Source organism: Bidens hawaiensis, unplaced genomic scaffold, assembly GCF_021521415.1.
Source record: "Bidens hawaiensis isolate Kalapana, Puna unplaced genomic scaffold, B.hawaiensis_p1.1 tig00044669_1, whole genome shotgun sequence".
NCBI classification, from domain to species: Eukaryota; Viridiplantae; Streptophyta; class Magnoliopsida; order Asterales; family Asteraceae; genus Bidens; species Bidens hawaiensis.
The window spans coordinates 1-144,179 of NW_027497928.1; the positions used below are offsets into that span (position 1 = coordinate 1).

Here is a 144,179-nt window from a genome sequence, read left to right on the forward strand (position 1 = left end):
GGTATGGGTCGGGCTAGTGTCGGGTAATGGACGTTGGTTATGGATTTGGATTAATTGAGATGGGTTAAATGAGAATGGGATTTAAGGGATATAAATATCCCCTAAACCCAAAATATCTCATTCTCACCCTACACCCTAAAACTCCTAACACACACATACACACACATTCTAACCGATCAAGATTCGAAGCCGAGACCCGAGATTTTGTTGGTAGATCTGAGTTGGTAAGGTAAGAACAAATCCAACAAAGCTTATATTACTGTAAATGGTTAGGATTGGATGGGTTAACCGGACCCGAAACCCAAACTGCCCAAATCGAACCCCTAAAACGTCGATTTTAGGCTGATTTGATGGTTGGGATTTGTAGGCGCCGATCATACGATTCCGTGGGTACCAAAATCGAGTTATTTGGCTAAGAAACGAAGGAGTTATGGGCAAACAGATCTGCAGCGCGATAACTTCGCCTGCAAGATTAAGTTCGCCTGATGAACTTCGCCTTCAAGCGTAACTTCGCCTTCAAGCGTAACTTCGCCTATGGCCAAGTTCGCCTAAGGATAACTTCGCCTGAAGCCAAGTTCGCCCGAGGTTTAACTTCGCCTGAAGCCAAGTTCGCCCGAGGTTTAACTTCGCCTGAAGCCAAGTTCGCCCGAGGGTTAACTTCGCCTAGAGCTAAGTTCGCCCGAGGGTTAACTTCGCCTAAAGCCAAGTTTGGTTAGAAAATAAATTATAAAGCGATAAGTTAAAGTAAGCTAATACTAGGCCACCAGATTAGATCAGACGAGTATTGATACGTGTAACTTGTTATACAGTCAGCCGTGCACAACTGAAGAAAGGAATTACGATTAACGGTGAACGTAACCGTGTTCAGGTGAGTTTCTAGCCCCATTCCTTGTTATGTTTTCGGGGCTGTGTGCATACTTGATGTGTTGTTAATACATTTATCCTAAGTGATAAGTGTATGCCATATGTGATATATGTGATATGTATGAATGATTGCTTGATGGTACGTGAACGATCTTCGGATATTGCACGTACTGTCAGGTTGTAACGTTATAAATATGGTAAGTATGATATGTATGTTTATGTGTATGAACGTAATAAAGTTAATAAAAGAAGGAAATGACGGTTGTATGGTTGTATGGTTACGAAAAGGGTACCGAGCCCTAATAATACTCGAGGTATGATGTATGGTTGTATGGTAACGAAGAGGGAATCGAACCCTACTAATATTCGCAAACAAGGGACCAGACCCTTATAATATCTGTGATGTTAGGGACCAGACCCTTATGATATATGTGATGTTAGGGACCAGACCCTTACAATATCTGTGATGTTAGGGACCAGACCCTCATAATATCTGTGATGTTAGGGACCAGACCCTTACAATATCTGTGAGGATAGGGACCAGACCCTCATAATATCTGTGATGTTAGGGACCAGACCCTTATAATATCTGTGATGTTAGGGACCAGACCCTTATAATATCTGTGAGGTTATAGGGCAAAAGGCTCTTTAAAACGTATGATTATGAATGTAAAGAAAGTATGTAAGTAAGAAAGAAAGTATGTAAGTAAGAATGAAGGTATGAGTACTTATGTGTGTATGAAAGAAAGTTATGAGGTTAAGTACGTATGTATGTAATAAGGTATTGTATGGTATTGTATGATTAACTAGAACTCACTCAGCGTAGCTGACTTTTAGTATGCACGCAGGTGAGTAGGATGAGACAGCTGGCTTGAGTGGAGGACACATGGCAGAAGACTAAAGCCTGGCATCTGAAGATCTGATATGTTTTATAAGTTATGTTTTGATTTTGAAAGACAAGAGGAATGTTTTAAGACATGATTATGAATTGATACGTAATGTTTTATGAAAGTTTTATATTCCGCGTAAGTTTTTAATAAACTCTGATTTGAAGAACTGTGTTTATGAGTAAATCCGACGCTAAAGTAGGGTGCCCCGGGTTCGGGGCCTTTCACTCCATTATTCATCTATATATAATGATGCGGTGGCGGCTCTAAGAATTCGCGTGCTCCGGTCGAGCCGGAAAAAATATGCTCTTTGAATCCTGACGAACTAAAATGTAAACTAATTTTGTTTAAATAACGATAAAAGCTATAGCAATTAGAATTAGTAAAATTTTGGTATTAGAATAAGTTTATGACATACTGAACATCAATAAAATAAGATTTCAGGTATTTTCCCCAATAAGAGTTTTGCGATACCAACTAAAAGTTCCACGTGTACCACACAAACAATCACGTCATTAAAATTAACAGAGTTAGACTCTGTTAGCAGAGGGAGATAGGTTGAAAGTGTCGTGATTAAGTTAGGCCTAACGCCGACTAATAGATAAAGGCTGAGATTATTGTAATCCAGTCTCCCTGAAAAACTTAGAAATCATTGAACACAACTTGAACCCAAACCCCCATGTTTAGTGGGCCCACAAAAACTCTAGCGACCCATGTGACATTTACCCAAACCAAATTCCATTCAACGGATAAACGCCTCATAGGGCTTAGAGGTGCAAAAATCGGTTTAAAACTTAAACCGGTTCGATTTAGTCAACAAAAGTCAAAACCAGTTTATAACCGGTTCGATTTAGGATGAAATCGGTTTCTTGATCGGTTTAGTTCGAGTTTTGGTTCGGTTAACCGGTTTAAAATCAGTTTTGATGGAGAAAATTACAAACTAATTTCAAACCGATTTCTACATAACCGAATTTAAAACCGTTTCTATTTCAATTTGATATTCGGGTCAATCAGGCTAACCCGTTTATTCCCCCCCCCCCCCCCCTCTCTAATAGGGCTAATTTTGCCGCAAGATTCTCTGCAAATCTTCTTGAAACTTATTAACGACCACTCTTATCTTCTTTAAAAAATGTCAATTGAATCAAAAAGGTCCATTCTTTGTGTATCTTCAAGAAACCAATAATAATAACAATGGGTGTTGGTGGAAACTTTTGGGATTTGCTTAAACCCTATGCTCGAACAGAACAAGGTGGGTTTGATCTCTTAAGAAACAAGAGGGTTGCCATTGATCTGTCTTATTGGATCGTTCAACATGAAACCGCTATCAAAGCTCACACTCGAAACCCTCATCTCAGACTCACTTTCTTCCGTACCGTTAATGTCTTCTCCAAGGTAATTATTTGTATAATTATTGACTTTGGAAAAGAAAGCTTTCAACTTGGAAAATTTTAATAATTGGTTTAGTTTTGTGTTTTGTGAATTTATATGCAGTTTGGTGCTTTGCCCGTATTCGTGGTGGACGGAACGCCGTCGCCGTTGAAGTCTCAAGCGAGAATTATGCACTTTTTTAGATCGTCTGGCGTTGATCCTGCAAGCTTTCCGGTCCCGGACGGTACATCTGTTGACAGGAATAAAAAGTTTTTAAAATGTGTTCAAGAATGTGTGGTTAGTAATCTTTTATGGTCTTGGTTCATATTCTTGTTAATTTAGTTAAAGGTTAAACAGATTAAAGTTGTGCTGCAAGCATGACAGAAGCAGAATTTTTTTTTAGTTTTGATCGCAAACGTTTGCGTTTATATATATAACAGGAATTACTTGAACTTTTTGGGATGCCGGTTTTGAAAGCGAGTGGGGAGGCTGAAGGGCTTTGTGCACAATTGAACAAAGAAGGTCATGTTGATGCTTGCATTACATCTGATAGTGATGCGTTTCTGTTTGGTGCCAAATGCATCATTAAGAACCTCAACCGAACTCAAAGGTAATGTCTTTTTGGTCAAATTGGCTAGCCAGCGCTCTTATTTGACGAATCGACCCGTTAGATATTAAACGTAACTTGAATCCAAACCGTTTTAATAATTTTTTTTTTGTTTTGTTTAGTACACTGAAACTTGCATATGAATATGCAGGAACCATTTGAGTGCTATCATATGTCAGACATCGAAGCTGGCTTAGGACTAAAAAGAAAACCACTTGATAGCCATTGCTCTTTTGGTCGGAAACGATTTTGATTTGAAAGGTGTCCAAGGGATTGGGCTCGAGTCAGCACTCACATTTGTGAAATCTTTTACTGAAGATGAGGTTTTAGATAGGTTTGACTAACTTTGTTGCCAAATGTTTCGCGATTGACCTCCTTGGTGCATTTTTATGTGACTATTTTGGCAATATTTTAATGTTTCTGCAGATTATGTCAGTTAGGATGTGGAAGCACGCCTACTAATAGTTTAGATGATACTATACCAAATCACGAGGCTTCCTCATTGTTCGCTGTGTGGGCATCCAGGAAGCAAGATATCTCATCTTAAGGATTCGTGTGAACGATGTGGTTTAACTACACAAGAAGGTTGTTTGCAAAAACCACTTGGGTTTAAATGTGACTGCTCATCATGTGATCAGGTATGTGTAGTGTGTTTAGTTCTTTCTATCGAATTTGTGTGTTTAGATTAAGTGCAGCTATTATTGATCCAAACAGTTGACTGTTTTTTTTGTTTTGAGTTACAGGATAAGAAAGAAAAAGAACGAAAAAAAGAATGAAGCTTGGAAAATGAGAGTTTGCAAAAAAATTGCCACAGAGCCAAATTTCCCGAATAATGAAATCATTCAAATGTTTTTGAACAACAACCACACCAGTTTAACTGGTAAGTTTGAAAGCATTAATATATGCTCCATACGTATGCTTGTACGTTGAGAAATTGGTGTTATTATTATAGTACGTTAAAATTTTAAACAAAATGATTTAGGAGGTCGTATGCTTATAACCGGAGTGAGTATTCGTTTATATACGATTATAACACCTGTTTTTTTTCTTAATTTAGATGTCGAACCGTTTTTTATCTTGGAAAAATCCGGACACGGAAATGCTGATTGACTATCTAGTTTTTAAGCTAAACTGGGAACCTTCTTTCATTCGGCAAAAACTCTTTCCACTTTTGTCCACAATTTTCTTGAGAAATGTAGCCAAAAATCAAGAAACTGATTTGTTGTATGGACAATATGAGTTTGACTGCATTCAGAGAACTAAGATAAGATTTGGTCATACTTTCTACTTGGTTAGTTGGAAAAAGCCAACACAAATGGGCAACAATAATATCTACGCAACACCTTCTAAAGAGCCTGAAGTTCAAGAAGATGATGATGAATTGGTTGATATGTTTGATGAAGCTGATGTCACCAATGTTCGTGTTGATGATGGGTGTTTGTTGACTGATGAAAAATATGGATCTTGTTATGGCTGCTTACCCCGGAAAAGGTTGATCAATTTATGCAACAAAAGGTGACAACTTTTTTTTTCCCCTTAAAAGCATTATTATTACAAAAATAGCATACCTTTCTTAATTAAGTGATTAATTTTTTGTTAGATATAAAACATAACCTAGTTCGTTCCCAATATCGTTGTTCGTTTTTACTAATTTCCAGCTTGGAAACCTTGCAGGAGTTAAAAGAAACGAAATCAAGGAAAAAAGCTAAAGCAAAATCTGCAGTAACCCCTGAGGATTCAAGAAGTGTGCAACTTAATATAACGCAGTTTTATCGTTCGACAAAAGGAGAAACTGCTGAAAAAATAAAAGACACTGATTTTTTCTGTAGCAAAAAGGAGCGCGGGAAACAAAAACTTTTCAAAGTCTGCCAGGCGTCACTTGTTATTTAATTAGAATGTTATTTTGTTGCTTAGGCTTTTGTGAATGTAACTTGAATTGACTGTAAATAATAATCTAATTTGTTTGGTTGGATAGAATGCAATGGCAAGCCTCATAATTTTGTTTTGATTGTCTTTGCTCTAAAATTGTTATGCATAACCTAAGACACTGTGAGTGGGCTAACACTCACAGACTCACGGCCACACAACGGACAGTGGTGTGGTGTGTCATGGTCGTAGGGTCCGACGTGGCTCACCACCCTCTCATGGTCACACATCATTACCATTTCTTGGCCTCAGGACAAATACATTGCCATGATAATTTACATAGATATTATATATTTAAAGTTATAAAACAAAATAAATTTTATAGAATAGTAGGATTCTGATTCTAATATCCTTGTTTTAGACATTTTGTATATTTTATATAAAACAATAAAAAAGGTAAATAATAAAAAAAATGATTTGCAAGAATGTAATAGTAGTAGTAATAATAATAATAATAATAATAATAAATGACAGAAGAAAAATGATGAGGAGAGGTGATACATACTCTCAACTCAGTAATCTGCCATGTCAGATAGATCCAGTTAAGTTGAACAGTGTTTTTAATTTCAAATTTTGAATCATAAATCAACGGTTAGATCTCTTATTGTCCCATCATCTGGAATTTGCTCAAATGGACTTGATATAAAGGTCCACTCATTTTCTTGTAAGCCCTCAAAGTATGATAAATATACCAATTAGGCCCCCCTCACCTCAGAAGTTATTTTTATATCCATTTTTTGATATTGACTGAAGTGCTAATATTTAATACCATGAAAATACTAAAGTAACATTTTCTTTTTATTCTGGCAAAAATATCTTTCAATCCAGTTTTAAGGTGTTGAGTCCTTTGAATTTGTTTAGAACACACTTATCTGTTAAAAGTTTTTAATAATATTAATTAGTAACATATAATTAGTATGCAGACGCTATGTTCTTTTATCTTTTAACTACAAATTTACTATACGTCTTCAAACTAATATACCATCTACCTGTATTCGAACACGTTAGCCAATATGAAATGTGTTTATTGTGTAATCAAGATTATAAAGTTAAGTTTTTTAAAAAAAAGGACAGAATATTACCATCTTACCAATTCTGCACTAAAGTCAAATGATTTTCTCCTTCTATGCTCATAAAAGTTATTTTGTTAAAAAAAACAAGTAAATAAAAAAAAAATCATTATTATTAGCTTTATTTATAGTGTTTTGATGATGGGCGTATAAATACACATAACACACTCACAGGCTCCATAAAGTGAATCTTGAACACAGAACACTTGTTGCAGTCAGAGAGTGATAATAATAATAATAATAATAATAATAATAATAATAATAATAATAATAATAATAATTCATTCTTCTTTCTGTCGGTAAAGATCACTCACATTCACATTCACATTCACATTCACATTCACTGGTAAGTAGAGTAAACCTTTCAAACCCTTTAAACCAATTTTTATTTATTTTCAAAGATTCCAATCATTTTATCACTCACGTGTCATTCAATAATTAACAACAACAAAGTCAAGCAATTTATGGATCTATTCTTGCTGGGTATTTCTTTTAATTTCATTCTTCAATCGTTATATATGAATATTAATAATTAACGTATTAAACCACTTGTTTTAATCATCTTCTAGTTTGGATTGGAGAAACAGAGATTTGAAAGCTTCGTCTTTTACTGGGTATTACTCTAATTTCTTTCTTTCTTTTTTATTTTTTTTTTACTTTTTAAATTGGGAATTAGGGTTTAAAGATCCAATTTTTGAACAATTATGAAAATTTTGATGGCTAATTTTCAAATATATATATATATATATATTTAATTTAATAGCTTAGTTCTAGAATTTTGCTTTTTAAAGATCAAATCTTTGGTGGGTATAACTCAAATCACAAGAAAATCAAGTCGAAAAATCGAGACTTTAAACTAAAGCCGAAAAAAATCGTGTTGTTTGATCATTTCAGAAGTGAATCACTGCATTAAACTATGGTGGGATGTTTGCGATCAATCGGAGGTATGACATTGATTTTGTACTTATTGTCTAGTTATTAATTTTAAATATCGAGATAGAAAGAAGCAATTAGATGGTTTGGTCCCATTCCAAAATTTAAATTTAGATTGTGACCTTTCTTGTCTTGTCTTCAAAGCAAAATTTAACATTTCTTTAAGATTGGTACTACTACTACACAAAGAAAATGAAACAATCACTTTTTGGTACATTATGACTATTTGATTCAAACATTCAAACACGTGATTGCCAAACCTTTTAGAATGGGGCCCACAAGTAAATAAAATGAGGAAAATCTTACTAGTAAGTAACAATTTTTGGTTGTTAAAATGCTGTTTTGATAGTCAAGTATGTGTTTTTGAGTGAATATCAAGTTGGTAGGCTTTATTTATGATGAAAAGTTCTTCCTTTAGCAGATGCCTTTGTAAAGAGGGATTTGTCATGTGTGTGTATACTTTGTGTCTCTTATGTTTAATGAACATGCAAGATTCTCAAAAGTTTTGATCTTTATTCTTTTTATCTTGAGAAAATATAAGCAATAAAGTGAAGTGCAATGATCCAAGACAGCTAACTACTACACTACTTTATTATTCATGAAAAAAGTCATAATCTTGATTTTCTTTTTTCCTTTCATTCTGGGCCCCTTTTGAACATGTCAGTTTCTTCCAGCTTGAGGAACCATGTTTATGACCTGGATCCAACTTTATGATCTCAAATATGATTTCTTTGATCAACAAATGGCTTTATACCTTTCGGATCATTTTAGTCTCATAGTCTTGAAAGTTTGTGTTTTTTTATTATTACAAGAAATTGGTCCTTAGATCATATTACTATTAGAAAACCTTCACAAGTTCCATGTTTATTGATTGTATTACTTATATACAATTTTTGCAGGTTTGACTCTCTAAATTGACTTCTGGTTCAACTTAGGCTCATAATCTTAAATTCTCTTATCAGGTTTGACTTTCTGCACACTGAGACTCATATTCCCAAATTTTTGCACAAATCATGTTTAATATTGTGTGTATTCTCAAATCTCAACAGGTTTGGTTTTTGTAAAAACTGTGTGAATATATACCTTTTGAATCATGGTAGAAGATCATAATAAAGAGAATAAAGTCATGGTTGACTTTCAGTCAACCGAGGAGTGGTTGACATATGCGAATGATCTTGTACCCATGGCTCTAGAGAAGGCCCGCGAAGTTAAAGGGTTTCAGGGGAGATGGAAATTAATCATATCAAAACTAGAGCAAATCCCGACTCGGTTATCGGACTTATCAAGCCATCCATGCTTCACAAAGAACACTTTATGCAAAGAACAACTTGAAGCGATTTCAAAAACGTTAAACGAATCACTTGAAATGGCAGAAAAGTGTTCCAAAGATAAACAAGAAGGAAAACTTCAAATGCAGAGTGATCTGGATGCATTATGTTGTAAAATTGATTTGAATCTACGTGACTGCGGGCTTTTAATAAAAACCGGGATTTTGGGAGAGGTTGCATTGTCGGAAGTTGAAAGTACGAGTCAAGGAAGCAGCAACATCACCGAGCTTTTAGCCCGGCTGCAAATCGGGCATTTGGAAGCTAAACATAAAGCTCTTGATAATCTTGTTGACTTGATGAGGGAAGACGAAAAGACCGTTTTACCCTTCTTGGGACGAAGCAGTTTATCGGCTTTGGTACAACTTCTTACAGCCACGTCTCCAATAATAAGAGAAAAAGCGGTTACCTTGATCTGCACGTTAGCAGAATCGGGTACTTTTAACAGTTTACTTGTTGCAGAAGGCGTTTTTACCGCCTCTCATAAGGCTGCTCGAGTCCGGTAGCTCGGTTGGTCGAGAAAAATCTGCTATCGCCCTTCAACGATTATCCATGTCGGGTGAGATAGCCCGTTTGATAGCGGGCCATGGTGGGGTGCCGTCACTAATTGAAGTATGTTGCACTGGTGATTCAGTCTCCCAAGCTTCAACTACTTGTACTTTGAAAAACTTATCCGTGATACCCGAACTGCACCCGACCTTAGCCGAAGAAGGGGTTGTGAGGATCATGATCGGTTTACTCGATTCAGAGGTATTATTGGTAACCAAAGAATACGCAGCCGAATGCTTGCAGAATCTCACTTCAAGTAGTGATGATCTCAAGCAGTCTGTTATAACCGAAGGCGGGATTCGCAGCCTGTTGGCTTACCTCGATATCGGTCTACCTCAGGAACCCGCAATCAGGACTGTACGGAACCTCGTGGGGTCCGTTTCAGCCGAAACACTAATCTCAATAGGCTTGCTTCCGAGGCTGGTGCACGTGCTTAAAACGGGCTCAACCGGTGCCCAAACCGCAGCGATTGGGACCCTGTGTCGGATTTGTGAGTCGTTAGAAGTGAAAAAGCTTGTGGGAGAATCGGGGTGTATTCCGTTACTAATTAAACTGCTTGAAGTGAAAGCGAATGAGGTTCAGGAGGTGGCGGCTCAGGCGCTGGCGAGCCTGATGACGCTGGGGTGTAATGCTCGAGAAGTGAAACGGGACGCGAGAAGCGTACCGAGTCTGGTTCAGTTGCTTGACCCGAGCCCACAAAACACGGCTAAGAAGTATGCGGTTTGTTGCCTTGGGGTGCTGTCAGGAAGCAAGAAGTGTAGGAGGGTCATGATATCATATGGGGCAATTGGGTATTTGAAGAAACTAACAGAAATGGATATTATTGGGTCCAAGAAACTGTTGGAGAGGCTGCAAAGAGGGAAATTTAGAAGCCTTTTGGGGTGAGAGATGTACAATGTTAATGTTGTTGTGATTGTTGTTTCTCATAGTCTTCTTGTATGAAACATCATTGTAAGCTAAAGTCAACTTGGGATGTTTTTATAAGGTTGTACAAAAAACACCATGATTTCATCAAGTCTTCTTGTTGTTTCATACTTACTTGATACTTTTTCTTGGTGTAAAATTTCACTCAATGAAACAATCAAGTCTAAGAATATTTAAAACAAAATATTCTATAAAATCAATACAATAATTCTCAATATTTATGAATTCAAAGAATATGAATTGAATATAAAGAAATATAACTTTTGACCCTAGCTAGCTTAGCTTGTTCAATATTGTTTTCCAACAGGAACACCACCAAGCTGACCTTTGCCCATGGCTGCTGTTACCGGTGATGACGAATAAGCCGTGGAAGTAGTCGGCTGCTGCTGCTTCACCTTAACCGAAAGATTAATAATCCCATTCCGTTCACCATACCTATCCCTCAACCTGTAACTCAAAAAATGCAGATAATTGCATGGGAAATACACAGCCGTAAAATCCGACACGGGAACCCTGACCGAGCCTATAGCATGATCATCAGAGTTGTTGCAACGGACTTCCAAGGTGAAAAAGGGCTCACGCATGGGCATGTGGATGGACAACTTGTGATTCCATGACGGGTATACGCCGTTTTCAGGGTCCATCCTCGTGGCTAGCTGGTCGCCGTGTTGGGTTTTCACGACGGCATAGGCCTTTTTCTTACCGAAATGTTTGCCTTTGAGCGAAAGGGATTCGGCGGATATGATGGTGAGTTCCAGGGCCCTGGAATCGATCTCCTTCAACATTGTCATTAATAGTGTTGTGTTGTGATGTGATTATTATTAATTTGTTGGATTTTGAGAGTTTCTTGATGATGTTATATATATATATATATATATATATAATAAAGTTTGATAAGAAATTTGGTGGCAAGAACAAAGAAAGAGAGAGGATCTTTCACAGGAAATTGGGTTTGTTTTTCCGTGTGGGGATGAATGAAATATATATAGTAACTTATTAGCCTCTTTTAAAGGTAAACTAATAAGTACTTACATAGGTAGTCCTCTCCTAAACTTTGTTTTATAAGTTTTATCCACATAAATTGTACATTTCTTAATACATATGTCTTTTGAGTGAGCTCATCTCACTCGTTCCAACTATGTCCGTGATTTAGGACCTGCGCTAAACGAACATTGGCCACATTAGCCTCGTTCGCCATCTTCTCTTCCATTGGTGCCGCATCAACAAAACGACACCCATGAACCAATCGTTGGGAGTGCTCTTAGGTGAAAGATAAGTTAGCTTGGAAAATCACTAAAAACCTAATGAACATTTACTAAAGTCTTTAAACATCAACCATGTGTCAGTTAGATGTTTACACGAGAAAAAGTAAAAAAAAAAATACCGACTTCTCTAGCTAATCCATATATTGTAGATAATCCATATATTGTTGAAAGTTAATCAAGAAACGGGTTTTTAAGAAAGTTAAAGGGGTTAAGTGCAAGTTTAGTATATGTTTAACTAATTAATTAATTAACTAGTTTATTTTGAAATTGAATTAATATAGGTTTACTATTTAAAAGGTTTGAGTTATAAGATTAGATTTGGGTTAACTGTTAATCAAGTTTTTATTAGTATGAATAAAGAGTTTAGGATACTAGGCTTGGATTACTTGTTTTTAGTTGTAATTTTATTTTTAATGTATGCTATTTTCATTTATATTAATATTTATGTTTTTTTTCTAATTTTAAAATGATTTGTTAATTTATTTAAATGAAGAAAATAAATTGGTCGAAAGATGGATTCGGATGGTTGCAAGGGTTTAATCATGAATTAGGATGGTTTGTAAGATGTTATGATGTAACACTGACGTGGATGAGAGAGAGAGTGTGTAAAAGTGGTAAAAAGTCTTATGCCCTTTTATTTATTTAACGTAACCTTTTTTTAGTTAACAAGTAATATACACGAGTCAAAAACATGTATACTTATTCTATTTTTTGCATAATGATGAAACCGACCGTCCTCCATTTCATTTAACATATTACATTTAATACCTAGAATTAGTACAAATTTAATAATAATAATGTTTTGTTCGCATCAGTTTATCAAGGAACGAAATCTTTCTATAAAGAAGACGATGAAACGCTTCCTGTAAATGTTTACGGGAAGTCAAAGGTCGCTGCAGAAGAATAACAACTGCTCTAACTTTGCCATTATAAGAAGCAGCATTATTTTCGGCCCACAAACTATCTCACCCCTCTCTAAATCACTTCCTATTCAGGTATGGCTCGTTTCTTCAACATAGCTTATAAGTAATTAAGTGAACCAAAACACGTTTTTGATTATTACATGTTGCTACATACGAAATGCAGTGGATAGATGGTGTTCTTGCTAAGGGACAAGAAGCCGAGTTTTTCCATGATGAATTTCGCTGCCCGGTTTATGTCAAGGATGTTGTGAATGTCATTCAAATATTAATTGACAGATGGATTTCAGGTAATTACATATTACCTCATATTATAAATACATACATATATATTATTTACTCATGTTTGACTTGTAATGTCAAACTTCATTATTAATGTGCATATCCTTTTGTTTTCATTCAATCCTTAGATAATCGATTTTTGTTAGAAGTAATCAACTTTTTTATTTGTGGTCAACGTTCAGATGGCAAGAAAAGTCAACTGGTTTTAAATGTGGGTGGACCAGATAGGGTATCTCGTGCTCAAATGGCTGAGACGGTGGCTCGTGTTAGAGGTTACGACACATCATTGATTAAACAAGTGTCGGCATCATCGGTTAGTTTAACTTAATACAAGAACCACTCTGTAGTTTACCTTGTGTCTATGATAACATGTGGTTTTGACTTTTAGGTTGACCGTGGAGTGAAGTCACCGGCTGACATATCGATGGATATAAGTAGGTTGATTGAAACACTCGACTTTACGCCTACTTCGTTTGAAGATGGCGTGAAGTTGACTATTGAGACCCTCAAATGAAGTCATGCTGGCTTGCTTTGTAGGAAAATGAAAGATATGCTATTCTAAAGCATGTTTTTGGTGATATTCACTTGACCAATTCCAGTCATAATTTGTTGTATGGTACTACTTTTTAAAGTTGTTTTCACAGTGTGACATCTTGTATGATTTCTTGTTTTTATTTATGTAAATTGAAAGGAATATTTACTTCCACCCCCCCCCCCCCCCCCTCATTGAATGAAAAATGTACTAGTGATTATTTAGGTGGTGTTTGGGATTTGCTTATTCGAGTCTCCTTATAACTTATTAACCTTTTAAAAAGTTAATAAGTTGTTTGGCAAACAAAAAGGACTTGTGAATTTTAACTTATCAACAAGGCAATATAAGGAGGTTTTGATAAGGTGGAGAAGTGTAACTTATTAACATATCTTATTTGGTTTACATATTACATCCCTCAAAACTCATTAAACTCGTGTTAAAAAGGATTATCATTTTTGGTCATTTTGACTTTCCGCACCATATAAGCTAATCCAAAATTTTTTAAAAGGAAAAAAATCATAAGTTAATAAGTCCTTTTTAAGTTATATAAGCAATCAATCCCAAAGAAAGCCTAAGATGTAATGAAACAATGAATGAAGAAACGGGGTAAAGTTGTAAAAACGAATCATTAGGGAATTTTGGTTGTAAACTTTAATTATTAAATGTTATAAATAAAAATAATGGGTGAGGAAATGGATACTTTATAAAAAAAGAGTATATTTTATAATAATAATTGAAGTAAAAAATATCTATGTATGTATGTAATGTATGACCGACAGTTTTGTAAATCCATTCTATGTGAAGTTGACTTGAAAGATATGATTATGTGGCGAATGAATGAAATGAAAGTGAAATACCGAAAAAGCCCTTGGCCTTTTATGTATGTGTTTGGGCAGCTAAGGGACAGTCAGTCAATGAATGAAACGACGACTTTATAGCTGGTCCTTTTATTCTCGCTGCCCGTAAATCTCGGTCAGCTGGATCACTTAAACCAACAGTTCGTTCCACCAAGTCATAACAGCTTCTTCCTGACGATTGAACCAATACATAGATATAGATATAGATATAGATATAATCTGTATGTATATGTAAGTAAGTGAGACTGATCTATCTGGTGTTGTAGTTGGATTGGATTGAATTGGATAATAATGTGGTGGAGGCAGAGTAGTAGGAGCGTGTGGTTGAGTCTCCGGCAATCACGGAGGATGTCAGTCTGCCCGTCGACCACTCCGATTCCTGGTCCTTGTATCGTTCACAAGCGTGGAGCTGATATTCTTCACGATCCATGGTTTAACAAGGTACGTACTTACTATTTCTAATTTCATTTCATTACTCTTGGACTAAGTGGAGGACATGTTGATTTGTTTGTTAGTTTGTTAATTAGTTAGTTAGTTATCTGTTGTCTCGAATTACAACTCCTCCTCCTCCTTTAATTAATTAGTTAGTCAGTTAGTTGTAACCATTCAAAATGGTCAATTAAACTCTGGTTGTTTGTTTTCAGGATACTGGGTTTCCCTTGACTGAACGAGATCGACTTGGACTTCGTGGCCTCCTTCCACCTCGCGTCATTTCATTCGAGCAGCAATATGACCGCTTTAGTATGCTTCCTTCCTATTCTTATATATGCTTCCTATTCCTTACATACTATACTACAAAACTCAATCTTCTTACCTTATCAACATTTTCTATATACTCTTATTGTTAGTGGAATCATTTCGCTCATTGGAGCATAATACGGAAGGCCAACCTCTCACCGTTGTTTCTTTGGCTAAATGGAGAATCTTAAACAGACTACATGACAGGAACGAGACTTTATATTACCGAGTAACCTTTCTCTTCTTACTTTATCAACCACCCATTATTAACACATCATTCATAATAAGTTAATAACCAACCTACCTTGTTGTTTCTCAACAGGTTCTTATTGATAACATTAAAGCTTTTGCTCCTATCATATACACGCCAACCGTCGGTTTGGTATGCCAAAACTACTCTGGCTTGTTCAGACGTCCACGTGGAATGTACTTCAGTGCAAAAGATAAGGGGGAGATGATGTCCATGATTTACAACTGGCCAGCCAAGCAGGTAGACATGGTTGTTCTTACAGACGGCAGCCGTATTCTTGGACTAGGTGATCTTGGAGTTCAAGGAATGGCGATTCCTATTGGGAAACTTGATATGTATGTTGCCGCTGCAGGAATCAATCCCCAGAGAGTAATGCCAATCTTAATTATGTGCCATATTGCTTGCTCAAACTCCCGCCTTTTTATGTATTTCTCACACCCTGTATATTGCAGATCCTTCCTATTATGCTTGATGTTGGAACTAACAACCAGCAGCTACTAGAAAATCCACTTTGTAAGTAAATAAACAAGTGTTCACAAACTTGTAATTTACTTTTGTCGATTGAATTCATCTATATGTTTCCTAAATTTACTTTTCACAGATATAGGATTAAGACAACCTAGGTTGGAAGGAGAAGAATATATAGCAGTAGTGGATGAATTAGTGGAAGCACTCCATGCACGTTGGCCAAAAGCTGTTGTCCAGGTTTATTTCTTTTGTCATATATTTGGCTAGGTTTATACAGTTTTTTAAATTCCTGTTTACACCTTTTGTGATTGGCCATGTAAAACCAGTTTGAAGACTTTCAATTCAAATGGGCTTTTGAAACTCTTGAAAGATACCGTAAGAAGATCTGCATGTTCAATGATGACATACAGGTTACAATCTATTCTTGGATTGATAATATTTCATTGGTTTCAAGTAGGGCCCATATACATGTCTATGTTCTTTGTAGGGAACTGCTGGTGTTGCATTAGCTGGATTACTTGGAACTGTTAGAGCTCAAGGCCGTCCATTATCAGACTTTGCAAACCAAAAAATTGTTGTTGTTGGAGCTGGAAGGTAATGAGGAAGATGGTTGTTATTTTTTCTTTTTTGGGGTGGAAGGGCAACTGAGAAAAACTAACTTGGTTACTTGCTATACGGTTTTCAGTGCGGGACTTGGTGTTCTGAACATGGCCTATCAGGCGGTTGCAAGAATGACAGGCAAAGAAGCAAAACCTCAGTTTTTCCTACTTGATAAAGATGTATGTTTTATGTGAACAAAACTAAGAGGAAAAAAATAGTGAAACACAACTGTTCACCAATATGCAGTTTATTTTAACATTTCTGAGAAGTTGTATTATTTGGATGCAGGGTTTGATTACAACAGAGAGAGTTGGTGTTGACTCAGCAGCTGCACCCTTTTCCAAGCCTATTGAAGAGGTTAGATCCCTAGGACTCCATGAGGGAGCTGATCTCCTTGAAGTGGTACGTCTCTTTTTGTTAGCTCGAATTTTGCATTTCTTTTAAAGTTTCAAGTATTATGATGCATATGGGGCTGTTTATTTCTGGTGTTTTGCAGGTACAAAAGGTCAAACCTCATGTTCTTCTTGGTTTATCCGGAGTTGGAGGTGTTTTCAATGAGCATGTATGTACCTTTAGTTTTTTTACACTTTTGTAAAGTCTTAAGTGTAGTCAATTATAAATATAGGTTTTCATGAGCTAACATGATATTAGTACACACACTTGATCATATTATGAACTCTTCAAGTACTATAAGAGCTTCTAAATTTGCTTTGTTACTTGTATATGCAGGTGCTTAAAGCTATGCGAAACTCTGATTCCCCTAAACCTGCTATCTTCGCCATGTCAAATCCCACACAGAATGGTTTGCGAATCCCTTGGATTTCACTTCTAAATTAAAATTATTTTTTTATTAATAGTTTATAAACCTTTTAACAGCCGAATGCACTGCTGCTGATGCTTTCAAACATGCTGGTGAAAATATTGTTTTTGGAAGCGGGAGCCCTTTTGAAAATGTTGATCTCGGTACTATTTCTTAACGTTTACATTTGTTTGGCTATCAATTAATTTTTTTTTTCTTTTTTTTTTCTCGGTATGTAAAATGTTTTGTTACATGTGCAGGAAACGGGAAAATAGGTCATGTGAATCAAGCAAATAACATGTACCTTTTCCCTGGGTCAGTGTTTGTTTGAAAATGGTGTTATATTTTCTGTTGTTTGTGATATTTGCTTGATATAATTTACTAATCCAGGATCGGTTTGGGATCCCTGCTCTCTGGTGCTCATATTATATCTGATGGAATGTTGCAAGCAGCTTCTGAATGGTACTGAATTTATAAAAGTTGATTGATTTCCATCAAGCTTTTCAGTTTTATATTTTTAAAACTTGCGGGGTTAAATCTGATGCCAGATGATTTATAAATTTTTTTTGCAGTCTTGCTTCTTATATGACAGAAGAAGAAATTCAAATGGGAAGATTATATCCATCTATCGATAGGTATCGCTTTAACTTTGAAGTTTCCATTATCAGTTGTGAAAAGGGTAGCTGCTGATTGATATAGTGATTTTGAGTCGCATAACATTCCTTTATATAATGAAACAATTTTGTTGATTTATACTTGTTGCAGTATTCGACATATTACTGCTGAAGTAGGAGCAGCGGTGGTCAGGGCGGCTGTTGCTGAGGAACTTGCGGAAGGACATGGCGAGGTGGGGCCCAAAGAGCTTGCATACATGTCAAAGGATGAGATAGTGGAATATGTAACATCCAACATGTGGTATCCTATTTACAGTCCCCTTGTTCATGAAAAATAAGGAGCCTATTCTTCTTCTGCTGCAGATGGTATTTTTATAATATGTTATATTATTATTATGTACAATTGCAGTTATAGGGGGATTAAATGGCATGTTGTTCCTATCCCCATTACTTATGTGTTTTGTTAGAATGAAATGTAACTTACATTTTATTTAATACACTCTTTCGAACTACTTAAACTTCCATGGTATGCATAATGATTGTTGATTCATCAAATGCTTTTGGCCTGCGTGAAGGATATATTATGCTGTTTACTGAAATTTTGTCTATATATAGCTGGAATGTGTTACAAATCTTCACTAGTAAAGGGTAGTATATTCTTCACTAGTCACACAAAGTTACTAGCTTTATACTTCACTAGACACTAGTCACACCAAATAACCAACTTTACACTACTTCGCTAGTCTAATGTAGTGAATACCTTCTTCACTAGGCGCACCGAGTAACCAGCTCTATACTTTTCCAACCTTCACGGCTTCACTATGTCAGGTACCCCAACCTTATATCATGATTCATGATACAATATTTCTCACAAATACAAATGTAACACTATATCAAGATACCATATTTCTCATCCCAACCCAACATTATATCAAGATCGTGAGTTTGCAACGTTATATCAACATACATACATATGTGTGTGTGTGTGTTTAACTTTGAAAATATATATGAAAAACCTGATTATACATATATGAAAAATATATATGAAAAATTATTCATACAATTTAATTAACTAAATGAATGAATGTTGTAACATTATTTGGATGACGTACCATTTGGGGTGATTTTCCTCCATTAAAAACAAAAAATACAATGCAACCACATATGAAAGAGACCTAATGGTTTTGTAACTTTTGTTATTGGGGTTGCATGAAAAGCGATCTCAAAGTTTTAAGGATCTCCACATGTTATTGTATAAATTCAACCTCTTAACTTTGAAAGAATCGTGTAGAAATTATTTAGCTGCAAATTTCCATTTTCTTTGACATTTGATTGTTCGTTTCTGCCCGACTTCGTTGATTATTTCTTCCATCTCAAAGGATAAAATAAAAAATGGGGTTTGGCGGAACCATTGACAAATGCAATGCTTGCAACAAGACTGTTCATTTTATTGATTTAATGATCGTTGACAGACCTTTATGCACCCATTGTAAAGGCACGCTTGTGGTAATATATTTCTCCCTCAGCCTCTCTCTCTCTATATATATATATACACACACACACGCACACACACACACACACACATGACACATCCATCTTACTCTTATAATCATCACACTTGGGTTTGGGCAATAATTTTTTCTTATTATTATTAATATGTACATCTAACATTATTTGTTAAATTTACTCATTAAAAAGTTTTAATTTTGTCATCTATTCGTGTTAGATTGAAAGATTAATAAAATTAAAATATGTAGGTTGAGTATGTTTTTAAGTAATGATATTTACATAGTTATTTATTTTTGTGATTATTTATGAAGATGAGCAACTACTCCTCTATGGATGGAGTACTTTATTGCATGCCTCATTTTGAACAACTTTATAAAGAAACTGGAAATTTCAGCAAAAATTTTCGTACATGTAAGATATGATTTTCTTAATTAGTTTTTTTTTATGCGGTCATTAACTTATAAAATGTTTTTCTGACTATTATTACTTTTGCAGCGAAACTAAATAAGGACAATTCAATGGTACGTTTATTTTTCATTATAATGTCTTATTCATAAACCAAACTTATTTATTATTATTATTATTATTATTATTATTATTATTAACCAAGTAGCATAATGCAGGCACAAATACCTAACAAATTCTCAATTTTCTTTTCGGGCACCCAAGACAAATGTCGAGTTTGAGACAAAACTGTACATTTTATTGACAAGGTTTGTATATTATACTATGCTATATAACAACTAATATAACCTGGTTTTGATGATTTTTCTTTTTTACGAAAAATAGATGACAATGGAAGGCGAATCGTGCCACAAACAATGTTTTAGGTGTGTTCATGGAGGGTGTCCTTTAACACACTCATCATATGCAGCCCTCAACGGTGTTCTTTACTGCAGACATCATTTTGCTCAACTCTTCTTGGAAAAAGGCACACTCACTCATGTTCTCAAGGCTGCAGACCGTAAGAAACTAACGATACCCGACCAGGAAACAGAAGTTGAGAAGGTACCCGAACAAGAAGTTGAAGTTGAGAAGGTACCCGAACAAGAAAGTGAAGATGAGAAGGTACTTGAGCAGGAAACTGAAGTTGAAAGAAAACCAGAAGAAGTCGATAAATCTGAAGAACAAGAAACGTAGTTGTTACAATTATTGTGTTACATGTTTGTGTTGTGAAGAGGTATGTACCCGCCTCAACACTGAGCAAGGCGGGACAACCCACAAGATATAGACAAGAAGCTTGAAATTAAGACATTATGAAGGCACAAAGCCAAAACCTACGCGCATGGCGCATATCACATATGCTCATGCATCACATGCTCAGGCATCATATGCCCAGGCACCACACATGCTCAGGCATCATATGCCCAGGCACACATATGCTCGCGCATCACATATGCTCGCGCATCTCACATATGCGCGTGGCGCATCAGCGCGCGGCGCATATCACATCTGCGCATGAAACATCTGCGCGTGAGAATAAAAGAGAAGACCTCGCGCATCCTCAGGATTGGCGCATATCACACATGTACATAATCAACCTCGTCCTTATCCAAATCAGGATTAGGGCAACCTTGATTGTGCACGTCAGACAACCTTCCAGAAGGTATCTTTTTAAGGAATAAGAATATGCTGATGTGACAGCTGCCAAATGAAAGGTGGACAACTCAGCATGACACATGTGCTACCACGCGATTACAACCAATGAGAAAGCACCAGGTGTCCCAGAGGACACGTGGCGCAGAGCAATTGGAGGAGGCCAACAAGGCTGAGCCCAATCAGTGGAAACCCTAGCACTATAAATACAGCATCAACTCCACAAGGAGAGAGACAGATTCATTCACATTCAATCATATTCAATTACATTCAATCACAGACAGTTACAGTCAGTAACACAATCACATAGAGTATTCAGCTATCAAGCAATACTCTCCAGATTTCCTTACTCTCATATTATTATCTTCTCCACAAATACTTATTCTCACACCGGAGGGTTACCCCAAAGAGGACCCCTCTGTCCCTTTCTGAGGGGTAAGTTGACGGTGCTGTTCATTTTGTAGGTGGAAGAACCCAGATCCAAGAAAACCATCGGTGAAATAGTATAATCACACCCGAGGAAAGTAGATCGTCTACCAGTGAGTCGATCCACGCTTCTTCATTGGCGCCATTCACTGTTACAACGGCAACAAGATCTCATCAGATCTATAAAAAAACCAATTTTCACCATGGTTTCTGGCCTTCATAACGTTGATCAAGTTCTGGAGGATATTGAACTTGAGGATGTTAATGAGGGACAACAGTTTCTGAGGGTGCCGCGTGATTCTACGCGCACCACCAGTAACCGTCCCTTCATCACAACTCCTCACGGCCAGACTGAAACTCCTCCAGACGATCTCACGTTACAAAATCTTGCCGGCGCGAAGCAAAAAGGACCAATGGGTCCAGAAGATGAAACAAATGATCCTAAAGAATGGCTCATAAACGAGCAGCGGCGTCTAATGGACAAGTATAATGAGATGGTCAAACAGAAAAAGCTAGCTGACTTAACACAAAGGCAAGCGCTTGATAAGCAAACTGTTCATGGAACAAAAAGGCCGCGCGCGCCGGAAGAAGGACATTCTGTTCACACTGCACACACTGAGTTCAGTGATGAAGAAGTGCACAGCATGAGGAAGACGCGAGATACTCATGCAGGAGGCTCACAGCTCCGCGCACCTGTGAACATGGCGCCTGGAGCTAGAGCCGATCTGGATCTGCACATGCTGTACAGCCCACCAGTTAGAGGGCAAGTGGACGTAACCACACCGTATAGACCAGCCATCTTGGTGAAACATTCAAAGTTCACTGCGCGCATCGCGCAGGCTCCCATCCAGCACAAAACCAAGATGCCAAGTGGTTTGGGTAAATATGACGGCACAACAGATCCAGACGATTTCTTGCAAGGTTTTTACAACACGGGAAACCTAGAGAGCTGGACGATGCCAACATGGTGCCACATGTTTGCTCGTTGCCTCACGGGCGCGGCGCGTGTCTGGTTCGAGAGCTTGCCGACTGGGCAAATTGATGGGTTCGAGGAACTATTGGAAAAGTTCCAAGCTCACTTCGTACAGCAGCGCAGACACACGCGCGACCCTGATGACATCATGCACTGCGTGCGCAGGAATGATGAAACGATTGAAGACTACATCACTCGTTTCAATCAGGAGTCTCTGGCGATCGGAGGGATCACTGAACAACTACTGCGCGTGGCCTTTATACAAGGCGCGCGCAGTGATCAACTCCGCCGAGCTCTCGTAAGCAGAGATGGCATGCCCACCACGTGGGCCAAGTTAATGGAAGCATCGCGAGTTTTCGCGAGGAATGAAAAACAAATTGCCCAAGATAGGGCAAGAGAAAGAGCGCATCAAGCTGAGTCACCGCGCAGCAAAGAAAAGAGGGGCAAGCAGAACTCTGTATGGTCCAGGTTGCAACCAACCAGTTTTTTTTCCGCGGAAAAGCAGGCGCAACCAAGCTCACCCCAGCCCCAAAGAGATGTTCGTAATCGCGGGGAGGGTGACAAGAGGGAGGGCGGCAGAGATCCTAGCAGACCTCTGCCAAGAATATGGACTCCACTCACTAAAACGCATTCACAGGTGTTAAACACTGAGAATGTCCAATTCAAAAGCCCCAAGCCACTACACTACAAGGGACCATCAGACAGTGGCAAGTACTGTGAGTTCCACAAATCCACAGGACACAACACTGATGCATGCCACCACTTGAATGATGCAATTGAGAAGGATGTGAAATCAGGCAAGCTGGCTCACCTGGTAAAAAACTCAAGACAAGAAAATGAACAACCAGAAGGAGCCTCTGCCAGCAAAAAGTATAAAAGAATCTGTGTAGCCGAGGGAGGCAGGCAAGGGCAAATATCAAGAAAAAGAAGCGCGCAAATCCAAGGAGATTGGCGCGAGCAACAAGTCATCTTCCCAAGAATCAGGGGAGGCCCTTCCATCAGCAGTCCTCTTGTTATCACTACACACATTGCTCATTACGAAGTGTCAAAAGTCCTGGTGGACACTGGCAGCGAATCAGACATAATGTATGAGCAATGTTTCAGGAAACTGGATCCGGCAGACCAAGCAAGGCTTGAAATTGTGAATGCACCGATCTCTGGTGTTTCCAATGAAATCATTCATCCCCTAGGTCAAATACAATTTGAACTAACCATGGGGGATGAGAAACACAAGCGAGCCGAAGTTGTCAACTTCTTGGTCTTGCCCACCACTTCTTGCCACAATATGATCTTGGGTAGAGGAACGATTGCCCAATTTAACGCTATACCGTCGCCAGCGCACGGCGCGTTGGGGTTCCCAACACCAACAGGTGTAACTTTTGTATACCGAGATCATTTGTGCGCAGTGACAAGTACTCCGCGGGAGGGGAGAATGAAACTTCCAATGGCAGACAACGCGCCAGAGGAATGGATTCTCAACCCAAAATTCCCGGAGCAGAAGATCACAATTGGCGCAACGATATCAGACGACACGAGGGTGAGAATGAAAAGATTGCTCACAGCATATATGTCGGTCTTCGCGTGGCAACACTCTGATATAACTGGGGTTCCGCGAGACCTGGCTCAGCATTCTCTCAACACCTTCAAGTCTGTAGAGCCAATTGCTCAAAAGAAGAGAGTCATGGGGGATGAGAAAGCGAGGGCTATGAATGAGCAAGTTGAGGATTTACTACGCGCAAACATCATCCGCCCGATACGATACCAGACATGGGTAGCCAATCCTGTGATGGTAAAGAAAAGTAACGGGTCATGGAGGATGTGCATTGACTTCAAGGACCTCAACAAAGCGTGCCCAAAGGATTGTTACCCCCTACCAAACATCGATGCAAAGGTGGACTCCGTGGCGCCATTCAAACTCAAATGTTTCCTGGATGCCTACAAGGGCTATCACCAGATTCAAATGGCACCACAAGATGAGGACAAGACCGCCTTCAGAACCGACAAGGGTGTTTTTTGTTACACAAAAATGCCATTTGGTTTGAAGAATGCGGGCACCACCTACCAAAGACTTATGGATGCCGTTTTCAGCGAGCAAATCGGAAGAAACCTAGAAGTCTATGTGGATGATTTGGTGATCAAGAGCAGGGAGGAAAAGCAAATGCTCAAAGACATCGAAGAAACCCTTGGGCGCCTAAAGGAAGTTAACATGAAGCTCAATCCGAGCAAATGTACTTTCGGCGTACTAGAGGGAAAATTTCTAGGTGTAATGGTCACCAAGGATGGTTTCAAGGTGAACCCTGAGAAGGTGGAGGCCATCCTTGACATGCCTTCGCCATCCACCATGAAAGAAGTCCAGAAGCTGAATGGTAGATTGGTTTCAATCAACAGGTTTCTAGCGAACCATGCAAGCAAATCTACCCCATTTGTCAACACATTGAGGAATTGCTTAAAGAAAAGCCAATTCAAATGGACTCCTGAGGCCGAGCAAGCTTTCAGGGAGATAAAAGAGTGTCTGATAAATCTGCCCGCGCTCACAGCTCCACTTCCTGGTGAAACTTTGACATTATACCTATCAGCAGGAGAGCGAGCCATCGGCGCAGTATTATTGGTGGATCGCAAGGGAATCCAAACGCCAATATACTATGTGAGTCGGGTGCTGACAGATCCTGAGACGCGCTACTCCATCATGGAAAAGTTAGTTTTATCACTAACACACGCGTCGCGCAAGCTTCATAGATATTTCAATGGTCATCCCATTGAAGTTCTGACTGGTTACAACATCCAGCAAGTCTTGCGGCGCCCCGCGCTCTCAGGAAGGCTGACAAAGTGGGCGCTGGAATTAGGAGAGCACACGATCTCCTATAAGCCCCGTCCAGCAATAAAGGGACAAGTCTTGGCAGATTTCATTGCAGAAGTCCCAGAAGGAAGAATTGAAGAGGCTCAGCGCGAGGTAGACCCTCCGCGAGCCAATGATGAAGAAAATGTTTGGAGATTGTTCACTGACGGAGCCTCAAACAATGAAGGTTCCGGCGCAGGTCTCAAACTGGTGGATCCAGAGAATCATGAATATACTTACGCCATCAGGTTGGACTTCAAGAGCACCAACAATGAGGCTGAGTATGAAGCCCTGCTGGCTGGCCTGCGCATCGCGCACAAATTTGGAGTCAAAAAGCTAGAGGCCCATGTTGATTCATACTTGGTAGCAGCACAGGTCAATGGCCTTTATGATGCCAAGGAGAACACCATGCCTCTGTATCTAGAGCAGGCGAAAAAGCTCATCGAGCAATTTGACTGCTTCAGAATCATTCATATTCCGCGCAGTGAAAACAAATCTGCAGACGCGCTGAGTAAGATGGCATCAACCAGTTTTGATCACTTTGGCAAAGATGTCAGGGTAGAAATAATGAGCAACCCGTCGGTGGTAGCGAAGTCTGTCCTGGTAACTCATACAACCCCTTCATCATGGATAACTCCAATAATGGAATTCTTGAAGGAGGGAAAGGTACCAGATGATCGCGCACAAGCGAGGAAGATAAGACATAAGGCGCAGAACTATGAACTACTTGATGGTACATTATATCGACGCTCTTATCTTGGGCCGCTCATGAAATGCCTAGATGCGGAGGAAGCAAGCTATGTGATCAGAGAGATACACGAAGGAATCTGTGGAATTCATGCTGGCCCGCGCATGGTGGTTGCAAAGGCAATGAGCGCAGGTTACTATTGGCCAGGCATGTACTTGGACGCTCTAAAGAAGATCCAAAAGTGCAAAGCATGTCAGAGCTACGCGCCAAACACCATGCGGCCAAAGAACAACTTGATTCCAGTGACCTCTGCATGGCCTTTCCATAAATGGGCAATCGACATTGTGGGTCCCCTACCGCAAGCGCCTGGGCGAGTAAAATTTTTGGTAGTGGCAGTAGACTATTTCACAAAATGGGTTGAAGCCAAGCCACTAGCAAAAATCACAGCCGAAGTGATGAAGCAGTTTATCTGGAGCCACATCATATGCCGTTTTGGTTTGCCCATGGAAATTGTGAGCGATAATGGCAAGCAATTCACTGACAAGAAGATATCCAGCTGGCTCAAGGAATTGCGCATCAACCAAATTTTCACTTCAGTTTATCACCCTCAGGGGAATGGACAAGTGGAACGCGCGAACCAAAGCTTGTTAAATGGGCTGAAGAAAAGGTTGGAGGGAGAATACCATTCTTGGGTCGAAGAGCTACCTAATGTCCTGTGGGCACACAGGACATTAAGCAAAACAAGCAATGGCGAATCCCCGTTCAGCCTAACCTATGGAACAGAGGCAATGATTCCAGCAGAAATTGGATGCCCATCCCATAGAGTGCTCATGATGAGCAAGATTGATAACGAGCGCGAAAGAAGGTTGGATCTCAACTTACTTGAGGGGCGCCGAGAGGCGGCTATCATCAATGAGGCCAAATACAAGAAAAAGCTGGAAAAATATTACAACCAGCGCGTGAAAGAATGCCACTTCAAGAAAAATGAATTTGTCCTTCGAAACAATGAAGCTAGCCGCGCGATACCCCCGGGAAAAATGTCCCCCAATTGGGAGGGACCTTATCAAATCTCAGAAGAATTGGGGAAAGGCGCATATGCTTTAAAAGATTTGAATGGAAAGAAGATCCCGCGCGCATGGAACGCGGCACAGCTTAGAAAATGTTTCATGTAAATGTCAAGTTTGTAATCAAGGCTTTTTAAGCCATTATGAATAATGATACGCGCTATCTTCTATTAATGTGGATTCTATTACCTTTTGCATACATGTTTCACACCTCCCTTTATTAGTTTTGAGCAATATCACAACATTGTATTGACATCAAAACGAAATAAAACGAGGTAAAACATACATGCGCGAGCTTCAAGCTCAAACGCGTTAAGGAGTCTTAACTCTAAAGCGTCAGGGCCTTAGCCCAATTCTATTACCTTTCGCATACATGTTTCACACTTCCCTTTATTAATTTTGAGCAATATGATAACATTGTATTGACATCAAAACAAAATAAAACGAAGTAAAACATACATGCGCAAACGCGTTAAAGAGTCTTAACTCTAAAACGTCAGGGCCTTAGCCCAATAATGTGAGCCTTAGCTCAAATCACTCACAACATCCATCCTACATACTGCGCAGCCTGACCATAAAACACCTAAACACAACTAAGGCAAAGCAAATGCCAAAACATAGTTGTTAAGGTCTCATGTTGGGGTCGCGCATAAAACTGTAATGGATATCTGAGTAACACATATTCACACGTAAAGGCTAAAAAACTCATAATTCCATAAACGCGCGATAACGTCGCGCAAAAGAGGAATAATGAAAGCGCCAAGACACGTGTCAACATAATCAAGATATGGCAAAATCACTTACAATATGACAAGGGTTAAGTATAATAAATTCCTTACAACCTTGTTCTTATTCCAACGTGCAAGCATATCTTATATAAAGAGATGAATGGGAATGCGCAAGATGCGAAGAAGGGAAAAACAAAATTTCATTCCAAAGCATTGAAATTTACAAGTATACAAGATGAGATACAAACTACAAAAAAAAAAAAAAAAAAAAAAAAAAAAAAAAAAAAAAACATGAAGGGCTTCTCAAGTCTCCACGTTGACATCAGCCTCTTCATCATCCTCATCATCGCCCTCAGCATCTGGCGCAGCCTGCTCCTCATCATCTCCAAACTGACCATAGTCAAGTTGTTCATCTTGAATAGAGTCTTCTGGCACAACAGTGTCAGGAGCGGATCCTTTGGCCACGCCAGAGCCGCTAGCAACGCCAGCATTCCCCGCGCCATCATCGCCGCCGCCAGCCCCCTCGCATTCGTCAAGTAACTTCTTTAGCGCGGAGATATCGGGCTGGTCAGCAAGCGCGGATATCTACAAATCATAAGCAAAAATATGAGTACAAAAGGACTTAGAAAATAAGTCAAGGTAATCTCATTAAGGTTAAAATACCTGCGCAAGGATGGGAATGGGAGTATTCATATACTTCTCCCCCATCGCGGCCATTTCCGCGCAGGCAGCGTCGCTCTGATAAGGGTACTCGGATGGGTTCTTCTTCAACATGCCATATTCGTAACCATCCGTGAACCCTTCAGCTCGGCCCACCAAACGCGCGGCAGCGTTGCAATCCATCACCAGGGCCTGAAACTCGCCTGAGTATTTCATCGCGTAAGCGCAACGAGTCATGCCCTGTGAGATCAGCCAGTGGCGATCCTGCGCGAGGCCAGCAACAGACGTCTCGAGGGCAGGAACCTGGGAGTTTAATAACTCAACAGTTTCCTTAGTCTTTTTTAGCTCCTCTTTTTCGGACGCTGCTGCCGCCAAGATTTCTTCTTTTTCCGCCCGCGCAGCATCAAGTGCTTCCTGGCTAGACGCTGCCGTCGCCAGGGCTTCATCTTTATCGGCCTGCGCGGCCGCCAGCTCCCTCTTCAGGCGCGCAACCTCACTCTCCAGTGATGATTTTTCAGTTATGGACTGGACAAGAGCTTGGTCACGCGCCTCCGCCTCAAGCTCCAACTCGCGCGCTCGGCGCGAGTATTTGGCCGCATCCGCCTCCGCCGCCTGCAGCTTCTCCCGCGCCGCCTGAAGCTCATGCCCGCGCTTCACGAAGGCGCTGTTGGCACTGGCTCGGTTCTCACTGAGCTCTGCTTGGAGCTTCTCAGCTCTTTCGCGAGCATCAGAAAGATGCCAAGCAGACACCTTAGCCTCTTGCTTGGCTTCCGCAAGAGCATCACGTACTTTTACGTAATCAGAGCGAAGCTCTTGGGAGGCAGCAAAGAAGGCCGACCCAGCAAACATATGGTCATTGAGCAGGTCGTCGCGAGCGCGGTCCTCCTAGAACCTCCTTTCGGATGGAGGCACAGCATGAGCCCAGAATTCCGCACACACCCCCATGGACTGAAAGGTGCTGTCTTCAGTTATATTCCATCTCGGGCGGTAAATGTGATCGGCTTCCTGCAAAAGCAAAGTAATTATCTAAGTTATCAAAACATTAAGATGGAAGTCCGCGCAGCGGAACAAAAAATAACCTATACCTGCGGGGATGAAGCAGAAAAGTCATCGCCAGCCCTACGAGAAGGCTCCGCCGCGAAACCTCGTGGCGCAGCAGGGCTGGCGCGGGCGCCCGCGGAGTCTTCAACTTCAAACTCCTCAACCTCCTCTGAAATAGGCCTCTTCTCCTGCGACCTAGAATCAAAATCGGTCTCGCGGGGAGGGCTGTGCGCAGGAGGAGGTGAGGGAGGTCTCGACGCCGCCAAGTCAGCGAGTAAGACGGCCTCCTGCTCCTTAGTAATGCCGATGAGGGGAGATTCATCGCTTGCAGGAGCAGGAGCAGAGCCAACGGCGCTGGGAACGGCGCCAGGAGTGCCGCCAGAAGCTTGTGCACCAGCTACGGCTTCTATGAAAAAATCAACAACAAGAAATGGTTCAGGACTTGATCTAAAAGAGTCAGAAAATAAGAGCGCAATACGTACCTTGGCGCAACTCCGTTCGCGCAGCAAACATCGCCATGAAGTCCATTCTACCCTTCTTTGAGGGTAAAACGGGGGACTTCGAAGAGACCTCCGGCGCAGCCTCGGCATCTTGTTGCGCTGTCGCCGGCTCTACAAACATTTGAGTAAGACAAGATTCATTAGTAATCCTATAAGGATCGCGCTCATAGAAACATAAAGGATAAGCAAAGTTTACCTGTCGCGGGCGTTTCCGCCGCGCGAATGGAAGAGGTAGCGGCACCATGCCTCAGGTGGACAGGAGGTCTGCCCACTTTTATAGGCAGGGAAGACAAGGAAACCTTGGTGGTAAACTCTTGGGTTTTCCCAAATCCCCCCGCCTGAGTAGGAGGGTCCTGAACAACAGGGGCAACATCTTTTTTCTGTTTCTTACTGGCCCCTGCGCCAGTTTTCCCCTTAGCTTTACGCTTTAGTTGGGGCGCCTCCTCCTCCTCCTCCTCTTCCGCGAGCTCCAGCTCGTAGTTTTCGAGCGCATCTACAATACATGCAACAGAAGTGTTAGCAAAATTTGGTATTATAAAGGAAAATGCATAAGTACAAAGGCTTACCAGGCGCATCGCTGTCGAAGACAAATCCCAGATCAACAGGGATGAACATGTCATCAAAGCGATCCGGGAAACCAACCTCCCCAGCGCCAAGCGCGACGGAGCCACCCTCCATGTGCTCATCATAGGCAGCATGGATATACTCCTTGGTGACTGCACAAAACAAGTCAAATGAGTTCAGCAAAAAGAATTATATTCGCGCAGAAGTAAAGCAATGAGATAAAACTTACATAACCCGTCGACTTGGATAACGGGCTCAAGCGCGCTGTCCGCCCACCTCTTGCTCATACCAACCCCCACCAGCGCCTCCTCACAAATGTTCTTGGCGGGGGATGGTTCAGCGGTCAGCTTATTAACCCAGGCGCCAGTTGGGTTCTTGAGGACACCCACATCCGCAGGCGCAGAAGAAATCGCGCGCATGGTCATGCGGATGGGGATCACACCAGCCCTTATGTAAAAGAACCTCTCAGACCAGTCATGAAGGCTCTTGAATGAAACAGTGGAGCACTTCACCTTCTGACTGCGAGGAATAAAAGAGAACCAACTGTCTTGGATCTTGGGCTTGTAAAAATACTGAAAGCGCCGAGGGGTGGGCTCCTCGCGCTGGGATTTGCACATGAACTCAAAGTGAGTCATGCGCACAAGTCCAAATGGATGGACTTGGGATATATGAATCCCATAGAACTGAAGCAGTGCACCCACAAACCTTGTCATCGGGAGACGAAGATTGCAGTGGGTGAAAAAATGGCTATATAGGGATATATAGCCGGTAGGCGGGTCCGCCGCCGTTTGCCCGGCCACAGGCAACATGCAGCCAAACAGGGTGGGAAAACCCTGAGAGGCGATAAGGCTGTCAAGATCAGCCTGCCTCAATTTGTAGGGGATTTCATTCCACCTCTTCACCGCCTTGGTCCTCCCTACCTCCTCCGATGAGCCCTCAGCAGCCTTCTTCCCCTTGCCGGTCTTCTTCAATGTAGACATTACTAACGATTTTCTACGGCAATGTATGGGGGTGATTGTGTTGTCTGAGCTATCAGACATACAACGGTGACAAAGAACAAATGATGCTTCTGAACAACAGATATTTGGGAAGCAGAACAAAGATAATCAGAAGACAAAGAAAGAAAAGAGCTATGAATATTAAACAAGAGGATGAAGGATAAAAAGACTCTAAGGGCTGGCTTTTATAGGCCCAGGAGTGAGAAATTTTGGTGCTGAACGGACTTCACGCGCCCCCACTCGCAGGTCTTGGCCAATGCGAGCGCGACACGTGTCCCTGACACTGTGTGAGGGGACATGAAAGGAAACTATACGGCTGCTGCCAGAGTTCACGCGCCACCACTCGCAGGAACGGACCAACACGAGCGCGACACGTGTCCCTGACAGCATGTGAGGGGACACGAAAGGCAACTGTAGCACCTCGAGCACACGAAAGGCCTGACACGTCTCCATCACTGGCCCACGTCAGCAACAACCAACCACGTCCAGGGACGATTCGTTTGCAACCAAGAGGATAGAATTTCGCGCAACGGTGAATAATAAGAAGAAAAAGACAAACACCTATTAAAAAGAGCAAACTATTTAGTCTAACATCTATCTTACCTCGCTCGCGCGAGAAAAGACACACATTAGACTGGGGGGACTTGAAGAGGTATGTACCCGCCTCAACACTGAGCAAGGCGGGACAACCCACAAGATATAGACAAGAAGCTTGAAATCAAGACATTATGAAGGCACAAAGCCAAAACCTACGCGCATGGCGCATATCACATATGCTCATGCATCACATGCTCAGGCATCATATGCCCAGGCACCACACATGCTCAGGCATCATATGCCCAGGCACCACACATGCTCAGGCATCATATGCCCAGGCACACATATGCTCGCGCATCACATATGCTCGCGCATCTCACATATGCGCGTGGCGCATCAGCGCGCGGCGCATATCACATCTGCGCATGAAACATCTGCGCGTGAGAATAAAAGAGAAGACCTCGCGCATCCTCAGGATTGGCGCATATCACACATGCACATAATCAACCTCGTCCTTATCCAAATCAGGATTAGGGCAACCTTGATTGTGCACGTCAGACAACCTTCCAGAAGGTATCTTTTTAAGGAATAAGAATATGCTGATGTGACAGCTGCCAAATGAAAGGTGGACAACTCAGCATGACACATGTGCTACCACGCGATTACAACCAATGAGAAAGCACCAGGTGTCCCAGAGGACACGTGGCGCAGAGCAATTGGAGGAGGCCAACAAGGCTGAGCCCAATCAGTGGAAACCCTAGCACTATAAATACAGCATCAACTCCACAAGGAGAGAGACAGATTCATTCACATTCAATCATATTCAATTACATTCAATCACAGACAGTTACAGTCAGTAACACAATCACATAGAGTATTCAGCTATCAAGCAATACTCTCCAGATTTCCTTACTCTCATATTATTATCTTCTCCACAAATACTTATTCTCACACCAGAGGGTTACCCCAAAGAGGACCCCTCTGTCCCTTTCTGAGGGGTAAGTTGACGGTGCTGTTCATTTTGTAGGTGGAAGAACCCAGATCCAAGAAAACCATCGGTGAAATAGTATAATCACACCCGAGGAAAGTAGATCGTCTACCAGTGAGTCGATCCACACTTCTTCATGTTGTCTTGCTGAAAATGAATTAATTTGTCCATGTAACCGTTGTTGTATGTCGTTGTTCTTTGTCATGATTCTGGTATGAACCGTAAGAATGAAATCCAATATTTCACAATCATTCTTGTTCCCATAGTATCTATTTTCTCTCATTCTTCTCAAAACAGGGTGATCATGAAAAGAATTCTAAAAGGGCTAAAATGATTGATTAAATATATTCAACAACGAGTGACTTAAATTCATAAGTTAAAGATTTTGGATTAATTTTTTTGAGGTGTGTAAAAAATTCTTAAAGGGCTAAAATGCATGGAAGTTTATTGCTTAATAATGGAGGGTGATGACAATATAAAATTCTTTCATAGCGCTATAACAACAAGCTTCAACAATGACCTTTTCATTGTTGTTTTGTAATAGATAAAGAGATAATTATAGAATAAGTTTGATTGTTATCTTGTATATTGTTAGTTTGATTCTATCCCGAAATAAAGGGATTTGATTGTCTATATATTGTAAATGAATTATTGAATGAATCAAGAGAGGATTTACATCTTTCATGGTATCAAGCCATCCCTCCTCCCACCCTAAACCCTAGCCGATCTCCGGCCTGTCTGCTCCCTCTCCTTCGATCACCTACAAACTCCCCCCCCTATCTACCATCAATCGTTATCATGGACAAGATCCATCCAGTCATAACCGTGACCAACATCAAAAACTTCGTCCCCAAGATCCATACAACACCTGGTCCGAACTCTTTCGGATCCATTGTACGGCCTATCTGGTCGAGGACCACCTAGCCCCACGTTTAACCGCTGCGTCCTCAACCTCTTTGGATAAGGACAAACAGGAGGCTGCGGAAAAACCGACGGAACCGGATCAATGGAGAAGAATTGATGCCATTGTTTTACAACGGATTTACGGGACGATCTCACCAGACCTCACCCAAACCATCATGAAAAAGAACTCAACAGCCCATGACGCATGGGTTGCCCTTGAGAACCTTTTTCAAGACAACAAAAGCTCTCGGGCTCTCCATCTCCAATCCAAACTTACCAACACACGTTTGGAATCTTTCAAAGATATGGCCTCTTACTGCCAGGAGGTTAAGGTACTCGCCGACCGCCTCGCCAATGTCGACGTCCCTCTCTCTCATACTCAATTGGTGTTAAAACTTCTTGGGTGGTTAACAGAACAATACCAAACCATAGCAGCCATCATCCGGAACACGGAGCCACTCCCGGATTTCAACACGGTTCGCTCGAAACTTTTTCAAGAGGAGACGGAACGGGAAGCCATTGCTCTTCAGTCCGCAAACCAAACTGGCCAAGCCCTTGCGGCATCTTCCAAAACGGACCCCATTCCTACTGATTCATCATCTGCTGGCAGTACAAATTACAACACCGAACGCGGACGTGGCCGAGCTCGTGGACGAGGTCGCGGTCGCGGCCGCAGTTACTCTGGTAGAGGTCGTGGACAACAGGGTCTGCCACAACCTGGTTCCTTTACTCCTTGGGCCCCGTTTCTGGGTTATTGGCCCAATGCCACTCAAGCCCAAACAAATTGGCAGAATTGGGCGGCCAACCCCCCTGCCCTTACCCAACCTCATCTAAGCAAGCTTCACAAAACGCGGGACAGGGGATTCTCGGTCCGAGGCCGGCTCAAGCGTACCCAATGGGTTACACACCTACAGACATTGACCAGGCTCTTTACACAATATCACTCCACCCTCCGAAACAGCCTTGGTTTATGGACACCGGCGCTTCAAATCATATGACAAACAACCCAGGTAACTTCTCGTCTTTTTCTAATACGGGTATCTTACGAAACATAATTGTAGGTGACGGTAATACTATTCCGGTAACTGGACATGGCAACCAAACCTTACCACCACCCTATCCGCCACTAAAACTAAATAACGTTTTGCTCGCTTCCCACATAATTAAAAACTTATTGTCCATTCGTCGCCTTACAACCGACAACCAAGTTTCAATTAAATTTGACCCTTATGGTTTTCTTGTGAAGGATCTCAAGACCAAGGCGCGTATCCTCCGCAGCAATAGCACCGGGGACCTCTATCCTCTCACGCCACTAAGATTCGCTCGCCATCTTCGTTTGCTGCAATCTCACAAGACGTGTGGCATCAACGATTGGGTCATCCGGGTCCTGAGTCATTAAAGTCACTTAGAAATTCTAATTTTATTTCTTGTCATACATCAAACGTTAAACTTTGTCAATCGTGTGTTTTTGGTAAACGTGTTAGACTTCCTTTTACTAATTCTAGTACTTCTACTTATATGCCTTTTGATTTATTGCATAGTGACTTGTGGACATCTCCAATTATCAGTACAGGTGGTCATAGATATTATATCTTATTTCTTGATGATTTCACCAACTTCTTATGGACCTTCCCAATTTCTCATAAATCTCAAGTTCTTGGTACTTTTAAACAACTTTATCAGTTAATTCACACCCAATTTGAACGAACAATAAAACAGATACAATGCGATAACGGAAAGGAATACTCTAATAATTCCTTTCAAGCATTTTGCCAACAACACGGAATGCTCTTTCATTTTTCATGTTCCTACACCTCCTCACAAAATGGGAAAGCAGATCGAAAAATTCGCTCCATTAACAACATAATTCGTGTCCTTCTCGCTCAGGCTAACCTACCCAACAACCTTTGGCATCACGCGCTAGAGGTTGCCACATACTTACTTAATATTCTTCCCTCAAAAACAATCCAAAACAAAACCCCCACTCAACTTCTATATAATCGAACCCCGGCATATGAACATCTCAGAGTGTTCGGATGTTTGTGTTACCCATTACTTCCCCATACTACCATTCATAAACTACAATACCGATCCAAACCGTGTGTTTTCCTCGGGTATCCTACTCAACATCGTGGGTACAAGTGCCTCGATCTCTCTACTAGTACAATAATCCTTAGCCGACATGTCATATTTGACGAATCCATTTTCCATTCCGCACCATTAATGAACCTAAACTTCAAACCTACACATTCCTTACCGACCCCATTCACCCCTCACATTGGTCTCACGTAGACCATCAACCCCATTCCCCACCCACAACCAACCCAACCCCAGCCCCTTCACATATTGTAACCCCTCAATTGTCTACTTCAGGTCATCAGCCCAATCCTATAACCTACTCGAGAAGACCCAAACCCCCCTCGGCTCCTTCTCAACCCCCAACTCAGCCCACTCCCACTTCTCAACCGCAAAACATACCGCCCCCACCCCCTCCTAGGGCCAGACCACTTCAGTCCGCACCATCAGAACCCGCTCGATGGACGGCATATCCAAACCGATGCAGCCTTTAAACCTCAACACTACCTCCTTCGTCCCTATTCCCCGCAATCCTACTCTTGCCTTGTCCATACCGGAATGGCGCCATGCAATGACTGTTGAATATGATGCACTTATTAAGAACCAAACGTGGGAATTGGTTCTGCGTAGACCAGATATGAACATAATCTGGAGCATGTGGCTATTCCGTCATAAGTTCAAATCGGACGGATCACTTGAACGGTACAAAGCGCGACTAGTTTGTGACGGTAGAAACCAGCAAATTGGAGTCGACTGTGGTGAAACTTTCAGTCCGGTGTTAAAATCGGTGACTATACGCACGGTCTTGTCATTGGCATTAACTCATTCGTGGTCTATACATCAACTTGATGTCACGAATGCATTTTTACATGGTCAATTGAATGAAATGGTTTATATGCATCAGCCGATGGGGTTCCGCAACCGCAAGTATCCGGATTACGTTTGTCGACTAAAGAAATCACTATACGGTTTGAAACAGGCACCACGGGCGTGGTACCAACGGTTTACGGATTTCGTCACAACTATGGATTTTGTTCAAAGCAAGTGTGATAAATCACCGTTTGTTTTTCACCGGGGCGGTGACACGGCATATCTTCGTATCTATGTCGATGATATTATCCTCACCACATCCTCGGACACTCTCTGAATCAATCTTATGGCTACATTGGCAGTTGAGTTTGCAATGAAAGACCTTGGCCCTCTTAGCTTCTTCTTGGGCATTTCTGTTAAACGAACCGGAAATCACTTATTCTTGTCTCAACAAAATTACGTGGGTGACATACTGGAACGCGCGGGCATGAGCACGTGCAAATCAGTTCCAACTCCGGTCGACACGAAACCAAAACTCAGCAACAACGACGGTGATGATTTTCATGACTCCACTCTTTACTGCAGCTTGGCAGGTGCTCTTCAGTATCTCACATTTACCCGGCCAGATATTTCGTACGCGGTTCAGCAACTATGCATCCACATGCATGCTCCAAAACTTTCTCATTGGAATGCCCTACTCCGGGTGTTAAGGTATCTTCGAGAAACCGACTCCTACGGCCTCACTCTCGGACCATCTCGAGAAACGGCATTGAGGGCTTACACCGATGCTGACTGGGCAAGCTGCCCCGACACTCGTCGATCGACATCTGGTTATTGTGTTTACTTTGGGGAAAACTTACTATCATGGTCTTCTAAAAGACAATCAACGGTCTCGCGTTCTAGTGCATAAGCGGAATACAGAGGAGTTGCTAATGTTGTAGCAGAAATTTGCTGGCTACGTAACCTATTACTCGAGCTACACAGACCGCTTTCGATGGCTACACTGGTTTATTGCGACAACATTAGCGCAATATACTTGTCGGGTAATCCAGTTCAACACCAACGAACCAAGCACATTGAACTTGACATACACTTTGTCCGCGAGCAAGTCCGCAAGGGTAACGTCCGAATAGTTCATGTTCCCACTCGCTTCCAGATAGCAGACATCTTCACAAAAGGTCTCCCGAAAGTATTGTTCGATGATTTCAGGTCCAGTCTAAACATTCGGCCTCCTCCGGCTTCGACTGCGGGGGTGTAATAGATAAAGAGATAATTATAGAATAAGTTTGATTGTTATCTTGTATATTGTTAGTTTGATTCTATCCCGAAATAAAGGGATTGTCTATATATTGTAAACAAATTATTGAATGAATCAAGAGAGGATTTACATCTTTCATTTTCAAGCCTTGTAATATTCATAAAAATATCACATTTAGAAGTCATGTTGGAAGCTTGTTAATATGGTCTTATGATTTACCTTTAGATGTCTTTAATAAAGAGAATACAATGAGTTTTATAACTGTTCATCATTAGTAATATAAAACTCTAATAAACTAATAAACACTGATAAAATAAAATTAAATAACTCTCATAAACACCAATCATGATACCTCTCTCAATTATCCATCACTCAAAGACATCATTACGAGAATCATTATGATTTCATCACTCCCATTGAAGAACGTGTTTCCCACAAGCCACTAACTTACATGTATTTATGTTGATTGGATAAATGATTAGGTTTCTTTGATTTTGACCCGTGTTTATGATATAACCAATTGAGGTGTGTAAGTATGTTGATTACATCATTTAATCATAAGATTTATTTCGGTTCTTTGACAATGGTCTCCCGTTACAAGCCATCTCTTTTGCTATTATTGAATAGCTTCATTTGCAAAAACACATGAAAGTTTATTACTTAATGGTCGTCTTTAAACCCATGAATTGCACCTAGTTTGAGTGCTAATCAGTTACCACTATTGGAGAGGCACAAAAAACGACTTTGTGCGAGAGCTAATATGTGACATAATTATTCTTCTTTATTTTATTCGGATTTCACAAAGATTGTTTGGTTAGATTGAACTAGTACCATTTCGGTGTTTGTCCTTTTTAACTGCACACATTATCAATAACATGTCTTTAGTTTCATTTTTTCTCAAATTAACATATCAATTTCTCTAATGTGTATACACAAGACAATACTGATAATATAACAAATGAACATGGTAAAAGTTATGACTCTCTAATAAAAAAGATTATTTAATATTTGTTACAGTAATATTTTAATAATAATATGTTTTGATCTTGGGAATAATAAAAATAGGGTAAAGTTAAAATACAAAGGACAACAAAAATGAGAAGGGTGAGAAGGAATCCAGTCTATTGATCTTAGATTTGAATGGCTGAGATTAATTTAATAAATAAAAATTGATAAAAAGGGCATTAAGGTAATAACCCATATTTGTTGACTTTCTCTCTCCACATGCAAGGCACATGCCAACCCCCCATCATTTTAAAACGTCCATAACTTTTTCATACGACATTATTTTTTTTAAAAAAAATTCACCATAATAATAAGGTGGTGTTTGTTTTTCCTCAAAAGCTCTTCCAAACCACTTCTGTCTGCGCCGCGCAGACCAAGCGCAGACGTTATGAATATTCATATTGGGCTTGCTTAGTTTAATTGTTGTTGTTACATAATAATATGGCACGGGCATCTTGCCGTATATTCTTTCTTTAATTTTGGGCAGGTGAGTGAGTGACGTCATCACCTGGTCGTTTTCATTTGATTTGTAACCTAACTTTTTTCTTTTCTTTTCTTCCTGAAAACATCCGTCCGCCAGCCAGCCAGCCAGCCATTGATCTTCTTCTGGATTTGACGATCAATCAGTAAGTAGTTGTTTCTGCTTGCTTCTTTCGTCTAGTAGAATGTATGTATGCGTATGATCCATCTATATCTATATCTATATCTATCTCTCAGTTATTGAATGCTTGCTTTCTAGGTCACATTTAACTCAACTCTATCTCTAGGACTGACTGACTGACTTTACACCACTCATTATAATTAATCTTCATCTTCTTATACATAATAGTTAATTCATTCATTACTACTACTACTACTACTACTTTGATTGTTGATTACATTAGCTTCAGTAATCCATGCCTCTAGTACGCACTCACTGGATCATCATCATCATTATTATTATTATTATTATTATTATTTGATGCATCTAATACTGGACAAGATGTAGTTAGAGATCCACACAAGCATACCTATTATTATTATTATTATAATATATGCATTTTTTTATTAAGTTATATTGAGATTTTAGACATGATAAAGGTTTTTCAGTTTTAGTTGTCAAGAGTTTTTAGGGTTAGTTTGATAGGCATTGAGGTAGTATTGACTATTGAATGAATGCGTATCTCTCTACTTAAAACTCAAATCTGTTTAACTTGTGCTATTCAAACTTTAGTTTTAATTATCGCATGTATGTTTACATCATTCAGCTCACCCCATGTATGCGTGTCTATCTAATTCAGTCAACATAAATCAATTTCATTCAATGATAATGTGATATTATTAAATTACAAATATAAGATTAGCAATTTCATGGATGACACTTGATTCTTTCTTTACCCATGCATACAGATCCATATGTGTAGTATGTTCTGTCATTTTTTATTTAAAGTAGTACTTGTGTATGATTTATCTCATGTTTGCTGAAATCATTTCATTCAACAGATATTCAGGGCACCCGTATGAGAACTGTTTTTACCTACTTAATCTTAATATATAGTTAGACGGTGAATAAGGGAGACGGTAATGGACATTTCATATCATTTTCAAAGTCATGGCGGTGAAGTTACTAGTTCTAGAGCGTTAAGACAGCTGACTGTGCGCTCAAGGTTTGATTATAAAGTATTTAGCTGCAATACAAGACCTGTTTTCAAAGTTGGGCCTAGGAAGAAGTTGACGAAATTGATTGCGTCTAGTTGCAGTGTTGCTAATTCAAGTAAATTGTTTGCTTATGAATTCAAAAATTGTTTCTGGAGTTATAACAAACCGAAATGCACTGTTTGTTCACTTAAGGCATCAAGAGGAGTGAAAGTAACTTGTCAGGGAAACGATTCAGTTGCTTATATTGATGGAATTGAAAACGATGTTGAGTTTATCAAGAGTGTTAGTGGAGATAACTCGTCAGGGGAAACCGATTTTGGTCCAGAAAAGATGAATAGTTCAAATAATGGGAATGAAGAAGATGACTTAGAGAACCCAAGTGTAGATGAATTGAAAAAGAATCTGCAAAAAGCACTCAAGGAATTAGAAATTGCTCAACTTAATAGTACCATGTTTGAAGAGAAAGCTCAAAGAATATCAGAATCAGCAATAGCGTTAAAAGATGAAGCTTCAGTTGCTCAAGATAAGATCAATTCAGTTTTGCTTTCTATAGAAAATGTTGAGAATGAGGAGATTGCTGCTAAAGAAGCTATTCAGAGAGCCACAATGGCTCTTTCTTTATCTGAAGCTAGGCTTAAAGTAGCTCTTGATTCATTAGAAGCTGCAAAAGGTAGTGAAGAAGAAAAGGCGGATCCAATGGGAGAACTAGAGAAAACTATCAGTATTGCTCAGGAAGATGTAAGGGAGTGTGGTTTGACATTAGAAAATTGTCAGATTGCATTGACTCAACTGCAGAACAAGAAAGAAGATTTGCAAAGAGAAGTGGATATACTTAAAAATCTTGCAGATAAAGCGCATGTGGATGCTTTGAAAGCCGAGGAAGATGTGGCAAATATAATGCTTTTAGCAGAGGAAGCTGTTGCTTTCGAACTCGAGGCTACCAAACGTGTCAATGATGCTGAGATCGCATTGCAGAAAGCTGAAAAAATGCTTTCCGTTTCCCATGTGGATGATTCTGAAGGGTTAGCTGATGAGTCAATTAGTGAGGATAAGAGCATTCAAGAAAATTCAGTTGAGGAGAACGGCATGGAGGGTTCTTTTATCATTGAGGATGTACCAGGTAGCCAAATGTTTGAAGAGTCAAGATTTTCTGATGATAGTGATCAAGAGAACGGAATACCATCGAAAGAGACTGAAATTGACGCAGAAAAAGCGAAAAATCAAACAAAAAAACCAGAAACGCAGAAGGATTTGACCAAAGACAGCTCACCAATAAATTCACCTAAGACATTATTAAAAAGGTCTTCCCGTTTCTTTTCAGCATCATTTTTCTCTTCTGCAGAGGATGATACCGAGTTCACCCCGACTTCATTTTTCCAGTGGCTAATTGATTCCACAAGAATGCAAATGCCTAAGCTGGTGCTTGGTACTTTCCTTGTTGGTGCAGGGTATGTGCTTTTTGTTTCTTGGTTCATTATCAGAAGGAAAAAACATCTGAAAAAAATTTGATGCTTAGTGGTTTTATTTATTTATTATTGTTTTTTTTGAAATATATGGTTCTAAAGTTGTTTTCCTCTTTTTGCATGATGCTTATATACACGCCAGTTTTGCTTTTTATGCTAAACGAGAACAGCATATCCAGCAACTATTTCGACAACCTGATATTATCACCACCAGCATTGATGAAGTGTCATCAAATGCTAAACCGTTAGTTAAACAAATAAGGAAATTACCAAAGAGAATTAAGAAGCTAATTGAGATGCTTCCTCAGCAAGAGGTTTGCTCTTCCTCTTCCTCAGCAAGCTAATTGAGATGCTTTATCATCTGCAGTATGTTTCAAGTTCTGCAGTGAATGCTATTTATTGACTGCGTGTTCTATGTATCCAGATAAATGAAGAAGAAGCTTCCCTATTGGACATTGTATGGTTATTACTTGCAAGTGTTATCTTTGTGCCTATATTCCAGAAACTTCCTGGAGGTACTAAAATTCTGATGTTTGCAACTAGTTTTGGGCAGGCGTTGTTCTTGATGTATCTATCTGATATTATTTTTCACTCGTTTCTTTCTATATGTTTTGCCATTGGAAGTATATGTAAAAACGTACCAATCAATAGACCATGTCCCAAACTTGTGAACTTATATATTGAGTGTAGAATTTATAAAGGTTATATCATCATCTAATGGTTTGCTTTTGATGCAATTGTGTGTTTAGGTAGTCCTGTTCTTGGGTATCTGACAGCTGGCATCTTGATTGGACCATACGGACTTTCAATTATACGTAATGTACACGCTACAAAAGCAATAGCTGAATTTGGAGTTGTTTTCTTACTTTTTAATATTGGCCTTGAGGTTAGTATACATTATACGCCTACTTCAAGTTTATCTTTAGTCCTTGCATCTGTATTTGAAGAAACTATACAATCTGTGCAGCTTTCTGTTGAAAGGCTGAGTTCCATGAAGAAATATGTTTTTGGATTAGGTTCTGTTCAGGTAATTGCAAACTTATTGTTTTGTAGTTGATTATGAACAGTCCCACTTATACATAGTATCTATGTCATTGTTGACACAGGTCTTGACGACAGCTGCTGTGGTTGGATTGGTTGCCCACTTTGTCTGTGGACAGCTAGGACCTGCTGCAATTGTCATTGGTAATGGGCTTGCATTATCTTCAACTGCTGTTGTCCTCCAGGTAATAACCAGCAGTGTAAATAATTCTATGTCTTTTACCCACTGGTTAACAGTTAAATTCATATGAATCTTTCTACTTGTGTAGGTATTGCAGGAGCGAGGGGAAAGCACGTCACGTCATGGACGAGCTACATTTTCTGTTTTACTTTTTCAGGTGTCTAACTGTAAACATTTCTTTATGTTTCATTTATCACCTAATTTAATTAAACAATCGTGCTGCCGTGCAACCTTGATTTGTACGTTAGTATCATTTCTAATTCACTGCTTATTTGTCTTTTTTTTTTTCTTCAGGATTTAGCAGTTGTTGTTTTGCTGATTCTTATACCTCTTATTTCACCAAATTCATCAAAAGGAGGGGTAAATATTTTTAATGACACGCCATTCATATGATCAGTCTCTCCATAAATCTCCCTATGTTTTATTACCTTGAGCCATGTTTGTTTTAACATAGAAGTTGGTTGGTAACACGATGACATTTTTTTATTTCAGATTGGATTCCAAGCAATTGCTGAAGCTCTTGGATTGGCTGCTGTGAAAGCAGTTGTTGCTATTAGTGCTATCATTGCTGGAGGACGTTTAGTAAGCTCCTTGCATATTTGAAAGTTTTAACTGACTAGGATAATTTGAAAAATATAGGGTCAAACTTGCGCTTGGTAGAAGGTTTTGATACATTTTTTTGGGTAGTTAAGCTTATTTTTTTTCTTGCTACTTGCAGTTGCTTCGTCCAATTTATAAACAAATTGCAGAGATGCAAAATGCAGAGATATTCTCGGCAAATACTCTCTTGGTTATCTTGGGAACAAGTCTCCTTACTGCTAGGGTAAATAGATTATGCTATTTTTAATTATATGAAAATCTCTTTTGCCATTAATATTTCATTTTTTTTTTGGTTCATGATAAATGAAACAGGCTGGTCTTTCCATGGCACTAGGAGCATTTTTGGCTGGTTTGCTACTTGCAGAAACCGAATTCTCATTGCAGGTTGAATCAGATATTGCTCCTTATCGTGGCCTTTTATTAGGCCTATTTTTTATGACAGTAAGGTTTCTAACCTTTGACAAATAAATGCCTGGTTTAGGGTCTTAGGCCTTTTGTAGATAACAATTAGGCAATAACATTAACTATTTTTTCAGGTTGGAATGTCGATTGATCCAAAACTTCTTGTTTCAAATTTTCCTGTTATTATGGGGTCATTGGGGCTTCTGATTGCTGGGAAGACCGTACTTGTGGCTTTAGTTGGTAGGCTATTTGGTATCTCACTGATATCTGCAATTAGAGTTGGTCTTCTGCTTGCACCTGGTGGAGAATTTGCATTTGTGGCGTTTGGTGAAGCGGTCAATCAGGTTAGCATCAGTTGCTAATTTGGCCAATAAATCAATGCTAATTTTTTTGTTATAACTTTGCATTCATGCTGTGTTCAGGGTATTATGACTTCTCAGTTGTCTTCTTTGCTGTTTCTTGTGGTTGGTATTTCAATGGCTATCACACCATGGTTAGCTGCTGGAGGCCAGTTAATAGCATCTCGTTTTGAACAACAAGATGTTCGTAGCTTATTACCTGTAGAGAGTGAGGTATGCCTCAAGTAATTAAACCAAAAGAATACATGTCTGATGTCTCAAGTATATTCTGCTGCCATGATTTGATTTTGAGACTTATATGGAAAAATCAGCTAATTCTTTGTACTCTGTTTCGCCCTATTTTTCAGACTGATGATTTGCAAGATCATATCATTATATGTGGTTTTGGACGTGTTGGCCAGGTACATCACAATTTTTAATTGTGTTTGTTATTGTTCATAAGATGGACATGATCATTGTCATTTTATTGTTAGCTAGTGTAGTGGTTTTACTTTATTATTTATAAACTTTCCAATTCTTTCAGATCATTGCACAGCTTCTTTCTGAAAGACTAATTCCATTTGTTGCTCTTGATGTGAGAAGGTATGAAGTTTTGATAAATTTAGTAGTATATTATTTTTGTTACTATTACTTCTTGCATCAAAAGACAATAACATTCATCTTATGGATCAACATTTAATTATAAAAGGGATATTGTTCTCTTTTGATGAGTAATTCAATGTTTTACCTTATTCAAAGTATATATAATCTATTGACATTATTAATTAATAATATCAGTGATCGAGTAGCAGTTGGACGTGCACTTGACCTTCCTGTATATTTTGGGGATGCTGGTAGTCGAGAGGTGAAGCTAATTCTCGTCACATCTGAAAACCACATAATGTTGAATCAATCCAATCATTGATGTTTAATTTTTGCTCTTGAACCTCCAGGTATTGCATAAGATTGGTGCAGAAAGAGCTTGTGCTGCAGCAATCACTTTAGACACACCTGGTGCAAATTATAGAACAGTTTGGGCTCTCAGCAAGTATTTCCCAAATGTAAAGACTTTTGTACGTGCTCATGATGTTGATCATGGACTCAATCTGGAGAAGGCTGGTGCAACAGCGGTATATTTCTGTTACCATCTTCTATTCATGTTCTTATATTATATGCGAAATTGCCAAATTGGTAGCATACATATAAGTTGCTTTCTATAACAATCTCACATTGTATTGACCTTGAGAACAAATGATGCAGGTTGTGCCCGAGACATTGGAACCAAGTTTGCAGTTAGCGTCCGCTGTTCTTGCCCAAGTAAGTAATATAGTATCTCATATTCAGTTTATTACAGCTGAAATAAACTGATTAAGTGTTTGTTTTTGTGATGAAAATTCTTTTAAAAATTACCAGCTGGAAAAGTACTAGTAAGTTAGTGAAAATGTTTTATTACTACACTTTGCAGTAAATCTTTTTGTTTCGATGTTTTATCCAACGGGTCAAAAGTAGTCCACCGCTTTTTTAACGCATACAACCTTCTAAATTGTTCTATCAAAAACCAGATTGTTATTATAATAATATAGATTACTGTTGTCATGTTAATCAACTGCTAACTTACGAAAAGGTTTTAAAAATGATTTACGGTTTTCACCTGTAGACACAATCCACCCATTGTGCCACATATAATCTTTACATGCTCACTTTATTTAATAGCCGATGGCTTATTGCAAATAAGTGTTCATGACTTTTTTTTTCTTTCTTTTTTAATAGGCTAAACTACCGATGTCGGAGATAGCAGCTGCAATCAACGAGTTTAGATCCCGTCACCTTTCAGAACTAACTGAGGTATACACTTCGCAATTTGATTTTACATCTTGAAATATTTTTATAACTGAATAATCTTTCTTTATAACATCTTAAACCGGCACATAAATGTTGAATTTTGCAGTTGTGTGAAACTAGCGGAAGCTCTCTAGGCTACGGGTTTTCTCGCATTGTAGTCAAACCTAAAAGTCAACCTTCAGATTCTACCGATGACAACCAAGTTAGTGAAGGGACACTTGCATCATAAAAGATGCTCAAAAATAATAAAATAAATAAAAATGTGAAAAAACTAGAAATTCCTGGAGGGTGTATGGTAATTTATGACCCTCATACGAACTGTACAGACAAAGATTTTGGGTTGCATGTGTAACTGATGCAGCTTTCTGTTTTGACCTTTTGAGTACATCGACCCAGATTTTTAGGGTTGACTGACTCTGCTTTCGTTTTGATCTTTGAACGCATATTCAGTTTAACAAACCTTTTGCGGGACCAATGTTTCTGAAAAAGGAAGCCGCTGTTGGAAATGGTTTAAAATCTGCATTACATAAGTAGTGTTGATTTATTCTTTTAAAGAAATGCAATTTGGATAACATTTTACATTAACCATGATTATCGAATTTCAACCCGTGGTTGATTTAAAAGACATGTCAATACACCTTCATACAAACCCAATACTTTACTTTAGTTACTTAAAAATGAGCTTCTAAGAAGCTCATATCATTCTGCCCTGTGAAAAAATTGAATTTAAATAATCCCAACTATTCGTTATTGACACATAACAACTTAAACTAATAAGTTGGCTGCTGACGGTCTGTCTTTTAACATATTTACTTCCGATGATCTTCGACTATCTATATACTAATGTCGTTAGTCACCGGTCGTGGGAAAAAACGTTATTGGATGTGTCGTAGGTTCAACTTCGTTAATTTCCCTATTTAATTGGTTGTGTTGTAATTTGGTACAAACATAAATGACAATTTCAGTAATTATGTATTTATTTATTAACGTTAGTCTTAAAAAAAAGTTGACATTTTAATAGTTGTTTTTCCTTTGCCGACTATGTGTTTACTTGAATAGTCTTACCATTATTTATTATGTTTATGAATCAAAAATCATGCCGTTTCCATCGACACACTACCAATCTACCATTATTTATTTTGTTTGTGTTTATGTTTTAACTCCAAGTCAACTCCAGGAACCATTCAATATTTCAATCATTCTTGATTATTATTATTTATTTGTTTTAACCAATTAAATAATTCCAAGAAATTAAATTCAACTTTAATGGCATGCACGATGCTATAAAAAACACTTCAAATTAAATATAACTAATGTAATCTTGTACATGTTTTGATCAACTATATTTTTTTAGCAAAAAAATGTGTATTCAAATAATAGAATATATAGAATAAAGTTAAATTGACCAGTACTTAAAATCTATGTGAGAAAAAAGGAGCAATATTCAATCATTCTTATATTTGTCTTTTATCAAAAAAATGTTGAATATTTCTCATTTCTTTTTCTTCCTGAATATATCATCATCATCGTACCCAGTATATCCCACCAATAGCAAAGCTATGGTAGGGTCTGAGGAGGGTAAGATGTAGACAACCTTACCCCATAGGGATAGAGAGGCTGCTTCCGGTGAGACCTCCGGCTCGATAGTAGTTTTGCATCAAGCCTTGGACATAAGACACATAACACTCAATCATCGGGACACCGGCTGATTGGTGCATGTACCGTTGTCTTTCGGCTATCAACGCCACCACATGATGCCTGATTAACCTTCCGCCACTTTTAACGTTATTTTCACGAGATTAGTAAAATAACGTCAAAATTAGTGCAATTTTACTTTTGCCCACCCAAGGGTTCACACATATATACATTATATGTGCGCACCGCAAGCAGGGCGTGTTCTTCCTGAATATATATAATAAAATAATGTTTTGACCTTTTGAACTTAGTATTATGTTGTGAATGTATTTAAAATATTTACAAAACATGTGTTCTTTTCTGTCTAAGCTTTGAGAAGAATGAAGGTTTCTTTATTTAAGCATATATATAAGTTGAATGGACCCTCAAAACAATTAGTTAAAGCTTTGATCATTTTTATGCAGGACTCAACTTGACAACAATAAGATGGAGAAATTAGATTCTGATGTGTGTTTTGAGACATCAACAATGGATCATGATATTGATCAATCATCATCACCTACTTGCAGTGGCAATTCTTTTGGCTATAGTAGAACTGACTCGGCTTTTTCGGAGCAATCAACAAACAGCAGCTCATCAGAGACATATTCTCCGGTATCCCCTTTCCGCCCAACCCTTTCACGATTCGCACCAATCAGACATAATCACAAGCTGCTCCATCAAACGCCTTCCAACTTGGGTGGGTTGTAATTCACTAAGTTATTATATATATATATGTTACATTAAATTATAACTATGTATATATGCATCCTGCAGAGTTTGAAATGATGAAAGAGAGATTTTCAAAGCTTTTGTTAGGGGAAGATATGTCGGGCTGTGGCAAAGGAGTCTCCACAGCTCTTACCGTCTCTAATGCTATAACAAATCTTTATGGTATGTCTAGATGATTTTGTATAACAACTTTTATATATATATTTTTTTTGGTTTTCTTGAATCAATATCAATATCAATCCTTGTAGTTTCTATGTTTGGGCAACACCAGAGGTTAGAACCATTGTTTCCACCTAAGAAGATGATGTGGAAAAGGGAAATGACCTGCTTATTATCTGTATGTGATTACATCTTTGAATTCGTCCCGTCGTCACAGAGCTTGCAAAACGGAGAATCCATAGAGGTAGGTACCCACAAAATAAAACTTATTAGGCATTTTGTGTCTTGTTTTGAAGTAGTAATTTGTGATGTTTTCTGTTTATATAATGTACTTCAGATGATGAGTATCCGGCCTAGATCAGATATAGAGATCAACCTGCCCGCGCTAATCAAGCTTGATGCACTTCTCATAGTAATTAAGCCTATTTCTTTAACTTTTTAAAAAATATATATCTTTTGAATTTTTGTGAAAAATGAATCCTATGTTTGTATTGCAGGAAATACTGGACAGTTTTCAAGAAACGGAATTTTGGTATGACGATGAACAAGGAAGCATGTCAAGGAACGGGTCGTTTGCTCAGAGGAAAGAAGAGAAATGGTGGGTGCCGGTGCCCTGTGTGCCAGCTGGCGGCCTCTCGGAGACTGCCAAGAAACATCTGAGACAGAAGCGTGACTCCGCAAATCAGATACACAAAGCAGCAATGGCTATCAACAGCAGCATTCTGTCTGATATGAAAATTCCCCATACATATATTGCTTCACTACCTAAGGTACTAAAAACTTATTATTATTATTATTTTTAAATTAAGTGAAGTAATACGAATGAATCTTTTGGGTTTGTTTTTCAGAGTGGACGAACAAGTGTCGGGGACACAATATACCGTTACATGATTTCGACAAGCGAATTCTCCCCTGAACACCTTGTTGATAGTCTAAACGTAAGGTCAGAACATGAAGCGGTTGAGTTAGCCGATCGTATTGAGGCGTCGATGTTCACATGGAGACAAAAGGCATGCTCAACGTATCCGAAATTATCATGGGAAGTGATTAGAGAACACATGGAGAGTGACAAGAATGTGTTACTAGCCCAAAGAGCAGAAATGTTGCTGTTAAGGTTAAAACAACGGTTTCCTGAACTCGCACAAACGGCACTAGACACAAGCAAAATTCAATACAACAAGGTAAGTGAAGTGAATGATATATATAGATGACCACCTATCAATTCTCAAGAATATTATTTGAATGTAGGATATGGGACAGGCTATACTAGAAAGCTATTCAAGGGTTCTAGAAGGGTTGGCATTCAATATAGTTGGTTGGATTGAAGATGTAATGACAAATCAACAACAAGCATGTTAATTTGTTTTTTAGAAATAGATTGATGAATATGTATGAATCATACATCAGTCAATGAACCACTCCTAAGTCTCAAAGGAGGAGGATGAGTTTTTTTGTTGGGAAAGGAGTTGTTGAAAGCTTCTACTTTTGGTTTGCATTTGTGAGGGTCTTGTTTGTTTTCTTCTAAGCATTTCTTCAAAGCTTCATTCACACTCACACTAATTTCCTCTTTCTTCACTTTCTCAGATCCACCTTCCATTCTTCACCTTGATCTTAATTAATATTATACACCCTGCAAATCCAATATATGCATCAAAATCAAAATCAAAATCTTCTTCTCAAAAAAAAAAAAAAAAGTAATAATAATAAATATTAAAGTTAGGCATAGGTTTCTTCTCAAAAGAATAAAAAAAAATTCAGCAGTTTAAATTTAAAAGTGAAAAAAGAAAACCTTCTTCCAGAGTTAGAAGAACAAGTATAGGAGGTTATTGATGAACATGAAAAATAAAAAAGAGAAAAAAATTGAATGTAATAAATTAAATTGCAGGCTGATGGATGGATGATCATAAAAATAATATGAAAAGTCCAACTGATGTGAAAGTCATGGTGCATATTGTCACAGACCTCTTGTCTTTTACCTGATACTCATACTGTGGGCTCTACTTTAACCAATCATATCATATTTTTAATTCACTCTCACAGAATGTAACATACATATCATATTTCACTAAATCATTTATTTATTTATTTATTTAATACATCATTAAAGTTTATTTTTCTTTCAAATAAATGCTTTTTCCACCAACCAAGCTGAACATCAGGAGGAAATAAATGCTTTTTCTGCCAACCAAGCTCAACTTCAGGAGGGTTGTTACATACTTAACAAATTTAGAAAGTTTTGGATTAAAGTAAAAGGGTTTTCGAATGCGAAAAAGTTTTCAGCCAATGATATGGTGACACAATGCTTATGTGGCTTAGGCACATACTCACCCAAGTACGTCCCATAAGACCATGCATAGTGGGACGCTTTCCCGCCCCAGAAAGCCCCCAAAGTGTTATGGGGAGGCACTTCCCACAAAATGCTGGAAGAGGGGCGGGGAATTGATGGTTGCTTTATTTATTTATTATTATTTTTTTTACGTTTTCAATCCATAAAAGTCACTAACATAGACCTAATACCTAACTACACTAAGATTTACCGCCGAAACAAGACCAGTTTGGGACGAAAGATAGAAAGCTTCCCGGTAGCGACTATGTATACATATGGTGTCGAATCCACCACACATGAATCGGAATTGGCCTATCAGAGGATATTTATATATTCATATTAAAAGAGTTATTATATTAGAATCATATTATATTTAAAATAGATATCTATTTGGGCCTTGCATTATTTTATTTTAGGGATAAAATCACAATCTTATTCAAATACTATTAGAATTCAACCCATATCTTATTGTTGTTATTATTTCTTTTTGAGAGTTATTTCATCTCTTTTCATTCTATTAGAGAAGTGAAAGACTCGTTGAGTAGAATAAGTTAATTGAGAAATCCTACTATACAATTAAAACAAATGAGATTGCCTCCATATGCCCCTTCTCTATTGGTCCATTACCTTTGTTTTCAAATATATCTTACACTTCTCTAATTTTCTTAGCAATTACATAAATCAACAAGAAATTGAATTACTAATAATTAATGTAAGCATTTAACATTAAGTTTCAAAACCAACTTTCCAATATTCAATTGTTTCAACTTCAATACCCGGTTTCCTTGATATTCATTTCCTTTTAACCTAATCACCCAAATCCCTCTTTCAATCAGCCATTATTTTACATCGATCTTATGATGATTTCATTAGATCCTGCAATATAATCGACAACGGAGTTTGGCTAAATAAGCGTGATCGACAATAAGATCGGTAGTTAGGACTTAGGAGAGTAAATAAAGTTGGTTTTAATATTTACAGGTCTTAGGATTTGATCATTTTGATTATATTTTAAATAATACATATTGAAGATACCAAACATGACAATTTATTAATTATGCATCTATTTGTGTTCAATAGTAATTATATGTTATATGAACATTAAGATTAACAAATACATAATACCAACATTAAAGTTATTTTAAATTTCAATTTTTGTATCTACGTATAACAAATAGACCTAAGTTTGAATAGTTTTTAAAAATTTAGACACTCACTTGGCTTTATATATTTGGAAACAACCAAATATTACTTATTAAATTAGAACTTTTATTATATAGACAGTAACTGACTAAATTTTGGTTTGACATTTCTTATTTTATGTAAAAAAATTCAAAATAGACAGATATTTTTGAAACTTGTCTTGTGTTATGCCTTTAATCTCGCAACATTTCCCTTTTTTTTACAAATGATGTTAATACAATTACAGTTGTTTGATATTGCAATTAAAAACTTTTAAATACATTCTATTTTTGTTTATGTGTTCTAAAATACTCATCTATCCCATGTCTCACTATCGATTAATTGTATATATTTGGGTCTAAGACTCACATCTTCCACATCGTATCAAGGTATGTTTTCAGTATCGTTTCATTAATATATAAAATTTTGAAAAAAGGAAGGGACTGTAACGAACCCTACTGAACGTTGGATTTGAATCACAGGCAAACGATGTTAAGCACATATGTGTATTCATACGTAACATATATGGAAAAATGATCGGTCAGGTTTTCCTTTCATATTTTATTTTGTTTTTTTTCCTTCTGGTTTTTGAAGGAGAGGTCAAGGATATATCAGTCATAGCACGTGCCAAGTTGAAGACGATATTTGCCTAAAGGAAGGTAAAATATGGCATTATCTACACCATATTCGACTTTTTGTTTATACTGGTTCAAGATACGGTGATTTTAAAGTTCAATATGTCATCAACGGGTTTTTCTTTCATATTTTATTTTGTTTTTTTACTGGTTTTAGATAGGAGAGGACACGGATATATCTGTCACGACACGAGTCAAGTTGAAGATGATATTTGCCAAGAGGAAGGTAAAATATGACATTCTCTGCATCATAATCTATTTTTTGTTGGCTCATAATACTAATACTTTGATTTTATCATTTTAACAATATATATATTTAATTCAACGGGTTTTTCTTTCGTATCTTATTTTATTTTGTTTTTTGGTTTTGGATAGGAGAAGACAAGGATATATCAGTCATGGCATATTGGCATGCGTCAAGTTGAAGAATATATTAGCCAAGAAGAATGTAAAATATGGCATTCTCTACACCATAATCTACTTTGTGTTAGACGGGCTCATGATATTACGAATTTAAATATTTAAGATATTCAAAGTATATAAAATAAATAAGCTAATCTTCTAATCTAGAAAGAGAAGAAATGGCAAAGAAAATATATATGTGTGTTGAAAGTAGAATGGTCAAAGAATGATGGGCATGTTGTCCATAGGGGCGGGCCTGTTGACCCTCAAAAGTTCGGTGTTGAATTGCCCCGTATGGAAGTTCGAACCTTTATCGTTACTTTTGGTAACTCTAGAAATTTGGTCGGTTTGGATCTTTCACTTCAATAATATGGTTGGTTTAGTTAATGGAACGTTTAGATTTAAAACATAATTTGTTAGAGATGAAAGGTTTTTCTCTATTTCATAATAAAGTCGATAGGGATGTTTGATCTTTGAGAGGTAGTAATTGATATGGTTGTTTTTTAAACTAAATAATTATACCCTGATTAATGTTTTTTTTTTAATTTTTGCATATTTTGTTCAAAATGTTAATGCAGGGATTGATAGGTTGTTTTAATACATTTACGATCCAAAATAGGTTGAGTAACTATCCAAATACAGGTACATTTTGGCACGGGTTGGATTGACCTATAATGGTTTTTTTCCAACACTTAATAAAACTTTTTATGCACTTAGCGTAATTTATGTCCACATAAGTTAAAGGATATAATATCGATTTCACATAGATACATCGGTTTAGTTTGGATAACCGAGAAGTACAAAAGGTGAATTATGGGCCTCGAAGATAAAGCTTAGAGTTAAAATTAAATGGTTGGTTTATGTATTCAGTGTTATGTGCCGATTTGAATTAATAATAAAAGAGTTGAAGTCTATTATTTTATATCCGCGTGTTTTGATGTATTTTTGATTTAATCCAATTTGTTATTCGGATAGAAATCATATCATTAATTTATATACTTTTTTACCTTTTTGTTGGGTCAATAAAATTGATAAGAAAAGGCTGGAATCTTCTCAACCTCCTCAATAATAGCTAAGTATGGAACTTGAGCAAATTCAGGCACTTCGAGCAAAGTTTTCACTATCCCGAGCAAATTATATTAAGCGAGTAAGGTTATCTTCTTGCAGTTTTCTAAGTGTCAAGCTTCGAGCAAGCTACACTTCGTCAAGCAAGGTTGGTATTCTATCGAGTACAGTTTTCACACAAGCAAACACTTGATTGTCTGAGCATAAACCAAGTTTACAAGCAAGTTTGGTGGGTCGAGCAAAGATAAAATAAATGAGGATCTCAAGTTTGCATGTGAGAAGTAAGTGGATTTATTCTAAGTATTTATCCAAGCAAAGTTCAATCTCGAGCAAGTTATAGTACCAGAGTATACTTTGCTTGCTCCAATAACCCTTAGTGAAGATTGAAGAGATCAAGAAGAACAAGTTAAACAGAAGACAGTTTCACGATATAGTTGGTTTTGCAATTACCATTAACAAAAGTAAAAGTCAGTCTCCCACAAGATTGAGATATACTTGAGAGACCCGGTTTTTACACATGGTCAACTGTATGTAGCTTGATCAAGAATAAAGAGTAAATACGGTGTTAAAATGCTTATTTTAGACAACAAGGGTATAGCTACAAACAAAACAACAAATATGTTTTATAAGAAAACTTTTAATATTTTATGAACTTTATGTTTTTAAGTTTTCAGTGATGTTTGTAAGCACGTACTATAAAACTTACTTTTTCGTAAATTTATGTTTTTAATAGCTTTGTTTCCATATAAATATGAATTGCAATTATAAATTATATTGCCATCTCAAAAAACATATTCAAAAATATGTTTTCCTTTCAAATTGTATATGCGTGTACTTCAAAATTTCTATATTTTCACCCGTATCGTACACGGGTCAATAACCTAGTATAAATTATCGGGAAAACAATTGCATGGAATAAGGAAGCTTAAACAATGACTCTTCTTTCTTAATTAAGAAGTCGTTTATGAGTCTTTTTCGGCCCTGATGGCCAACCTCTTGGGCTTGGCTACTTATATCGTTAATCTTAATGCAATGATAAGTTTCTTCAACTAATACGCGTATTATATTAGGTTGGCGTCTATTAACATAATATTTGCATTTCAATACTACCCCACTATCTAGGTGTGTGTTAATGTGTAGAGGTGCACGGAAAACCAGAGCCCATAACCTAAAGTCGGGTATTAAAAAAACTGGTTTTTGAAAACCTGAACCCAGACATGACCCTACCCACAGGGTATGTCTTTCAATGCTTAAACCTGAACCAATACCCAATCTATACTAGATAATACCTAAAAATAGCTCCAGTTATACCCAAAACCCGGGTTTTTCAAATATCAGCCTTATACCCAAAAGTTACCTGAAAAGAAAACCAGAAAAATATCCCCAAAAAAGTGTAGCCCTTTCAAATACCCAAAAAATACCTCAAAAGTACACGAAAAAAGTGCATCCCCTTCAAAAGCCAATCTATACCCTAAAAATACCTGAAAATAGAGTTTTTATATACCCAGGAAAATAGGGTATTGATACCCGGTTTCATACCCTACAGAAACCGGTGACGTTTTTCAAGCCAATACCCGGGACCAGGTCTTGAACCCGGGGTATGACCAATACCCGATTTTGTGATGCTCGATTATACCCTAGCCCGGTTCCATACCTGGAACTAGAACCGCAATTTGTGCACCTCTATGAATGTGTATTCCAGTCTAGTGTAAAGTTAAAATACAAAGAAAGATAAAAATGAAAAGTGTGAGAAGGATTTGTGACCACATCAAAAACCCATTAAAAAATTCAAATAAAAATTTATAATTCTATATATAAAAAAACGAAAAAAAATAAAAAAAATACTAAAATGTTTCCCCCGTCATTCTCGTTCCAAAAAAACGACGAAAAGACACAATGCCGAAAATGAACAAACAACATAATGATAAACAAAAAAAAGACACAATAGATCGCAAAATATAACACAATGCCGAGTTATGATTTTTACATTTTTCGGTTTTTTTATTAAAATGCAAGTTATGATTTTTTTTCCAACTTTTCATTATGTTTTCGTGAGGTTTTTTTTTCTACAAATATTTTTCATCATTCTCATTTTTGTTCTCCTTTAGACAATAACATGACCCTTCAATTTAACTCGTGACTAAAAATAGTGTTAATCCTCATTCCTCGATACTTGATACTAAATGTACATGACATAAAAAGATCATCTAAAAATAGTGTTAATCCTCATTCCTCAATACTTGATACTAAATGTACATGACATAAAAAGATTTATCTAAAAATAGTGTTAATCCTCATTCCTCAATACTTGATACTAAATGTACATGACATAAAAAGATTATTCTATGACACAATATTTATTTGAAATATAATTATAAACGATAAAATTACCCTCCATTATTATATGATCGTAGTAATCAACATTGTTTAAGGGCTTCGCCCAAATAAGATTTAGAGGTTCCATCGTATCAAAGTTAGAACAGTCATGATCCGGAGTACACTCGACACCTCCTAACTCAAAACAAATGTAGATTCTAATTCTCAATATGTCCAATCATCTAAAACGAACCTTGGTTCATATACCATCACTTAAGAAATATCATAATGACTTTGAACACAAAAACATTGAATTGAGCCTATGACAACCTCTGAAAATCGCGTTAAACAATTCAACTAAAAACTAATGACATCTTGCATCCCACTTTCACAACATCTAGAGCAAAAATAGTCGAATACAAAGCATGAGATACGAGTCTATATAAGTTTGTTGCTCAAGATTCTAACTTCTTGAGCAACAAATAATAATAATAATAATAACACTGTAAGAAAGCTCGGGGTAAATAAATATTATCAGCTTAACAATAGTTCCCCCCGTTTTTTAACATTCTTTTGCTCTGTTTGGAGAAAACCAAACTCCATATCCCTCCCTATATATACATGTATCTCCGAACCACACGGTTCAGGACCATGGTCCAAGGGGTTGGTTAGCCATGCCCTCAAAAAGAACAAGACCGTTGCTGACCCTGCCCCCAAAATGGTAGCTTTGCAGGTTAGCAATTACCTGAACCAGGGTTTGACTTCCATTTTGACCTTTGGAAAGTTATAATCAGCTATCATCATCTATGGCACCGATATAAGTCAGATCCATTCTCCTAACCCTAACCGCACCCTTGTGCCAGCTTGATGCCTTGAGATTAGCATGATCGTTACCTGCAATCGCATCTGCGTTTATCGAAGACGGCCCTGATCCTGCTCCATCCTCTAAAAGGTTCCACGGGTCAATCTCTATATCTGCCTCATGTTGTGAGGGTACGGGCTTTGTGGCCTTTCCTGGCCCATTTGAAGTAGCCCGTGATGAAGAAATCTGATTATTTCTAAGGCTTCCAGGGTGTGGCACAGGAATTGATACACTCGGTTGAAGAAAACCTAAAGCAGAAAGCGGGACATTGGGTGGTTGGCAAGAGATTGAGAATCTTGCTGAGGGTAAAACAAATGGCATGGCGGTTTGGATCCGCCATCTGACTGCATCTGGAAGTTGCATTCCATCCAACTCATTCTGCACCATTACAACAGAAGATATATTAAAATAAGGGCATTCTGATAAGGCAACTATTGTAATCATTACATAATATACACAACAATAAAAACGCATCCGCAATTTGCAAACAGATAAAATAATCCCGTATTTCGTTCTATCAAAAAAACAACCATCCAATGTAGACTAGGGTGTTTCTTTTTGCATTTACAAGATGCATACCTGTAAGCTTTCTGCAACTTCATGATCAAAGAGTGTGGAGGAGCTCAAGAGCGCATGTAGCACCAATAATAAACGATCAAAAAGACTTTCACCCAAATTAACAGTAGCGCAAGTAGGATTAGAAAGATCTGCATCCTCATGAACAACCCTACTTCCAAGAAGCCGAAGGACTATCAAAGCAAGCGGGTGCCTCATACTACGGGATGATTGTTCCCTAACACACAAGTTGGCAAGTTGCAAACTATGTAAGTACCAAAAGGCTTTTTAAAATAAAAAAATTATACACACAAATTGGAAGGACTTTAGTATAAAAAGATTCAAACTAGTGTAACTACGTTATAAAACTTTAAAGATCGAAAGTTTAACATGGGCCTAAGATTAACTTGATTTTTGTTAGGTTGCATATACTTTCAATGCAATAAATTATGACTAAGATTTGTGCATACTTACCCATCAGCACAGATTACAGGGAGCAATCTTAAGAGTAGGTGCAAACGCAATGACATGGAAGCTCGTAATGCTGATGGGGATGGAAGCATCATTTCAACAGGGCGTCGGGCCAATCCAGGACTACCTCCCCTTAAACCTTTACGGGTATTCACTTTACTCACAGCTCCTTCAATCACGGGTCCCGCCTGTTTATTAGCTCCATGAGCAGTAACATTACTTATCTGTTGCTCGATTTCATTCATCTGCTTTATTAAATCACTAGCAAAAGTAACACGAGAATCATCAGAGCTTTGGTCAATGCATGGAAGAAGTAATTCCACTAATGCTTTCTCAGTCACATGTTGCTGACTCACTATAAATGCTTCAACATCAGAAACTGGACTAAATGTTCTAGCAGAGTGTCGTTTGGTGTCCTCGACTACCTCCCCTTCTTCAAGAGAGACCTTCTCAAACTTTCTCTTATTTCCCTTTTTGATGGGCCCAGGCCCATCCGGAGATGCATTACACCAACCCCACGGATTTGAAAAATGGATCTTAGTTGACAAACCTTTACCCTCTGCTATATTGATTAACCGCTGCCGAATCGATTTTCTACCAAAAAGAACATCATGGCCTTTTAAGAACCATTTTGCTTGCAAAAGTACCTCGTCTTCCAGTGGCCTCCCAAGTAGGTGTACCACCTCAGAGAAAAGAGGAGCAGCATCGGGTCTGACCAAAAGCCGGGTCAACAGCATTTGGATGAAATTACTTTCATTATCAGAAGTCCCCGTAATTTCATTATTCGATGAAAACGAGCTTAATGCTTCTAATAATGAAGTGTCACGGCCATCTACCTTTTCAAGTAGGGCTTGTTCATTTAATAACAACCTGAGCTCCACCCATTGCCAATGAAAGTTAGCAGGCTGCAAGTTTTCCAGAATATGAACAAGCTTTTCAAGAAGCTTCATCTCATTTAGATTGGTATACCCAGAAGCCCAATTTCCATCATCATATGACGTAATTTCGGTCGGCAACTGACAACCAATAATGGCATTCAGAAATTTTCGGGCTCTTAGAGGGACAAAAGCAGTCATTTTCGATTGCAAATCGGGCCCACTCAGATCCAGCATGTTGGCAAACTCGGAGTCAGTTGTATCAGCAGCTATGAGTTTGTATAAGGTAGCAGATTCTCTTAGACACACATCACGAAAAGGCAAATGCTTTATGGCATCACTGATAGCCGATGTCAAAGATTGAAACAACTGAGAGATGTTATCACGGGCCATAATGTTTGCATTGAGTACAAACCGTTTCCATACCAAAAATCCAAAAATAGCAAAAGCAGGTGGAAAAACGAGGTTGATAGGAAGCATTCGCTGGATTCTTGATAAAGCAACAATAGAAGATTCACCCAAAAGCTCGACTATAAATCCATCAGAAACAGTCCTGCAGTTGCCGATAAGAACCCTAAACCAATGAACCGAAACTTCAACCAAATTATCAGCTTTCGAATCGCCTATAGACCGTACATTACCGTTTGAATTAGACCGTGTACTCCTTACAAACTGAATCACGTTTATCCCTTCTTTTAATCTGAAAACCGTAACTAATCTTTCAAGGCTAGCAATACCCTGAAGAACAGCTTCAATGACAAGTGCAGAAATCGCACCTGTTGTTTTTGCAGCTTTTGAAAATGTTGGATTTTCATTAGACAGTGGATCACGGGTATCAGGAGAATGCTGCAATTGACCACGGGAAGCTTTTGGAGGAGAAAAAACTTGAATTAGGGCAGAAGATGCCTCAGTTGCAAGAGCAATTTCAAAGACCCGACTTTGACGTTCCCCGAGAGTATCTTTTAGTAGCGACAAACATGTGAGATGGACCCGTAACATGTGCCTCGCAAAAGACAGTGAAAGCGGGGTTATTTCAGTAATTTTAGCAATCACCTGCCCGACGTTATTGACAATCGCTGAAACAGCAAAGGCAACTAAAGTCGGGTCACCTTCTTGCGCTGCACCGCCCGTTTGTCTCATGCAATCCAATAGCCCTTTTACAACTTGTTGGGCTATCGGGTACCCATCATTGGGGTTTTCAACACTTGGTTTTTTCATTTGGCTAGACTTCTTTTCTTGACCATAAAAGAGAGGAATTGCTTCTTCTACAAGTCTTTGGACCGTGTCCCGCATACTTAAACCGACCCTTGAGATACGAACACCGCTTATTTTTTTAAGTAAAAAATCATCAAAATCGTGGACTCCTGCAGGGACGCCAAGTGGGAAACCAAATTCTCCATCTGATGATCTACCGGATTCGAGTTCCATGATGAGTCTTTTATCAGATGTTGTTTTGAAGTTCTTTATCCAGTCAGCAACACTTGACACGTTGCCGTATTTCTTTAACATCTGGCGGGAAAAGAGTAAAGCCGCTGAACCAGAAACCCGTCCATTAGAAGCCATAACTACTGAAGCACGATGCATCATGGCAGATAATGTTTCGGGAATAAGATTAGCTGCAGCAAGAATGTTTTCATACCTGAACATAAAGGGGTTTAATATCAAGGATCTTTAGAAAAAAGAAAATATTAGGCAACAAAGTTTAAAGAGTGAGAAAAGAACCTTCTGAGAGATGACAAAATAAAGTTCTCTCCAAGCGCAAACTGTTGGTTCTCTACATTTCTTTGTACAATCATGACATTCCTTCCGCCATGAACTGCCGGAGTTGGGTTGACAGGAATTTTAGACAACAGCCAAACAAGCAATCGAACCGCAGAAACTAAATCATCACAAGCATCCATCAAGTACAAAATGTTGGATAGTTCATCTTCACCAATCTTCCATTTTGCCAACCCTTTATCATCAATAGTCCTACCATAATGGCCCACTTTTGGTGCAGTCTCATCAAGAAGCTGCCTCACCATATCCATCAGCCACACCACAACGACCCGTTTTTCATCTAACGGTACCCGTTTCATCAACTTCCCGATCGAAGAAACATCTGAATGAATAGTTTTGATCGGATCGGTTGTTCTCGAGACATCGCTATCAATACCATTACTGTGTCCATGGTGGGGACAGTTTACTCTACTATCACATACATGGCTAGTGGATGCACCCTGGCTACCCTCAATTCTAGCAGCGGCTAACTGAGCCAGACTCGAAGTCTTACGAACCATTTTTTGTCTGCCTCTTGTGGCTTGTTTGACTTGTTTGACCGGTGGCTCAGCTGCTCTAAAAGACTCCATTGACTTTAAGGTGAGACCCTTTTTAACCCACCAAATGTCCTCATCATCAGAAAGATAAGGACTTTTTTCTTCTACTTTTTGCCTTTTAGCTCGTCTGCATTCTTCACATCCAGGTGTTCCTTCACTGGTAACTGTTGACCCGGTGGCCCGTGTAACACCCTGAGACTCATCAACATTGTTCCCTGTGGTAAAGATAGAATGGGAGTTTGGAAAATGGAGCAAGACCGTAATAGAATCCATTAGTCCTTCAAGCTTTCTATTGACATGTTTATTCGACAATGAATCAGATGCAGGTGGTGATGATGGTATTTTCCACTGATCCTTTCTTAATATTTGATGGTTTTTCCGCTTACTTGAACCAATAGCATTTTTTGGGTGGTCAACAAGTTCATGAAGCAAGAGACGCCGCTCATTTGAGTATATATGCATGGCTTCAGATATAAGAGATGTTTCAGCAAATTTTGCTTCTTGGAGTGCATCTTGAATATATGAACCAGGAAGATTTTTCAAGAGTTTATAATGTCTCCTCTTTCGGTCAAAGTCAACCGTGTCATTCCAACCCATGATTCCACTAACAATAAGCTCCCTCACATACGCTTGAGGATAAAAAATTCCAGACTTAATGAGTTTATTTATGAGTAACTGAACCCGCTTAAAACCTTCTCCATTTTGGGATTGGTGTTGATCAAGCCAGCAAACAATGATATCATGTAACGGGCCTGGACTCTGGAAAATATGTGACAAATCTTTGACTTTTCTAACACCACCTTTGGACTTGCTTGAACTTTGCAGATTTTTCATTTTCATCTCTAGAAGCCGAGTGGCAATATATATCTGTGAGAAGTCTCGTTTCCCACTGAATTTAACATCCTGAGGCAAACCCGTTCGAAAATTGCGAAAATCACATGTGGCCCATTCGCAAATAAAAAAGACCGAACACATGAATGAAGATCTGATTTTACCAATCCATTTAAGAGTTGACCATAGATGTGGGCTGACATCAGCAATCCACCTTTTATCAACAGTTTCATCATAAAAATCCTCAAACATACACTTGTAAGCAATGGTAATATCTCCGTCAATCAGAGCTTTATCTAACTCATGCACGGCTTTCGCCACGTTATGACCCGATTGGCCTGTTTTTGCAGCCCTTGAAAAATTGATTGCACATTTCTGAATTGAAGAAACAACCGAATTTATGGATAATTGTTGCTGCCCTTTATTCCCACCTTCAACAGTTACCTGTGGAATTAAACTACCATCATTTGCGGCATTTGAAAGCACACAAGATGGGAGTGGAAAGCAATTTAGGGAAACAAAAGTATCGGGAACTGCAAGTATTAAATATCGAAGTATTTCAACTAAAGCAGAGATGGTATATGCCCTTCTAGAGTTATCCACAAGGTCTGAGCCACCTGGAGAGGGTTCTTGAATAAACCGAACAGCTATTCCCACAAGTTTACGAACGTAATTTTGAGATAAAACTATAGTTTCTATAACACCATATATGATAGGTAAAAGCAACTGCAATATCCCAAGCAACTCCTTTTCCTGCAAGCCATGAAAAGGATATTCTATAATGCAGTGTGGCTTGGAAAGATGCAAGAGTGGCAATTTCAACCCATTCATATATGAATGGGGTTCGGGTTTGTTTTATCAATAGAGGGTAAAACATGAAGTAAAAAAAAAACAAAAAACAAAATAAAACCTGAAAAAGAAAAAGGTTTAAAGTCACCTCAAGTGTATTTTTAATGCATAAAATCTTAAATCATATCCAAAAAATAAATAATGTCAAAATAATATTTTGCTTTTAGTCATATGATTCTAACTACATATAAAACTATCCAGAATTTTTGGAAAAAGAAAAACCAAAAAACGTATCTGTGTTGACCCGTTACTTGACCCACCCATTTTGCCATATTTAGAATCTTAGATATATGTCAGTGAAAAAGAGTACCTGCAATTGATGAAGAAGCCAATCAATAATTAAAGAAGGGAGAAGCAACCCTTCTGCATAGTGCCACTGTACGATTCGAATCACATACCACCATTTAAAATGTAAAGATGGCTCCTCACCCTCAACGGGGCCATTCATGTGCTGGAGGGACCCACCATAAGCAAACTGGGGTGAACGGTCCTTAACACGAAGAGTAGAATAGGAATTACTTTTAGATACAAATTCATCCAAAAGATACTGTAAATACTCGATAACATCTTTCGTCCACTGGTCTGAGCGGGAAAACCGATTTTTATCAGAAGATGTACTTGAAGAGCCAGGTTGAACCTGCAAAATTAAATTATGATCCACTACATTCCAGTAGCAAATAGCTAAAATAATGGCATTATCAGTACCTGATTAAGGTATGTTACTTTGATAAACCAAGTAGCCCTTAATAGAGGTACATTGTTTCTAATAAGAACTTCAAAAAGTGATTTCCTTCTATAACCATGAGGAACGTGATCTGCTAAAGACCGTAAATGTTTATGCTGTTGAGACAACCCCTGTCAAAAGGTGTCAAACAATTAGATCGAGTTTCATATCATGGAAATAAGCTTTAACTAATGCACAATTCTATGAAAGACAAATACACGTAAAAACCGAACATAAAGCAAAAAATGGGAATAAAAGATACTGAAAGTAAAAGACAAACCTCGATCCATTTCTTGCGGAAATCTTCGCTACTTGCTTTCTGTTCTGGAAAAACACCGGGCTTGCTCAATAAATTACCAGTAAGAGGGAGTCCGTAAACTTGACCAGCCTGTAACACAGAGATTCAAGCCCTTGATTTAACTCCCATAAAGGATAATAAATAATAATACCTTGCGTTTTTTAGCACGAGACTCGTTGATTGATCGGTGATATTTTCTGATTGCCTGTAAAATGTTGTAAAGAATAATGTGATAACAATGCTCCAGCTGAGAATTATAAAAGATTCGATTTACCTCCTTGCACTTTAGAATAACAGGTTTGGTGAAAGTTGAGATTTGCGATAAGGAAATCTCTCGGGACTCCTGCAAAAGGAAGTTGAAAATAACTGGAAGGTGACAAAAGTGGAAGGTGGTTTAATTAATCAAGGCATACGTACCTCAAGGCCCTCAACAGTCTCTCTGTATCCAGCAAGCACATAGTCCTTTGTAAGTGTCTCCTCGGGGCAATTTGTAGTTGGAGGGTTAAAGTCAGGTGGAGGAAGTCTGAGACAAATAAATATAATTTCAATGAGATATATAAAAAGTATATATGGTTATGTAAAAGAGCAAGAGCATACCTTGAATTGAGGGAGTCTTTCTCACACCTTAATTTGTATGGCGTGAGTTGTGAAGAATGGCGACTAGAAAACACACACAAATATCAATATATATAATAAGAAATGCATGCATATATATATATATATATATATGTTGAGTAGATAGATACGAACCGAAGTGCAGATGGGGAAGCAGTGTTGTTGTTATTGAGTGAATGATGATGATGATGATTATATCTTTGCTGCATTTCTCCTCCAATCTCATAGTGTGTCCCACATTGAATCACTGAATTGATAAGGTAGCTGCTGCATTAGATACTAGTGCAAAGTATCGAATAATAATAACACAGCAAGCAGCTAAGCTAAGGTAAAGTTTGTGAGTTGGAACATAAAATTTCAATCAAGCTATAACTGATTGATTAGTAGCAATTAAAAACAATTGGAAAGTAAGCATATACCAGTAGTTAGTTAGAAGTTGGAGAATGAAAACTAGGGTTTTGAATAGCATACATATGTATGTGTAATCCAATCCAATCCAATCCAATCCAATACAAACAAACAAATGTCGATCCAAGTAACGAGAATGAATCGTTAGTTCGTGTGTTGACAGTCAGACAGAGAGAGAGAGATTGGGGCTTTTGACCTTTTATTTTATTTTTTCAACTGAAGATGACGACGACCAGACCAGACCAGACCAGACCAAAACTATCAACCAAAATAACCCCTCGCGTCTCAAACCTACCATGTATGGATTCCGAATGAGTCTCTCTGACCGTGAACCCCGAAGTATGGGAGCCTTACACCACCAACTTATATGTTCTCAAACCAGGCCTGTCATAATATGGTCCGCTGTCTTCCCACTCGTCTCACATAAAGGGCACACATTATCTGTTAACCGAATGTTTATTCGTTCAAGGGCTTTTCTCGTAGGCAATATATCCATTTCCACCCTTCACGCATGAATGTTGCACTTATTTGGGACCCATTTGCTCCACTTCATAACATAGTAATTTTCGGCATTCATAATCATAATGAGAGATTTGTTTACGGCTCATTGAGGGAGATCAAAAGCAATTGATAAATACTTTTGTATATGACATTAGTATGCCCGTCCACCGGACGGGTATAAAGCTAGTTATGTTATGTTATAGTAGAAGGTCTAGAGTGTAACTATGTTTCTTATTTATATCCCTTGTATCTTGAATATCATTACACAATAATACAACATACTAATTACCAAGATTAACTACAATTATTTATTATAGGTCATATGTAAGGAGCTTTATTCCGCAAGACATGGTCTAATTGAATACTCGTGGTTAAGATTAACCACCATTATTTATTATAGGTCATATGTCAGGAGCTTTATTCCCCAAGACATGGTCTAATTGAGTACTCATGGTTTCTTTGACTTGGAGTTGGCTCGTAACATTTATTTCATAGAAATTAGAACCATATAAAACCACTCACACTCCATCTCTCATCGTTATTCTTATAATTTAACTAAAAACACTATTTTCATCGATCTCTCATTATTTAAAAATCTCTCACAAATCATTCCTTTTAAACAATATTTTTGCTTCTTTTTTTAGTTATTTTTATCTTTCTTTCATTTACATCCATTTACAGAAATTAATAAAAATAAATATGAGGAACAATAGTGCAACATCAAATATGGGGATGAGTTTGAATTCCCATAAAATAATGGGTTAAGGTATAGAGATGGGGGATAAAATAAATGAATTTTTAACCTATTTTATTAAAATATAAAGATTGAGTTAGAGGCTAGGGATGAAGTGTGAATGCTTGGATAATGAAAAGAATAAAGTTCCATGCACACATTATTCCAAATATAAACTATATAATACTTCAGAATTGAAAAGATTTAAACAAATTTCAAATTATATGAAAAGAATAAAGTTCCATGCACACATTATTCCAAATATAAACTATATAATTCTTCAGAATTGTATTATATAAACTATATAATACATTTACTCTCAAAAGTTTGGATTTGTGAACATAGTCTTAAATAATCAATTCGACAATTTATATGCAACGTTTATGATATTATGTTTTTCTCTTGTGTGCTTTTTTGTAAGGTGAAACCACATTTCTATTTTTTAAGCTTAAATTAGTAATGAGTTGATAAATTATAATGAAATTCATTTAGTATTATCACCAGAATAAAAATTAATTAAAAAAGAGTAAAGGAGAAATTGGTTTTCCATTGTAACGAAATGTAACAATAATAATAATAATAATAATTATTATTATTATTATATGAATACAACGAAACTTATATGAAGTTGGTATGTTTTTCATGTACCAACCAATGATCTGTTAAATGAATTGGTAAAACCGTAAAAGAAAAAAGAAGGTTTTAAATAGGGAAATAATTAAACTTTAAGAGAAAAGGTAGGAAAAAATGAGGCTGCATTTAGATTTTAGAATAAGTGTGATGCATGTAAAGGTGAGTAGGTGACACATAAAAGAATATCTAACCTTTAAGCAACCTTTCACACAAGACAAGCAATTCTAAAAAACTCATATGCATCATTCTTTACTTCCACATATCATCTTCTACATTATATGTCCATTCATCACTTCCTCGATCAAACGTACACACATTTCATAATCATTCATGGCGGTCACACATGCTGATCTAGCACCAACTCGTAGAGGTGCTGATATTGGAAGCAAAACGAGTGTCGCATTGATGGTCTTCTCAATACTACTAGGCTTGCTTTGCTTTGTTCTTTGCCTTATTGCCGAGGCAACACGCTCACAGGTGCTGGATACATATATGTTTCTAGTTTAATTTGTTTTTTAATATATCATATAACATAGACAAAAATAACAAAATAGAATGAAAATTTGTTAACAATAATTAATATATATATATATATATATATATATATATATATATATATATATTTACAGATGGTACGTGATGGTGATGCAACAAGTGAATGTAGATATAGTGGCAATGGGAAAAGACCATTAATTTGTGCTGCTGGTGCATTTTTGTCCCTTGCAACTGCTATGGTGGTGCAACACACTCACTTGTTTTTAGCAGTTAGTAAATCACACCCTGACCCTAGTCAACTTATGACTTGGGATTCTCACCATCTCAACACCCTTACTTGGCAAGCAGCGTTTTTCTTCATTACAACTTGGTATGTCTACCCAACTACAACCAATATGTATATTAATATTACTTTCTGCCTTTAATACAAAGTAAGTTTCTTAGAGCAAATCTTTCTAAAAATGTTAATTTGTTGTCATCTTTTATAATGTATCAGGATATGTTGTTCGATCACCGAAGTTCTGTTGTTAATTGGACTAAGTGTTGAGTCAGGGCACTTGAAAGGGTGGTTAAAACCGAGGGCTAGTTGCTTCATTGCTCGAGAAGGCTTATTCTCTTCGGCTGGCGTATTGGGAATTACAACAGTCTTTCTTGCTTCCGGTTTGTCTATCACGGCTTTAAGAGCCCAGTGGCTATTACAGGATCAAGAAAATGTTCGTCGCGAGGTTATGGAAGCATCAATCCTTTATTCATCCCCACCAAGATCGTCAGGTGATCGAATCATGGCCGTCAATGGAGAAACTCCAATTGTTAGACATGATTTATACCACGAGCTGGGACTAATCGAGTATCTTAGGGCTTTTGATAAAATTATTTAACTTAATTTTTGTGAGTCACCTATTAATTAACTTGTTCATATATTGAATGTGAAAGACATGTCATATTAGTATATACGTTTTGCCCCATATAACATAATAACAATGACAGTTATTGTACAATTCAACTTCATATAGAAATGAAAAATGACTGTTATTGTAAATAAAAAGATGGATCATAATGAGCAATTAAGGTCTTGACTAAATAGTAAATATCATAATGTTTGATCTTCTTAGTAATAATATTCTAAATGATCAGTGTTGCTAAACTTAGAAAAATTAAGTCATCTGGGAATCCATTTATGAATGTGTTGGAGGATTAAAATGTAATTCCAAGTTAGTTAGACAGTTAGAGGGTTAATACTGATTGTTCTAGAAGTAGAGGACTGATATTGTAACTTTTCTATTTTTCTTGTTTGTATAAACAGACTGGGTCAGTCTGTTAATTCAATATACTTCTTATTAATACAAACCCTAAAATCCTTTCTGTATCTTCATCTTGTTCATCTCAATTTCTTGTTTCAATTCCTGGTACCTACATCAAATTGGTATCAGAGTGAAGGTGTAATCGCTCAATTTCCTTCAATTAATCCAAACGTTTGGACCTGGATAATGGATTTCAACAGAAATACACACGAAGATCTTCAATGGGAACCCCTCAACCACCACCTCCGAGAGATAACTACGCTTCGATCCCACTTCAATGCCCTGTTCTTACTGCCACGAATTACACAATTTGGGCAGTAAGAATGAAAGCCATATTCAATCTTCACGGATTGTGGGATGTAATCGAACCCACAGATCCGGCTCCGGTGAATCCTGATGTGAAAAAGAACAACGCGGCGATTGCGTATTTGTTCCAATCATTACCCGAGGAGATGGTTCTGCAAGTGGTTAATTTCACAACAGCAAGAGAAATTTGGGCGGCAATTAAGGTCAGATTCATAGGTGCAGATAGGGTCAAGAAAGCCCGTTTGGCAACCTTAAAGAATGAATTTGACTCTATAAGAATGAATGATGGTGATAGTATTGATGATTTCGCTTCAAAGATGACGGCGATCGCATTGAAGGCTAGTGATTTGGGAGAGCTGTTTGAAGAGAAGAAAATGGTTCACAAATTGCTAAATGCTGTACCAGAGAAATTCATTCAGATAGTTGCAGGTATTGAACAATTCTTGGATCTTGACACAATGTTATTTCAAGAGGCAATTGGAAGGTTGAAAACCTTTGAAGAGAGAACAAATTTGAAGAATAAGCAAGCAGTTGTTAAAGATGATCAGCTACTGCTTACTTACTCCCAATGGCAGTCCAAACAGAAGGTGGGAAATTTTAAGAACAAGAGATGGGGGAAAAATAATGAGGGTGAATCCAGTAATCGGTCAAATCAGAAGGGTAAAGATGGTGATCGAGATCAGTCCAAGAAACAAAAAGAGAGACCCAAGAAAGATAAGTCCAAGGTTAAATGCTTCAAATGTGATCTTTTAGGCCATTATGCTAGTGAGTGTTCTGGTGTGAAGGTTAAGAACCAGGATGCAAATTTGTCACAAACTGAAGAAGATAAGGATCATGCTTTAATAATGATTCAATCAGAAGTACAAAAGGAGAAGGTATTTCTGAATGAACTTAAAGTTGTGCCTTCAAATTATGAATCAGAAGTTTTGTCAAGCCAAGTGTGGTATCTTGACAATGGGGCTTCAAACCATATGACATGTAATCAATCTATGTTCTCAAAGTTAGATAAGAATGTAACTGGTAGAGTTATGTTTGGAGATGGTTCTTGTGTCACAATTGAAAGAAGAGGTTCCATAGTCTTAGAAAGTAAGAGTAAAGATCAAAGATTACTTTCAGATGTGTATTATATACCACATTTGAAAAGTAATATTTTGAGTCTTGGGCAGGCTACTGAAGGTGGTTGTGAAGTAGTAATGAGAAATGAGTTTCTTTGGTTGTATGATAGAAGTGGTAAACTTCTGTTGAAAGTGCACAGAACACCAAATAGGTTGTATAAAGCAACTTTAAAAATTGGTTCACCAATATGTTGGCTAAGATTGATAGCGAACCATGGCTATGGCATGGAAGGCTTGGTCATGTGAACTTTGAGTCACTTAGAGATATGACAAGTAAAGGAATGGTGAAGGGAGTACCATTGATAAGTCATCCAACACAAGTTTGTGAAGCTTGTCTGGTTGGTAAGCATTCAAGAAACTCTTTTCCAGTACAGTCATTCTATAGGGCTGAGGTACCTTTTGAAACTTGTATCAGTTCATTTGCGTGGACCCATACTTCCCACAACTCAAGCTGGTAATAGGTATTTCATGCTTTTGGTTGATGATTGTACCAGATACATGTGGTGTTATATGCTTAAGAGCAAAAGTCAAGCATTTGAATATTTTAAAAGGTTTAAATGTAAGGTTGAAAATGTGTATGGAGAGAAGTTAAGAACTCTAAGGTCTGATAGAGGAGGGGAGTTTACTTCTTTTGAGCTTAATAATTTTTGTGAAAAAGAAGGTATCACAAGATTGTTGACTGCACCCTATTCTCCCCAGCAAAATGGCACTGTTGAAAGAAGGAATAGGTCTATCTTGAACATGACCAGAAGTATATTGAAGGCTATGTCGATGCCTCAAGACTTTTGGGCAGAAGGGGTAAGACATTCTGTCTATCTCCTCAATAGAGTTCAAACTAAGGCCTTGAAAGAAATAACTCCATATGAAGCAATTAAAGGTAAGAGACCTAATTTGAAACATGTAAGAGTTTTTGGGTGTGTTGGACATGTAAAAGTAACAAAGCCTGGTTTAAAGAAACTTGACGATAGAAGTATGCCAATGGTGTATCTTGGAGTGGAAGAAGGTACTAAGGCACATCGGATGTATGATGCTATTAATAAGAAAATTGTTGTTAGTAGGGATGTAAAGTTTGAAGAGGCTAGGAACTGGGATTGGTCAAACTATTTGAATGAGGTGAATGATGGGACTCCTAGTTGGGTTGAGTTCTTTGTCACAGATGATAGTTTTCAATCTGTGGAAGAGGAACCTCATGTTCATAATGAAAATGAAGATGGGCCAGTGCCAGAGCTTGAACCAGTTCAAGCTGATCAAGCATCTACAAGCCAAAGTGTAGGTGGTTCTGGTCAAGTTGAATTAAGAAGGTCTAGTAGAACTTCTGTTTTATCTTCTAGACTAAGTGATTTTGTGCTAGATGGTAATGTTAGATATGGTACTAGTCGACAAGATGATGTTAATCTTGTTGAACTTCTTCTTGTTGAAGAAGGGGAACCCATGTCTTATCTTGAAGCAGTGAAAGAGAAGGTCTGGATACGTGCAATGGATGAAGAAATTGAGGCCATTGAGAAGAATAAGACCTGGATACTCACTGATCCTCCTTTGAAATGTAACCCAATAGGGTTAAAGTAGGTTTACAAACTGAAAAGGGATGCTACAGGAAATATTACAAAGCACAAAGCAAGGTTAGTTGCCAAGGGTTATATACAACAATTAGGGATTGACTTTGAGGAAGCTTTTTCTCCTGTTGCAAGGATAGAGACTATAAGGCTGTTGTTAGCTATAGCAGCCAAAATGGGTTGGAAAGTTTACCATATGGATGTAAAAGCTGCTTTTCTGCATGGTGAGTTAAAAGAAAGTGTCTTTGTTAAACAACCTGAAGGGTATGAAAAGAAAGGGGCTGAGATGAAAGTGTATAAGTTGTCAAAGGCTCTTTATAGCCTAAGACAAGCTCCTAGAGCATGGAATTTAAGGTTGGATGGAGTCTTGAAAGAGTTTGGTTTCAAAAGATGCCAACATGAACAAGCTGTTTATGTGAGGATAAAGTCCGGGTCAACCTTGATTATTAGGGTATATGTAGATGATCTACTTGTGACAGGAAGTAATCAAGTGGAAATTAATGAATTTAAGCAACAAATGAGGTCAAAGTTTGAAATGACAGATTTGGGCTTGTTATGCTATTATTTGGGAATAGAGGTTTCACAAAGTGAAGATGGAATCATGATTAAGCAGTCTGCGTATGCTGAAAAGATAGTCAAGATGGTTGGGTTGGAAGGTTGCAATGAAACAAAAACTCATATGGAACATGGTTTGAAGTTATTCAAGACTGAGGGTGGAGAGGAAGTGGATCCAACCGAGTACAGGAAACTGATAGGTTCTTTGAGGTATTTGACTCAAACTAGACCAGACTTATGTTTTGCTGTTGGTTATTTGAGTAGATTTATGCAAAATCCAAGAGATGCTCATTTGAAGGCTATAAAGCATCTGGTCAGATATGTTAGAGGTACAATGCAGTTTGGCATTAAGTATGGGAGGCATGATGGTGGAGGTTTGGTGAGGTATAGTGATAGTAATCATTTAACTGATAGTGATGATGGGAAGAGCACTTCAGGGAGTGTGTTCTATTACAATAGTTTTCCAGTTTCATGGCATTCTCAGAAGCAACAAACTGTTGCATTGTCTTCTTGTGAGGCGGAATTCATGGCTGCAACCTCTGCAGCATGTCAATCTCTGTGGTTACAAGGGCTGTTAGAAGAAGTGACAAGCAAGAAATGGTAACAATCTTTGTGGATAATAAGTCAGCTATTGCTTTAATGAGAAATCCGTTTTTTCATGGCAGAAGTAAACATATTAATACAAAGTATCATTTTATAAGAGAGTGTATAGAGAAAGAACAAATTCGGGTGGAATTTGTTAGTGATAGTATGCAAAAGGCTGATGCTTTGACTAAAGCATTGCCAAGGGTAAAGTTCACTGAAATGAGGTTCTTGCTTGGTGTAGAAGACCTACAAGATGCTTGGAATTAGAGGGGAGTATGTTGGAGGATTAAAATTTAATTCCAAGTTAGACAGTTAGAGGGTTAATACTGATTGTTCTAGAAGTAGAGGACTGATATTGTAACTTTTCTATTTTTCTTGTTTGTATAAACAGACTGAGTCTGTCTGTTAATTCAGTTCATACTTCTTATTAATACAAACCCTAAAATCCTTTCTGTATCTTTATCTTGTTCATCTCAATTTCTTGTTTCAATTCCTGGTACCTACACAACAGAATTCAAAGAAGATTGAAGCCTACTGCTTGTAAAAAAAGAACGTTTGTTTCTCTAATTGCATTTATAATTGCATTTAGGAGGTATTATAGTTAATAGATCGAGTTTACTTTTTAATAAATTGCAAATACAAGTATGTATCAAAACTTTCAAACACAAGAAGATTATCACTAGAACTTTAGTCATTTGATTTGATTGGTTCCTAAACATCAATAATTTATTTAACAATAAAGGTCATTTTTTACAAACATAATCCAGTATGCTTTAGCATGAAGAAAACCAATATGCTCAAGGGGGAAAAGAGTGATAAATTTGTGAAGTAGAGGGGCTAAGATGAAAGTAAGTTAGATGGGTTTTTAAGTTTTCCACCTCACAAACAAAACAAAAGAAAAATGACCACACCTTCTTCTTCTTCTTCTTCTTCTTAAAGATATTCAAAACAAAACAATCTTTTGGGCTTTAAGATTCAATGGGAGAATCTTCTTCAAGGCCTTGTGGGTTGAAATCATAAGTCTGTTGAAAGCACAATCATGATCCGCTGGGCCGTTCATGCTATTTCTCTCGTCTCGTGGGAGAGGACACGGGAAAGTATGCAACTGTTTGTTTTCTTGTTTTTGTCAAGAGACATATTACAACGTGTATGTGTGTGTTATGTCCATGTGTGTAGAAACAAGTACTGTGTTATATTAACATGACCGTTTGTTGCTATACAAAATAAAAGAAACTATATATCACTTCACATAACAAAACTTATTAAAATATGTTCCTATTTGATTAAAGATATAAAATAAGTAATCAAAGCAGCTAGCTAGCTAGCTTATATCTGTCTCTCTATGTGCTTATGATGTTTTTCGTTGCAGCTCCTTTTTGGTATTATTATATATATATACATCTGCGTAATATATATCATGTCACTGCACATGTATTTCACACCTCCAACCAAGCACACTTGTGACCAAATCTCAAAAGTGTTGTTGAAGTTAGAACAATCATTTTTACGCTTACATATATACAAATTGAGGATTGTAGTATTATATATGATCATGTGGAATCATATATCTTGTCTTGATGGTGAATATGCTTTTAGATGATGATGAGTATGAATATGCATATGAGGGAGGTTATTGAAAAATTAATTTTTAAAAAAACTGTGAAAATTGGACTCTTATTAATTTTCAAGTGTGATCTTTTAATAGTGTCATCCAAACCTGCAGCAGGAGCTGCAGTCATAGGTTATGTTATAATCAATTTAAAACAATTGGCTAGAGGTTGTAACAATCCAAACGAACCCATTACATAAGGACCCCTTCGACGTTGCACAAAAGTCATTACTTTACATTCAACTAGCACTAAAAAGGCTACTCCTAGTAGAAGTGGTAGCATTATTTCAAGTATTTCAGCTGAACTTGCTATGCACATTTTCTATTTTCTGTTCACTCATGATTTGGCTTGGTCGACCCGATCATGATATTTCACTCATGATCTGGCCTGGTCGACCCAATCATGATATTGAAGGATGAGACCTTTTCTTCAACCGGAATCCATATGTATAAAGTATATATATATATATATATATATATATAGGGGAAGGTTAATGTACAAATGAAATTAACGTGTTAAACGTGAGAATTAAGTAGAGTAATTATATAATTACTCTACTTGTATATATAATTCTTTGATTCTCACATTTAACACGTTAATTATATATATATATATATATATAGGGTGAGGTTAGAATAAGAAGTGAGTTATTTGTAAGAAGTGTGAGAAATAATATCGGGCGTTGGATTTGATCATCTGATGGTGGATATTGTTAGTGTGTTTTTTGTTCGGTGTGTTTTATTTTATTAGTTCGGTGTGTTTTTTGTTCGGTGTGTCTTATTTTTTTAAGGGTAAAAACCACTTCTTAGGATACTTTTACTTCTTATTTTAACCTTGCTCTCTCTCTCTCTCTCTCTCTCTATATATATATATATAGGGTGATGTTAGAATAAGAATTAAGTATTTGTAAGAAGTGTGAGAAGTAATATCGTGCGTTGGATTTGATCATCTGATGGTGGATATTGTTAGTGTGTTTAAAATATTTTTAAGGGCTAAATTCGCATTATATGGCAAGCCTTTACTCTATTTTCTCCGACTGGTCTGGTAATTTAAAATACCTTAATTTATGTTAAGATTTAAATTTATTGTTAGGAATTAAAATATCAAATTGACAAGTTGAGTTTGGTGGCCCTAGTGTAGGGCCCTTTCTAACATCAAGTAGCCACCATTTATTGAAATACATTATTGGTTTTACAATGCAAAACGAATTAAGTCGACATCGACATTAATTTTCAACTACGTACGATTTTCATGGGATTCTACGAGTTACTCACAACCAGTTTGTTTATGCAAAAAAAGAAAGACGATGAGTTCGAATTATTATTTTAAAAATTGATTTGTTTTTGCTTACGCTTGGATTTTAAAAAATAACCCGGTTGTAACGCATTGACTATAATTTGCTAGTTTAAAATAATTTAATGAAGAAAATTAGAAAAATGGACGTGTTAACTGGAAAGGGCTGACTTTGACTATATATGAACACGTCCAACATTAGAAAACTCATTTCAAACCACGTAGTATTACAAGAACATTAATAAACTATTATTATTATTATTATTATTATTATTTCATGCTCAGTTTATTACTTTATTTATTAATAAAAGAAAGCAAGTGATTTTCTATAGACCAAGTCAACCAACACATGGCAAAGTAGCTCTTTATTCCAACAATTAAATGAATATATATATAAAAACAAAGACTATTGACTATTGTCCCCTCTAAATTGGCTGCTGAATGAATATGAAATATTATTAATAAAAAACAAAGACTGCTGCTACCATGAAGTTTCTCAAACACTGAGACCTTGAAATTTCTCATTCTATTTCATTTCACTTCATTCATCATCATAAACTGCAATCAGTACTTCCATATCTTCTTGAATTCATTTGTGCATACATATCAGATTCTTCTGTGGAGAATATATATATAAAGCTGTACGTCTATCTGTTTGAAACAAGAGTTTATTGCCAGATATTACACATATAGGAGTTCTGGAATAATGAAGTTGAAGCAGGGAAGATACGTAAGGTTAGTGTGAATTGAATGATATATATATATATATAGACATACATGTTACAAGTATTATAACTAATGGGCGAACTGGTTGTTTCTTTCAGGTTTAAGGATACAGTTAGCGATATTTATGATCAGCAAATCCCCACAATATATGCACTCAACATCAAGTCAACTCTGAGGTCGCTGATGGGAAACGTTAACAAGGTGGTTTCTCCAGATAAACAAGCTGTCGTGTCCGATCCAAAGAAGAAGCAGCAGCAGCAGCAAAAGAAGAGGAAAATCCTACATCCACAAGGCTCTTTTCTTCAGAGATGGAATAAAATATTTGTGGCCATTAGCATCATCGCGGTATCTTTGGATCCACTCTTCTTCTACATTCCCGTGATTGACAGCCATCAAAAGTGTCTTGATATGGACAACAAGATGAAGATCATTTCTTGTGTTCTTCGTACCTTGATAGACCTCCTTTATGTTGCGCATTAGTCTTTGAGTTCCGCACTGGATTTATTGCTCCTTCTTCAAGAGTATTCAGAAGAGGTGAGTTGATTGAGGACACTTTTGCCATAGCTAAGCGATACCTCTGCTCCTACTTCATCATAGACATACTGTCAATTCTTCCGCTTCCACAGGTACGTACCTTCGGTTCTTAACTTTAACATATACATGATGATACTTGGATGGATATTAATTACATGAATTAATTGAATGATATATAGGTGACCATTCTGCTCATCATACCAACCAGAAAGGGCCCAGTTTCTTTAGTTACAAAGGATTTGCTCAAGTTTGTGATATTTAGCCAATACATCCCACGCTTTCTTCGGATAATTCCGCTTTACAGGCAAGTCACGAGGACTTCTGGCATATTTACCGAGACCCCATGGGCTGGAGCCGCTCTCAATCTTTTTGTCTATATGCTAGGCAGTCATGTAAGTTAGTCGCCTTGCCTCTTTCTGCTTTGTCTGTCTATATATATGCTAGGCAATCAGTAATTAATTAATATGTGGATATGGGTGTTTCAGGTGATTGGATCCATCTGGTACTTATTCTCTATAGATAGGGAAGATGACTGCTGGCGTGCCGCATGCGATAAAGTGAATTGTGAGACCAGGTTTCTATACTGTGGAGAAGAGCGTAAAGGGGACTATTCATTTCTCAACACAACTTGCACACCTCTTCATCCGTCTGATTTTGACTATGGCATATTCCTTGACGCCTTAGAGTCTCACGTTGTAGAAACCAAAGATTTCCCCCAGAAGTTCTTGTACTGCTTTTGGTGGGGTTTGAGAAATTTAAGGTTTGTTTGCTTGGCCATTCATGTCTACACCAACATATATATATATATATATATATATATATATAAGGCCACCTAGCTATGGTACTAAATGTTTTGTTGTTAATTGTTCATCAATCAATCAATCAATCAGCTCGCTTGGTCAAAATCTCAAGTCAAGTACCTACGTACGGGAGATTTTGTTTGCCCTCTACATCTCTGTTCTTGGACTAGTGTTGTTTTCGTTTCTCCTGGGAAACATGCAGGTATGCGTTCATTGTGTTGTTGAGCTACATATGCATGTATTAATTTGATCTTGATCGTTTTGGTCGGTTGGTACAGAAATATCTTCAATCAATGACGGTAAGAGTAGAAGAAATGCGGATAAAAAGGAGGGATGCAGAGCTATGGATGTCCCACAGGATGCTCCCTGAAGATCTGAAGGAGCGTGTGAGGCGTTACGAACAGTACAAGTGGCAAGAAAACAGGGGAGTCGATGAAGAAGCTCTCATTTATAACCTGCCCAAGGACTTGAGAAGAGACATTAAGCGTCATCTTTGCTTGTCTCTGCTTACTAGAGTCAGTAACGCTAACCGCCTTTTCTTGTATTATTTTTATTTTTTTTTGGAGGGTGACTAACGAGTGATGCGATTATGCAGGTGCCAATGTTTGAAACAATGGACGAACGACTGTTGGATGCTATGAGTGAGTGCCTGAAGCCGGTTCTTTACACAGAGAACAGCTACATATTGCGAGAGGGAGATCCAGTAGACGAGATGCTGTTCATAATGCGTGGAGAGTTGCTAACCGTTACTACAAATGGTGGAAGAACTGGCTTCTTTAACTCTAGTAGCCTCAAGGCAGGTGACTTTTGTGGAGATGAGCTTCTGACATGGGCTTTGGATCCCAACATGTCTTCAACTCTCCCCATCTCGACCACAACCGTTAGACCAATTACAGATGTTGAAGCTTTTGCTCTCAAAGCTGATGACCTCAAGTTTGTAGCTTCCCAGTACAGGAAACTACACAGCAGGCATTTCCAACATACGTTTCGGTACTACTCGCAACATTGGAGGACATGGGGAGCTTGCTTTATACAGGTTGCTTGGCGTAGACATTGTAGAAGAAAGCAGGAGAAGGCCTTGTGGGAGAAAGAAGTGCGGGATGCATTAGCAAACACAACTGCAACTGTTGCACCAAGTCTCGGTGCAGCTATCTATGCCTCCAGGTTTGCTGCCAATATATTACACAACGTCAGGAGGACAAACACTCCTAAATTATCGCCGCTGCCACAAAAGCCGGTTGATCCTGATTTTAGTGAATAGTTGGCCTCGTCCTATTGAGTTTGTACATTCAGCATCTTCCTTTTTTTATTTATTCTATTTTGGGTCCTATGTCAAAATGTTATATATGTATATGTCAACCAAATTTTTAATATTGCAATCTTAAATTCATCAGTCATAAAAGAACTACTCAATACACACACACACTATAAATCATTGAAGAGTACTAGATAAACTGGATAAAAATTTTGTTTTTCACAATAATACTACACAGTACACACACATTGTTAAACATTGAAGAGCATATTACTTTGAAGTTTCAAGAATAAAACAAATGATAAACTTGTGCTTAAATCTGCGTCATAATAATAAACTTGTCCGGGCATCTAAAAAATGGAATCATCTCCTGCTTCGATACATATCATCAACCACATTCTGCAAAACACAAAATGTATCCATACTGGGTTAGATTGTAGATTATAAAGGACTTGTTTTCATTCATACGTAAGCAAATTGCAGCATGCAGTGATATATATGATCTTAGGGAGTATTTGCTAACTATGTAATAGAGCAATACCCAAGAAGGTAAGGAATATTAATTAACCTGGTAATATTTAAGAAACTGGGCTCTCTTTTTCTTGAATGTTGGTGTGAGCAGATCACGGTCCATGTCAAACGGTACGGGGTCCAGATGAACAGCTTTAACAAACTCAAAACCTTTTAACTGGCAGAATAAGTTGAGATTTGTTTAAAATGATGCAAATACTGTCTAAGATCATCTAGAAAAAAGAGAGAGGGGAAACCTTTTTCTCTTTAGAAATACTGGCGAGCTCTCCAAGAATATACGCATTTGTCTTGGGATTTTTACAAATGGTAGAGAAGTCACCTGGCACTCCTTTTTCGGCTGCCCAATTTTCAAGTGATTCCTTGTTTGGGTTGACAACTGCAACAAGGAAGGACTCAAAGCTGTTGCCGTATATCCATATCTGAAACACGTAATTCACTTCATTAAACTGCAATCCCACAAGAGGCAAGATATATATATATATATATATATATATATCAAATGGTGTGCTTATGATGACTACCTACCGCGTCAACGTTAGGAACAAGGGAGAAAATGCTTTCCAAATTCTCTACCGAGACATACTCTCCTTGTGAAAGCTTAAAAATGTTCTTCTTTCGGTCAATAATTTTCATGCTTCCATCCGGTTGCCACTCGCCAATATCACCTGAGATGCTTTCTAATTCAGTCATGTGGTTTTGATTAATGATTTGATTAATTCTATAGAAAAAGAAAGGAACCTGTGTGGAACCATCCACCTACAAGCACCTCTTTGGTGAGGTCTTCACGCTTGTAATATCCGGAGAACAAGGAAGTTCCACGCAACAATATCTCTCCTCTTGGTGCGGTGGCCGCCAAAGCATCGTATCCCATTTCAGGGACTGACATCAAACACACATCCACGTTCGGCAGGGGAGGCCCCACTGTACCACTCATGGATAATACATTTGGTTGTGCAACAAATGACCCCGCACAGCTTTCTGTTAAACCTATATACATGTACAATCCACTTAAGTTTCTCACTAATTAACATGGCACACACGCGTAAGGACTCCTATGTAATATATGGTTAAGGATTGCAAATACCATATCCTTGAAGAACATGAGCACATGTTACCACTCTTAAAAAGGTTTCCACACTAGCGGAAAGAGGTGCCGCTCCAGATAGAATGAGCCGCATCTTTCCTCCTAGACCTTCTTTCACCTGTATTTTATTTTTTTAACAACACAACGAGAACATATATAAATATATGCTAATATCAACACAACCAGTGACACCTGAACTAAAAGAGATTCATCACCTTACTAAAAATAATCTTGTCAAACCTTGGTGCTGCCTCTTCATGCTTGAACCCTCTACTCATGTTACGCAGTTTGCTGCATATAGAACCAGTGATGAGCATGATCATAATAATAATCTTTCAAGGACAAGACTAAGGAATAGTTGTGACAAATTTAGTAATCCTGAAAGAAAAACTCACTAAGAGTAGGCAATGTTGAACAAGGTTTGCTTGAGGAAGCCACTGGAAGAGATCTTCTCTACCAAACCTGAATAAGGCATGATGTTTGATTAACGAAAGAGAAAACGACAATCATAACCACAACAATCCTTAGGAAGTAAATGCATGTTGTCTATGAGAGCCAATTAACGATAATGAATACGGTTGAGAGCATATACCTGAATAGATCCTGTCCAGCACACGGGGAACAGCACAGAAGACCGTTGGCTTTAGCTCTTTGAGATCGTCAATCAATAACTTGATGTCCTGAGGTAATATATTAATGAATATGCACACACACACACACATCGAGAGAGATTATAAGATTCCTAATGACTTACCCCACGCCAAAATCCAATTGACGCACCAGTTGAAATGAATAATTCTTCAATGACCCGATCAAATATATGGGCTAGAGGTAGATACGAAAAATATACATCGCTCACACGAAACTGACAATAAATTATGGAAGATACGAGTAAACAAAAAGATTCTTATATGCGAATTGAACGTGATGTTAAAACCAACCTCTTCACTCATGCTCTCTAGGTGGTGATTTACTCCAGATAAAATTGAAAGAATGCTTTCATTGGTTATCATAACTCCCTTTGGTTCCCCAGTGGTTCCACTAGTGTACATGATTGTACATATATCACTTCTCATCTTTGATGGTAGCTCATATTGCTCTTTGATGTCCTTCAAGTATATACACAAGTTCGTTTAATACATAACTAACTTTAAGCACATGATGACTACTTAACAACGGGTGTTTACCAGATGCAAAAAACTTTCCCAAGAATAAAGTTCTAAACCATGTTTTTCAGCCATTTGCTTCTGCTCATTTGTGATTGTGCTAAAGCTGACAAGAGCTATAAAATAAGCGAGAACATGTTAATTCACGTGTTGTGTTGACCAAAAATAACCGTAACGAAAGCAAACAAGAGACTCACTTTTCAAGTACTTTCCAGTATCAGGTAATGTTTTCAACACCTATAAATAATTAGATTTTTTATTAGACACAAAGAATACCTTCACCAGAACATTTATAAAACAAAGGCATTTTAGTATTTTACAACCTACCTCAGAAATTTTAGTTTCTTCTGCAAATATAATTGAGATCTCCGCGTGACATATAATGTATTTCACTGCACCAGCACCTGAAAAAGAAGCCTTACAACTGCTAACTCGTATTGTAGATGAAGTTCAATAAAGAAGAGATTGTTTTTTCTAGATGCAATTTATAACTTGTTAATACAGTCTCACTAACATCAGGTCACATGCATAAACAACGTTTAGCGATTCACACATATCAGTTATTTAAAGTGTTAACCGCTAACGGAACAACACTGCTTTTGATACGTACCTAATGTGTCATATAAAGGGACACAGTGAAGGCCGTGTGCATTGCAGGCCTGCATGCTTACAACCCAGTTAGTGCAATTGATCCCATATATTCCACATCTTGCCCCCTGAATGGTGTTAAAGATGACATGCAGTAAATATATATGCAAGTAAGTATATAATTAAGCTGAAAGTAATTAATGTTGTCTCACTTTGTTAACTCCACGACTGCAGATCGAATCTCCAAGCTTCAACACGGTCTCGTATACTTCCTTGTAAGTTAACCAGACATATTTACCAGACTGAAAAGCCAGACTAACTTCTGAGAAATAAATATATAAATGTATAAATAGAGCTTGTAAAAGTACCTTGGCATCACGCTGTCCAACCATTTGATTGTTGGGATATTTTTCCATTGATGAGCTGCATATCCAAAATAGAATTTTATAATTATTATTAATAATCCTTCAAATCTTTTGGCAATCAAATAACATATATAACAACATGATGGGTATAAATATAGATAGATGTTCTTCCTGTAAAAACTTAAAAACAATTTCCTACCGAATTAATGGGCGTTTGTTTTTTATTTTTTATATTCAGATTATATATTTAGTAATAAAAAGGTTATGTCTTTAAAAAATGAACTTATTAAAAACTGAATAAATCCGTATATTACACAGGTTAAATAAAATACATATAATGTACTCAATTAATTAGCATGCACATTTAAAAATTATTTTGATGTGACATTTATTATTTTGTTAAGTTAATTTTTAATAAAGTTTTTTTCATTTGGGTATTGTTTTCTTTATATATATAATTAATGTTAATCAGTTAAAGTGTACTTAGTCCTTCAAATAAAATATATAGTATTTTTCCATTCAAACCATCAAACCACATTAAATATTTAGAAATCACTCATCAAAAGATTCAAAACGCAAATTTTGTTTATCATAATTCCATTTTATAATCTATTAACAAAAATAAATTTAAATTTATGATATTTGTGATAAATTTAAAGTGCACTTAGTCGTTCAAATAAGATATATATTAAGAATTAGAATTTGGATATATTTTTTAATACCGCATATATTTTTATTTTATCATTTGACATGTTGTATTTTACCATTCAAACCATCAACCACATTAAATATTTAGAAATCACTCGTCAGAACACAATTTTTTTTTATCATAATTCCTTTATTTTTTTAGTCTATTAACAAACATAAATTTAAATGTGATATTTGAGTTAAATAGAAGCTTTTATGTAATAAGAAATAAGTTTATTTAATAAACTCATAATTAATTATGTATCAAATTTATTTGTTTGATGAAGTACTAACTATTTATAATTAAATAATTTGTGTCCAAATATAAGTTTATACTAATATATACAATTTAAATCATTATTATTTCATATCATTATTTAGTTGGAGATAGAGACGAGAATAAAAAAAATAGATTGCTTAGAAAGGTGACAAATATTCTCAATTGTTGTTTTTATTTTTTACCGTAAGGAAAATTCGTGTAATAAATAAAGTTAAAATTGAATGAAACTTTTTCACCTTTTAAGTACTCAAAAATGATAAATGAAAAACAAAAATATATATTAACCAAAGCTACTCATTGATAAAATGTTTTGTTTAAATAGATTCACAAATATGATTGCCATTTCATTATAGTTATTGTAGTTTTTGTCGTAGTTTGATGAAAATCTAGATTCATTCCTTAATTTTTTCCCTACAGGGCACCCGTGGAAAAATAAAATGGAGCATCTAATAACGTCCAGGGCCGGCTCAACTGTAGTGGAGTCCTAAAGCAAAAATTAAAATTGAGGCCTTTTTAAAATTTCAATATTGTAATCCCTCTTTGTTTATTTGAATTTAGAACTGACAACAATCAACTAAAATCCTTGGTTAGCAAAAAAATGTAAGTTAATATTGGCTTGTTCAATGATATTATTTACAGTGGACAAGAAGGTAAACACTTTAACTCTATGGATTTCGACTAGATAGTGTAAAGTAAAGAAACTAGATAGCTCAATTTAACATATACATAACATGTATAGCATTTTTTAATAAAAATGAGGCCTTTTTTTTAAAGAGGCCCAAAACAATTGCCTTAGAAGGCTTATACAAGAGCCGGGCCCGATAACGTGTCTTCACGAAACAAGAACTTCAAGATCACTTATTTCATTATGTGATGACTAAGGGATCATATCATTCAATAAGGGATCATATCATTCAAGCATTTTTGCCATGCCCTTTCGCCTAGATCTGGAAAAAGATTAAATGATATATGATACATCTATTTGGATTTAATTATTGTCCTAGTTTGCTGTTAAATTAAATGATATTTTGAATACGGGTTTGAGATTTTAGCTTGGTGTTCATGCCTTTTGGATTATGAATTTAATTTTTTAGTTTGAAATCTTCATGAACCCTTTATTGATCACTCTGTTTTTCTTAATATAAGTATGTTCATACCATAATGCAATAAATAATATATTTCACTCTGTCACAATTTGGTCGTTAGGTAATAAATGGTCGTTTTAATCACAAAAATATTATAGTTATATATATTCATTTATATTTTATCAAAAAAAATGTACAAGATATTTTAACAAATGATCCAACAAGACCAAATTAATTCACATTAAAAAAAATAACACAGCCAAAGATAAGAACTAGAACATTTGTTTTGTTGTTTCAGCCCTTGCTACGTACTTGTTAGGAAGGGTTTTTGGTTTTGTCTATAATAGAAATCTTCAAAAAGAAAATGTATAATGTCGTTTTAATTAGTAAAGAGAAGGAATTAATAGTACCGGAAAACATCCCAACAACTATGGACGCCATCGGTAAGTGGTCGAAATCCTTCTCTCGCGAGCGCATTCCGGTAAACAGGACCGACAGATGGCCTATCATCGTGGCCTTCTTTTGCCTTTTCGATCTCTACCACATATGTCTTCATACCCATGCTCAGGACGTACAAGATATATAATAATTAATGAATAAAAGCTAGCTTGTTATTGTTATGTATATATATTTATAAAGAGAAAGATGGATGAATATTGGTGTGTTTTGTAAGAAAGAGAGTGTGTGGTTGGCCTAACAAAAAGTATTTTGAAGAACTTTGGCAATTGCAGGTGCCCCACCAGAAAATGGATGTTAGAAACAAGTTGGTCAACAAAACATAGAAGATTATATTTATAAAGCCATTTTCTGGTTCCAGGTATACCAATTAATGCAAGAGTTAATTAAGAATGTTGACTTTTAATACATAGTATATATAATATTTACATTTCACATTTTATTTAATTCTCTAAAAACAATATATTAATTATTCCGTAATACTAATAAATTTTTCTCCATTAGCCAGGGATTTGCCCTTTATGTTTCAACAAATGGTGTTGGAATCATAAGAATGTTGATACTGATGAAGATGTACGTCTTTTGAGATTATCTGGATGATATGTTCAGCCGTATGAATGCTGATGCTTCAGATGATTGATTCTCGTTTGTGTTTGGATGCCAATCATATATTTTGAATTTGATCAATTGATTGTTAACATTGAAGATTCAACAAATATCATCTATCCATTCTAATAAAAGAATATAATTGTGTCACGTGTTGTTTTGTCGGTAAACTCATAATTTTTGCCTTCCCAAAACTAAGATCTTAATTAACCTTAATATATGTCATAGATAAATAATTAATTACTTTCTTTTTACACTCTACTTAATTATATGTATACATTTCTTATAAAAACAAATATTAACATATTATTTTACAATATATTCCAAAGTACTTAGTGAAATTCAAAAATCAACAACAAATAATATTTGTTAAAGATTGAAAATAATATAATTTCAAGTGTTATCAATTTATCTATTATTATTATTATTATTATTGTAAATTGTCATATAAATTTATAAATTATAATGTTTTAAATCTATCCATTTTTTTATTAGTTTAGTAAACTATATATGTTAAAATGTAAAGATAGTATATACCGATCACTTTCATATATAACAAAGTTTAACATATTTAATTTCTTGATTTTTTTATCAAAGTTTTGTTTCGAGTTTTTTGTTGAACTTAAATTTAATTTTACGGGTCAAAAGTTAGTAAGTAGATTGTTTGATACAAGTTAACTACATTTAGGTCAAAATTTGTCACGGGTCAAAAATGGGAAATCAGTGTATTTTTAAAAGTTTGAGTGTGGAAATATATCTATCGTTAACTTTGTTACCGATTCAAAGTGGTATCTTGAATATGTCAAACCGATGAAATTATAACTTTAAACATGATTCAGGTTTCAAATTTCTTTTCAAGGGCAATTTTGAAAATAATCAAAAGGTTCGGGATTTGACAAATTGACTATTTCTTCCTCAACCATTAAAATTTAAGAAAATATAGCAAACACCTCCGACATGCCTGTTTCGGTCAAAAATTAACAAGGTAAATTTTGATCAAATTAGTACGTGAGGTAGAGTGCTTGAAGGTAAAACAAATGAACACATCGATTTGATTACGAGGGAAAAAGCCCTTGATTATGATAATCTCCGGCACAAAAAACCCCTGGACGGTGAAAACTATCACCGTCACTTTTATTAATAGTAAAAAGGTGATTACAAGTGGTGGAGCTGATAGAGAATCGAGAGCTAAGTGTTACAGTGATTGCTAATAGCTAAGTAGTGAGAGTGTGTGTTCTAAATGATTCTATCAGCTCGTTTAAATAAGAAAAAGTTACAACTGAAATCCCGAATAATCCGGAAACCCTAGACTAATTCTTCCATAATCCGTTGCTTGCCCACGTTCAAGTTGACGAAGTTCAAGCACTAGCCGTTGTAAACCCACGTTCATATTAGCATATTTAACACGTGATCTTATCTGCAAAACAAATAAAAATAATATAGGACAATTGAATTAGTCAAATATCATCCTCGGAATATTAGCGTTGACAGGATAGCTCAGAATCCTTGAATCGTAGCTCATCCCGAGGATAAAAAATCTACACCCAACAATTGCCCCCAACAAATAACGCGTGACAGCTGTAAAAATTTCAAATTTCAAAAAGTAAAAATATCTTATGTTATTTGAAAGGACATGCACGCGGATTGAGGAGACCCTATAACCGTCCTTTTAGGTTATAACCAAGCCATTTCCCAATCTCAAAATAATAATCTTTCCACCGGTTTATAATCAGGTCAGTTCCTCTCTCTTGTCTTCTTAATTTTCTGAAATTTTTCTTCCGATTCGAACAATAATGAGGAAGAGAACCCCTCGAGCGCCCAATCCTTTCTCCTTCGTAACCTCGGAAGATTTCGTTGACCAAGCTCACATCCCCGCCACCGATGAAGACCAGTGTCTTTTTAGAGATCTCGACATTAGATTCTTGAAAGACTCAGGTTTGTTAACCGCTGAAGCCATTATTAGACCATATGATCCTAAAGTCAAGGCTGACTTCTCTTCTAAAACCTGGGTCTGCTTTTTTAATTACCCCTTTTCAATCGGCCTTTCATATCCATTTCCTCCACTTTTCAAGGAGTTATTCGATGTCACCGGGTTCTCGTACTCCCAAGTCATGCCAATGGTGTGGAGGGTCTTGGCCACAGTAGATTGATTGAATAAAACCCACGGATTGTCCATAGGTGTGCCTGAGATAGCCGCGACCTATAACCTCCGTACCCACGGATCTTTCCGCTACTGCCTTCAATCCAAATCCAGCCGTCTTTATATGGTTTCCAAGGTGTCCGGTAGTGACCCTGATTGGAAGAAAAAATTCTTTTTCGTCCGTCGTGACTCTATTCCCGATGGAATGAGCTTGCCTACTAAATGGGTTCACAAGGGTAGGAAATCTTTAGGATAGAATTTCTTTTTGCAAATGATTTATGTTAACACGGTTTCTTTTTGCAATTATGTTCGAGGATTTGATAAAGTATAGGAAGGATACGAATAGAAGGCTCAAAGCGTTGTTTAAGGTTCCGACAGAGGATAGGGAATTTTGGTTAGAAGAAGAAACAACAAGCGTGACCGCTGCGAAGTCTCTTGAGAGTATGTCTTCTGGTAAGTATTTTGGGTTTTTCATGGAATTCTTAGGATTTCACCTTCTTGGGAATAACTTGATAAAACGTTGTATAGGGATGCCAAAGCCAAAGTCTTCTTTCAGCATAGACGACCTGGACGATCTCATCGAAGATAGGACCGTGGTAAAACAAGAACACTCCAAGACCCTCTCTCTGATAGTAAGAGTTCCGACAACCCGCCAAAAAAGCGCTGCACAAAAGAAGAGGAAGGCCACCACTTCAGCTGAAACCGAGCCCTTTGCTGATATGAGCACTACCGATGCTGTAGAGAAACTGCAAGCTCTTGCTAACTTTCTCAGAACAGTAACTACCTTTGTTTATCCTGAAAATAGTAATCTACAAAAAAACTTATGTTAATCTGGGGATAACAGAAAACTGAAGATTACCGTCAAAGATCCCAAGATGATGAATTGGCTCAGAGAGATGCTGAGGTCAAGGTTGCCGATATTCTACATGCTGCTGACATAAAGGATAAGCTGCTCAAAAAGAAGGACAAAGAGATTGTGGATCTCAAATCCTCATTTGAGTTGGAGAAGACTGAGTTCATCGAAGAAGCGAAGAAGTCCGCAGCCACCAGTATCCTGGAGTCGATGCTCAAGATTTCAGAGGAGGTGCAAGCGAAGGGCTATACGATGGATTCCTGGAATTCTGCGGCTTGGAGGAAGAAGCTGAAGATGCTGAGGGGTGAGAAGGTTGAAGAAGTTGATGTGGCAGGTACCTCTGAGGTAGTTAAGGAGGCTGGTGCTAGTGAGGAGATGAAGGAGACCAAGGCTAGTGAGGTGTCGGATTCAGAGAAGAAGGAGGGTGATCAAGGCGAAGATGACAAGGTTTGAACCTGGTTTCCAGGTTGTTTTAATGTGTTTGTGATGGTTGTTTGAACAATTTTTATTTTGGTTGTGTAAGGATAATATAACATGCTTAGGATAGCAGTTTGGGTGGAGGGATCCTGGTTCAGGACGAAGCCCAAACTAATCTTAATTTCCTGTCTTTGAACAATATGATGATTTAGGTGGATGGGCTCCTTTTGAGTGAAACCTGAATTGTCTTTTCCTGCATTTTAATATCAGTAGAATAACTTTTTATGACTTATGTTGTTTTTTTATTCTTGTTCATGTCATTGAATCTTCACAATAAAATTGATTTCACTAGAATTCAGAAATCTAGGTGAGGAATCTTGAAAAATTAGGTCTAATTCAATGAACCAACATAAAGTCATAAAATTCATTTTGTAAGTAAGGCAAGTAGTAGGAAATAAAGAATATTCACGAATAGGAAGTCATACCAGAATCATATAGCAATCAACTTTGAAAAGGTATAGATCATTTCATTCTTATAACAAGATTACCTTTTAGGATGTTCCTCCAATCATAAGGATATACTGATAGATCTGCAATATTATCCTAAAAATTATTTCAGAAATTCTGGCGACAAGGCCCAAACAAACTGGCAACAAGGCCTATTTATACTGGCGACAAGGCCTATTTAAACTGGCGACAAGGCCTAAACTGGCGACAAGGCCCTTAGAAGAGGTGAAAACCCCTTAAACTTTAGAAATAAACTGGCGACAAGGCCCTTTAGAAGAGGTGAAAACCCCTTAAAACTTAGGAATGGTACGTCTACCATTAACTTGGGATTCAAACCAATAGCTGAGGATAACGAGGTAACAAGTCACTATATTTCATGTGCTGGCCCCGCCTCTCGAAGTACGGCTGAATAAACGTGCGCTACAGGCGATCGTAAGAAGAGGTGAAAACCCCTTAAACCTTAGAAGGCATTAAATAATACCTTAACTGGCGACAAAGGCCGAAGAAACTGGCGACAAGGCCCAAAAAGACTGGCGACAAGGCCTAAATATACCGGCGACAAGGCCCAAATTAACTTCATTCCACGTTGGGATACCACATGTCTTCAAGCTACAAAACAGTCAACTCTAAGTGAAGGCTAACACCCCTCCGATGCTTAAGTCAGTGTCATGATAAAAGAATAATAATATTGAAAATGAATAAAAATAGAAATTTGAATACATACCTTAGTTGTTCAACATTACTGTTAAATTTCTCAGGATAACAATTATCTTCGGGATAGAAGTCTCACGTAAAATATTTTTTGAGGTGGATAGCGTTCCAAACCCTTGGCAGTGAGTCACCATCCAAAGTGGACAATTTGTATGCCCCCTTTCCTGCTTCTGACTCAATCGAGTAAGGACCTTCCCATTTTGGTGCGAGCTTTCCATCTGCAGGATTTGTAGTATTCTGAAAGGCTTTTCGGAAAACCAAATCCCCTTCTTGAAATCTACGAACCCTGATATTCTTGTTGTAGGACTTTGCTATCTTCTGCTGATAAGAGGCCATTCTGATCTTTGCTAAATCCCTGAGTTCTTCTACTGCATCTAGATCTTCAAGTAGACTCTGAGTGTTATCTTTGGGATTTTGATGACTGACTCTAGATGTAGGGATAACCATCTCTGTCGAGATAACTGCTCAGCTCCAAATACCAATGAGAAAGGAGTCTGACCAGTAGCATTCTTTGAAGTGGTCCTATCTGCCCAAAGAACAAAAGGTAGTTCTTTGGCCCACTTTCCTTTCTTAGACCCCAACTTTTTCTTCAGGTTATTGATGATGATTTTGTTGCTTGATTCGGCCTGTCCGTTAGCCTGAGGATGGACATGTGTTGAAGTGATCATTTTGATTCTCCAACTGGCACAGAAGTTGGTGGTTCTCTTGCCGATGAACTGCGCGCCATTGTCACACACTATCTCTGCCGGGATTCCAAATCTTGTCAGAATATTACGCTTGATGAATGAGATAACTTCTTTCTCTCTGACTTGAACAAAAGACTCAACCTCAATCCACTTCGAGAAATAATCTGTCATTGCCAGCATAAAGACTTTTCCTCCCGGAGCTCTTGGTAGCTTTCCCACAATATCCATACCCCACTTCATGAAAGGCTAAGGGGATATAATAGGATACAATGGTTCTGCTGGTTGGTGCAGAATGTTGCTATGTCTTTGGCATGCATCACATTTCTGAGAAAAATTCATAGATCCCTCTTCATCGTTGTCCAGAAATATCCTGTTCTCAGGATTTTGGAGAATAGTGCTCTGCCCCCAGTGTGATTCCCACAATCTCCTTCATGGATATCCTGAAGAACTTCTTGAGCTTATGTCTTCTCCAAGCACCTAAGATATGGTCCTGCAAGAGATTTTCTGTGTTGGGACTTGTATTTTAGACCAATGCATCGAATTTATATGTGGGTGAAAAATATATTATTTGGTCTCAACCAAGGGTGGATGGCTTGAAGACCAAGTCATGCTAGACTAGTATAAATAGATGTTTTTATTCATTTGTCTAGCATGAGTGACTGTATTGTGTATGTGTGAGATCTAGGGTTTTATCCCTTTGAGAGAGTCTCCGCCTCCAGGATGAGCTCTCCTGGTGGTGGCTGATATTTCTTAATCGATTGTATGTATGAATGTATGTATGAGTGTTTCATCTTAATGAGAATCATTCGGCTAATATTTCATACTACCATTTCTATCTTGTTTGTGTTTTGATTACAATTGTTCATCATATTATTGATTGTTAATCAAATCAGGCTCTCTCCCAATACACCTCATCCGTCCAAACATCTTTCAAGAGTGAATCTGAGTGAGATTCGATCCTAACCCTAGACCCGAGCTCCATCCGTTGATTAATAATGACTATTCACGCTTCCGCACCGGGGCTCAGTTCTATCAATTGGTATCAGATCGGGGTTACCGAATCGTTAAGACTAACCGCTGAACTGATTCATTTCGCTCTTGAAACCACCATGGACGTTAAAGGATGAAGTTCGTTGAAATTATTTTTGGGGGTTTTGAAATTATTTGATGATTCGGAGAAAATTTTATGGATTGATGTTTGGGTTGATGATTAGTTCGGAGATCCAACATCAATTTCATTTTTATTTGGTCAGAACGGTCCAGATCTGATGTAACAGTGTTATTTGGCTCGTTTTGGGGCAACTCTGTTCATTTGATGATTTCCAAATCTGAAAAGGTTGTGGATAAAGATAGATTTCTTTTGTTTATTTCGAGATGACCTGGATACTGCTCATCGATTCTTTTCAGATTTCGGAACTACTTTTTCGATCTGAAAGAATTAGGGTTTTGTTTGCTCGATATTGATTTTGATAAGTGTGCTGCACAAACAGGATATGGTATGTTGGAAAACGTTGCCATTGGTACAAACTGGCATGAAGAAGGTACAAGTCAAGAATGAACATGTGCTAAAGGCAATATTATCATTGTTTGTTGTAGCAAAATGCAAATTGAATATTCAAGCAGGTTCTGCAAGGGCAAATCAGTGATTGATGACGCAGAAATGAATTTTTGATGTACCGGGCATACAATGAACATATAAGATTGTTCTCGAGTAATGATAATGGTTAAGTGTTGCTTCGGGCACATTTTGTGTTTTGCCCAAGCACAACTTTTGGTTCGGGCACACTTTATCTCGGGCACATCTTATCTCGGGCACATCAAGTTTCAGTGTTGAGTAACCCCTTTGCATATCCTTGGTCTTCTCAAGAAAACTATCTTTAAGTCCCAAGCACACTTTGTGCTAGTGAAGTACTTCCGAGCAAACTTTGTGATAGTGAAAAAATTGAAAAATCACAAGTGTTTTGCTTTCCGGGTACACTTTGTGCTAGGAAAGTGCTTCCGAGCACACTTTGTGATAGTGAAAAAAATTGAAAAATCACAAGTGTTTTGCTTTCCGGGTACACTTTGTGCTAGGAAAGTGCTTCCGAGTACACTTTGTGATAGTGAAAAAATTGAAAAATCACAAGTGTTTTTCTTTCCGGGTACACTTTGTGCTAGGAAAGTGCTTCCGAGTACACTTTGTGCTAGTGCAAAAATTGAAAAATCACAAGTGTTTTTGATTTCCGAGTACACTTTGTGCTAGAAAAGTACTCCGGGTACGCTTTGTGCTTGGAAAGTTTTCCCAAGCACACTTTGTGCTAGGAAAGTGATCCCAAGCACACTGTGTGCTAGGAAACAGAGTTTGCGAAACATTTCAAAGTTTTGAAGAAACTTTTGAGATTTTTGGTGCCGTTGACCGTTTGACCAAGCTGTTCTCTACGGAAGATATATACTCAGGGGTATTTTGGTAATTTTTCTTCAATCATCAACAAGCTTATGGAATTCAAACCTCGTCAAATTTCACGACTTCATCAAGAGCTTTACAAGAACAAGTGTTGACCAAGCTTAAGGATTTAATCACATTAAGTGTCAACCAACTTTTGAATATGTTTATCTGAGATTTTTACAATCTTGATAAGGATGATCAAGATTGTTTCACCCACACTTGATTTGAAGACAAGTTCTTTAAAGACAATTGCAACGAAATTGGGGGAGTAAAAATCTTTGAATTTCATTGCAAATGGCATGCTTCAAATCAAGTAAAAGACTCAAGATAAGGAAAAGTTGATCAAGATCAATAATCCCAGGTTTGTCAGAGATGTTTCATCAGTTGTAAGTTTTCAGATTTCCTAGTCAGATGTTTAGACTATTATTGATTTTTCAGAGATTGTTGCTGCTATTTTGGAAAGATTCTTGTTGCTGATTGAAGATTTGAAGAAAGATGACGTAAGCAGACCACTGTTCCATTGATTTGTGACGTCAGCAGCTCTGTTCTTCATTTTTCTTCCAGATCTACAATCTACCGGTGTTTTCTCTTCCTTATTTCAATTAAAGTTTTAATCTTTATATCTAAATCTTGCTCTAATCATATCAGACACATCAGATCTGAACAACCTGTTCTCAGATCTGATTATTTTTAAAAACTTTGCTTTTTACAAAGAAACTGATTTTAAGTCTTTGAAAAATGTCTGGATATGAGTAACAAGAGGTATCTACTAACAAGATACCAAGATTGTATGGACAGGAAAACTTTACCAAGTGGAAAGTGCTTTTTGAAGCAGCCGTGTGCTACAATGATGTTGATATGTGGAACTCCATCAAGAATGGTCCACAAGCTGCAGTTTAAGAAGGTGCAAATACAGCTGGAACTGCTGCTGTAAGAGAAAGAATGAGAAAGGTGGATGACAGGGCCTTAGCTATGATTAAGCTATGACTGTCTTGGGAGATTTTAACCAAGGTGGCACATCATACAACTGCCAAACAGATGTATGATGCCATCCTTGAGATGTATGAAGGGAATACTGAGCTAAAGAACATTAAGAAACAAAGATTGAAGCAACAGTTGGAAAGGTTCAAGTATAAGGAAGGAGAAAGGTTAAAATCAATACTAGAACGTTTTCTAGGTATTGTGAATGAGTTGAGGACAACTGATTATGTAATGACTGACTTTGATTTAAATACAAAGTTACTCAACTCAATGCCAAAGGAATGGTATACTGCTTGCAAATTCATCCTTCAGAAGCATAATTTCAATGAATTGAAATTGGATGATGTAGTATGCTTCCTTCAGGCTGCAGAACTTGAAATGATAGAGAATGAAATGATTAAAGAATAAAGACCCTGCTTCAATGTTTCAAATGCATTGATTGCTCCAATAGGTAACTTGACTACCAAGAATCAACAACAAATTCCCATCATTGAAGAACCAGTTGAGCATAATGCTGATACTCCAAAATCTTTCATTGGAGGTAACACAAGTAATCAAGGAAATCAGCAGAGGTTCAATGTGCAACTGATTGATGACACTGATTCTGCCTCTATGGCAAGTGGGAATTTACCTCATTCTAGTGGTGGAAATGGACAAGGCAATGAAACGCATGCATTACTTTCTATGTTCACTGAGTCATATAATGCCTTTGTTGCAAAGAACTTGATTCACACAAGTGTGGTACAAGATGACTTAGAACAAATTGATGCAGATGATTTGGAAGACATGGATTTGAAATGGCAAGCTGCCTTGTTGGCTTTGAGAAGTAAAAGGCTGTATAACAGAACTGGTAGGTCTGTGGTTTCTGGTCCTAATGGCAGGATTGGATTTGACAAGTCAAAAGCAATTTGCTACAATTGTCAGCAACCTGGTCATTTTGCAAAAGAATGCAATCAACCAAGAAACTTTCAGATGAATCAATTTCAAAATCAACAGCCAAGAGGTCAACAACAATACCAACAAAATCAGCCAAGATTCAACAACAACTTCAATCCCAACAACAATCACAACCCCAACTTCAACAACTTTCAGCCTCAAATGAACAATCAACAACAAAGTATGCAACAGACTCAAGGTTTTCAAATGAACAACAATCAAAACCTTCAAGCAGCTCAAAATGTTCCAAACAACATTGTTCCAACAAACCAAAATCAGATCAGAAATCAAGGAAATGTGGCAGTGACTACACAACATGAAGGAAATTTTGATTGGAGCAGTCATGAAGAGGACATTGCAGATGATATCAAGAAAGCAAATGTGGCATTCATGGCCATAATTGAGAAAGAAAAAGGATCATCATCTCAGGTACACTCTGCTCCCACTGTTGATTTAAATGAAATTATCAATGAATTGAAAACAAAAGTAGGCAAGCTGGAAAGTGAGTGTTTTAGGAAACAAAGTATCATTAATGGGTATGAGGCTAGTGAACTGATCAGTGAAGAAAAGATTAAAATCCTAGAATATAACTGCATGATCAGCTACAGAGCTCAATCCAGATACATCACTGAGATTGATGGATTGAAGAAGATGTTAGTTGAAGAAAAGGTGCAGAACACTAAATTGCAAATGGAAATTGAATTTTTAAAGAACTTGGTCTCAACAGGAAACATATGTGGTATTCTGAACCAAGTAAAGGACCAAGACAAATACAAAGCAGTTCCACCTCCATTCAATAACAACTTCATGCCAAAAGTTGACAAAGAAAAGAAAGATGCATACCTGCAGCAATTCAGAGATGTCTTTCAAGACAAAGAAGAATTTGTTGATTTGTACAAAAAGGTAGAAGTAAATGAAGAAGGTGAGTTTGTAATTAAGGAAGAAGTAAAAGAAGATAAGTCAGTTGGAGTTCAAGTCTCTGAATATGACTTTGATTCTGTTGAATTGGATCAAGATGATTTAAGTGATTTAAGTGATCAAATCACTGACGAGGAAATCAAAGCTGCTGAAAGAGGAAGAAAATAACCAGAATCTGTTGATCAACTTCCAAAGTGTCCACCAGTCCCTCCAAGAATGAAGAAACAAAATGATAAGATGAAAAGAGAACATGTATCTTTTGACATTTGTGAAAAGAAGAAGATAAGCTACAATGCAGTCAGACCACCAAGCAAGACTGTGTTGGAAAGGATAAAGCAAAACAAAAAGAAGAAAATAATTGAAGAAGTTGATTCAGAAAACGTTATCCCAGTTTATCCAGTCTTTTCTAGTCATGAAGTATTGGATGTTGGAGAAGTGGAAACTATGGAAGAATATGAAAGGAGACAGTCAAGGGTTAAAGAAAGCAGTGATGAGGAACCTATGATTATGGAGAAAATTGTCTTTGTCAAAAACAAACTTGAAAGACAAGACATCAAGATTGAGGAATTTGTTCCTTTTTCAATTGATTTTGATGGTTTAAAGAATCATAAGACTCTAGGAGTCAAGACACCTAAGCCAAGTGAAAGGTTTAAGAAACCAAAAGAGCATGAAAAATTCAAAGGCAAGGTATGGTGCAAGAAATGTGATGAATATGGTCATCACACAGACTCATGCAATGAAAGATTGAAATTTCAACCATTTAATGTCCCAGATGGAACAAAGTATGGCCAAGACTTTGTCCTGTACAAACAGAAGTATGATGTATATCTGGGAAAAGGAAATGTGTGTGGAAATGAAACCATGAAAAGAGAAGAAAACAAATCTGCTAAGGAGACAAGGATTGAAAAGAAAGCTGATGTCAAAACAAAGAAGCAAGGGACTAAATCAGCAAGAATAAGTATATCTCCTAAGAAGCATGAAAATGTGACCAAAAAGAACTCTCAACATTTGAGAATCAAACAAGATACTCAATCAGTTAAATCTGATGAATCTCAAGGATCACCTAGAAGTGAAAAGATAAGAAACAAAGGTGTCTTTTCAAGAAAGAAATCAACAGAACTGATAGGTGATGAGAAGTTCTTATTGAAACATGGATATGAACCACAAGGTTTTCTTTGGAAACCTAAGAAAGAAACTAAGGTTGATATAGTTACTGATGTGAGAGACTACTCTGAAAAGAATGACTATGTGATAAAGGAGTATGCCAGTGACTCAGCTGAGTACCAGAACTCAACCTCACTTGTTAAAACCCCAAGAGAGTGTGGTTATGAAACTGATAATTCAGACAACTTAGAAGTCACTCATGAAGATCCTGAACTAACAACACTCACTTCCCAAGCTGTCACAGAAACTGAAAATGATGAGTTGCAAGCTATAGAAGCCTGCACTTCATCACTCAACTAATCAAACCTTTTCTTTTGTGCAGGAACAGTCCACTCCTCTGATATGGTATATGGATAGTGGTTGTTCTAGGCAGATGACTTGTGACAAAAGATCACTTGTTAATTATGAAGAAAAATATGAAGGACCTGTAGCCTTTGGGAGTGATGAAAATGGTGGAAAGATTGTGGGGAAAGGAATCTTAACAAATGGAAAGGTTTCTTTTGATAATGTGTTTCATGTTGAAGGTCTTCAGTATAATCTACTGAGTATATCACAAATGTGTGATAAGGGATACAAAGTCAGTTTTGATGATTCCCACTGTTTCATCTTAAAACCTGAGTTTGTCATTCCACCTGAAATGATTATGATGATGGCACCAAGAAATGGCAACTTGTATGAGTTGAATATGAAGGAAGCTGTTTCAAGAGGAGGTGCATGTTTTGTTTCCAAAGCCACTGAAAATGAATCCATATTGTGGCATAGGAAACTGTGTCATGTGAACTTAAAGAACATGAATAGACTTGTCAAAGGTGAGCATGTCATAGGCTTACCTACAAGAGAGTTCAAATTGGAAGATCATTGCAACTCATGTCAAAAGGGAAAACAACACAAATCTACTCATAAGCCTAAGCTCATCAACTCAATCGATCAAATACTTGAATTACTTCACATGGATCTCTTTGGTCCTGTGAGTGTGCCAAGTATATGAAAGAAAAGATACTGTCTTGTGATCATTGATGACTATTCAAGATACACTTGGGTTTATTTCCTAAGTACCAAAGATGAGACTGCAGAGTTGATTAAGGGTTGTGTAACAATGATTGAAAACAAATTGAATAAGAAGGTTAAAATGATGAGAAGTGACAATGGTACTGAGTTCAAGAATGGAGTTATTTAAGAGTTTTGTGCAGAAAAGGGAATACTTCAACAATTCTCAGCTCCGAGAACTCCTGAACAAAATGGTGTTGCAGAAAGAAGAAATAGAACTTTGATTGAAGCTGCAAGAACCATGTTAGCAGATGCTAACCTGCCTGTTACTTTTTGGGCTGAAGCAATAAACACTGCTTGCTATGTTCAGAACAGGGTGCTAGTAAACAAAAGGCATAACAAGACTCCATATGAAATATTCCACAACAGAAAGCCTTATATCAAGTTTTTCAAGCCCTTTGGATGCAAATGTTTCTTCTGAACACTAGGGATTATTTGAACAAGTTTCAAACAAAATCTCTAGATTGTTTCTTTGTTGGATATTCTACACACTCAAAAGCTTACAGAGTATATGTGAAAGACCATTTGAGTGTTATAGAATCACCTGACATCATCTTTAATGAGAATCAATTCAATACAGTTGATGGTGCAGAATGGCTGTTTGATCATGAAAAGTTAATAAGGTCTTTCAAGGTTTATCCTGAAGACTTTGATGACTCATTCTACAAGACCAGTGTAATTGAAGAGAAAAAGAAGAAACCACTGGACTTAGAAGAATTGTGGAAAAAGGTTGCTGGAAAAGAAAAGGAATATACTTTTGTGAAGAATTCCTCAAGTGATATTGTTGAACAAGTTCAAGAAGATTATCAAGAAAATAATCACAGTCCTGAACATGATCATACTGAGATAAATCAAGATAATCAAGATGTACAGAATGATCAAGTTCAGAATGAGGGAGACACAAGCAACCAAGCAAGTGAAGAAGAAGCTGCATCTACTGCTAGATTTCAAGATCTGTTTCAAAGATTGAACCTAGAAAACAATGGTGCATCTTCTTCAAGACAAAATAATGATGAAACACCAGAATTTCATGATGCAGAGACTGATTTGATCAATGAAGAACTAGAACTCAATGAGTCAAATCTTGACACAACTGTGTCTACAGATATGATTGTTCAAACTCCTTATGTGGAAAAGAATCATCCTTCTGAAAACATCATTGGAGATTTGCATGAAAGATTTACAAGAAGTCACTCAGAAATTGCAAACATCTGTCTTTACTCCTGCTTTCTATCCCAAATAGAGCCTAAGAATATTGCTTAAGCACTAAAAGACAACAGTTGGGTAGAAGCAATGCAGGAAGAACTGGCTCAGTTCAGAGATCTACATGTGTGGGATCTTGTTGATAGACCAATTGACAGATATGCAATAGGTACCAAATGGGTTTTTAGAAACAAAAGGGATGAGAGGGGTTTGGTGATTAAGAATAAAGCTAGGCTTGTGGCGCTGGGATGCCTTCAAGAAGAAGGAATAGGCTTTGAGGAAGTCTTTGCTCCTGTAGCAAGACTTGAAGCTATCAGGATCTTTCTTGCATATGCTGCCTCAAAGAAAATTAAGGTGTTCCAACTTGATGTTAAGTATGCATTCCTAAATGGAAAGATTGATGAAGAGGTGTATGTAGCTCAACCTTCAGGTTTTGAGGATCCTTTGTATCCAAACAGGGTGTATAAGCTAAACAAAGCCCTTTATGGATTGCATCAGACTCCTAGAGCATGGTATGATGAGCTGTCAAATCATCTTCTTGAAAATGGGTTTAAAAGAGGAGCCATTGACAAGACACTCTTCTACAAAAGAAAGGGATCAGACTTACTTCTGTTACAAGTGTATGTTGATGATATCATCTTTGGTTCAACAAATGAACAAATGTGTATGGAGTTTGAAGGGGTAATGAAGTCCAAATACAGCATGAGTTCTATGGGAGAAATAAACTTCTTTCTTGGATTACAAGTTCAACAGAAAGCTGAAGGGATCTTCATTCACCAAAATAAGTATGTGCAAGACATATTGAACAAGTTCAACTGTCATGAGTACAAAACTGCCTCAACTCCAATGGACACCAAGGAAAAGATGATTGCAGATGAAAAGGGGGAGCCTGTAGATGAACATGAATATAGAGCCAAAATTGGATCTTTAATGTATCTGACTGCTACAAGACCAGATATCATGTTTGCTGTGTGTGTGTGTGCAAGATTCCAGTCAAGTCCAAAATTCTCCCATATGAATGTTGTTAAAAGAATATTCAGATATTTGAAGGGTAGACCAGATTTGGGAATTTGGTATCCAAAGAATCAATCATTTGATCTAATTGCCTACACAGACAGTGATTATGATGGCTGCAACATGAGCAGAAAGTCAACCTCTAGAGGATGTCAATTCTTGGGAGAAAGGCTAGTGTCATGGCAATGCAAGAAGCAAACAACTGTCTCAATCTCAACTGCAGAAGCTGAATATGTTGCTGCATCTGCCTGCTGTGCACAAGTTCTATGGAGTCAGAACCAAATGCTGGACTATGGTTTGAATTTTCAGAACACCCCTATTCTTATTGACAATACTGCTGCATATTTTACTGTTAAAAATCCAGTTCAACACTCAAAGACTAAGCATATTGAAATCAGACATCACTTCATTAGAGATTGTAATGAAAAAGGTTTAATTGAAATGAAGAGATTTGATACAAGTGACAACTTGGCTGACTTATTCACCAAGCCAGTTGACAGAACCAGATTCAACTTTCTTTTGAAAGCTCTGGGTATGATCAACTCAGATGAAGTCTGATTGAGGATATGTGCTTAGTATGTGTCTCAATATGCTAATTGATTATTTTTGATTGAGATCACATACTTTGAATGTTGAATGAATATGTTGAATAAATATGCTTGAATATGATACTGAATATTTTGACTGTTATGAACTTTGACTGATTATGTGTGCAAAGTATGACATAAGTGATTTGATTAATATGTTTGCATGTTTATCAGTTAATGTACATTTGTGATGATAAGATAAGTAGTCTTGTTATGAATTATCTGCTAAAATTCTTATCTGACATCACTGCTTAACTGCTTGAATATGTGTTTTATCTAATCTTCTAATGTTATTAAGATAGGATAGACTTTGAATGTTTGTACTGTCTACTTGTTCTGGTAATATTAAGTTTGATTATGTGCTGCAACTGTTTATGTCAAAATAAGTTTTATGTCAAAAGTAAGTGATAAAATGAATTTTCTAATGAATTTTGCATAAATACTCTATTTTTGAATCAAAACATGAGCGTGTTGTTAATGGTGTAGAGATATGATAAGATTATTCAGTTCAAGCTTTAAAGAAGCTTAAAAGAAGGATTTTTCAATGAAAAGTCTCAGATATTTATGTTTGCTGAAAATTATGGCATTTGCCCAGTTGGAAGGACATACACTTGTGTATGTTTGGTCCTGCAATCTGCAAAGATTAAAAGGATAGCCATTAACTAGAAAACTGAAAGCATTTGGGGCAATTATAACTTGTTTTCTATTCCTTCACTTAAAGTTATGTCAATAGCTCTGACTTTGAAAGATTCATATGTATGTTTGGTCTTGTTAACCACTTGTGGTCAAACAGGATAGCCATTTACCTGACAATTAAGAGACATTGGGGTGATTGAATATTAAACTGAATATAAAATGGGAAATGACAGTACATTGACTACTTAGCCAATCATATGGATATATTAGGCTAGAAAGGACTCTTAGTACAGTCATTGACATGTATGGTTGCTTTCTCATGATATGTAAAATCTAAGGTGATATAAACATAAAAAAAATGCTAAGATTTATGTGGAGTTACATTGTTGTCTATGCATGTTCCTAGATAAATCTTTTCAAATGATAGGCAGAAAAGTGATTATCCAGTCATACACAAGCCTGTTGGTCTTTGGTTACCTAAAATGAAACATCTTTTAAAAGGAATGACAAAGAACTGATGTGAACTACTTTAATTTCAATTATTTAGTCAATCAACAGTTGATATATGTTCACAAATTTTTATTAGAGAAATACAAACATGAGGGTTAATTACAGAACTACAAGGGTGGAGGCAATCATATAAGTCCTTTAAACATCCTGAATGAAAGGCCTGTAAGTCCGACTTGCATGGCATGTAAGTCCAACGTTCAACCTCACATATGTTTGTAGATTTGAAAAGAAATATCTTTTAAATTTTTTATAACATGTTATGTCGTTAAAAGTTTTAACCAAAACCAGGGGGTCAAAGTCAAATTGGGGTGATCTGGAGAAATCCAAATAAGCCTTGAGGATAGATAAGGAGCATCAGAACACAACACGTGTTATCCATTAAATTTTCTGCAACTTAATTGAAACTTAATCATATCACCAAAGAAATGAAAATCATGTTATGTCTAGACCTGCTGTTGACCTGTCTTTGTAGTCATAATAATGCTAAGAATGAAGTATTGAGAAAGCTGCTTAGTCAATATGATCCCAGTCCTGAGATCTTTTCAGCTTATTGAAATCTTCCAGTTCCCTCACGAGCATCTGGTTGGTCTTGTTCTGGCGATCCATCTGTTCCTGTAGCCGTCTGTACAGAGACAGAAGGTCGTTGTTGGACACCATAACGGGATCCTAGGGAGAAGGCCTCGAACCTGAGAATACAGGAGTAGCAGGTTTCTTCTGAACGTTGTCAGGTTTCTTCGGGATACCACCAGCAGTTGGGAGAGGCATAGGCGGCCTCGCTGAGGAATCTGAGGTTGCGGCAGAGGAAGAAACAATCTTTGGTTGGGAAGACATGTTGTGGATATTGAGAGTAGGGTTTCGTTTGAGAGTGAATAATGATTAAAGCACCGTTTGCCCCACGGTTGGCGCCAAATTGTTTTGGTCAAAAATTGGAAAAGCAACTTTTGATCAAATTAGTGCGTGAGGTGAAGTGCTTGTTGATAATAAGATCGAACACAACGGTATGATTACGAGGGAAAAAACCCTTGATCACAATAATCTTATGTCGGTCAAGAATTAGCTACGTAATCTTTGGTCGAATTACTTCGGTCAAAGATTAAGAACGTAATTTTTGGTTGAATTCGTATATGATTATGGTAATCTCCGGCATAAAAAACCCCCGGACGGTGAAAACTATCACCGTCGATATTATTAATAACGAAAATAGGTGATTACAAGTGATGGAGCTGATAAGTGATCGAATGCTAAGTGTTACATAGTATACTAGTAGCTAGGTGGGTGAAAAAGTGTGTCTCCTAATGATATTATCAGCTCGTATATATAAGAAAAGATTACAACTGTTATCCCGAAATAACCGGAAGTCCTAGACTATTTCTTCCATCATCCGTTAGTTGCCCACGTTCGAATTGACGAAGTCCAGATGATATCCGTTGCAATCCACGTTCTTATAAACACATTTACCACGTGTTCTTATCTGCAAAACAAACAAGAATAATATAGGACAATTGAATTAGTCAACGTACCTTCCTCAGAATAGCAGCTTAAGTCGTTATCTTTTAATTAGGCTCAATTCCGAGGATAAAAATCCGTACCCAACACCACATAAGAAGGATACTTGAACGTTGGTATGAGAAATATAGTTAATATATCTATTATTTTACGCACATATAAAAAAATTGTATCGTACCAATAAAAAAAAAGCGTACATATACAAAATCTAAACAAGGTTATTATAGACAGTTTCTCTTACATTTAACTACGTACTAACTTTGAGTGTAAATTGATGGATCGTGATTATCAAAAGGAGAAAGTCCCTCATAATTTCCGGCTGGCTCATACTCGCATACGATATAAGTGCTTTTGCTCTTGCAATTGGTCATTGCACAACCTATCTTTTTGGTGTCTCGCCACATAATTTGTGTGTAATGACCACATTTTTGCCCTGGCATACACGTATTCGATTTCCTGTTATAATATTTTTGTTCTTTCAGCCACGCATAGACAGCGTCCTTAGGACTCCATTTCAAGGATTTGGTAGCATTACCCCGGAATAGGTTTTCACCATAGGGTCCATCCGAGTGTGTTAACGCGCAATCACGAGCATGGGATAATGCATGCTTGCTTGCATAATTGGCCAGCGTTTGATCATAGGTAAATGGTTGCATGCCTGCCTGCACCCGCGCCTTGTTATGCATGTCGAGGAATTCTTTATCATCTTGTGGTGTCGCGTTTGCTTCATACGCTACCACCAAAATAAAAACATTAAGATACCAAAGAATCAAGTTTTTGATTTGTTTCATTTCATTGCCGTCTAAGATAAACAAACAAGAAGATAAGATAGAATTTAAAAGATTAAGCTGGTTAGAATATTTGTTTTCCTAAAAAAAAGGACAATCCCACCATTAATTTATGTGAATAGCATTTTACAAGGTTTTATTATACTGTACATATATTATATGTGTATGTCGTGGTGGTATACTTGCAACCTAAAGGCATGTAATGGCAATTTTCCTTTATTCCTTACGTTCATTCAGGGACGATATGTTAATATTACATACACGTACGGTCAAATCATAAACATTATTTTACAAAATGCTTAAACAATTACACGTACTATTGGAAAGAATATGAGGTTTAATCCATTACATTTATTATTGTGCAAACATGTTTTCAAAAATTGGAGCAGTCTTATATACTTCTATGTCCTGTCTGCCCAAAGAAGGTCGACGGATTTAGACCTATTCACCTGAGAGATCCATAACTGTTAAAAAAAACAATACAAACACACAACATTGGTTTAAAGCGCAAGTCTATAAAATGAATCACTATGGTAATAGAAAGAGTGTTAGTCTATTGAATCAAAAAGATCATGAGTTCGATTCTATCTGGTGGTGTTTTAATTTTGATAGAAAAAGCTTTTCTCCGTATTTTATATAGGCTATTTTACTAGGTTGTTGTTGTTGTTGTTATTATAATAATAATTATTATTATTATTATTATTATTATTATTATTATTATTTTGTTGCTAAAGTTTGTTTTGGGCTTTGGAAATGCAATCTAAAGAGTAAACTGTGGTTTTCGTCTCTGTGGTTTGTCCAAATTTGCAGTTTTAATCAAATATTTTCAAATTTATGATTTTTGTTCATGTGGTTTCATTTCACTTACAATTAAACCCAACCACACTAACACCGTTAATTCTGATTGTTGATAATAAATGTTGATCTGATTATTTCGTAAGGTACTAAATGTTTTGTTGTTAATTGTTCATCAATCAATCAATCAGCTCGCTTGGTCAAAATCTCAAGACAAGTACCTACGGGAGATTTTGTTTGCCCTCTACATCTCTGTTCTTGGACTAGTGTTGTTTTCGTTTCTCCTGGGAAACATGCAGGTATGCGTTCATTGTGTTGTTGAGCTACATATGCATGTATAATTTGATCTTGATCGTTTTGGTCGGTTGGTACAGAAATATCTTCAATCAATGACGGTAAGAGTAGAAGAAATGCGGATAAAAAGGAGGGATGCAGAGCTATGGATGTCCCACAGGATGCTCCCTGAAGATCTGAAGGAGCGTGTGAGGCGTTACGAACAGTACAAGTGGCAAGAAAACAGGGGAGTCGATGAAGAAGCTCTCATTTATAACCTGCCCAAGGACTTGAGAAGAGACATTAAGCGTCATCTTTGCTTGTCTCTGCTTACTAGAGTCAGTAACGCTAACCGCCTTTTCTTGTATTATTTTTATTTTTTTTTGGAGGGTGACTAACGAGTGATGCGATTATGCAGGTGCCAATGTTTGAAACAATGGACGAACGACTGTTGGATGCTATGAGTGAGTGCCTGAAGCCGGTTCTTTACACAGAGAACAGCTACATATTGCGAGAGGGAGATCTAGTAGACGAGATGCTGTTCATAATGCGTGGAGAGTTGCTAACCGTTACTACAAATGGTGGAAGAACTGGCTTCTTTAACTCTAGTAGCCTCAAGGCAGGTGACTTTTGTGGAGATGAGCTTCTGACATGGGCTTTGGATCCCAACATGTCTTCAACTCTCCCCATCTCGACCACAACCGTTAGACCAATTACAGATGTTGAAGCTTTTGCTCTCAAAGCTGATGACCTCAAGTTTGTAGCTTCCCAGTACAGGAAACTACACAGCAGGCATTTCCAACATACGTTTCGGTACTACTCGCAACATTGGAGGACATGGGGAGCTTGCTTTATACAGGTTGCTTGGCGTAGACATTGTAGAAGAAAGCAGGAGAAGGCCTTGTGGGAGAAAGAAGTGCGGGATGCATTAGCAAACACAACTGCAACTGTTGCACCAAGTCTCGGTGCAGCTATCTATGCCTCCAGGTTTGCTGCCAATATATTACACAACGTCAGGAGGACAAGCACTCCTAAATTATCGCCGCTGCCACAAAAGCCGGTTGATCCTGATTTTAGTGAATAGTTGGCCTCGTCCTATTGAGTTTGTACATTCAGCATCTTCCTTTTTTTATTTATTCTATTTTGGGTCCTATGTCAAAATGTTATATATGTATATGTCAACCAAATTTTTAATATTGCAATCTTAAATTCATCAGTCATAAAAGAACTACTCAATACACACACACACTATAAATCATTGAAGAGTACTAGATAAACTGGATAAAAATTTTGTTTTTCATAATAATACTACACAGTACACACACATTGTTAAACATTGAAGAGCATATTACTTTGAAGTTTCAAGAATAAAACAAATGATAAACTTGTGCTTAAATCTGCGTCATAATAATAAACTTGTCCGGGCATCTAAAAAATGGAATCATCTCCTGCTTCGATACATATCATCAACCACATTCTGCAAAACACAAAATGTATCCACACTGGGTTAGATTGTAGATTATAAAGGACTTGTTTTCATTCATACGTAAGCAAATTGCAGCATGCAGTGATATATATGATCTTAGGGAGTATTTGCTAACTATGTAATAGAGCAATACCCAAGAAGGTAAGGAATATTAATTAACCTGGTAATATTTAAGAAACTGGGCTCTCTTTTTCTTGAATGTTGGTGTGAGCAGATCACGGTCCATGTCAAACGGTACGGGGTCCAGATGAACAGCTTTAATAAACTCAAAACCTTTTAACTGGCAGAATAAGTTGAGATTTGTTTAAAATGATGCAAATACTGTCTAAGATCATCTAGAAAAAAGAGAGAGGGGAAACCTTTTTCTCTTTAGAAATACTGGCGAGCTCTCCAAGAATATACGCATTTGTCTTGGGATTTTTACAAATGGTAGAGAAGTCACCTGGCACTCCGTTTTCGGCTGCCCAATTTTCAAGTGATTCCTTGTTTGGGTTGACAACTGCAACAAGGAAGGACTCAAAGCTGTTGCCGTATATCCATATCTGAAACACGTAATTCACTTCATTAAACTGCAATCCCACAAGAGGCAAGATATATATATATATATATATATATATATATATATCAAATGGTGTGCTTATGATGACTACCTACCGCGTCAACGTTAGGAACAAGGGAGAAAATGCTTTCCAAATTCTCTACCGAGACATACTCTCCTTGTGAAAGCTTAAAAATGTTCTTCTTTCGGTCAATAATTTTCATGCTTCCATCCGGTTGCCACTCGCCAATATCACCTGAGATGCTTTCTAATTCAGTCATGTGGTTTTGATTAATGATTTGATTAATTCTATAGAAAAAGAAAGGAACCTGTGTGGAACCATCCACCTACAAGCACCTCTTTGGTGAGGTCTTCACGCTTGTAATATCCGGAGAACAAGGAAGTTCCACGCAACAATATCTCTCCTCTTGGAGCGGTGGCCGCCAAAGCATCGTATCCCATTTCAGGGACTGACATCAAACACACATCCACGTTCGGCAGGGGAGGCCCCACTGTACCACTCATGGATAATACATTTGGTTGTGCAACAAATGACCCCGCACAGCTTTCTGTTAAACCTATATACATGTACAATCCACTTAAGTTTCTCACTAATTAACATGGCACACACGCGTAAGGACTCCTATGTAATATATGGTTAAGGATTGCAAATACCATATCCTTGAAGAACATGAGCACATGTTACCACTCTTAAAAAGGTTTCCACACTAGCGGAAAGAGGTGCCGCTCCAGATAGAATGAGCCGCATCTTTCCTCCTAGACCTTCTTTCACCTGTATTTTATTTTTTTAACAACACAACGAGAACATATATAAATATATGCTAATATCAACACAACCAGTGACACCTGAACTAAAAGAGATTCATCACCTTACTAAAAATAATCTTGTCAAACATTGGTGCTGCCTCTTCATGCTTGAACCCTCTACTCATGTTACGCAGTTTGCTGCATATAGAACCAGTGATGAGCATGATCATAATAATAATCTTTCAAGGACAAGACTAAGGAATAGTTGTGACAAATTTAGTAATCCTGAAAGAATAACTCACTAAGAGTAGGCAATGTTGAACAAGGTTTGCTTGAGGAAGCCACTGGAAGAGATCTTCTCTACCAAACCTGAATAAGGCATGATGTTTGATTAACGAAAGAGAAAACGACAATCATAACCACAACAATCCTTAGGAAGTAAATGCATGTTGTCTACGAGAGCCAATTAACGATAATGAATACGGTTGAGAGCATATGCCTGAATAGATCCTGTCCAGCACACGGGGAACAGCACAGAAGACCGTTGGCTTTAGCTCTTTGAGATCGTCAATCAATAACTTGATGTCCTGAGGTAATATATTAATGAATATGCACACACACACACACATCGAGAGAGATTATAAGATTCCTAATGACTTACCCCACGCCAAAATCCAATTGACGCACCAGTTGAAATGAATAATTCTTCAATGACCCGATCAAATATATGGGCTAGAGGTAGATACGAAAAATATACATCGCTCACACGAAACTGACAATAAATTATGGAAGATACGAGTAAACAAAAAGATTCTTATATGCGAATTGAACGTGATGTTAAAACCAACCTCTTCACTCATGCTCTCTAGGTGGTGATTTACTCCAGATAAAATTGAAAGAATGCTTTCATTGGTTATCATAACTCCCTTTGGTTCCCCAGTGGTTCCACTAGTGTACATGATTGTACATATATCACTTCTCATCTTTGATGGTAGCTCATATTGCTCTTTGATGTCCTTCAAGTATATACACAAGTTCGTTTAATACATAACTAACTTTAAGCACATGATGACTACTTAACAACGGGTGTTTACCAGATGCAAAAAACTTTCCCAAGAATAAAGTTCTAAACCATGTTTTTCAGCCATTTGCTTCTGCTCATTTGTGATTGTGCTAAAGCTGACAAGAGCTATAAAATAAGCGAGAACATGTTAATTCACGTGTTGTGTTGACCAAAAATAACCGTAACGAAAGCAAACAAGAGACTCACTTTTCAAGTACTTTCCAGTATCAGGTAATGTTTTCAACACCTATAAATAATTAGATTTTTTATTAGACACAAAGAATACCTTCACCAGAACATTTATAAAACAAAGGCATTTTAGTATTTTACAACCTACCTCAGAAATTTTAGTTTCTTCTGCAAATATAATTGAGATCTCCGCGTGACATATAATGTATTTCACCGCACCAGCACCTGAAAAAGAAGCCTTACAACTGCTAACTCGTATTGTAGATGAAGTTCAATAAAGAAGAGATTGTTTTTTCTAGATGCAATTTATAACTTGTTAATACAGTCTCACTAACATCAGGTCACATGCATAAACAACGTTTAGCGATTCACACATATCAGTTATTTAAAGTGTTAACCGCTAACGGAACAACACTGCTTTTGATACGTACCTAATGTGTCATATAAAGGGACACAGTGAAGGCCGTGTGCATTGCAGGCCTGCATGCTTACAACCCAGTTAGTGCAATTGATCCCATATATTCCACATCTTGCCCCCTGAATGGTGTTAAAGATGACATGCAGTAAATATATATGCAAGTAAGTATATAATTAAGCTGAAAGTAATTAATGTTGTCTCACTTTGTTAACTCCACGACTGCAGATCGAATCTCCAAGCTTCAACACGGTCTCGTATACTTCCTTGTAAGTTAACCAGACATATTTACCAGACTGAAAAGCCAGACTAACTTGTGAGAAATAAATATATAAATGTATAAATAGAGCTTGTAAAAGTACCTTGGCATCACGCTGTCCAAGCATTTGATTGTTGGGATATTTTTCCACTGATGAGCTGCATATCCAAAATAGAATTTTATAATTATTATTAATAATCCTTCAAATCTTTTGGCAATCAAATAACATATATAACAACATGATGGGTATAAATATAGATAGATGTTCTTCCTGTAAAAACTTAAAAACCATTTCCTACCGAATTAATGGGCGTTTGTTTTTTATTTTTTATATTCAGATTATATATTTAGTAATAAAAAGGTTATGTCTTTAAAAAATGAACTTATTAAAAACTGAATAAATCCGTATATTACACAGGTTAAATAAAATACATATAATGTACTCAATTAATTAGCATGCACATTTAAAAAATTATTTTGATTTGACATTTATTATTTTGTTAAGTTAATTTTTAATAAAGTTTTTTTTCATTTGGGTATTGTTTTCTTTATATATATAATTAATGTTAATCAGTTAAAGTGTACTTAGTCCTTCAAATAAAATATATAGTATTTTTCCATTCAAACCATCAAACCACATTAAATATTTAGAAATCACTCATCAAAAGATTCAAAACGCAAATTTTGTTTATCATAATTCCATTTTATAATCTATTAACAAAAATAAATTTAAATTTATGATATTTGTGATAAATTTAAAGTGCACTTAGTCGTTCAAATAAGATATATATTAAGAATTAGAATTTGGATATATTTTTTAATACCGCATATATTTTTATTTTATCATTTGACATGTTGTATTTTACCATTCAAACCATCAACCACATTAAATATTTAGAAATCACTCGTCAGAACACAATTTTTTTTTATCATAATTCCTTTATTTTTTTAGTCTATTAACAAACATAAATTTAAATGTGATATTTGAGTTAAATAGAAGCTTTTATGTAATAAGAAATAAGTTTATTTAATAAACTCATAATTAATTATGTATCAAATTTATTTGTTTGATGAAGTACTAACTATTTATAATTAAATAATTTGTGTCCAAATATAAGTTTATACTAATATATACAATTTAAATCATTATTATTTCATATCATTATTTAGTTGGAGATAGAGACGAGAATAAAAAAAATAGATTGCTTAGAAAGGTGACAAATATTCTCAATTGTTGTTTTTATTTTTTACCGTAAGGAAAATTCGTGTAATAAATAAAGTTAAAATTGAATGAAACTTTTTCACCTTTTAAGTACTCAAAAATGATAAATGAAAAACAAAAATATATATTAACCAAAGCTACTCATTGATAAAATGTTTTGTTTAAATAGATTCACAAATATGATTGCCATTTCATTATAGTTATTGTAGTTTTTGTCGTAGTTTGATGAAAATCTAGATTCATTCCTTAATTTTTTTCCCTATAGGGCACCCGTGGAAAAATAAAATGGAGCATCTAATAACGTCCAGGGCCGGCTCAACTGTAGTGGAGTCCTAAAGCAAAAATTAAAATTGAGGCCTTTTTAAAATTTCAATATTGTAATCCCTCTTTGTTTATTTGAATTTAGAACTGACAACAATCAACTAAAATCCTTAGTTAGCAAAAAAATGTAAGTTAATATTGGCTTGTTCAATGATATTATTTACAGTGGACAAGAAGGTAAACACTTTAACTCTATGGATTTCGACTAGATAGTGTAAAGTAAAGAAACTAGATAGCTCAATTTAACATATACATAACATGTATAGCATTTTTTAATAAAAATGAGGCCTTTTTTTTAAAGAGGCCCAAAACAATTGCCTTAGAAGGCTTATACAAGAGCCGGGCCCGATAACGTGTCTTCACGAAACAAGAACTTCAAGATCACTTATTTCATTATGTGGTGACTAAGGGATCATATCATTCAATAAGGGATCATATCATTCAAGCATTTTTGCCATGCCCTTTCGCCTAGATCTGGAAAAAGATAAATGATATATGATACATCTATTTGGATTTAATTATTGTCCTAGTTTGCTGTTAAATTAAATGATATTTTGAATACGGGTTTGAGTTTTTAGCTTGGTGTTCATGCCTTTTGGATTATGAATTTAATTTTTTAGTTTGAAATCTTCATGAACCCTTTAAATAATATATTTCACTCTGTCACAATTTGGTCGTTAGGTAATAAATGGTCGTTTTAATCACAAAAATATTATAGTTATATATATTCATTTATATTTTATCAAAAAAAATGTACAAGATATTTTAACAAATGATCCAACAAGACCAAATTAATTCACATTAAAAAAAATAACACAGCCAAAGATAAGAACTAGAACATGTGTTTTGTTGTTTCAGCCCTTGCTACGTACTTGTTAGGAAGGGTTTTTGGTTTTGTCTATAATAGAAATCTTCAAAAAGAAAATGTATAATGTCGTTTTAATTAGTAAAGAGAAGGAATTAATAGTACCGGAAAACATCCCAACAACTATGGACGCCATCGGTAAGTGGTCGAAATCCTTCTCTCGCGAGCGCATTCCGGTAAACAGGACCGACAGATGGCCTATCATCGTGGCCTTCTTTTGCCTTTTCGATCTCTACCACATATGTCTTCATACCCATGCTCAGGACGTACAAGATATATAATAATTAATGAATAAAAGCTAGCTTGTTATTGTTATGTATATATATTTATAAAGAGAAAGATGGATGAATATTGGTGTGTTTTGTAAGAAAGAGAGTGTGTGGTTGGCCTAACAAAAAGTATTTTGAAGAACTTTGGCAATTGCAGGTGCCCCACCAGAAAATGGATGTTAGAAACAAGTTGGTCAACAAAACATAGAAGATTATATTTATAAAGCCATTTTCTGGTTCCAGGTATACCAATTAATGCAAGAGTTAATTAAGAATGTTGACTTTTAATACATAGTATATATAATATTTACATTTCACATTTTATTTAATTCTCTAAAAACAATATATTAATTATTCCGTAATACTAATAAATTTTTCTCCATTAGCCAGGGATTTGCCCTTTATGTTTCAACAAATGGTGTTGGAATCATAAGAATGTTGATACTGATGAAGATGTACGTCTTTTGAGATTATCTGGATGATATGTTCAGCCGTATGAATGCTGATGCTTCAGATGATTGATTCTCGTTTGTGTTTGGATGCCAATCATATATTTTGAATTTGATCAATTGATTGTTAACATTGAAGATTCAACAAATATCATCTATCTATTCTAATAAAAGAATATAATTGTGTCACGTGTTGTTTTGTCGGTAAACTCATAATTTTTGCCTTCCCAAAACTAAGATCTTAATTAACCTTAATATATGTCATAGATAAATAATTAATTACTTTCTTTTTACACTCTACTTAATTATATGTATACATTTCTTATAAAAACAAATATTAACATATTATTTTACAATATATTCCAAAGTATTTAGTGAAATTCAAAAATCAACAACAAATAATATTTGTTAAAGATTGAAAATAATATAATTTCAAGTGTTATCAATTTATCTATTATTATTATTATTATTAATAATACTATTATTATTATTATTATTATTGTAAATTGTCATATAAATTTATAAATTATAATGCTTTAAATCTATCCATTTTTTTATTAGTTTAGTAAACTATATATGTTAAAATGTAAAGATAGTATATACCGATCACTTTCATATATAACAAAGTTTAACATATTTAATTTCTTGATTTTTTTATCAAAGTTTTGTTTCGAGTTTTTTGTTGAACTTAAATTTAATTTTACGGGTCAAAAGTTAGTAAGTAGATTGTTTGATACAAGTTAACTACATTTAGGTCAAAATTTGTCACGGGTCAAAAATGGGAAATCAGTGTATTTTTAAAAGTTTGAGAGTGGAAATATATCTATCGTTAACTTTGTTACCGATTCAAAGTGGTATCTTGAATATGTCAAACCGATGAAATTATAACTTTAAACATGATTCAGGTTTCAAATTTCTTTTCAAGGGCAATTTTGAAAATAATCAAAAGGTTCGGGATTTGACAAATTGACTATTTCTTCCTCAACCATTAAAATTTAAGAAAATATAGCAAACACCTCCGACATGCCTGTTTCGGTCAAAAATTAACAAGGTAAATTTTGATCAAATTAGTACGTGAGGTAGAGTGCTTGAAGGTAAAACAAATGAACACATCGATTTGATTACGAGGGAAAAAGCTCTTGATTATGATAATCTCCGGCACAAAAAACCCTGGTCGGTGAAAACTATCACCGTCACTTTTATTAATAGTAAAAAGGTGATTATAAGTGGTGGAGCTGATATAGAATCGAGAGCTAAGTGTTACAGTGATTGCTAATAGCTAAGTAGTGAGAGTGTGTGTTCTAAATGATTCTATCAGCTCGTTTAAATAAGAAAAAGTTACAACTGAAATCTCGAATAATCCGGAAACCCTAGACTAATTCTTCCATAATCCGTTGCTTGCCCACGTTCAAGTTGACGAAGTTCAAGCACTAGCCGTTGTAAACCCACGTTCATATTAGCATATTTAACACGTGATCTTATCTGCAAAACAAATAAAAATAATATAGGACAATTGAATTAGTCAAATATCATCCTCGGAATATTAGCGTTGACAGGATAGCTCAGAATCCTTGAATCGTAGCTCATCCCGAGGATAAAAAATCTACACCCAACAATTGCCCCCAACAAATAACGCGTGACAGCTGTAAAAATTTCAAAAAGTAAAAATATCTTATGTTATTTGAAAGGACATGCACGCGGATTGAGGAGACCACATAACCGTCCTTTTAGGTTATAACCAAGCCATTTCCCAATCTCAAAATAATAATCTTTCCACCGGTTTATAATCAGGTCAGTTCCTCTCTCTTGTCTTCTTAATTTTCTGAAATTTTTCTTCCGATTCGAACAATAATGAGGAAGAGAACCCCTCGAGCGCCCAATCCTTTCTCCTTCGTAACCTCGGAAGATTTCGTTGACCAAGCTCACATCCCAGTCACCGATGAAGACCAGTGTCTTTTTAGAGATCTCGACATTAGATTCTTGAAAGACTCAGGTTTGTTAACCGCTGAAGCCATTATTAGACCATAAGATCCTAAAGTCAAGGCTGACTTCTCTTCTAAAACCTGGGTCTGCTTTTTTAATTACCCCTTTTCAATCGGCCTTTCATATCCATTTCCTCCACTTTTCAAGGAGTTCTTCGATGTCACCGGGTTCTCGTACTCCCAAGTCATGCCAATGGTGTGGAGGGTCTTGGCCACAGTAGATCGATTGAATAAAACCCACGGATTGTCCATAGGTGTGCTTGAGATAGCCGCGACCTATAACCTCCGTACCCACGGATCTTTCCGCTACTGCCTTCAATCCAAATCCAGCCGTCTTTATATGGTTTCCAAGGTGTCCGGTAGCGACCCTGATTGGAAGAAAAAATTCTTTTTCGTCCGTCGTGACTCTATTCCCGATGGAATGAGCTTGCCTACTAAATGGGTTCACAAGGGTAGGAAATCTTTAGGATAGAATTTCTTTTTGCAAATGAATTATGTTAACACGGTTTCTTTTTGCAATTATGTTCGAGGATTTGATAAAGTATAGGAAGGATACGAATAGAAGGCTCAAAGCGTTGTTTAAGGTTCCGACAGAGGATAGGGAATTTTGGTTAGAAGAAGAAACAGGGGAAACAAGCGTGACCACTGCGAAGTCTCTTGAGAGTATGTCTTCTGGTAAGTATTTTGGGGGGGTTTTTTCATGGAATTCTTAGGATTTCACCTTCTTGGGAATAACTTGATAAAACGTTGTATAGGGATGCCAAAGCCAAAGTCTTCTTTCAGCATAGACGACCTGGACGATCTCATCGAAGATAGGACCGTGGTAAAACAAGAACACTCCAAGACCCTCTATCTGATAGTAAGAGTTCCGACAACCCGCCAAAAAAGTGCTGCACAAAAGAAGAGGAAGGCCACCACTTCAGCTGAAACCGAGCCCTTTGCTGATATGAGCACTACCGATGCTGTAGAGAAACTGCAAGCTCTTGCTAACTTTCTCAGAACAGTAACTACCTTTGTTTATCCTGAAAATAGTAATCTACAAAAAAACTTATGTTAATCTGGGATAACAGAAAACTGAAAATTACTGTCAAAGATCCCAAGATGCTGAATTGGCTCAGAGAGATGCTGAGGTCAAGGTTGCCGATATTCTACATGCTGCTGACATAAAGGATAAGCTGCTCAAAAAGAAGGACAAAGAGATTGTGGATCTCAAATCCTCATTTGAGTTGGAGAAGACTGAGTTCATCGAAGAAGCGAAGAAGTCCGCAGCCACCAGTATCCTGGAGTCGATGCTCAAGATTTCAGAGGAGGTGCAAGCGAAGGGCTATACGATGGATTCCTGGAATTCTGCGGCTTGGAGGAAGAAGCTGAAGATGCTGAGGGGTGAGAAGGTTGAAGAAGTTGATGTGGCAGGTACCTCTGAGGTAGTTAAGGAGGCTGGTGCTAGTGAGGAGATGAAGGAGACCAAGGCTAGTGAGGTGTCGGATTCAGAGAAGAAGGAGGGTGATCAAGGCGAAGATGACAAGGTTTGAACCTGGTTTCCAGGTTGTTTTAATGTGTTTGTGATGGTTGTTTGAACAATTTTTATTTTGGTTGTGTAAGGATAATATAACATGCTTAGGATAGCAGTTTGGGTGGCGGGATCCTGGTTCAGGACGAAGCCCAAACTAATCTTAATTTCCTGTCTTTGAACAATATGATGATTTAGGTGGATGGGCTCCTTTTGAGTGAAACCTGAATTGTCTTTTCCTGCATTTTAATATCAGTAGAATAACTTTTCATGACTTATGTTGGTTTTTTATTCTTGTTCATGTCATTGAATCTTCACAATAAAATTGATTTCACTAGAATTCAGAATTCTAGGTAAGGAATCTTGAAAAATTAGGTCTAATTCAATGAACCAACATAAAGTCATAAAATTCATTTTGTAAGTAAGGCAAGTAGTAGGAAATAAAGAATATTCACGAATAGGAAGTCATACCAGAATCATATAGCAATCAACTTTGAAAAGGTATAGATCATTTCATTCTTATAACAAGATTACCTTTTAGGATGTTCCTCCAATCATAAGGATATACTGATAGATCTGCAATATTATCCTGAAAATTATTTCAGAAATTCTGGCGACAAGGCCCAAACAAACTGGCGACAAGGCCTATTTATACTGGCGACAAGGCCTATTTAAACTGGCGACAAGGCCTAAGCTGGCGACAAGGCCCTTAGAAGAGGTGAAAACCCCTTAAACCTTAGGAATAAACTGGCGACAAGGCCCTTTAGAAGAGGTGAAAACCCCTTAAACCTTAGGAATGGTACGTCTACCATTAACTTGGGATTCAAACCAATAGCTGAGGATAACGAGGTAACAAGTCACTATATTTCATGTGCTGGCCCCGCCTCTCGAAGTACGGCTGAATAAACGTGCGCTACAGGCGATCGTAAGAAGAGGTGAAAACCCCTTAAACCTTAGAAGGCATTAAATAATACCTTAACTGGCGACAAAGGCCGAAGAAACTGGCGACAAGGCCCAAAAAGACTGGCGACAAGGCCTAAATATACCGGCGACAAGGCCCAAATTAACTTCATTCCACGTTGGGATACCACATGTCTTCAAGCTACAAAACAGTCAACTCTAAGTGAAGGCTAACACCCCTCCGATGCTTAAGTCAGTACCATGATAAAAGAATAATAATATTGAAAATGAATAAAAATAGAAATTTGAATACATACCTTAGTTGTTCAACATTACTGTTAAATTTCTCAGGATAACAATTATCTTCGGGATAGAAGTCTCACATAAAATATTTTTTGAGGTGGATAGCGTTCCAAACCCTTGGCAGTGAGTCACCATCCAAAGTGGACAATCTGTATGCCCCCTTTCCTGCTTCTGACTCAATCGAGTAAGGACCTTCCCATTTTGGTGCGAGCTTTCCATCTGGAGGATTTGTAGTATTCTGAAAGGCTTTTCGGAAAACCAAATCCCCTTCTTGAAATCTACGAACCCTGATGTTCTTGTTGTAGGACTTTGCTATCTTCTGCTGATAAGAGGCCATTCTGATCTTTGCTAAATCCCTGAGTTCTTCTACTGCATCTAGATCTTCAAGTAGACTCTGAGTGCTATCTTTGGGATTTTGATGACTGACTCTAGATGTAGGGATAACCATCTCTGTCGGGATATTGCTCAGCTCCAAATACCAATGAGAAAGGAGTCTGACCAGTAGCATTCTTTGAAGTGGTCCTATCTGCCCAAAGAACAAAAGGTAGTTCTTCGGCCCACTTTCCTTTCTTAGACCCCAACTTTTTCTTCAGGTTATTGATGATGATTTTGTTGCTTGATTCGGCCTGTCCGTTAGCCTGAGGATGGACATGTGTTGAAGTGATCATTTTGATTCTCCAACTGGCACAGAAGTTGGTGGTTCTCTTGCCGATGAACTGCGCGCCATTGTCACACACTATCTCTGCCGGGATTCCAAAACTTGTCAGAATATTACGCTTGATGAATGAGATAACTTCTTTCTCTCTGACTTGAACAAAAGACTCAACCTCAATCCACTTCGAGAAATAATCTGTCATTGCCAGCATAAAGACTTTTCCTCCCGGAGCTCTTGGTAGCTTTCCCACAATATCCATACCCCACTTCATGAAAGGCTAAGGGGATATAATAGGATACAATGGTTCTGCTGGTTGGTGCAGAATGTTGCTATGTCTTTGGCATGCATCACATTTCTGAGAAAAATTCATAGATCCCTCTTCATCGTTGTCCAGAAATATCCTGTTCTCAGGATTTTGGAGAATAGTGCTCTGCCCCAGTGTAATTCCCACAATCTCCTTCATGGATATCCTGAAGAACTTCTTGAGCTTCTGTCTTCTCCAAGCACCTAAGATATGGTCCTGCAAGAGATTTTCTGTGTTGGGACTTGTATTTTAGACCAATGCATCGAATTTATATGTGGGTGAAAAATATATTATTTGGTCTCAACCAAGGGTGGATGGCTTGAAGACCAAGTCATGCTAGACTAGTATAAATAGATGTTTTTATTCATTTGTCTAGCATGAGTGACTGTATTGTGTATGTGTGAGATCTAGGGTTTTATCCCTTTGAGAGAGTCTCCGCCTCCAGGATGAGCTCTCCTGGTGGTGGCTGATATTTCTTAATCGATTGTATGTATGAATGTATGTATGAGTGTTTCATCTTAATGAGAATCATTCGGCTAATATTTCATACTACCATTTCTATCTTGTTTGTGTTTTGATTACAATTGTTCATCATATTATTGATTGTTAATCAAATCAGGCTCTCTCCCAATACACCTCATCCGTCCAAACATCTTTCAAGAGTGAATCTGAGTGAGATTCGATCCTAACCCTAGACCCGAGCTCCATCCGTTGATTAATAATGACTATTCAAGCTTCCGCACCGGGGCTCGGTTCTATCAATTGGTATCAGATCGGGGTTATCGAATCGTTAAGACTAACCGCTGAACTGATTCATTTCGCTCTTGAAACCACCATGGACGTTAAAGGATGAAGTTCGTTGAAATTATTTTTGGGGGTTTTGAAATTATTTGATGATTCGGAGAAAATTTTATGGATTGATGTTTGGGTTGATGATTAGTTCGGAGATCCAACATCAATTTCATTTTTATTTGGTCAGAACGGTACAGATCTGATGTAACAGTGTTATTTGGCTCGTTTTGGGGCAACTCTGTTCATTTGATGATTTCCAAATCTGAAAAGGTTGTGGATAAAGATAGATTTCTTTTGTTTATTTCGAGATGACCTGGATACTGCTCATCGATTCTTTTCAGATTTCGGAACTACTTTTTCGATCTGAAAGAATTAGGGTTTTGTTTGCTCGATATTGATTTTGATAAGTGTGCTGCACAAACAGGATATGGTATGTTGGAAAACGTTGCCATTGGTACAAACTGGCATGAAGAAGGTACAAGTCAAGAATGAACATGTGCTAAAGGCAATATTATCATTGTTTGTTGTAGCAAAATGCAAAGTGAATATTCAGGCAGGTTCTGCAAGGGCAAATCAGTGATTGATGATGCAGAAATGAATTTTTGATGTACCGGGCATACAATGAACATATAAGATTGTTCTCGAGTAATGATAATGGTTAAGTGTTGCTTCGGGCACATTTTGTGTTTTGCCCAAGCACAACTTTTGGTTCGGGCGCACTTTATCTCGGGCACATCTTATCTCGGGCACATCAAGTTTCAGTGTTGAGTAACCCCTTTGCATATCCTTGGTCTTCTCAAGAAAACTATCTTTAAGTCCCAAGCACACTTTGTGCTAGTGAAGTACTTCCGAGCAAACGTTGTGATAGTGAAAAAATTGAAAAATCACAAGTGTTTTGCTTTCCGGGTACACTTTGTGCTAGGAAAGTGCTTCCGAGCACACTTTGTGATAGTGAAAAAAATTGAAAAATCACAAGTGTTTTGCTTTCCGGGTACACTTTGTGCTAGGAAAGTGCTTCCGAGTACACTTTGTGATAGTGAAAAAATTGAAAAATCACAAGTGTTTTGCTTTCCGGGTACACTTTGTGCTAGGAAAGTGCTTCCGAGTACACTTTGTGCTAGTGCAAAAATTGAAAAATCACAAGTGTTTTTGATTTCCGAGTACACTTTGTGCTAGAAAAGTACTCCGGGTACGCTTTGTGCTAGGAAAGTTTTCCCAAGCACACTTTGTGCTAGGAAAGTGATCCCAAGCACACTGTGTGCTAGGAAACAGAGTTTGCGAAACATTTCAAAGTTTTGAAGAAACTTTTGAGATTTTTGGTGCCGTTGACCGTTTGACCAAGCTGTTCTCTACGAAAGATATATACTCAGGGGTATTTTGGTAATTTTTCTTCAATCATCAACAAGCTTATGGAATTCAAACCTCGTCAAATTTCACGACTTCATCAAGAGCTTTACAAGAACAAGTGTTGACCAAGCTTAAGGATTTAATCACATTAAGTGTCAACCAACTTTTGAATATGTTTATCTGAGATTTTTACAATCTTGATAAGGATGATCAAGATTGTTTCACCCACACTTGATTTGAAGACAAGTTCTTTAAAGACAATTGCAACGAAATTGGGGGAGTAAAAATCTTTGAATTTCATTGCAAATGGCATGCTTCAAATCAAGTAAAAGACTCAAGATAAGGAAAAGTTGATCAAGATCAATAATCCCAGGTTTGTCAGAGATGTTTCATCAGTTGTAAGTTTTCAGATTTCCTAGTCAGATGTTTAGACTATTATTGATTTTTCAGAGATTGTTGCTGCTATTTTGGAAAGATTCTTGTTGCTGATTGAAGATTTGAAGAAAGATGACGTAAGCAGACCACTGTTCCATTGATTTGTGACGTCAGCAGCTCTGTTCTTCATTTTTCTTCCAGATCTACAATCTACCGGTGTTTTCTCTTCCTTATTTCAATTAAAGTTTTAATCTTTATATCTAAATCTTGCTCTAATCATATCAGACACATCAGATCTGAACAACCTGTTCTCAGATCTGATTATTTTTAAAAACTTTGCTTTTTACAAAGAAACTGATTTTAAGTCTTTGAAAAATGTCTGGATATGAGTAACAAGAGGTATCTACTAACAAGATACCAAGATTGTATGGACAGGAAAACTTTACCAAGTGGAAAGTGCTTTTTGAAGCAGCCGTGTGCTACAATGATGTTGATATGTGGAACTCCATCAAGAATGGTCCACAAGCTGCAGTTTAAGAAGGTGCAAATACAGCTGGAACTGCTGCTGTAAGAGAAAGAATGAGAAAGGTGGATGACAGGGCCTTAGCTATGATTAAGCTATGACTGTCTTGGGAGATTTTAACCAAGGTGGCACATCATACAACTGCCAAACAGATGTATGATGCCATCCTTGAGATGTATGAAGGGAATACTGAGCTAAAGAACATTAAGAAACAAAGATTGAAGCAACAGTTGGAAAGGTTCAAGTATAAGGAAGGAGAAAGGTTAAAATCAATACTAGAACGTTTTCTAGGTATTGTGAATGAGTTGAGGACAACTGATTATGTAATGACTGACTTTGATTTAAATACAAAGTTACTCAACTCAATGCCAAAGGAATGGTATACTGCTTGCAAATTCATCCTTCAGAAGCATAATTTCAATGAATTAAAATTGGATGATGTAGTATGCTTCCTTCAGGCTGCAGAACTTGAAATGATAGAGAATGAAATGATTAAGGAATAAAGACCCTGCTTCAATGTTTCAAATGCATTGATTGCACCAATGGGTAACTTGACTACCAAGAATCAAAAACAAATTCCCATCATTGAAGAACCAGTTGAGCATAATGCTGATACTCCAAAATCTTTCATTGGAGGTAACACAAGTAATCAAGGAAATCAGCAGAGGTTCAATGTGCAACTGATTGATGACACTGATTCTGCCTCTATGGCAAGTGGGAATTTACCTCATTCTAGTGGTGGAAATGGACAAGGCAATGAAACACATGCATTACTTTCTATGTTCACTGAGTCATATAATGCCTTTGTTGCAAAGAACTTGATTCACACAAGTGTGGTACAAGATGACTTAGAACAAATTGATGCAGATGATTTTGAAGACATGGATTTGAAATGGCAAGCTGCCATGTTGGCTTTGAGAAGTAAAAGGCTGTATAACAGAACTGGTAGGTCTGTGGTTTCTGGTCCTAATGGCAGGATTGGATTTGACAAGTCAAAAGCAATTTGATACAATTGTCAGCAACCTGGTCATTTTGCAAAAGAATGCAATCAACCAAGAAACTTTCAGATGAATCAATTTCAAAATCAACAGCCAAGAGGTCAACAACAATACCAACAAAATCAGCCAAGATTCAACAACAACTTCAATCCCAACAACAATCACAACCCCAACTTCAACAACTTTCAGCCTCAAATGAACAATCAACAACAAAGTATGCAACAGACTCAAGGTTTTCAAATGAACAACAATCAAAACCTTCAAGCAGCTCAAAATGTTCCAAACAACATTGTTCCAACAAACCAAAATCAGATCAGAAATCAAGGAAATGTGGCAGTGACTACACAACATGAAGGAAATTTTGATTGGAGCAGTCATGAAGAGGACATTGCAGATGATATCAAGAAAGCAAATGTGGCATTCATGGCCATAATTGAGAAAGAAAAAGGATCATCATCTCAGGTACACTCTGCTCCCACTGTTGATTTAAATGAAATTATCAATGAATTGAAAACAAAAGTAGGCAAGCTGGAAAGTGAGTGTTTTAGGAAACAAAGTATCATTAATGGGTATGAGGCTAGTGAACTGATCAGTGAAGAAAAGATTAAAATCCTAGAATATAACTGCATGATCAGCTACAGAGCTCAATCCAGATACATCACTGAGATTGATGGATTGAAGAAGATGTTAGTTGAAGAAAAGGTGCAGAACACTAAATTGCAAATGGAAATTGAATTTTTAAAGAACTTGGTCTCAACAGGAAACATATGTGGTATTCTGAACCAAGTAAAGGACCAAGACAAATACAAAGCAGTTCCACCTCCATTCAATAACAACTTCATGCCAAAAGTTGACAAAGAAAAGAAAGATGCATACCTGCAGCAATTCAGAGATGTCTTTCAAGACAAAGAAGAATTTGTTGATTTGTACAAAAAGGTAGAAGTAAATGAAGAAGGTGAGTTTGTAATTAAGGAAGAAGTAAAAGAAGATAAGTCAGTTGGAGTTCAAGTCTCTGAATATGACTTTGATTCTGTTGAATTGGATCAAGATGATTTAAGTGATTTAAGTGATCAAATCACTGACGAGGAAATCAAAGCTGCTGAAAGAGGAAGAAAATAACCAGAATCTGTTGATCAACTTCCAAAGTGTCCACCAGTCCCTCCAAGAATGAAGAAACAAAATGATAAGATGAAAAGAGAACAGGTATCTTTTGACATTTGTGAAAAGAAGAAGATAAGCTACAATGCAGTCAGACCACCAAGCAAGACTGTGTTGGAAAGGATAAAGCAAAACAAAAAGAAGAAAATAATTGAAGAAGTTGATTCAGAAAACGTTATCCCAGTTTATCCAGTCTTTTCTAGTCATGAAGTATTGGATGTTGGAGAAGTGGAAACTATGGAAGAATATGAAAGGAGACAGTCAAGGGTTAAAGAAAGCAGTGATGAGGAACCTATGATTATGGAGAAAATTGTCTTTGTCAAAAACAAACTTGAAAGACAAGACATCAAGATTGAGGAATTTGTTCCTTTTTCAATTGATTTTGATGGTTTAAAGAATCATAAGACTCTAGGAGTCAAGACACCTAAGCCAAGTGAAAGGTTTAAGAAACCAAAAGAGCATGAAAAATTCAAAGGCAAGGTATGGTGCAAGAAATGTGATGAATATGGTCATCACACAGACTCATGCAATGAAAGATTGAAATTTCAACCATTTAATGTCCCAGATGGAACAAAGTATGGCCAAGACTTTGTCCTGTACAAACAGAAGTATGATGTATATCTGGGAAAAGGAAATGTGTGTGGAAATGAAACCATGAAAAGAGAAGAAAACAAATCTGCTAAGGAGACAAGGATTGAAAAGAAAGCTGATGTCAAAACAAAGAAGCAAGGGACTAAATCAGCAAGAATAAGTATATCTCCTAAGAAGCATGAAAATGTGACCAAAAAGAACTCTCAACATTTGAGAATCAAACAAGATACTCAATCAGTTAAATCTGATGAATCTCAAGGATCACCTAGAAGTGAAAAGATAAGAAACAAAGGTGTCTTTTCAAGAAAGAAATCAACAGAACTGATAGGTGATGAGAAGTTCTTATTGAAACATGGATATGAACCACAAGGTTTTCTTTGGAAACCTAAGAAAGAAACTAAGGTTGATATAGTTACTGATGTGAGAGACTACTCTGAAAAGAATGACTATGTGATAAAGGAGTATGCCAGTGACTCAGCTGAGTACCAGAACTCAACCTCACTTGTTAAAACCCCAAGAGAGTGTGGTTATGAAACTGATAATTCAGACAACTTAGAAGTCACTCATGAAGATCCTGAACTAACAACACTCACTTCCCAAGCTGTCACAGAAACTGAAAATGATGAGTTGCAAGCTATAGAAGCCTGCACTTCATCACTCAACTAATCAAACCTTTTCTTTTGTGCAGGAACAGTCCACTCCTCTGATATGGTATATGGATAGTGGTTGTTCTAGGCACATGACTTGTGACAAAAGATCACTTGTTAATTATGAAGAAAAATATGAAGGACCTGTAGCCTTTGGGAGTGATGAAAATGGTGGAAAGATTGTGGGAAAGGAATCTTAACAAATGGAAAGGTTTCTTTTGATAATGTGTTTCATGTTGAAGGTCTTCAGTATAATCTACTGAGTATATCACAAATGTGTGATAAGGGATACAAAGTCAGTTTTGATGATTCCCACTGTTTCATCTTAAAACCTGAGTTTGTCATTCCACCTGAAATGATTATGATGATGGCACCAAGAAATGGCAACTTGTATGAGTTGAATATGAAGGAAGCTGTTTCAAGAGGAGGTGCATATTTTGTTTCCAAAGCCACTGAAAATGAATCCATATTGTGGCATAGGAAACTGTGTCATGTGAACTTAAAGAACATGAATAGACTTGTCAAAGGTGAGCATGTCATAGGCTTACCTACAAGAGAGTTCAAATTGGAAGATCATTGCAACTCATGTCAAAAGGGAAAACAACACAAATCTACTCATAAGCCTAAGCTCATCAACTCAATCGATCAAATACTTGAATTACTTCACATGGATCTCTTTGGTCCTGTGAGTGTGCCAAGTATAGGAAAGAAAAGATACTGTCTTGTGATCATTGATGACTATTCAAGATACACTTGGGTTTATTTCCTAAGTACCAAAGATGAGACTGCAGAGTTGATTAAGGGTTGTGTAACAATGATTGAAAACAAATTGAATAAGAAGGTTAAAATGATAAGAAGTGACAATGGTACTGAGTTCAAGAATGGAGTTATTTAAGAGTTTTGTGCAGAAAAGGGAATACTTCAACAATTCTCAGCTCCTATAACTCCTGAACAAAATGGTGTTGCAGAAAGAAGAAATAGAACTTTGATTGAAGCTGCAAGAACCATGTTAGCAGATGCTAACCTGCCTGTTACTTTTTGGGCTGAAGCAATAAACACTGCTTGCTATGTTCAGAACAGGGTGCTAGTAAACAAAAGGCATAACAAGACTCCATATGAAATATTCCACAACAGAAAGCCTTATATCAAGTTTTTCAAGCCCTTTGGATGCAAATGTTTCTTCTGAACACTAGGGATTATTTGAACAAGTTTCAAACAAAATCTCTAGATTGTTTCTTTGTTGGATATTTTCTACACACTCAAAAGCTTACAGAGTATATGTGAAAGACCATTTGAGTGTTATAGAATCACCTGACATCATCTTTAATGAGAATCAATTCAATACAGTTGATGGTGCAGAATGGCTGTTTGATCATGAAAAGTTAATAAGGTCTTTCAAGATTTATCCTGAAGACTTTGATGACTCATTCTACAAGACCAGTGTAATTGAAGAGAAAAAGAAGAAACCACTGGACTTAGAAAAATTGTGGAAAAAGGTTGCTGGAAAAGAAAAGGAATATACTTTTGTGAAGAATTCCTCAAGTGATATTGTTGAACAAGTTCAAGAAGATTATCAAGAAAACAATCACAGTCCTGAACATGATCATACTGAGATAAATCAAGATAATCAAGATGTACAGAATGATCAAGTTCAGAATGAGGGAGACACAAGCAACCAAGCAAGTGAAGAAGAAGCTGCATCTACTGCTAGATTTCAAGATCTGTTTCAAAGATTGAACCTAGAAAACAATGGTGCATCTTCTTCAAGACAAAATAATGATGAAACACCAGAATTTCATGATGCAGAGACTGATTTGATCATTGAAGAACTAGAACTCAATGAGTCAAATCTTGACACAACTGTGTCTACAGATATGATTGTTCAAACTCCTTATGTGGAAAATAATCATCCTTCTGAAAACATCATTGGAGATTTGCATGAAAGAGTTACAAGAAGTCACTCAGAAATTGCAAACATCTGTCTTTACTCCTGCTTTCTATCCCAAATAGAGCCTAAGAATATTGCTTAAGCCCTAAAAGACAACAGTTGGGTAGAAGCAATGCAGGAAGAACTGGCTCAGTTCAGAGATCTACATGTGTGGGATCTTGTTGATAGACCAATTGACAGATATGCAATAGGTACCAAATGGGTTTTTAGAAACAAAAGGGATGAGAGGGGTTTGGTGATTAAGAATAAAGCTAGGCTTGTGGCGCTGGGATGCCTTCAAGAGGAAGGAATAGTCTTTGAGGAAGTCTTTGCTCATGTAGCAAGACTTGAAGCTATCAGGATCTTTCTTGCATATGCTGCCTCAAAGAACATTAAGGTGTTCCAACTTGATGTTAAGTATGCATTCCTAAATGGAAAGATTGATGAAGAGGTGTATGTAGCTCAACCTTCAGGTTTTGAGGATCCTTTGTATCCAAACAGGGTGTATAAGCTAAACAAAGCCCTTTATGGATTGCATCAGGCTCCTAGAGCATGGTATGATGAGCTGTCAAATCATCTTTTTGAAAATGGGTTTAAAAGAGGAGCCATTGACAAGACACTCTTCTACAAAAGAAAGGGATCAGACTTACTTCTGTTACAAGGGTATGTTGATGATATCATCTTTGGTTCAACAAATGAACAAATGTGTATGGAGTTTGAAGGGGTAATGAAGTCCAAATACAACATGAGTTCTATGGGAGAAATAAACTTCTTTCTTGGATTACAAGTTCAACAGAAAGCTGAAGGGATCTTCATTCACCAAAATAAGTACGTGCAAGACATATTGAACAAGTTCAACTGTCATGAGTACAAAACTGCCTCAACTCCAATGGACACCATGGAAAAGATGCTTGCAGATGAAAAGGGGGAGCCTGTAGATGAACATGAATATAGAGCCAAAATTGGATCTCTTGATGTATCTGACTGCTACAAGACCAGATATCATATTTGCTGTGTGTGTGTGTGCAAGATTCCAGTCAAGTCCAAAATTCTCCCATATGAATGTTGTTAAAAGAATATTCAGATATTTAAAGGGAAGACCAGATTTGGGAATTTGGTATCCAAAGAATCAATTATTTGATCTAATTGCCTACACAGACAGTGATTATGATGGCTGCAACATGAGCAGAAAGTCAACCTCTGGAGGATGTCAATTCTTTGGAGAAAGGCTAGTGTCATGGCAATGTAAGAAGCAAACAACTGTCTCAATCTCAACTGCAGAAGCTGAATATGTTGCTGCATCTGCCTGCTGTGCACAAGTTCTATGGATTCAGAACCAAATGCTGGACTATGGTTTGAATTTTCAGAACACCCCTATTCTTATTGACAATACTGCTGCATATTTTACTGTTAAAAATCCAGTTCAACACTCAAAGACTAAGCATATTGAAATCAGACATCACTTCATTAGAGATTGTAATGAAAAAGGTTTAATTGAAATGAAGAGATTTGATACAAGTGACAACTTGGCTGACCTATTCACCAAGCCACTTGACAGAACCAGATTCAACTTTCTTTTGAAAGCTCTGGGTATGATCAACTCAGATGAAGTCTGATTGAGGATATGTGCTTAGTATGTGTCTCAATATGCTAATTGATTATTTTTGATTGAGATCACATACTTTGAATGTTGAATGAATATGTTGAATAAATATGCTTGAATATGATACTGAATATTTTGACTGTTATGTACTTTGACTGATTATGTGTGCAAAGTATGACATAAGTGATTTGATTAATATGTTTGCATGTTTATCAGTTAATGTACATTTGTGATGATAAGATAAGTAGTCTTGTTATGAATTATCTGCTAAAATGCTTATCTGACATCACTGCTTAACTGCTTGAATATTTGTTTTATCTAATCTTCTAATGTTATTAAGATAGGATAGACTTTGAATGTTAGTACTGTCTACTTGTTCTGGTAATATTAAGTTTGATTATGTGCTGCAACTGTTTATGTCAAAATAAGTTTTATGTCAAAAGTAAGTGATAAAATGAATTTTCTAATGAATTTTGCATAAATACTCTATTTTTGAATCAAAACATGAGCATGTTGTTAATGGTGTAGAGATATGATAAGATTATTCAGTTCAAGCTTTAAAGAAGCTTAAAAGAAAGATTTTTCAATGAAAAGTCTCAGATATTTATGTTCGCTGAAAATTATGTCATTTGCCCAGTTGGAAGGACATACACTTGTGTATGTTTGGTCCTGCAATCTGCAAAGATTAAAAGGATAGCCATTAACTAGAAAACTGAAAGCATTTGGGGCAATTATAACTTGTTTTCTATTCCTTCACTTAAAATTATGTCAATAGCTCTGACTTTGAAAGATTCATATGTATGTTTGGTCTTGTTAACCACTTGTGGTCAAATAGGATAGCCATTTACCTGACAATTAAGAGACATTGGGGTGATTGAATATTAAACTGAATATAAAATGGGAAATGATAGTACATTGACTACTTAGCCAATCATATGGATTTATTAGGCTAGAAAGGACTCTTAGTACAGTCATTGACATGTATGGTTGCTTTCTCATGATATGTAAAATCTAAGGTGATATAAACATAAAAAAAAATGCTAAGATTTATGTGGAGTTACATTGTTGTCTATGCATGTTCCTAGATAAATCTTTTCAAATGATAGGCAGAAAAGTGATTATCCAGTCATACACAAGCCTGTTGGTCTTTGGTTACCTAAATGAAACATCTTTTAAAAGGAATGACAAAGAACTGATGTGAACTACTTTAATTTCAATTATTTAGTCAATCAACAGTTGATATATGTTCACAAATTTTTATTAGAGAAATACAAACATGAGGGTTAATTACAGAACTACAAGGGTGGAGGCAATCATATAAGTCCTTTAAACATCCTGAATGAAAGGCCTGTAAGTCCGACTTGCGTGGCATGTAAGTCCAACGTTCAACCTCACATATGTTTGTAGATTTGAAAAGAAATATCTTTTAAATTTTTTATAACATGTTATGTCATTAAAAGTTTTAACCAAAACCAGGGGGTCAAAGTCAAATTGGGGTGATCTGGAGAAATCCAAATAAGCCTTTAGGATAGATAAGGAGCATCAGAACACAACATGTGTTATCCATTAAATTTTCTGCAACTTAATTGAAACTTAATCATATCACCAAAGAAATGAAAATCATGTTATGTCTAGACCTGCTGTTGACCTGTCTTTGTAGTCATAATAATGCTAAGAATGAAGTATTGAGAAAGCTACTTAGTCAATATGATCCCAGTCCTGAGATCTTTTCAGCTTATTGAAATCTTCCAGTTCCCTCACGAGCATCTGGTTGGTCTTGTTCTGGCGATCCGTCTGTTCCTGTAGCCGTCTGTACAGAGACAGAAGGTCGTTGTTGGACACCATAATGGGATCCTGGGGAGAAGGCTTCGAACATGAGAATACAGGAGTAGCAGGTTTCTTATGAACGTTGTCAGGTTTCTTCGGGATACCACCAGCAGTTGAGAGAGGCATAGGCGGCCTCGCTGAGGAATCTGAGGTTGCGGCAGAGGAAGAAACAATCTTTGGTTGGGAAGACATATTGTGGATATTGAGAGTAGGGTTTCGTTTGAGAGTGAATAATGATCAAAGCACCGTTTGCCCCATGGTTGGCGCCAAATTGTTTTGGTCAAAAATTGGAAAAGCAACTTTTGATCAAATTAGTGCGTGAGGTGAAGTGCTTGTTGATAATAAGATCGAACACAACGGTATGATTACGAGGGAAAAAACCCTTGATCACAATAATCTTATGTCGGTCAAGAATTAGCTACGTAATCTTTGGTCGAATTACTTCGGTCAAAGATTAAGAACGTAATTTTTGGTCGAATTCGTATATGATTATGGTAATATCCGGCACAAAAAACCCTCGGACGGTGAAAACTATCACCGTCGATATTATTAATAACTAAAATAGGTGATTACAAGTGATGGAGCTGATAAGTGATCGAATGCTAAGTGTTACATAGTATACTAGTAGCTAGGTGGGTGAAAAAGTGTGTCTCCTAATGATATTATCAGCTCGTATATATAAGAAAAGATTACAACTGTTATCCCGAAATAACCGGAAGCCCTAGACTATTTCTTCCATCATCCGTTAGTTGCCCACTTTCTAACTGACGAAGTCCAGATGGTATCCGTTGCAATCCACGTTCTTATAAACACATTTACCACGTGTTCTTATCTGCAAAACAAACAAGAATAATATAGGACAATTGAATTAGTCAACGTACCTTCCTCAGAATAGCAGCTTAAGTCGTTATCTTTTAATTAGGCTCAATTCCGAGGATAAAAATCCGTACCCAACACCACATAAGAAGGATACTTGAACGTTGGTATGAGAAATATAGTTAATATATCTATTATTTTACGCACATATAAAAAAATTGTATCGTACCAATAAAAAAAAAGCGTACATATACAAAATCTAAACAAGGTTATTATAGACAGTTTCTCTTACATTTAACTACGTACTAACTTTGAGTGTGAATTGATGGATCGTGATTATCAAAAGGAGAAAGTCCCTCATAATTTCCGGCTGGCTCATACTCGCATACGATATAAGTGCTTTTGCTCTTGCAATTGGTCATTGCACAACCAATCTTTTTGGTGTCTCGCCACATAATTTGTGTGTAATGACCACATTTTTGCCCTGGCATACACGTATTCGATTTCCTGTTATAATATTTTTGTTCTTTCAGCCACGCATAGACAGCGTCCTTAGGACTCCATTTCAAGGATTTGGTAGCATTACCCCGGAATAGGTTTTCACCATAGGGTCCATCCGAGTGTGTTAACGCGCAATCACGAGCATGGGATAATGCATGCTTGCTTGCATAATTGGCCAGCGTTTGATCATAGGTAAATGGTTGCATGCCTGCCTGCACCCGCGCCTTGTTATGCAAGTCGAGGAATTCTTTATCATCTTGTGGTGTCGCGTTTGCTTCATACGCTACCACCAAAATAAAAACATTAAGATACCAAAGAATCAAGTTTTTGATTTGTTTCATTTCATTGCCGTCTAAGATAAACAAACAAGAAGATAAGATAGAATTTAAAAGATTAAGCTGGTTAGAATATTTGTTTTCCTAAAACAAAGGACAATCCCACCATTAATTTATGTGAATAGCATTTTACAAGGTTTTATTATACTGTACATATATTGTATGTGTATGTCGTGGTGGTATACTTGCCAACTAAAGGCATGTAATGGCAATTTTCCTTTATTCCTTACGTTCATTCAGGGACGATATGTTAATATTACATACACGTACGGTCAAATCATAAACATTATTTTACAAAATGCTTAAACAATTACACGTACTATTGGAAAGAATATGAGGTTTAATCCATTACATTTATTATTGTGCAAACATGTTTTCAAAAATTGGAGCAGTCTTATATACTTCTATGTCCTGTCTGCCCAAAGAAGGTCGACGGATTTAGACCCATTCACCTGAGAGATTCATAACTGTTAAAAAAAACAATACAAACACACAACATTGGTTTAAAGCGCAAGTCTATAAAATGACTCACTATGGTAATAGAAAGAGTGTTAGTCTATTGAATCAAAAAGATCATGAGTTCGATTCTATCTGGTGGTGTTTTAATTTTGATAGAAAAAGCTTTTCTCCGTATTTTATATAGGCTATTTTACTAAGTTGTTGTTGTTGTTGTTATTATTATTATTATTATTATTTTGTTGCTAAAGTTTGTTTTGGGCTTTGGAAATGCAATCTAAAGAGTAAACTGTGGTTTTCGTCTCTGTGGTTTGTCCAAATTTGCAGTTTTAATCAAATATTTTCAAATTTATGATTTTTGTTCATGTGGTTTCATTTCACTTACAATTAAACCCAACCACACCAACACCGTTAATTATGATTGTTAAACCCACCAGTGTGTCCCTCACGTGTGAGACAGTTTTGTCCTTTTTTCCCCCGAATACACCCCACCCTCCCATGAGGGGGCTTCGGATTAGACTGCCTGTCACGTGTAATGAAAGTGAAATGAGGGACGAAAATCACAACTATTAGTCTACAACCGTAATTTTAAACAAAATACAAGAATAAAACCACATATCACTCATTAAAAAAATCACTTATGAGATGATATGATGTAATAAAATAACATGTGAGTAAAATGGTAAAATGAATTAATATGTGACAATTGGCACATAGGAAAGCTAGCAATGATTAATTATAACCATACGTTGATGGATGCGAATAAACAAAAAGAAAAAGAAAAGAAAAAAAAGTTAAAGATAATGAAAGAAACATGAGTTTATTTATTTATTTTGATGAATGAATGGTGAGATCCAGGAGTCAAAGGAAGGAAGGAGCATAAACCCCGAGCCTTCCAGGATATTCTCTCTCTTTCTTTCTTTGTTATCTTTTTAATTCTCTGTTGTTGTTTAATTTGTGCTGAAAAGAAAACACTTCAATGCGGAACCAATATTCATGGACCCTATCAGCATCATAACTACTTCTTCTTCTTCTATATCTATTAACCCACTCCTATCATCATCAACAACAAGAAGAAGATTATGCAGCAGCAGTTACCCCATTAAAACAAAAACAAGTTATACTAATCGTGCCTCTCTTCCTTCAATCCCTCCATCTTTTTGGCAACGATACACAAACAAGCTGCTGTTGAGATCACACAACAAATCATCTTCATATCATCATGATGACACGACTAGTAATAATAATTACCTGCTCAATGGAGGCCTCGGTGTGGCTCTCTTGAGTCTAACTACAACTGCAAAGCTCACTTTTTTCTTTAATTCATTTTCTGTATCATGTATATATCGATCAATAATATCTATCTATTGTACGTATTTGGTTCTTCTAGGTTCGTATTAGCCCCTTTGTTGCAACACTAGCTGCAAATCCTACTTTTGTCTCTGGCTTTTTTGCTTGGCTCATGGCCCAGTCTTTAAAAGTTGTCTTGCATTTTTGCTTTGACAAGAAACTGGATTTACGAATAATGTGTTCGTCTGGGGGTATGCCCTCTTCACACTCATCTTTATGCACTGCTTTGACTACTTCCGTCACCATATGCCATGGCGTCGCTGATTCCTTCTTTCCCGTCTGCTTGGGCTTTACCTTGATTGTTATGTATGATGCTATTGGCGTCCGTCGTCATGCTGGGATGCAAGCACAGGCACGTATTCAATCATAATTGTTTTCTTTTTTTAAATTCATATCCAATATAACTGAAATAATTAGCAAGGTAGTGATTACATCGAACATTTTGAATTTTTAGCCTAATCATATATAATTAAACTTATCTTCCTTTTTGCCCTTGATGTAAACTGCTCGCACATATATATATGCATGCAGGTTCTGAATCTAATAGTTGAGGATTTGTTCCAAGGTCATCCCATCAGTAAAAGGAAGCTCAAGGAGCTACTTGGGCACACCCCTTCACAGGTTATTGTCGGGGCACAGCTTGGGATCCTCGTCGCTTGTTTTTGTTGTCAAGGTTGCTTCACTGCATCCTGACCCGCCATCATATTCTTGTAAAACTCCTTTTAGACCGTCAAAGAGGCATTAAGTTACTTCTTGCACAAGCCTCTAAACTTCTTTAAAAGGGTTTCATTCAGTAAAAAATGTTATATTTGTTGTTGCTAATTGTATACACCAGACAAATAATAACTAAACGGAGTTTGAGCATATATATAATAAATTTCACGATGCTCATATATATAATAAATTTCATTCTGATCCGATTCAGTGGTTCGACCCATACTCAATTTTTTCTCCGGCTCGGTGAACATACCTTTTCGGCAATACTGGCAAAATTTCAAACGAGTCGCGAGGTGGCGTCAGGGCATAATTATTGATCTGATTCTTTAGTATGGTAATAAGGAATTGTATGGAAGTCTCCAAGACCGAATTTCTGATCCGATTCAGTGATTCGGCCCATACTCAGTTTTTCCTCCGGCTCGATAAACATACCCCTTTGGCAATACTGGCAAAATTTCGAACGGGACGCGTGGTGGCGTCAGTGCATAATTATTGATCCGATTATTTCGTAAGGTCGTAAAATATTGTATGAAAGTCTCCAGGACAATTTCTGGTCCGATTCAGTGGTTCGACAAATAATCATTTATTTCTCCGGCTCGTGAACATACCCCTTTGGCAATATTGGCCGGCGTCAGGGCATAATTATTGATCTGATTATTTCGTAAGGTCGTAAACTATTGTGTGAAAGTCTCCAAAACCGAATTTCTGATCCGATTCATTAGTTCGATCCATACTCAGTTTTTCCTCCGACTCGGTGAACATACCCCTTTAGCAATACTGGCAAAATTTCGAACGGACCCCGAGGTGGCGTCAGGAAATAATTGTTGATCCGATTCTTTCGTAGGGTCATAAAATATTGTATGGAAGTCTCCAAGACCGAATTTCTAATCCGATCCAGTGTTTCGACCCACACTCAGTTTTTTCTCCAGCTCGGTGAACATACCCCTTTGGCAATACTAACAAAAATTCGAACGTACCGCGTGGAGGCGTCAGGGCATAGTTATTGATCCGATTCTTTCGTATGTTTATAAAATATTGTATGGAAGTCTTCAAGACCGAATTTCTGATTCGATTCAGTGGTTCGACCCATAATTAGTTTTTTTTTCAGCTCGGTGAACATACCCCTTTAGCAATACATGCAAAATTTAGAACGAACTGCAGGTTGGCGTCAACGCATAATTATTGATCTGATTCTTTCATTGGGTAATAAAATATTGTATGGAAGTCACTAGGACCAAATTCCTGATCGGATTCAATGGTTCGACCATACTTAGTTTTTTCTCCGGCTCAGTAAACATACCCTTTTGGCAGTATTGGCAAAATTTCGAACGGGCCCCGTGGTGGCATCAAGGCATAATTATTAATCCGATTCTTTCGTAGGGTCGTAAAATAGTGTATGGAGGTCACCAAGACCGAATTTCTGATCCGATTCAGTGGTTCTACCCATACTCAGTTTTTCTCTAGCTTAGTGAACATACCCCATTTGGCAATACTGGCAAAATTTCGAACGAGCCGCGGGGTGGTGCCAGGGCATAATTATTGATCCGATTCTTTCGTAGGATCAAAAAATTTTGTATGGAGGTCACCAAGATCGAATTTATGATCCGATTCAGTGTTTTGACACAGACTCAGTTTTTTCTCTGGATCAGTGAACATACCCCTTTGGCATTAGCAGCAAAATTTCGAACAGGCCGCGGGGTGGTGTTAGCGCATAGTTATTGATCCGGTTCTTTCGTAAGGTCATAAAATATTGTATGGGGGTCACCAAGACCGAATTTCTGATCCGATTCAGAGGTTCGACCCATACTCAATTTTTTCTCTGGATCAGTGAACATACCCCTTTGGCAATAGCGGCAAAATTTCGAACGGGCTGCTGGGTGGCGTCAGGGCATAATTATTGATCCGATTCTATCGTAGGGTCATAAAATATTGTATGATAGTAACCTAGACCGAATTTCTGATCCGATTAAGTGGTTCGACACAAACTCAGTTTTTTCTCCGGATCAGTGAACATACCCCTTTGGCAATAGCGGGAAAATTTCGAACGGAGCGCGGGGTTGCGTCAGTGCATAATTATTGTTCCGATTCTTTCGTAGGGTCGTAAAATATTGTATCAAGGTCACCAAGACCGAATTTCTGATCCGATTAAGTGGTTTGACACAAACTCAGTTTTTTGTCCAGATCAGTGAACATACCCCTTTGGCAATAGCGGCAAAATTTCGAACGGGGCGCGGGGTGGCGTCAGTGCATAATTATTGTTCCGATTCTTTCGTAGGGTCATAAAATATTGTATGGAGGTCACGAAGATCGAATTTTTGATCCGATTCAGTGTTTTGACACAGACTCAGTTTTTTCTTTGGATCAGTGAACATACCCCTTTGGCATTAGCAGCAAAATTTCGAACGGGCCTCGGGGTGGTGTTAGCGCATAGTTATTGATCCGGTTCTTTCGTAAGGTCATAAAATATTGTATGGGGGTCACCAAGACCGAATTTCTGATCCGATTCAGTGGTTCGACCCATACTCAGTTTTTTCTCCGGATCAGTGAACATACCCCTTTGGCAATAGCGGCAAAACTTCGAACGGGCTGCTGGGTGGCGTCATGGCATAATTATTGATTCGATTCTTTCATAGGGTCATAAAATATTGTATGGTGGTAACCTAGACCGAATTTCTGATCCGATTAAGTGGTTCGACACAAACTCAGTTTTTTCTCCGGATCAGTGAACATACCCCTTTGGCAATAGCGACAAAATTTCGAACGGAGCGCGGGGTGGCGTCTGTCACACCCTCAAAATCCACTAACGGAGTTTTACCGTCAGAGGGTGTGAACTGGCAGGATCGGAATCATTAGTTATAACCAAACCAAAGAAAAACGTTTAAATGAAAGTAAGTGCGGAAGCGTAAAACCTTAATTCAAAAGTTGCGTCACGCAGGACGACTTAAAACCAAATGTAACTGTTAAAATTAAGTTTGCAGAATAAAAGTGTTTTCATTAATGCATGCTCCTAAACCGCGCGCCCGCCTCGGCTACCTGAGAATAACATACTAAAAGTGTCAACACAAGGTTGGTGAGTTCACAAGTTATATAAGATAAATCGTTTAGCGTTTTGCGTAACCTCGTTACGGCGTTTCAGTGTTGCGTAACCACGTTACGGCGTTTAAGTGTTGCGTAACCACGTTACGGCGTTTAAGTGTTGCGTAACCACGTTACGGCGTTTAAGTGTTTTGCATTACCAGATAGTGTTACGTCAAATTATATATCGATAGGTAGCTAATCTATACAACAAGTATCGCTAAGTGGTTCGAGACCGAAGCTGACAGTTTATCAAGTGCCCGTCACCAGGTCAACCCAGACCATGGTAAGTGTTAGCCAAAATTACACCCACTCAACCTCCAGTTGAGCTTAGCGTCGGGTGGGGTTTGTCAAACCCAGTAGTACTACTCAACAGTGACTCGCTATTCCAAATATTAACCGGTTCGATGTGTGGGACTTCAAATGTTACGTTTGCCGCTTAGCCTTTACAAGTGATATATAATTTATAACAAAATCTTAAATATGCGTTTATCTCAGAAAATGCGTTTATCGGAGTATGTTATCTCCCCCAAGTGAAAAACGTTTGAAAACAGTTCAAAGAGCGGGGTAAGTGAAACTCACTGTTTGCGAAGAATATCCCGATCTAGATCACCAAGTGATGTGCGTCGTAGAAACTCTCTAGCGTTCTAAATAACAAAGAGATTTTCTAAGTATCGGTACGTTTAACGAGTCTCTAGACTCGGCACATAATACCTATGCACGTAACAGATTTCGTGTTTCGTTTGTGAATTGTGTGTGACTTAAACAAGTACAATTGTGATACGATACATGAGTGAGCAATTACTTTCGTGTCACGTATTAATAACATACTTATTAGCAATTATTCCCGTAGGGGCATTTTGGTCAACAAACAAAGACTAACTAACCATTATTCCCCATAAGGGCAATTTGGTCAATTCATGGCAATCAACTAGCAACTATTCCCCGCAAGGGTATTTTGGTCAAAACATAACAAATATATAAAAACTATCATATTTCATGCATTTTTACACAACTCAGCAGTTAGTTTCATTATGACAGAATTTCTACTTGAAAGATTGTACTATTTCACCGATCATAACGTCTCAATTAATTCACCAAAAATCACCACAGAAGCATACATATCTTAGGTTTCCAGAACATATTTTATCTTATTTTTATTCCACATATTTTTCTTATAATGACCAAAACATTACAGCAAACTCATATCAGTCAGATTCATGCGCAACAAAATGTTATTTGCAATTCCCGTTAAACGAAAAATCCAATAAATGCAAGACCACTTGGGTTTGGTTCCTAACTCAATGAGTCAACTTCCAGAAGTGGAACCAACCCAATTGGTCTCGTAGTTCATGAGATATAACATTTACAACATAACCTAACAGCAGGTCTAGCAGCTCAGCTTTGCACCACGTTTTTGTAAAATCATAAAAGCACACTTATACTTGTCCAAAAATTACAAACTTATACTTCATGAAAACTAGACTCAACCTAGTTTACTGCAGTACCCACAATCTCAACCAATTTTCACGTTTACACTTCGTTACAGTCACTTGAACATCGTACATACATTCTGTCCAGATTCTGTTCACATCAAAACTTAACAATTTCACTAGCCATGGATCACAAATAAATCATATAACATGCTAGACACTAATACTACTATCCATGCAACTCAATTACACCATACATACAAGATTAGGGTTTGTGTTTTAATTCAAATCAAGAACAACAATCAATCATGTATCAATATCAATCTAGTTATCAATCTATTATCCAACTAACAAGAATCATAACAATCACATACATACAAGATCGGCCGATTTAGGGTTTTCACACAACCCATCAAACATCAAAATTAAACAACAAAGAGGTAAGAGATGATCAAGTATACCTTCCTAGCACCTAGTTCTTGGATTAATCTCTTGATTTGATGTGTATATGTGTGTGATGGTGGACGGCAGCCGTGGGTCAAGAGAGGGAGAGAGAGCCGATCGGTGGTGTTGTAGGTTTAGAATAATAGGTTAGGGTTTGTTTATTAGTGATATATTTATAAACAAACAAGTTACACTCTAGTCCTTCTACTTTCAAGTGTTGTTTTTCTAGAACATTCTATCCTAACTTGCACATAATCATGACAATAATATAACACATAATCCTAACACATAGTTATCACATCATTAGTGTTTTAGTGTGCTTCGTTTATTCCTCAATCGTTTGCGTTTCGGTGCAAATCCCGAAAGACTACTACACACGTAGTAAGTGTTAAGCGTCATTTAAACCCTAGTTTAAATGTATTGAAGTATGCGTTATAGATTCAACGATCTTAAAGTTTGAATTGACGGAGTTGAGTTAACGGGGTTAACCTGAAATTGACGATTGTCACAGCGTCAGTGCATAATTAATGTTGCGATTCTTTCGTAGGGTCATAAAATATTGTATGGATGTCTCTAAGATCGAATTTCTGATCCGATTCAGTGATTCGACACAGACTCAGTTTTTTCTCCGGATCAGTGAACATACCCTTTTGGCAATAGCGGCAAAATTTCGAACGGGCCGCGGGGGTGGCGTCAGCGCAAAGTTATTAATCCGATTATTGCGTAAGGTCATAAAATATTGTATGGTGGTCTCCCAGATCGAATGTCTGATCCTATTCAATGGTTCGACCCAGACTCTTAAACGGATCATAAATTCGGTCTTGGTGACCTCCCATACAATATTTTAGGACCCTATGAAAGAATCGGATCAATAACTATGCCCTGACGCCACCTCGCGGCCCGTTTGAAATTTTGCCATTATTGCCAAAGGGGTATGTTCACTTAGACGGAGAAAAAACTGAGTATGGGTCGAACCACTGAGTCGGATCAGAAATTCGGTCTTGGTGACCTCCATACAATATTTTATAACCCTACGAAAGAATCGGATCAATAACTATGCCCTGACGCCACCTCGTGGCCCGTTCGATATTTTGCCGTAATTGCCAAAGGGGTATGTTCACTAAGACGGATAAATAACTGAGAATGGGTCGAACCACTTAATCGGATCAGAAATTCGGTCTTGGTGACCTCCATACAATATTTTATGACCCTACGAAAGAATCGGATCAATAACTATGCCCTGACGCCACCTCGCGGCCCGTTTGAAATTTTGCCAGTATTGCCGAAGGGGTATGTTCACTTAGACGGAGAAAAAACTGAGTATGGGTCGAACCACTGAGTCGGATCAGAAATTCGGTCTTGGTGACCTCCATACAATATTTTATGACCCTACGAAAGAATCGGATCAATAACTATGCCCTGACGCCACCTCGTGGCCCGTTCGATATTTTGCCGTAATTGCCAAAGGGGTATGTTCACTGAGACGGAGAAAAAACTGAGTATGGGTCGAACCACTTAATCGGATCAGATATTCGGTCTTGGTGACCTCCATACAATATTTTATGACCCTACGAAAGAATCGGATCAATAACTATGCCCTGATGCCATCTCGCGGCCCGTTTGAAATTTTGCCAGTATTGCCAAAGGGGTATGTTCACTTATACGGAGAAAAAACTGAGTATGGGTCGAACCACTGAGTCCGATCAGAAATTCGGTCTTGGTGACCTTCATACAATATTTTATGACCCTACGAAAGAATCGGATCAATAACCATGCCCTGACGCCACCTCGTGGCCCGTTCGATATTTTGCCGTAATTGCCAAAGGGGTATGTTCACTGAGACGGAGAAAAAACTGAGTATGGGTCGAACCACTTAATCGGATCAGAAATTCGGTCTTGTTGACCTCCATACATTATTTTATGACCCTACGAAAAAATTGGATCAATAACTATGCCCTGACGCCACCTCGTGGCCCGTTCGATATTTTGCCGTAATTGCCAAAGGGGTATGTTCACTGAGACGGAGAAAAAACTGAGTATGGGTCGAACCACTTAATCGAATCAGAAATTCGGCCTTGGTGACCTCCATACTATATTTTATGACCCTACGAAAGAATCGGATCAATAACTATGCCCTGACGCCATCTCGCGGCCCGTTTGAAATTTTGCCAGTATTGCCAAAGGGGTATGTTCACTGAGACGAAGAAAAAACTGAGTATGGGTCAAACCGCAAAGTCGGATCAGAAATTCGGTCTTGGTGACCTCCATACAATATTTTAGGACCCTACGAAAGAATCGGATCAATAACTATGCCCTGACGCCACCTCGTGGCCCGTTCGATATTTTGCCAGTATTGCCAAAGGGGTATGTTCACTGAGACGGAGAAAAAACTGAGTATGGGTCGAACCACTTAATCGGATCATAAATTCGTTCTTGGTGACCTCCCATACAATATTTTAGGACCCTACGAAAGAATCTGATCAATAACTATGCCCTGACGCCACCTCGTGGCCCGTTCGATATTTTGCCGTAATTGCCAAAGGGGTATGTTCACTGAGACGGAGAAAAAACTGAGTATGGGTCGAACCACTGAGTCGGATCAGAAATTCGGTCTCGGTAACCTCCATACAATATTTTATGACCCTACGAAAGAATCGCATCAATAACTATGCCCTGACGCCACCTCGTGGCTCGTTCGATATTTTGCCGTAATTGCCAAAGGGGTATGTTCACTGAGACGGAGAAAAAACTGAGAATGGGTCGAAGCACTTAATCGGATCAGAAATTCGGTCTCGGTGACCTCCATACAATATTTTATGACCCTACGAAAGAATCGGATCAATAACTATGCCCTGACGCCACCTCGCGGCCCGTTTGAAATTTTCCCAGTATTGCCAAAGGGGTATGTTCACTGAGACGGAGAAAAAACTGAGTATGGGTCGAACCACTGAGTCGGATCATAAATTCGGTCTTGGTGACCTCCCATACAATATTTAATAACCCTACGAAAGAATCGGATCAATAACTATGCTCTGACGCCACCTCGTGGCCCGTTCGATATTTTGCCGTAATTGCCAAAGGGGTATGTT

The 144,179-nt window shown here is 37.3% G+C and overlaps 8 protein-coding genes and 6 pseudogenes across 13 annotated transcripts; 10 read left to right on the forward strand and 4 right to left on the reverse strand.

Annotated features, from left to right (window-relative positions):
- Window positions 1-2,942: 2,942 nt before the first annotated feature.
- LOC143595107 (flap endonuclease GEN-like 1) lies at window positions 2,943-5,703 on the forward strand (annotated as a pseudogene). Its single transcript, XR_013146464.1, has 8 exons — window positions 2,943-3,143; window positions 3,243-3,416; window positions 3,560-3,716; window positions 3,864-4,060; window positions 4,153-4,364; window positions 4,470-4,606; window positions 4,784-5,241; window positions 5,401-5,703. The product of XR_013146464.1 is annotated as a flap endonuclease GEN-like 1 (transcript).
- A 2,305-nt stretch (window positions 5,704-8,008) lies between these two features.
- LOC143595116 (uncharacterized) lies at window positions 8,009-10,532 on the forward strand (annotated as a pseudogene). Its single transcript, XR_013146467.1, has 2 exons — window positions 8,009-8,617; window positions 8,705-10,532. The product of XR_013146467.1 is annotated as an uncharacterized LOC143595116 (transcript).
- Window positions 10,533-10,740: 208 nt separating this feature from the next.
- Window positions 10,741-11,244, reverse strand: LOC143595106 (BON1-associated protein 2-like). The gene has a single exon (XM_077074231.1). It carries the CDS (start codon window positions 11,242-11,244, stop codon window positions 10,741-10,743), a length of 504 nt encoding a protein of 167 aa, XP_076930346.1.
- A 546-nt stretch (window positions 11,245-11,790) lies between these two features.
- On the forward strand, window positions 11,791-13,578 carry LOC143595111 (uncharacterized; annotated as a pseudogene). The gene is made up of 5 exons (XR_013146465.1): window positions 11,791-11,821; window positions 12,534-12,713; window positions 12,805-12,928; window positions 13,103-13,233; window positions 13,309-13,578. The product of XR_013146465.1 is annotated as an uncharacterized LOC143595111 (transcript).
- Window positions 13,579-14,563: 985 nt separating this feature from the next.
- On the forward strand, window positions 14,564-18,300 carry LOC143595117 (NAD-dependent malic enzyme 59 kDa isoform, mitochondrial-like). Its single transcript, XM_077074237.1, has 17 exons — window positions 14,564-14,750; window positions 14,954-15,050; window positions 15,158-15,276; window positions 15,370-15,666; window positions 15,750-15,810; window positions 15,899-16,002; window positions 16,092-16,175; window positions 16,253-16,359; window positions 16,451-16,544; window positions 16,654-16,767; window positions 16,862-16,927; window positions 17,095-17,167; window positions 17,242-17,328; window positions 17,425-17,479; window positions 17,555-17,626; window positions 17,737-17,799; window positions 17,930-18,300. The coding sequence occupies exons 1-17, from the start codon at window positions 14,601-14,603 to the stop codon at window positions 18,114-18,116; spliced, it is 1,830 nt and encodes a 609-aa protein (XP_076930352.1). The 5' UTR covers window positions 14,564-14,600; the 3' UTR covers window positions 18,117-18,300.
- Window positions 18,301-19,170: 870 nt separating this feature from the next.
- LOC143595112 (LIM domain-containing protein PLIM2b-like) lies at window positions 19,171-20,427 on the forward strand (annotated as a pseudogene). The gene is made up of 5 exons (XR_013146466.1): window positions 19,171-19,284; window positions 19,599-19,698; window positions 19,783-19,808; window positions 19,911-20,000; window positions 20,077-20,427. The product of XR_013146466.1 is annotated as an LIM domain-containing protein PLIM2b-like (transcript).
- A 19,054-nt stretch (window positions 20,428-39,481) lies between these two features.
- On the forward strand, window positions 39,482-47,051 carry LOC143595118 (K(+) efflux antiporter 2, chloroplastic-like). The gene is made up of 21 exons (XM_077074238.1): window positions 39,482-39,568; window positions 40,421-42,024; window positions 42,182-42,353; window positions 42,464-42,554; window positions 42,789-42,925; window positions 43,007-43,066; window positions 43,146-43,265; window positions 43,350-43,418; window positions 43,556-43,621; window positions 43,754-43,843; window positions 43,980-44,084; window positions 44,174-44,302; window positions 44,398-44,607; window positions 44,686-44,835; window positions 44,970-45,023; window positions 45,146-45,204; window positions 45,400-45,466; window positions 45,555-45,731; window positions 45,862-45,918; window positions 46,372-46,446; window positions 46,550-47,051. Exons 2-21 carry the CDS (start codon window positions 40,502-40,504, stop codon window positions 46,670-46,672), a joined length of 3,534 nt encoding a protein of 1,177 aa, XP_076930353.1. The 5' UTR covers window positions 39,482-39,568; window positions 40,421-40,501; the 3' UTR covers window positions 46,673-47,051.
- A 1,513-nt stretch (window positions 47,052-48,564) lies between these two features.
- Window positions 48,565-53,676, forward strand: LOC143595114 (rop guanine nucleotide exchange factor 3-like). The gene is made up of 9 exons (XM_077074235.1): window positions 48,565-48,817; window positions 48,895-49,011; window positions 49,098-49,252; window positions 49,346-49,420; window positions 49,506-49,778; window positions 49,857-50,189; window positions 50,257-50,358; window positions 53,309-53,377; window positions 53,527-53,676. Exons 1-9 carry the CDS (start codon window positions 48,565-48,567, stop codon window positions 53,674-53,676), a joined length of 1,527 nt encoding a protein of 508 aa, XP_076930350.1.
- A 3,373-nt stretch (window positions 53,677-57,049) lies between these two features.
- LOC143595119 (mediator of RNA polymerase II transcription subunit 12-like) lies at window positions 57,050-65,577 on the reverse strand. The gene is made up of 12 exons (XM_077074239.1): window positions 65,465-65,577; window positions 65,312-65,374; window positions 65,132-65,237; window positions 64,989-65,057; window positions 64,866-64,919; window positions 64,697-64,804; window positions 64,398-64,547; window positions 64,003-64,329; window positions 61,420-63,596; window positions 58,826-61,336; window positions 58,376-58,589; window positions 57,050-58,174 (listed from the first exon to the last, which is right to left on the reverse strand). The coding sequence occupies exons 1-12, from the start codon at window positions 65,536-65,538 to the stop codon at window positions 57,725-57,727; spliced, it is 6,303 nt and encodes a 2,100-aa protein (XP_076930354.1). The 5' UTR covers window positions 65,539-65,577; the 3' UTR covers window positions 57,050-57,724.
- Window positions 65,578-67,934: 2,357 nt separating this feature from the next.
- On the forward strand, window positions 67,935-68,981 carry LOC143595108 (uncharacterized). Its single transcript, XM_077074232.1, has 3 exons — window positions 67,935-68,081; window positions 68,234-68,469; window positions 68,596-68,981. Exons 1-3 carry the CDS (start codon window positions 67,935-67,937, stop codon window positions 68,975-68,977), a joined length of 765 nt encoding a protein of 254 aa, XP_076930347.1. The 3' UTR covers window positions 68,978-68,981.
- Window positions 68,982-77,043: 8,062 nt separating this feature from the next.
- On the forward strand, window positions 77,044-79,786 carry LOC143595120 (cyclic nucleotide-gated ion channel 1-like; annotated as a pseudogene). Its single transcript, XR_013146468.1, has 7 exons — window positions 77,044-77,152; window positions 77,242-77,769; window positions 77,857-78,069; window positions 78,163-78,437; window positions 78,568-78,679; window positions 78,756-78,992; window positions 79,073-79,786. The product of XR_013146468.1 is annotated as a cyclic nucleotide-gated ion channel 1-like (transcript).
- Window positions 79,787-79,949: 163 nt separating this feature from the next.
- LOC143595109 (long chain acyl-CoA synthetase 4-like) lies at window positions 79,950-86,371 on the reverse strand. The gene is made up of 18 exons (XM_077074233.1): window positions 85,929-86,371; window positions 83,481-83,524; window positions 83,314-83,423; window positions 83,124-83,229; window positions 82,841-82,917; window positions 82,711-82,750; window positions 82,535-82,629; window positions 82,289-82,456; window positions 82,102-82,212; window positions 81,940-82,027; window positions 81,743-81,809; window positions 81,563-81,638; window positions 81,348-81,465; window positions 81,002-81,250; window positions 80,789-80,928; window positions 80,500-80,682; window positions 80,301-80,420; window positions 79,950-80,131 (listed from the first exon to the last, which is right to left on the reverse strand). Exons 1-18 carry the CDS (start codon window positions 86,078-86,080, stop codon window positions 80,096-80,098), a joined length of 1,980 nt encoding a protein of 659 aa, XP_076930348.1. The 5' UTR covers window positions 86,081-86,371; the 3' UTR covers window positions 79,950-80,095.
- A 20,219-nt stretch (window positions 86,372-106,590) lies between these two features.
- LOC143595115 (cyclic nucleotide-gated ion channel 1 pseudogene) lies at window positions 106,591-107,761 on the forward strand (annotated as a pseudogene).
- A 211-nt stretch (window positions 107,762-107,972) lies between these two features.
- On the reverse strand, window positions 107,973-114,351 carry LOC143595110 (long chain acyl-CoA synthetase 4-like). Its single transcript, XM_077074234.1, has 18 exons — window positions 113,909-114,351; window positions 111,499-111,553; window positions 111,343-111,432; window positions 111,153-111,258; window positions 110,870-110,946; window positions 110,740-110,779; window positions 110,564-110,658; window positions 110,318-110,485; window positions 110,131-110,241; window positions 109,969-110,056; window positions 109,772-109,838; window positions 109,592-109,667; window positions 109,377-109,494; window positions 109,031-109,279; window positions 108,818-108,957; window positions 108,523-108,705; window positions 108,324-108,443; window positions 107,973-108,154 (listed from the first exon to the last, which is right to left on the reverse strand). Exons 1-18 carry the CDS (start codon window positions 114,058-114,060, stop codon window positions 108,119-108,121), a joined length of 1,971 nt encoding a protein of 656 aa, XP_076930349.1. The 5' UTR covers window positions 114,061-114,351; the 3' UTR covers window positions 107,973-108,118.
- Between the last annotated feature and the right edge of the window lie 29,828 nt (window positions 114,352-144,179).

What these genes read in the sequence shown, in the direction of transcription:
- LOC143595106 (XM_077074231.1), bottom strand. Translation starts at nt 11,244, where the DNA reads ATGACAATGTTGAAGGAGATCGATTCCAGGGCCCTGGAACTCACCATC.
- LOC143595117 (XM_077074237.1), top strand. Translation starts at nt 14,601, where the DNA reads ATGTGGTGGAGGCAGAGTAGTAGGAGCGTGTGGTTGAGTCTCCGGCAA. An exon ending in ACGAGACTTTATATTACCGA is followed by an intron (nt 15,277 to 15,369) that starts GTAACCTTTCTC and finishes GTTTCTCAACAG; the next exon opens with GTTCTTATTGATAACATTAA. An exon ending in GCTACTAGAAAATCCACTTT is followed by an intron (nt 15,811 to 15,898) that starts GTAAGTAAATAA and finishes TACTTTTCACAG; the next exon opens with ATATAGGATTAAGACAACCT.
- LOC143595118 (XM_077074238.1), top strand. Translation starts at nt 40,502, where the DNA reads ATGGACATTTCATATCATTTTCAAAGTCATGGCGGTGAAGTTACTAGT. An exon ending in TAGGCCTATTTTTTATGACA is followed by an intron (nt 44,303 to 44,397) that starts GTAAGGTTTCTA and finishes CTATTTTTTCAG; the next exon opens with GTTGGAATGTCGATTGATCC. An exon ending in TATTACCTGTAGAGAGTGAG is followed by an intron (nt 44,836 to 44,969) that starts GTATGCCTCAAG and finishes CCTATTTTTCAG; the next exon opens with ACTGATGATTTGCAAGATCA.
- LOC143595114 (XM_077074235.1), top strand. Translation starts at nt 48,565, where the DNA reads ATGGAGAAATTAGATTCTGATGTGTGTTTTGAGACATCAACAATGGAT. An exon ending in TCAAACGCCTTCCAACTTGG is followed by an intron (nt 48,818 to 48,894) that starts GTGGGTTGTAAT and finishes TGCATCCTGCAG; the next exon opens with AGTTTGAAATGATGAAAGAG. An exon ending in TGATATTTGCCAAGAGGAAG is followed by an intron (nt 53,378 to 53,526) that starts GTAAAATATGAC and finishes GGTTTTGGATAG; the next exon opens with GAGAAGACAAGGATATATCA.
- LOC143595119 (XM_077074239.1), bottom strand. Translation starts at nt 65,538, where the DNA reads ATGCAGCAAAGATATAATCATCATCATCATCATTCACTCAATAACAAC. An exon ending in GCTTCCCCATCTGCACTTCG is followed by an intron (nt 65,375 to 65,464) that starts GTTCGTATCTAT and finishes TGTGTTTTCTAG; the next exon opens with TCGCCATTCTTCACAACTCA. An exon ending in AAGTTGCAGAAAGCTTACAG is followed by an intron (nt 58,175 to 58,375) that starts GTATGCATCTTG and finishes GTAATGGTGCAG; the next exon opens with AATGAGTTGGATGGAATGCA.
- LOC143595108 (XM_077074232.1), top strand. Translation starts at nt 67,935, where the DNA reads ATGGCGGTCACACATGCTGATCTAGCACCAACTCGTAGAGGTGCTGAT. An exon ending in CCGAGGCAACACGCTCACAG is followed by an intron (nt 68,082 to 68,233) that starts GTGCTGGATACA and finishes ATATATTTACAG; the next exon opens with ATGGTACGTGATGGTGATGC. An exon ending in TTTTTCTTCATTACAACTTG is followed by an intron (nt 68,470 to 68,595) that starts GTATGTCTACCC and finishes ATAATGTATCAG; the next exon opens with GATATGTTGTTCGATCACCG.
- LOC143595109 (XM_077074233.1), bottom strand. Translation starts at nt 86,080, where the DNA reads ATGGGTATGAAGACATATGTGGTAGAGATCGAAAAGGCAAAAGAAGGC. An exon ending in CAATCAAATGGTTGGACAGC is followed by an intron (nt 83,424 to 83,480) that starts GTGATGCCAAGG and finishes TTTATTTCTCAG; the next exon opens with AAGTTAGTCTGGCTTTTCAG. An exon ending in TTGTTCCTAACGTTGACGCG is followed by an intron (nt 80,683 to 80,788) that starts GTAGGTAGTCAT and finishes TACGTGTTTCAG; the next exon opens with ATATGGATATACGGCAACAG.
- LOC143595110 (XM_077074234.1), bottom strand. Translation starts at nt 114,060, where the DNA reads ATGGGTATGAAGACATATGTGGTAGAGATCGAAAAGGCAAAAGAAGGC. An exon ending in TTGGACAGCGTGATGCCAAG is followed by an intron (nt 111,433 to 111,498) that starts GTACTTTTACAA and finishes CTGGCTTTTCAG; the next exon opens with TCTGGTAAATATGTCTGGTT. An exon ending in TTCAACATTGCCTACTCTTA is followed by an intron (nt 109,668 to 109,771) that starts GTGAGTTATTCT and finishes TTCTATATGCAG; the next exon opens with CAAACTGCGTAACATGAGTA.